The 110,671-nt window shown below is 39.8% G+C and overlaps 1 protein-coding gene across 2 annotated transcripts; it reads left to right on the forward strand.

Moving 5' to 3' along the window:
* Positions 1-16,395: 16,395 nt before the first annotated feature.
* TPPP (tubulin polymerization promoting protein) lies at positions 16,396-68,763 on the forward strand. Of its 2 annotated transcripts, none has more exons than XM_054164005.1 (4): positions 16,396-16,529; positions 30,032-30,346; positions 55,793-55,946; positions 67,984-68,763. In XM_054164005.1, exons 2-4 carry the CDS (start codon positions 30,036-30,038, stop codon positions 68,176-68,178), a joined length of 660 nt encoding a protein of 219 aa, XP_054019980.1. In that variant the 5' UTR covers positions 16,396-16,529; positions 30,032-30,035; the 3' UTR covers positions 68,179-68,763. The 2 variants fall into 2 exon arrangements, with proteins under 2 accessions (XP_054019980.1, XP_054019981.1); XM_054164006.1 differs by having other exon boundaries at positions 16,396-16,506.
* Positions 68,764-110,671: the final 41,908 nt, after the last annotated feature.

A 110,671-nucleotide genomic window follows, 5' to 3' on the forward strand; every position in this document is an offset into this window, starting at 1 on the left:
ATTGGCCCAAACCATGCTGGGTTTGCATTCCAGGAGCTCGCAATGTACCTAACCCAGTTCAGTACATATCCTGGCAAGAAAGATAGTGAGATTTGAAGATGTTTAGAGGGCTGGAGCATCTCCCTTATGAGAATAGGCTGAGACACCTGGGGCTCTTTACCTTGGAGAAGAGCAGAATGCTCTTATTAATATCTAGAGATTAGGGGGTGTAATGGGTTGGGGCAGACCCCCTCCCCACCACAGGCAGAAATAACCCCATGAGGATGGGGCTGGGCTTCTTTCAGTGGTACCCACTAATAGGATAAGGGGTAGCAGGTACAAACAAGAACACAGGAGGTTTCACCTGAACTTGAGGAGACATTTCTTGCCTGTGAGAGTGCTGGAGCACTGGACCAGACTCCCCAGAGAGGTTGCAGAGTCTCCTCTGGTGACTTTGAAAACTCTCCTGGGCATGTTCCTGTGCAACTCAATCTAGGCACACCTGCATGAGCAGTGGGAGGTGGACAAGAGGATCTCCAGAGGTCCCTTCCAACCCCTACCATTCTGCAATTTTGTGGTTCTGTGACGTTTGTACCCCTTTGTAAAGTGGAGGCAAGGATGGAAACATTAGAAAACACACCAAAGCTTCTCTCTTGTCTGATTTATTTTCCTGCTGGTAGTATTTATGATCACTCAGTCTTGCCTGTGTCTATTTCAGGTCTTTCTGGAGCCCAGTTACTTTGGGCTTTTGCAAACTGTCAGGCAGCTTCACACTACTGTCCTTAGCTGGCACTGCTGATGTTCTGAACATCTGCAAGTCCAAAAAAAAGCTAGTTCAGGTTCCTAACTAAATTTCATTTCATGCTCTACAGCTCCAATTTAGAATTGCCCTCAGTGTTCTAGTAGGTGTAACAATTTTGTTCTCCTGTTGGCGTGTCTAATGTTTGCTGACCCGACACGTTTCCTCAGTTACTATCTCTTGAGCGTGTAACTGCTGCAATGCAGATCACAGTAGTCAAAGTAAAGCAAACAGACAAATGTTCAGTTTTCTGCCTTCAGACCAAAGCCCCAAAATTATGAGTAGAATATCAAGCAAATAGTTATTTCAAAGACATTTGCTCACTTTTGGGTTATTCCATGTCATAAATCTGGATTGCCTATGAAAACAGTTTAGCTATTTGTAAACTGAGACCACAATGAACTCCTAAACAGAAAGCTAAGACAAGCCAATCTGCCTTTAGGGGGATTGTGTGAAATATGGAAGGCTGAAATGTGATGTTGAAATTTCTCATGTTCTGTTCTAGTACTTGGAGGATTCAACAGTCAAGCCAGCTGCAAATAAAAGATTGTGTCAGCTGTACTAAAACTTCAGAAATGTCATTGCTTCCTTCCCCAGTTTCTCTCCGAGTGCTCTGGTAATAGACTCAGGTATTTTGCTGCATTTGATTAGAATGATATCGCAAATTCATCAAGATCTGTGCTTTATTAAGCTAAGAATAAGTCTGTATTACAGCAAATTTTTTGCCTTCCATCAAAGTCAACTTTGTGCAAAAAATCCTCTACTCATCTTTTTTTTCCAAAATTGTTTGTCTGAACAGAAGCTATCTAATTAAAATGAAATGCTAATATTATTGTTCACTTTATTGTTCTCCCTCAGAATTTACTGTAATGAAGATGACTATTATCATATACAACTTCTTCCCACAATTTCCATTCAGCTGGCATTGTCAGATATCTACTGTAGCGATTCATTATCAAACCAATTAGAATCGTGGAATTGTTTTGGTTGGAAAAGACCTTTAAGACCACTGAGTCCAAACATTAGCTAACTCCATACTGAGTCAGCAGTGGACAGCTTGGGTTATTGGATGATGGAGAAGCATGGGCCAGCCTTGGGACACAGCACATGGAGCCATGCCTGGAGAAGACCATTCTGCAATCACCATGGGAGAAGTCCTATTTTACCTAGTTCCTACTTTTGAGCAGATCAAAACTCACACCCAGTTTGGGGTCACCTGCAAACTTATTGAGGGACAACTCAATCCTGTCATCCAGATCATTGATAAAGATATTAAACAAGACTCTGGTTATCTGCTCTTGCATCATTCTGTTGTGGGTATAACATTATTTTATTTGGAATTTAACTTGCAGTGCAAGTTTGTTATTGCTGAATAATTGTTCTGGTACTCCCTTTCCGTTAAATAGAAAGAATGAAATTCTACTCTTTAGAGCAAATATAATTCCTCTTTCATACCATCAAATTCTCAGATTTTCAAAGGTTTCACTTTGAGAGAACTTGGAATTTGCCAAAAGCCAGAGATGGGGAAAACATTATTTTTCTTAATAGGAACAGTAGCATTTTTTGTGAGCAAAGATTTTTGTCATTTCTATAATCTAGTATTCTGCTTTTATAAATAAAGTTTAAAATAGATTTGAGGAAGAAAATAATTGTTTTCAACACTTTGACTTAAATTATGTATTACAGGAGAAACTTACCTAGCATAGAGAAACAAGCAATCTGCACTTTCCTTAGACTGATTTTGAAATTAATCTAGTAGAAAACACAATACAGCAAAGCAATGAATATTCTTATAAGATCAGAAACCTTAACTGCTCTAAGGGTTGGTTGGGGTTTTTTTCTGTTGCTATCATGATTCTGAGAAAACTCTAATGCAACAACTGAAACAACTTCCTGCCATGGAAGCAATCCAAATTTCAGAACAAAAGCCTCCTGCAAACTGAACATGATGTCCTGTATTGTTATCATTCAGGTCATGGTGAATTATCAACTTGTCATTGTTCTAAATGCCTAGAATGTTTGGGGGTTTATGTCTTGGTGAGAGAGCAGGTAAGTGTATTTTGGGGTAAAGCTTTCCAATCTTTTATCTTTAGTTAAATATCCTCTCTAAAGGAGAAAAGAAATGTAAAAAAACCCATCTGGCTAATAGCAGAAATGTTAGAAATATGTAAATCCATCTTCACAGAATTTGTAGATAAACATATGTCAGGCAGAATGTGTGAGTTTTTTAAAGGCTTGTGAAAACATTAGCCTCTCTTCTGCAGCAACCCCCGATGGCTTACCCTTCACTTACTCAATTGTTTGGGTTATGTTTACTAGTCATTATTGACCTCTTTGTTAACATAGCTACTGTTGACATCATTCCTTATCCAACAGAGATAAGGCCTTGTGTTCTGTGGCATCTTGCAGGGCAGCTCTCCAAGTCCAAACTGTTCATCTATATTTGAAATATTTGTCATTGGAGCTTTGTAATGAGACTTGTTTACATGGTGGAGAGAAGGAGAAGAATCCCTGTGAATGAATGCAACAGTCTCAGTGTAAAAACAATTATTCAGTGAAATAATGTGAATGTGTTTTCCAGCTGCTGTTTGTAGATCCCAGTTGCTAGGGTACGTGATGTCAGAGAGCATAAACTTGGCCCATGGTTACGGTTTACATATCTTTGCTTTTCTTGACAACAAGGTTAAAGACTATACCATCATCGTTTTTCTGATCAAAACTGACTCAGACAATTAATGCTAAGAGAAAAAAAAATCTTATGCAGCCCATGTAAACATCAGGATGCTGGATTTCATTAATGAACTGTTAAACCTGTGAATGACTCATCAGAGAGGTGGACATGACAACCTGTCTTGCTTGCATTCATGTTATTGACTCCAAGTGAAACATCCTTTCATGTGATAACTTGCTACTGTAGGCAGAATATCTTTGCAGGAAAAAGGAAGCATTGGCTGCTTGCTTCTTACATTAAAAGAAGCAGACATTTAACCATATTGTCACTGGACAACCAGTTCATACGTATCATTACCCTGATCTGTGCTCCTAAATTGTTCTCCAGTTAACTCAAACATCTCTTTGGTACTGATTAGCCAGTACCAAAAATCACAGAATCACAGAATGGCAGGAGCTGGAAGGGACCTCTGGAAATCATCTTGTCCAGCTCACCTGTTAACACAGGTATGCCTAGATCAGGCTGCACAGGAATGCACCCAGGAGGCTTTTGAAAGTCTTCGGAGAAAGAGACTCCACAGCCTCTCTGGGCAGACTGGTACTGTGGTCTGGTACCCTCACAGTGAAGAAAGGTCTCCTTAAGTTCAAGTGAAACCTCCTGGGTTCCAGTTTGTGGCTGTTGCCCCTTATCCTATCACTGGGCACCATGGAAAAGAGCCCAGCCCCATTGTCATAGTTTCCACCCTTTAGATATTGATCAGCATTGGATAAGATCCCCTCTCAGTCTGCTCTTCTCCAGGCTAAAGAGTCCCAAGTCTCCTCATGAGAGAGCTGCTCCAATACCCCTCATCATCTTTGTGTCCTAGTAGATGCATAAAGCAAGAAAGCAAGAGTTTTTTTCTTGAAAAAAATCCTATGCTCTGTGTTTGGAACAGGCCTTAAACAAAACATGAAAAAGGAAGAAGATAACACTAACACTTTGGCTGCAGGAGAAGAAAGCAGAGGTTGGAGGAGGTGGCAAAAGTTTACTAGTGTTCACAAGGCACCAAAATGCTGGTTTGGGCTTTTAATTTTCTCTAATTATTAATTACAATCTTTAACAGTAAACCTTGTTTGTTCATGATCTGAATCAATCCTCTGCTGTCCTCATTAGTCTAGCTGCTGGCTACATTCTAAGCTACATGGCTGCTTAGTTACATTTGACATGCTGTTCTTTCTTTTTCTACCAGTGGTCAGAACCAGAACAGGTCACAAGGCTTTAAAAACCCGAAGAATATCTGCAGTTAGTCTGGGCTGTAAATCCACTGACTTGTTATGTCCACTCAGTGTACTCACCTGCAGTAAGTTGAAGTCTCTGTGTGCCAAGTCTATAGCTCTTACATAACTGAGAAACATATATGCAATATGTTTTTTTAATAATCTAGATAGGATATTTTGATTTAAAAGTGTCTTTCTCATTTTTCCTTTGTCTTAATACTTTGACAATAAGAGAAATAATTTTCATTGACAAACAAGCCTTCTTTGACAGTTTCAAGATAGTGAAAAGGAGATTCTGACCAACACCATTTGGTTACCTTGCTGTGGCTTCTTTGTTCTGGGAGGCATATTGATCCCAAATTCCTGGTTTGTGATAGTGAAGTCTCAGGGTTTTTCTTGTTTTTACAATGAGTGTTCTAGAAATGGCTGCTAAGGATCATTTGGTTGTTATGTCTTCCTGTCTGTGATTTCTCTTTCCTGCTTGTAATCAAGCATGAGGACAGGAATGAAAAATTAAGACTCAGTTGGTCACCTGCTCTACTTTCAGCAGGTAACTTTCAGCACTCAAGGTAGCTAAGCTGCTCCATGTGGTTGGTGCAGAGGCCAGTTAGGATTTTACTGTTCATGAAGTTTGTAGTTGGGAATCTGTCATATTAAGTTTCAGTTGGAGAGTACCATTGATCCTTATTTATTTATCTATTCCATTCCATTTATATAGGCAACTAGACTATGTGTCCACTTTGGGACGTGGCGTAATGGCTATGGTGGTGTTAGACCGACAGTTAGACTTGAGGAAGTCTTTTCAAACCAAAATGATTCTATGATTCTATTTGAGGAGAATTACAAAATTACAGGTTAGAGTCATAATGTATCCCACGTATAAATGACCAGGCAGCTCAGTCCCCGTTTCTCAAGAAGAATACCAAAGATTTAAATTCCTATAGTTTCTTTAAAATGATCCAATTCCTTACAAGCATACCTGTGTCAAATCATGTGCTAACAGGTGCTGTTAACCAAGTGCAATTCTAAAACAGCTCCTGTCTGTACATATGTGGCTAAAAATAGCTGAAGTTTTTAGTTCTTAGTCTTATCAGGAATGTGTTTGTCAAACTACCTAAACCCTAGATGTGAGGGAATCCATACCTGTATGAGTGCCAAACTGAGCTGTGTAAAATTCCCCAGTTTGTCAGTTGAATTTTCTCTTCCCATGCCTGTTCCATGATTTTTCTCCATGCTTCACTGTGGTTTATGAAAGATTTTCTGTTTACAAGGAATCACATAAGTAATGGATCTCTGAAGGTTAGCTAGTCAAACCAATTTGGTCAGCTGCAGCTTTGCCTAGCTGTCTTGAAAACTTCCAGGGCTGGGGGTAACAAATTTCTCTGGCAACATGTTCCAGATCTGCACAATCCCTCCTACAACACATTTTCCCTAATTTCTAACAAGAAAATGACTGAACAGGGCTTGTGTGCTTCATCTTGGAACAAAATAACAAAATAGTAAAAACATATAAAATAAAATAAAATAAAATAAAATAAAATAAAATAAAATAGAAAGTCACAAGCAAGGGAGACATCTTTCTATAAATGATATCCAAATCTTTAGCTATGTGTATTTTAGAAAAGAAGTGGGACTTATTTCACAACAACATTTACTCAACTAAAAAAATGTGAGAATTTGTACTGGGATGAAAAGTGAGCATATCACAAGAATTCTGCTGTTTTCTTGAGGTGAAAATCTGGCAATCCTGAAAATGCAAACTAATTTTCTTTTCTCCTACCTCTCACCTGCTTCCTTTTTAAAGGATTTTCCAAACACATTCCTGGCTGTTCTTCTGAAGTTGGTTGGGAAGAGTGTGCAGACTTCTCTAAGAACTATTTTGCTACTAATGTCCACTGATAAAAAGACACTCAATAAAGAACTGTATGTCATGTAAAAGCTTTCAAAGCCCTGGAGTAGGCTTAACTGAAGAAATATCTTTGCACAATTGTATACTCTCTTCTTTTTTTCTGCATGAGAGACATTTCTTCCTTCCCTGCCTCCCCTATTTACTCAAAGTCTATGCTCACAGAAAAAGTTCATTGAGAAACATTAGTTCCCTTCCCATCATTATGTGGAAGAAAAGTGTTGCCTTCTTTTTACAGTCAGTGTAGGTTTGTAGTTTGGGGATATTCTTATTCAATATTTTAGCATAAAATTAGTTCTGTGGGCAAGTAATAAGCACGCATATGTATGTTTATTTTATTACTTAACAATAGTATGCTAAGGGCATGATGAAACAGATCATATTCTTGGCTTTCTGGCCTTTGGGAAGGACTTGGGCTGTCATAGACTGGGAGGCAAAAAGTTCGTCAGAACAGCAGCTCAATGGTGTGACATAACTGTCCTTTTGAATCACTTCTAAGTCAGGTCAAAGGGGAAAAAACTGGAGAACTACAGCATTCTTTTGTGAGTGCAGGGATTTCCCTGCTTGCTTGTCAGACTGCTGGAAGGCTGGAGTGGGCCCACAGGGTTTTCTTTCCAGTTAGTACCAAAAAAAAAATTAGATAAAGGGTTCTCCTTCCAATTTGAAGTACACTTTGCACTAGTTCTAGGACAGGCCCTGTAACCCTTTCTGTTCTCACCCAAAATATTATTTTACTTTATTTATAAGCTTAGTCTTGTGAATAATTTTAGTGTGGGTGAGCAATGGATAAACTGTTCTATAAATTATTGAATTTCTTAGCAAATAATGCAGCAATTATTAACACACTATCCATAAGTGTATTCCTTGTGGCTTTTAAAGTGAAAAAGTTGTGGAAATCATGCTCCTATAAGGAATGCTTCTGTGCTGCTTTGCAGATTGCAGATTCCTCTCAAAAGCAACTTTATTGCTAAGTTTTGATGGTGTTTGTTTGATTAGCTATATATACCCTCCCAGGTGTTGATGGTGTGCAATGGGAGCTGCTTGCAGGCTGAGATGACCCTGCAGCCATGGAACAAGCTTCTCTATGTACAGTGGTATCCCAGGTAGCATTGACACATCAGTTGATGTAGGTGTTACCAGCATTTACAGAATTTTTTCCCTCTCTGCTTCCACACTTACATATTTCTATTCATGCTTCATTCAAATCAGCCTTCATGTTTCTGTTTCCCTGAAATACAATGTATGCTGCTTCAGGAAACACAGTGTTACATTCTGTCTCTTTTACTTAGTGTTTTGATTCCCATCATATCAAAAAGACATGAGATAATGAGTTTAGCCTCTGAAAGGCTTTGCATAAAAATACAGCAATTTGTGAAACTACATCTCTTTTAAATTAAAATCTGCCAAAATCCAAAACATGAGGCTGAGTTGGTCAGTGTATCTCATTTTACTCTCTTGCCATCAGAAGAAATACAAAAGTGGATCATCAGACTGGTGACCATGAAACATAGGGATCAGATTTATTTTACAAAATAAATGTTCTGAGACATTCATTATGCAACCTGAATTTTTCTAGATGCTTTTGGGTGTAGTTCAATATACAAAGAATACCACTGCAAAAGTCAGTGGCTTTGTTGCTGACTTATTTTACACAGTATCACAGTATCACAGTAACTAAGGTTGGAAGAGACCCCAAGGATCATCAAGTCCAACCTGTTCCAACAGACCTCACAACTAGATCACAGCACCAAGTGCCACGTCCAATCTCCCCTTGAACACCTCCAGGGATGGCGACTCCACCACCTCCCTGGGCAGCCCATTCCAATGACGAATGACTCGCTCAGTGAAGAACTTTTTCCTCACCTCGAGTCTAAACCTCCCCTGACACAACTTGAGACTGTGTCCCCTTGTTCTGGTGCTGGTTGCCTGGGAGAAGAGACCAACCCCCTCCTGTCTACAACCACCCTTCAGGTAGTTGTAGAGGGCAATGAGGTCGCCTCTGATCCTTCTCTTCTCCAGGCTAAACAATCCCAGCTCCCTCAGCCTCTCCTCATAGGGCTTGTGCTCAAGGCCTCTCCCCAGCCTTGTTGCCCTTCTCTGGACACGTTCAAGTGTCTCGATGTCCTTCCTAAACTGAGGGGCCCAGAACTGGACACAGTACTCAAGGTGTGGCCTAACCAGTGCTGAGTACAGGGGCACAATGACTTCCCTGCTCCTGCTGGCCACACTATTCCTAATACAGGCCAGGATGCCATTGGCCTTCTTGGCCACCTGGGCACACTGCTGGCTCATGTTTAGGCGGGTGTCAATCAGCACCCCCAGGTCCCTCTCCGTTTGGCAGCTCTCCAGCCACTCTGACCCCAGCCTGTAGCTCTGCATGGGTTTCCCGTGTTGGGAAAAAAGCAGTCTGTATTACATACAGTTACATTTTGCCAATTATTTTCCACGGAGATTTTTCTCTATAATTCATGATGCTGAGGATTTTTTTAACTCTCATATTTCATGTTGACTTTTTGCTTAGCACTTTTCTGCTCAACCAGTTGGTGGATCAATATAACTTTCCACTTGCATTTAATAAATCAAAATAATCATATTTAAAGCAAATTATTTATAAATCATTGTCTTACAGGGGAATGTTAACAACTGACAGAGTCAGAACTTTTGAAACCAAACTGTATAGCTCAGTCTAGATGGGTAGCTGCTAAGTCACAGCTTTGAGTACACTACAGTCACCTGCCATAAGAAACCTGAAGACGTTGCACCTCTGATTCCAATTATTTTCACATCTCTGCCTTATGAGATAAATTAATTTTCCTTGCTTGTATTAGCAGTGCTGCTTCGGCAATAAAAGTGTAGGAACACATCAAACAAATCCAAGGTTGAAACACTTTTTGTTTGTTTGTTTGATAATTTAGTGCTAATTTGTGTGTGTGTTTTTTTGGTTATTTCCCATCACATTAGGTACTGTCCCCCTGCACCTCTGTGATGCAATGAAAACACTGTTTATTGTTTGTCTCCTAAGTGGGATATACATATACAAAAGCACAAAGCTGACCAACTGTGTACTGTTTGCTCTGGATAACTCAATTATCATGACCATAGTGATTATTTAACCATGAGCATTTAAATGTGTGTTCCTGTGCTGGTAATGTGAACACTGTGGCTTTGTAGCTTTGCTTGTCAGACACCACTTTTATGTTTCACACTCCTACAGCAGAAGCAGCAGAACATGTTCCCATGTCTCAGGTTTTCCCATTTATATAAATGTCTGACACGAAGTAACCTACTTTGCCACATGAAAGTATGAAATGTGGACAAGTACTCCACTGGTACATTCCCTGCCAGTGGTGATAAAAGTGGAAGAAGTGTAATCTAAGCACCTGAAAGCAAAGATAGCACATTTTGACAGAATATATCTTTGCCTCTTAGTGTGAGGAGTCTTCACCTCCATTGGGTAGCAAACCCAGTTCTTACATTAGCTCTCATTATTAATCAGAAAACAATCTGACTTTACTCTAGTTGACAGTTTGCTTTGTATTTTATAGTTCCTTGAATTTTGTTTATAATAGAGGAAGGCCTAAATTAAGAGTGGGACTCAGCTATTCAAATACTTTTAAGGAATAAGCACTAAGTGGCAAAATATGGCATTAGACCTAAATCAAACAACACCACAGAACATGAGAAACTTTATTGTATTGTCATTTCACTTCTTGCCATGTTGAATATGCTCCATAAGAAGTACAGAACAGATTTAATTTTGGTTTGGTTTGTTGGTTTTCAAACTGACTTTTCTATGGCTTTATTCAGTAACTGTATCTGAGAAAGTAAGAGAATCACAAATTAAATAGTAACTCATTTTATGTTACTAGTAAAACCCTTAGTGGGGCTAGAACTCTCCATGTTGATTGTAGAATGAACTACATTGAGCCCATATGTGGTACCAGCATATAGTGATGCTGATGGGAGGAGCTCTGACAAAGCCATTTGTGTTAATACTGCTATGAAAAGAAAGTATCACAACCAAGACTGTTGGATGGGCTTGTAATTATTGTCTCTAGACAAGAAAAAAGATGGCATGTAGTAGCTGCTTGAATAACAGTCATTTAGTTTTAACACAAATCTCCATCTTATAGTTTTGTTTCCTAATCAATGAACACTTGTTAACGATTGTCTGTTATGAAATCTCCCAGCAAAAGAATTCTTGCTTTCACAGAAAGAAAATCGTAGAATTCAATGTCAGGGGCAGTCAGATATGTCTTGGGTTGAACACCTGGGGTGAGTTTAAGAAATACTGCTTTTCTCTCTGCTGACACAAAGTAGTTTAAGCTAAAATGAATTAAAATTAACTCAGCTTCTTAACTTCTAGCAGCTCGTGGCTGAGAGTACCTGAAGGGCTGTTTCTGTTCTTTGGGCAGTCATGGGAAAGTTTTTATCTTTAATTTTGACTTCCCCATTTAAGAATGTAGCTCACCAGAGGCAGAGTAGTGCTGAAAACATCTTGCACTAAGTAAACAGCTCAGTGTGGCCAATTCCTATATAAATGCCATCAGCTTGTGTTTACTGTTTTAACTGCAATGTTGAATACTTGGCATCAGATTTCATTGATGCTTACCCTTTCTGGATTTCTGAGGTTCATTTCCTGGCCATTTCTTTCCTGTTGAAAAGAAAAGTGTCATTATATCTCCTCCACCATTTTAGGGCTTTGAATAAATGCTGACCTAAAAAAGATAGAATAGTGTTGGGAGCATATGTGATAAATTGAATAAATAACCAAAAACAGACAACCAAAAGTTTGTCAAGAGTTAACAGAGGGAAAAAGAAATCAGAAAATTAATAAGGCTGCAGCCTTAGTCCACTGTATGAAATTATACAAAATATAGCTGTTTACAATTGTTGCAGAGCTAGGTCACACTGACAAATCATTGGGCCAGGTTGTACATGAATTTACTCAGTGGCCTGTGCCTAGTAGAAAAGATAGTATCCTTCAGCAACCTACACCCTACAAATACAGATCTTGGGGAAATGCATCTAATTTTAGGATAAGATAGTGAGATCTCACAGTCAGAGGAGAATGAGCTCATCAAAAGTTAGACTACTTTCAGGATTTGCCTTGCTCTATGGGAGAGCACTACTGTCTCATCAGTTAAAAACTGAACTGATCATTTTATGGACTGAGAAAAAACATTCTTTGTGCAGGGATGACAGAAGACTTCTGGGAGCCCTAGGGAATTAATTGTGAACAGCGTAATTGTATCACATAAAGCAAAGATAACTGAGTGCAGCAGAAATCCACCACACAGATGCATGTTAGCATTCATATTGTCCAAGACAGAGATAGCACTTGATAATAGCATTCCTGAGTTAAAAAATGAAAATAAATACACACAGATAAGACCTGCCCAGTCTCCTGCTTTACAATATGGAAGGAGTTAATTTACACACAGGATTAAAATGAATCCAGGGATACATTACTTTATTAAAGTAGTGTGATAACATGTTGAGTTGACCTTGGCTAGATGCCAGTCTATCACTCCCCTTCCTGAACAGAAGAAATAAGACAAAGCTCATGGGTCAAGATAAGAATAATCCAGCAATTACTGTCACCAGCAAAACATGTGTGATTTGGCGAAATTAATTTTATTTATTATCAATTAAACAGAGTAGAGAAGTGAGAAATAAGAACATGCCTAAAAACAACTTCCCTCCACCCATCCCTTCTTACCAAGTTCAACTTCACTCCTGACTTCTATACCTTTCCACTTGGAGAAGGGAGGGAGAATTGTGGTCAGTTCGTAAGTCTTTATCTTATGGCTCCTTCCTCCTCAGATTCTTGCCCTTCTTCAGCTTCCTCCCATGGAAGACAGTCCTTCACAAACTTCTCCAGTGTGGGTTCTATTCACGTCCTGCTGTTCTTTATGAACTGCTCCATCATGAATCCCCTCAATATGGCACAGTCCTTCAGGAACAGATTATCTAGTGTGAGTCCCTTGATGAGGTCTCAGGTCCTACCAGAAACCTGTTCCAACACAGGCTCTTCTCCACAGGGCTGCAGGTCCTGCCAGGAGCCAGCTCCAGTGCTGGCTTTTCACAGGATCACTGCCTCCTTCAGGTAGAATCCACCTGCTCCAATATGGGGTCCCCCACAGGCTGCAGTGTGATACATCTGCTATTCTATGGACTTACAAGGAATGCAAGGGTACAAACTGTGTCACCATGGTCTTCACCACAGGATGGAGAGAAATCTCTGCTCCAGCACCTGAAACACCTCCTCCCCCTCCTTTCTGTCTGCATAGGTGTTTCTTTTGTGTTCTCACTCCTCTCTTCTGGCTTCTGCTGTTATGCAGCATTTTTTGCTCCTTCTTAAAAATGCTATCACAGGACACTACCACCACGTTCAGCTTTGGCCAGCAGCAGGTCCATCTTGGAGAAAGTTGGAACTGGCTCTTCTGGACTGAGTGAAAACAAGTGCCAACAACTGATGTGATCAGGGGTCATAGGTATCTGTGGTGTGAGCTATCAGACCAAGCAAGATGTTGTGAAACTGCCTAGCTTGCCATGGGATGAAAAAGGCAAGTGTATTAGCCATGTTTGAGACCAAGGTCATTTACAATCAGCAGGTATTTGTGGTAAATGAAGATCTATGAAGCTGGCCTGACAAAAAGCTGATGGAGGGAGTTTTATGAAGATGACAGGCCTGTTGTGGCTAAAACTGATGAAGCAGGGCTCAAATAACATAAACACCCAATTTCAAAGCAGCTTTTGAGGACCAGGATGCCCAAACTAAGACTTTTGTCTAATTAACTGTAATTCTAATATTAAAGTTGACACCCCCAATATGTTAATGAGGAAAATCAAATGCATGCTAAACATACATGACTAAGTTACTGTGAGTTCCTCCCAAATCATGCTAAATGTCACCTAGAAGACAGGGACAACCTGGCCTGGGGTATAAAACCCATGAAAGGGACATCTGATGCTGTGTACTGACACTAGTACCAGGGCCAGCAAGGCGGGTGCAGCATGGGCCAGCACAAGCACCACCAGCTGCAGCAGCAGCTGAGACCAAGGGAGAAGATAGAGACACGGACAGTTGATGGACTGTACTTCTTTTCCTCTACCAAGACAAGGACACTTTTCTTGGTGAGAATTGTACTTTAGATATACGGCTGAATTTCTGCTGCATTACTGTTAGAGCCATTGTGAAGGTTTGCATCTCTAGCTGTTGGATGTTACCCAGGATTTATGAATCCTGAGATCATCTTGCAGTCAGTGCATTTATCACTGGCAATCCTGAATTTGTTGTATCTGTCACTTTAACTTCCTGAGCTGTGTCAGAGCAAGTCCTTTTCAATACACCAAAAAGTGGAGGCAAAAGTTAATTTTGCCAAATAGTTCCAGAAAGAGTCCTGGGCTCTGAGACAGGAAAATGTCAGGCTCTTTTATCTTAATGTGGCATGAGAGTGCAAATATCAAGCTATACTAGGTGGAAAGGAGGTTATAAAAGTCTTAGGAACAAGGCGTGTCTCTGGAATTGAGGCAATTGAAGAAGCTATCTTCCAAAGGAACTAGGAAATCTGTGCGAACTGATGCAGAGACTGTAAGATCTGAAGGTCAACTGAGAGACTCTGTGTGTGTGTTTTTGTGTGGGAGACCACTGAGGAGAACAAGGATTTGGATTCTCATTTATGAGACAGGAATTCTGCCTGACCAGCCTTCTGTGGTGGAGTGACTACATCAGTGGACAAGGGAGAGGTACTGATGTCATCTATGTGGACTTCTGTAAAGCCTTTGACACAGTCCTCCACAACATCCTTCTCTCTAAATTGAAAAGAGATGGATTTGATGGATGGACAGCTTGGTGGATAATGAATTAGTTGGATGGTCACATCCAGAGAGCAGTGGTCAACAGCTCAATGTCTGGATGGAAATCAGTGATGAGTGTTGTCCCTCTGGGGTTGATACTAGGTCCAATGTTGTTTAATATCTTCATCAATGATATTGACAGTGATATGAACTCTCAGCAAATTTGCAGATGACACCAAGCTCAGTGGTGTGGTTGACACATCTGAGGGACAGGATGTCATCCAAAGGGAAGTGGATAGGCTTGAGAAGAGGGCCTGTGTGAATGCCATGAGATTCAACAAGGCCAAGTGCAAAATCTGGCACCTGAGTCTAAGCAATTCCTGGTGTCAATACAGGCTGGTAGGATGAAGAGAGCAGCCCTGTGGAAAAGGACTTAGGGGTGCTGGTGAATGAAACTCTGGATACCAGAGCCAGTAATGTGTGTTCGTAGCCAAGAAGGCCAACTGTATCCTGGGATGTAGCAAAGAAGCACAGCCAGCAGGTCAAGGGAGCCGATTCTGCTCTTCTTATCCACTCTGGTGAGACCTCACCTGGAGCACTGTATGCAGCTCTGGAGTTCTCAGCACAGGGAAGACAAAAACCTGTTGGAGTGGGTCTGCAGGAAGGCCACAAAAACTATCAAAAGAATGGAGCATCTCTTCTGTGAGGAAAGGTTGAGAATTGGAGTTGTTCATTCTTGAGGAGAAAGCTCCACACAAAGTTTATTACAGCCATTCAGTGCTTAAAGGGAGCCATAAGAGAAATGGGGACACTTTTTTAGTATCATTAGGACAAGGGGTGATGGTTTTAAAAGAAGAGGGGGTAGATTCAGACTAGATATAAAGAAGTTTTTCATAATGAGGGTGATTATAGAGTGGAACAGGCTGTGAAGAGAAGGTGGATGTCCTGTTCCTGGAAACATTTCAGATCAGGTTGGACACAACTCTGAGCATCCTGCTCTAGTTGCAGATGTCCTGGCTTACTGCAGGGGGGCTGAATTAGATGGCACTTAAAAGTCCTTTCCAGCTCAATCTGTTATATCATTATATGAAGTTTGCTTCTTTCTCTCTCTGTTTGTTCTTTCATTCTTGGTTTGGTGTTTTTTTGTTGTTTTGTTTTTGTTTCTTTTTTCCTTAATGAAGGGCAAATTGTGACATTTGACCTCTATCATATAATTAAATTTGGGTGTTCTGATTCTGCATGTTTTTCAAGATTGACGGCATATTTTGGGACAGAACATTCTACCAGAGAAACAAAATTATATTCTAAACTGTATGAGATGGGAGACATAATTGAAAATAACGTAGGACCAGCTCCATATTAAACATCAGGAGAATAGTTTCTACTGGGTGATTTACCACACCTTGTTTCTTGTTAATCTATATTGCATTAATATTTTGCCTTCAGAATTAGGCTCTGATTTAAAGATGTACATGTCATAATCTGTTGTACAGCTGCATGGCAGGGACCCTTCTTGACCCTCAAGCCTGCTCAAGCTCCACGAGGGTTTCCTGTGTCTGCATAGTGAGGGAGAAAACATGGGACGAAGGAAGGACTGCATCACCCCTTAGTCTCTCCGTGGGGAAGGGGAAACGGGATGCTGGAGATGAAGGAAGCTGTTGGAACCAGGCCTTGATTCCCGTGCCATCCGGGCCGGGGCTGTCACTGTCCGGCTGCGTGCCCCTCTACCTCCCCCCAGACCCGCCACCTGCCTCCAGCCGCTCCACCTGCCCTCCTCCTGCCGAGCAGAGAGCAGGGAGGAGCAGGCCGAGGCACCGCCAAACGCAACCAGCCATTTAAGGCAGCAAAGGCAGCGGCAGCATCAGTTCTTTCTGTGCTAATTCATTACCTCAGTCTCCGCAGAGGGCGGCAGCGGCCTCCCGCCGGTCAGCCCGCCCGGCCTATGGAGGCGAGCGGCGGAGGGGCGGGCAGCGAGGGCGGTGCCTGCCGGAGCCGCCGCGCCGGCTTGACACGGTCTGCCGATAGCACTGGAGCCTGCCTGAGCGAGTGTCAGGTTGGGCTGGCGTGACTTGCCTCTCCTCGAGAATCGGTGGTGAGTGGTGCACCTTTTGCGAGGTGGGCGAGACGAATCCTTTTTCTTCTTTTTCCCAGTGGTGGCGTGTGTGTTTCTTGATGCCTTCTACCTTTTTAGTGCGCTGGTTAATTGATTTCTGTTTAGTTAACGAAGACGCGAGAGGAGGGGGCGGGCGCTACGAGTCCTTTTTTGGGGGTGGGAATTGTGGGTGGTGTGTATATTTCTTGCTGCCTTCTGCCTTTTTAGTGCGCTGGCTAATTGATTTCTATTTAGTTAATGAAGACGCGAGGGGAGGGGGCGGGCGCGTTGGCAGAGCTGCCTGGGGCTGGAGGCCTCCGCTCCTGCGGAGCGACCGGCGGCCCGCCCTCACCGTTATGTAACGTTCGCGGGGGGCTGCGGGCAAAGGCGGCGGCGGTGGTAGAAGCAGCAGCTTTCCTCTGCAGAATTAACTGGCTTCCCCTATTTTTCTGCATCCTCCCGGGATCGGCGGAGAGAGGAGCTTTGTGCAGAGCTGTTCTCCTCTGCCTGCCTTATTGGGCTGGGCCCTGGCAACGGCATCTCTCGCCGCCATCGGGGTGGGCACCCGCCGCTGTAGCCTGCGCGGGGCCAGGGCGGCTCTTCCCTGGCCCCCGGCAGCGCTGCAGCAGCAGGTGGATGAATGAGCCAGCTTGGAGGTTGGCTATAAGAGGCTGGAAAGCCCGGCTCTACCTGCCGGCGTCTCCCAGAGGAGCTGCGTGAATATTCTGCTGTTGCCTATTATCTAGAGACGACAGCAAAGTCTAAGCCGCTGCAGTGGCTTCTTCTTGCTCTTGTGCAGAGCAAACGGATCCCTTTTATGGAGATTGATGGGTAAAGGCGATTTGTCCTTTTTTCCAAATGCCCAAGCATTAGCTGAAGGGATTTTGTCTTTGAGTACAGCTTCTGTATGGCGCCGTCCACGAAAATCAGGTGTGGGAGACTAAGGACTGCCGTGTATAAAGTCCAGTGCTCTAGGATGAAGAGGACGAGGATTCTTCAAAAGATTTTGCCTAGAACGAAGCAAAGTCCTGTCAATTAATCTGTGATCCCGGGTAGGTGGTTTGAAAAAGAAACCCAAATAAATCACCACTCCCAAGTCAGCAATAAGGATTTCTTCAGTCCTGGTTAAAAGCTGTTGTACCTGGGTGAAATTCTTCCATGGGGAAGTTTGGCGTACGCTACAAGGTGCTGAACGCAGATTTGTGAAAAGCGTGCGTCTTCAATCTGGATAGCTTTGAGTCTTCCTGCAGATGCTGCTGGCAAGCGATCCCCCCACCATGTTTTGCAGGGTCTATATGAGCAGTTTTAGGGAATCAAATAATTTCAGATTTTACAGAGTATTGCATAACTGCATATATATTCATTTAAAAAAAGAAAAGGAGGGGCAAACCCAACCCCCAGCCTGAAATGAAACACATGATCTGAGACTGTTGTTTTCACTGACTTTTACTGAGCATTCACCCTGTTTTCTCAACTAGTATCGTTAAACAGCATGCTTTAGAAGTTTGGCATGTACTAGCTTGATGAGACATGAAGGTTTGTGTTTTCTGGTGGCTTTTTTGTTTGTTTGGATTTTTGTTTTCTCTCCAGTGCTGTGAAAACCTGAGAGCAAACCAGAGAAATAGCTGTACACGTTCATAGTCTCATGCTTAAAATAGCATGACTGTTTATCAAATGTATAAAAATTATTTATTTTTAAAATGTCAATGACTGTTTTTAAAAACCTTTAGGGATGAGCCTCGTCTTTTTACAACCCCTACCCCAACTCAGCCTTGCCCTTCCCAAAACCAAAATAAAAGGCTGTTTTGAATGCTTCTGTTCCGACCATGGGTCATAGTCATATGTCTTTTAAATAGTTCATAATTTGTAACTGCTGAAGTGAATGTCCAGTATTAAATCATAGTACAGCGTGATGCTTAGACAGCATGCCATGCCAGGATCAAATTGCAGATGAAGTTCACATAGGAATCTCCCACAGTGCTTGCACTTGACCCATGTACATCCACCAAGTAGTTGTTTCTGTGCCCAATTTAAACTCTGGATGACTCTGGGGTGAAAAATAATGTGCTTTAATTTTTATAATAAATATATTCATTCAAATTATTTTCTGTAGGCAACTGTATTGAAGAAGTTAATTTTACTTCTTATACCTTGAACTTAATTAGAAAGGAGAGGGGGGAAAAAAAAAGCTTTATCTCTTCCCCCCTCCCCGCCTATTTTTTTTCCTAAGGAGGGAGGCAGGCATGTAGTTATGCCAATTTATATTGAGATTTGTGTTTTCTGGTTATAGGTAGAGGCTTGTACTTGTACTTAACATACCTCAGAATGTTTTAAAATAATATCAGATGTTTTTCTTGCTTTCTGTACTCTGATAATGTAACCCTCCAGTGTGAGAATTTGACTGAAATCAAAAGCCTGTATTGAAGAATAATTTACAGTAAGAATTGTTTTTCCTGTAGTGTGGTGGCTTGATGTTGTGTCCTGGCTTTGTACATGCATACTGCTTGCAGACTGTGCACAAATGAAATGGATTCTTTTCAGCAAGCAGCAAAGAGGGTTTTTTCTCCCTCCAAAACAGGTACATAATTCTCATCCATAGTGTTTGTCTGCCATACTGGCATGACTACTATGGGCATAAGTGCTTTTAGGTGCCTCTGCCAGTTAGCTGAAAAGAAATATTTTGATTACTGTTTGTATTCCCATGGTGTCTGGGAGCTGTGGTCAGGGACCTTAACTAAAGTGTTTGTGCAATATAACAATGAAACATGAACTTGGGCCTGGCCCCCAAAAGATTGTGATACAAAATACAAAACAAGACACTGTAAGTGGTACAAAAAAGGGAATGCAGCTGCTGTTAAGAAGGATACATAGGTAGATGTGTATGTTTTATTCAGCTTTGTATTTTCTCTTATGGTATAGCAAAGGGAATTATGGAACTTAATGCAAGACTCACATGGTTCTTTCAGAGATGTTCTGGTATCAAAGGAACATAAGAGTTGGCTTGGTTTGGGGGAGGGGGTTAAATATTCTTACCTTGACTAAATGATGAAATAAAATACATCAAACCAAGATGAAACATTTTATTGTAAAGCTACTTATTTTTTTACCATTCATTACATTTCAACGTAGTTTAAAAAAACCAACATTTGGAGCAGCTTTTGTTTCCAAATCACAGCATTACACCGAAAAACCACATTGCTTTGCTATTTCCCCAGTGTTTTCTATATGCTGTTTTAGCTCTTTTGTTCTCTTATGTGCCCAAACCCACGATGTAGTAATATGTAGTAACAAACACACCTTCAGCAGAAAGAAATTTCTTAGCAAATACATCACTCTGCTCACCCCAAATTACTCATACATAGAAGTACTAGAAGAACTTCCCATTGCAATTGTAGTTTGGTTATCAGAATACTACAAAATAGTGAAAGTAACTGAACATTGAGAAGATGTTGTTGGTAAAATGTTCCAATATAAATATGGTCTTTAAGTACACTGTGCATGTGGTATAGGATAAATAGTAGCATGGCCTTGTTCAAGTTTTGGGATGCTTTTTTTCTGACTTTATCTCAAGCTGAGAGAGCAGAACAGGCTGATTTTTGTGCTGGTTACTTTTCTTACCTTACAGTAGTGTGTCCATGAACCCACATGGGAAGTTTTTCTCTATTGTTTGTTACGTGTAGCATAACAATTCAGTTGACAATTCATGAGCAGCAAGGTTTATAGAATACAGAATTAACCAGGTTGGAAAAGACCTTTGAGATCATCAAATCTAACCTATCACCCAACACCATCCAATCAACTGAACCATGGCACTAAGTGCCTCATCCAGTCTCTTTTAAAACACTTCTAGTGATGGTGACTCCATTGCTTGTGCTAATATTAAATTAATTCTTGCCCAGTTTGGCTAATCTCAAGAATATGCTTGTGTGACAATGTTGAAATACTGGAGCATCTGGCAAAATGCATACAGGTGAACTTAGACAAAAATTAACACATCGTCAAGGCTATAATTTTTGCTTGACTTTCTGAATGATTGTTCAAATAAGTTCTTAAATGCATAGTCAAGGAATGGTGCTCTATTGGATCAGTGCTAAGGAAATCTTGCAATGGAAATGTAAGTGCTAAGATGTCTTGCCTACAAAAGCATTGTTTTGTCAGTGATTACTGTTTAGTTAAAACCAAATCTTTGTCTGCCTCCCTCATCCAGTTTCACAGTAAGAAGGACCAGTACCCAAACATTTCATCTTACAGAAGCGTATGGATGTGAAGGAACTTCTCCGTGTTTTGTACTGAGCTGTGGATAGTTGAACAAAATCTGTACTCACAGGTTTATTTTTTTTATTCATGCAAATCTGAACAAGCAGACTTGAAGAACACAAGGGGTCTTTAGACAATCTAATATGATTTATGTATTAGGTATTTTTAGTTATCTGAGACTAGTGGCATACATTTGATAGAAGGCTGCCTTTCAGAGATGCTTGACTAAGTGTGTCTTCTGTACTAAATGAAGTCCAATGTGCAGATGTCAGGATGTGAGCTGTTACTGGAAGTTACTTTTAGTGTTTCAAATGGTTGATTGTCTTTCTCTAAGGAAGTCTTATGGTTAATTTGCATTGTTGTAGCCTGAATATTCAATTGTTGTTTTTTTTAATTATCTTTGACAGTAAAGAGACATTTAGTATGTGATACAGTTGCTCTGCAAAAGTATTTGTATACTTCACCCAAATTACTTCAATCACCTGAAAAACTACATTGGTGGAATTCTTTAAGGCTCTTGTGGTAAAAGATCTAGTCTTATGACTTGCAGCTCTTACAACATCTCCAGTTCTTAGATGCTTTGTGACTATTAAATCTTACAGTGCTTTCAAAGCCTGTAGGTTAGCTCAGTTTTCTTTGATCTAATTACATCCTTGACAATACCATCAGCTTAATTCTCTTGATGTTTTTACCTATAGATGATAACATAAAGCCATCTTACTCATGTTTGAATTCATCTCCCTGCTGTGCAATCTTTCATCTTCTTTCCTGGAGTGGATCTTCATTGTTCATGGCTTTTGCAGGAGTATTTTGAAAGAGTTCTATGGAGGTTCAGATTAGTAGTGTGCTCTGGGTGGGGTGGTGGGAGGGGAAGGTGTAGACTGTATAAAAAGATGAAGCTAAGCAAACTATATATTATTGCAAGGCAACAAGTCAGAGAACTGGTATTCAAGGAACCCTATAGTGATGATAGACCCAGCTTGTTATTTGGAGCTGTAAACTAATTGCATGACTAACTAGTGTGGAGAGCAGCTGTTGTCTTCCAGTCTTTTTCTGATATGTGATTCTCAAGTAATTTTTTTTTTTATACCATGAAAAATAACTTACCTAAACAGTAGGGACTCCTCTTTTGTTGTTATATTCACTGTCTTCTGTGAAGGCTGTTCTAGACACTGGCTTGTACCCTTGCCTTTGTGTGGAATTGCAAACTATTTGTGTCCAGGTTCTTTGTTCATCTACCAATGCGAGCAGCCCAGCAGAGCTCAGGATGAATGCTTAGTAAGTGTGGGATAATCACATCATGGAAACAAAAGCGTGATAAGACCACCAGTACATAGGTATGTGGTGGATGCCCATATTTATGCTTTTGCCATGACAGTTGAAACCTTGTGTAAATGACATGATGGTATTGCAGTATGTTGTAGAATTAGTTAAGAGTTAGTTAGGTAAATAATTTTTGTGTGGATTTAAGTGTTGAGGTGAAGGTGTGCCTTTTAAAAGAAAAACGTTCTAACAGAACTATTGCTGAGAAAGATGTGTGTGCCTGTTTATAGGTGTTACATTTTTTGCACGTATGAAGAGGCAGTATTATAAGAAGTGGATCTTCAGAGTGAAAGGATGAAGAATTAAACTTAGTTTTGTATGTAATTAATATTGCAGCTGTAACTATGTAGACAGATAGCAATGGTTTTTGGAAATAGAACAGTAACAGCCATTTGCCAACCATTATTTTAAATCTCTGTGCTTGATAATGTGTTTCACCAAGGTTTTTCCTGTAATGGCATAGGTGACTTTGTCACAGTCTGAAATACTGTTTTGCAAAGGAGAAACATTAAAATTGTCCAGGTTGAGTAACCATGTGTTTATTGCCCTGTGTGTCCTTCTCAAGCTCTTAATGTAGTTGTATGATCTAGCAGCCTTGTCCTTGTCCATAGTGCTGGGCAGATGGATGTCATTAAGGGAACTTGGCGTTCCTCCTTTCAGTTCCACTTAAAGCCTGTGAAAGAATTTCATTTTCTTTAAGTAAAGATGGGTTTAAATGTAGATAGAGTTTTGTTAGCTTTGCTTGATCTGCACTGTTCTCTGCTCATTTGGCTTCTGCGCTGTTGAAAATGAATGACTGTCATTCACATAAGCATCATGTGGAGAAACGTGCTCAGAGCAGAATTCAGAGGAGAAATGCCTTAACTCTGGATTCTGATGATGAAGGAAGCTTAAGGGAAGCTGTAAAAGGAAGGTTCAGCAGAGGAGTGGAAAGTAAAAGCAAGTAACAACATAGAATAGAATAAACCAGGTTGGAAGAGACGCTCGACATCATCGCATCCAACCTATCATCCAACACCACCTAATCAACTAAACCATGCAACCAAGCACGCTGTCAATTCTCCTCCTGAACACCTCCAATGATGGTGAATCCACCACCTCCCTGAGCAGCACATTCCAATGGGCAATCACTATCTCCGTGTAGAATTTCTTCCTAACCTCCTGCCTAAACCTCCCCTGGAGCAGCCTGAGACTTAACAACATGTCTTCTTGTTCTGGTGCTGGTTGCTGGGGAGAAGAGACCAACCTCCCTTCAGGTAGCTGTAGAGAGCAATAAGGTCTCCCCTGAGCCTCTTCTTCTCCAGGCTAAGCAACCCCAGCTCCCTCAGTCTCTCCTCATAGGGCTTGTGTTCCAAACGCCTCACCAACTTTGTTGCCCTTCTCTGGACATGTTCCAGCAAGTCAACACCCTTCCTAAAACTACTAGGTTGTGTGCTTGAAGGCAGAATTCTTTGTAGTATGCCTATTTTCTAAAAGCCAGTGACCTTTCAGGTTTAAGACTATTTAAGAAGTATCTTTAGGAAGGCTGATGGTTTGTCTAGGCTGAGGAGCTGATAATGCAGGTGTGGAGAGGTTGAGGCTGATGCATTCATAAGAGAATTGAACAGAAGTAGGAAGCTTATTGTAAGGTTTAGATAGAAGTAAAATTGTTAATGTTAACAACATATGGTTCTTCAAATCTTGATGTAATACCAGGCATCTCAATTTGCCAAGTTAATGACATTGCAAGGGGTCTACTGCCTCTCTCTGTTTTCTCTACTCCTAGTTCACAATAAAATTGGTAGATTCCAAACAACTGTTTTCTTGAGCATTCATTCAGATATCTCATGTGATCACATGCATAAGAGATGCTACCTAGCTGAATGTGTTTTTTCTTTGCCTTCCAAATACATGTGTAGATGCTTTTGTAGACTAGTCTGTTATATTCCATTCCCTCTTTGGGAGGTGAGGGTGTGCAAGGAAGATCAGCTGGATGAAATTCACTCATAAGCTAGGGCATTTTTTTTGTCTGAATACTTGTTAGGAAGAGTAAGAGTGTTGGAAAGCTTTCATACTCATTCTTGGCTTGAGGACTAGCAAAAATGGAATACAATGTGTGAAAGAGCTGTATTTTTATAACCTGTAGGTGACATTTTACAGTTAGAGCAGTCTGGGGTTTGTACTGTGGATTAGCTACTTTACTGTCTCACTGAACAGAATTTACTGCTGTCAAGGAAGTTGCAGAAACACTTTCTAGGGAAGCTTTGTTTTAGATTATATTTTGGTGGATATTTAGGACACAGTTAGGGTACCATCTCCACTCTAAGACGTGGCCAAAATTCTATGGTGTGACTATAAACAGAAGAGAACCTTCAGTACCTCGTGTAAAAGCAACAGCAAAAGCAATTGCAGAACAGAAGGAAGTCAAGGACAGAATTGTAGATGTTTGCTTCTTGAATGGGATGTTATGTTAGAAAGGGTTCAGAACTTGGGGAGTGGTTATGGCTTGGACAGAACACGAGCAGATACTCGTTGTTGTTCTATCCAAATTACTGTCTTTGGGCTCAAGATGAGGGTTTTGCACTGCAAAGTTTGGGTTTTAGCTGTAGGATGACCTGATCTTCAGTGTATACATAGTTTCAGGGTCTTGCAGTGTTTCCTTTCAAGTTGCAGTGAAGCTAAGTGTTGTGCATGAGAAAAGGTTGGCATGTGCAAAAGGTGAGCATTGCAGAAAAGAGCAGATGTTAGTGATACCATTATTGCACTGCAACTGTGCCATTGTGCTAGTGAATCTTTTCTCCAAATTCATCAATCTGTCTCTTGAACACCGGTCTGCTTAATGCTTGAATGCTTTCTGCTATTGGCAAGTTTAAACTGAATGTTTAAACAGGAGTTTTGATGTCATTTTAGCTAATTCTTGTTTGATGAATATTCCAAAGGGCAAACTTTTAAAATGCCTTTTATATCAATTGTTTTGTATCTGAGGCTGTAAAATGTACTGTAGTGTTTTAGTATTCTAGTGCTCTCTTAGACAAATACACTCTTAATTAATTTTCTTATTGGTTTCCTTGGCAGTTAATGATGCAAGAAGACTTCCATTAAAAACTGGCTTTGCAATACTTGCTGCAAATGAAAGCAATTCAAGTTATATTTGGACAGAATATTCTTAGCATGCTAGAGGAAAGCTAGACGAAGCAGATGAGATACTACATGTTATAGCCCAAAAGAAAGCTAGGCAGTCACACTTCTGATTTTCCCATTAATTTTTTTTCTTTTAGAAAAAAACAGTTTTTTTGTGCAAACTGTAAACTAAGTTAATACACTTGCAGTTAGTGAGGCAATATTTCCTCCATAGGGTCAGAGAACACTGGTTCTTCAGATTACTCCGTATAATCACATACCTGCTTTATGTGGCCTTGTAATTAAAGCAATTCAAAGTGCAAGTCCCAGCGTTCTCATGTTCTGAACTCTGACAGCAGAATTAAACACATTTCTTCATCCTTCTGCTTTGGTTTCTCTGTCTGTGACATGGCAGTAATACTAACTTCAGATGCAAATACTAAGCTGTCTGCACTTCCAGAGCAGACTAGTCATGCATCACATCTCCAGGACTGGGCAGAGAAGGTGCCCCAGTGAAATCTGACCAGGTAAGATATTATATTATGCATATTTTGTAGAGTTTAATGAACTGCTGAAATTGTTGGTAATAATACTTTGGGTTTTAATAAGACTTCGAGTCTTCCTTGTTGGTGCTGAGAGATGGCTTACTTGGAAGTGCAATTCCATCAAACCTACATCAGTGCTGTACCAGAATCCCTGCAGGATGTGAATATGTGAGGGTGTAAATGAACAGAAGTCTATTGGTAGATCTGATGGTTGGTTGGTACTGAGGAATTTGGCTTATTTATATGTACCCAGTATTCATGCAGCTAATGAGAATCAGCAGCTGAAATTTGCAGAAGCAATACCTGGTCGTCCTTTTGTTTTAAGAGTCCAATTTAATGCATTACTTCAGGGGAGTAATTCCAGTTGTCTGTTTGCAGGTGAGAATGTATTGTAGTCTTTGGCAGAAAGGATGCTTGATGATATGAGAATGCTCTTTCTAACACGTTAGACATATGCCAAGAATACCCATCTGCACTTTCTGTCTGTTTTAGCATGAGTAAATTATGACCTCAGTCAGTTTGATCCCTGCTTTAATCTCTGTGTAGTGTGCTGTGTTATATAATAGAATAATTTATATATATAGTATTATGCTTATTATAAAAATAAGTAGTCATAATTACTTAGAAATATAGCAATTATAAAATATATTATTATAAACATTCCTATAATAAGATGTATGCCATAATTATATGTAATAGCATTTTATATAAATATAAAATATTTAAATGTTAAGTTAATAATTGAATAATGTAAACCTATTGCAGTTTGAGAGGAGGGACAAGAATGTTTTTTTTCATGTTGTTAAGGGGGTATTACATGACACACAGGAGTTTATGACACAATAATGTCTAAATATTCACAAAAATGTGTGTTCATAACACAAAAATGTCTAAATATTCTATGGCTTTGTGGAACTCCACTATTTTGGGACACTTGTTCTTTCACAAACCCTTCTGAACTCCAGCATGTGCTTATACCTCTCTCTTGGTATTATATGGCTACTTGAAATGGTGGGACAGGCAGCAGTATTTGAAAAGGATGGGATTGGTGGGTAGTCCCAGCTTCCTTCCCTCTGCTGGCTCTGGAAATAAAGTATTATCAAACTGCGTGCATATTAGACATTCTGGATAGTGATGGAAGGCATATATCTGTGGTTATGTCTAATTGTTATAGTCAGCATTTGCCCATCTTGTGCATTTGAATGGTGCCTTAATTTGTTTTACCAAATTTTAGAACTGGTATTTTAGAATGGTCACTTCCTTTTCTCACTTCTAACTTACCTAACAGAAGCTAGCAAGCGCTTTCCAATCCCTTGGTCCAGGAAAAAGAAGGATATCAAAACTGCACTTGATCTTGAGATTTAGGCAAATTGGTAATTCTGTATTTCTCTTTGAGAGATCATTTCATCAACATGGCATGATCATCTTTGTCTCTAACCACTAACAAAAGTTAAGGGAGCTGACCTTGTTAAAAGTCTGATTTCATGTTCTTTATTGTGCTTTTTTTTTTTTTTACTTTCTAATGTAGTACACTAACATGTATCCCTCTTCAAAGTATGGTGTTTCTAGTGTTAAGAAATGCAATTTTAAGTTGAGGCTAAGTCATTGTTTTTGTAAACCAAGTAGCTTCTTTTTAATAACTTTCAAACTCTTACCCAAGATTTTAACAAGTAAACTGTAATTATGGTTCAACAAAAGACTTGCTTCATGACTTTTGGCAAACACAGTGCAGCCCTAGTTTTAATCTATCCTTGACTTTCTGCTTTAGATAGTGAGGATTTCTGGGAAATTATTCTGCGCTGCTCACCAAATTTCACTATTAAAAACTGCTTTTTATGTGCTATCCTGCCCCTCTCTGTCACAGAATTACTCACAGCACCCTGCTTCAAAGTTAATTTTTGGTACCTGAGAGTCTAGAAGTGAACTTTGTCAAGGCCAAGTATGCTCCTGCAAGCATTTTTCCTATGCTGCATTTATGAAGTTTTAATTTGTTAGCAACTGAAAGTAAGTAAAATGCACTTTCAATAGATGCAGCTGTCATAGTATAAGACAGCGGTATGGACAAAAAAATCATTTTAAAAATCACAAGACTGAGAAAATCAAAACTCTTTCAAATGTGGGTTTCAGCTCATGATTTGAAGTGATTGTTGTGTTTGCTTATTTTTTAGAACATACTTCTGCAGTGCTGTTGAATTACGGCTATGGATGACATGGAATTAGGCAAAGTTGACCAGGAAGGCGCTAACATTGGCTTAGGAAAGATTTTGTTTAGGAAATACTTCTAAATGCAGGCATGTGGTTATTTTTTCTAATTTTGGATGAGACAGAGTGGCACCTTCTTCAGACACTGCTTACCTTCTTGACAGAATTTATAAGAGCAAGAGGGAGGATATTCTTCCTAGAAGGTTTCTTTGGCACAAGATAACATTACAAAACTATATCAGCTGTACACACTTTACTGTAGCAGATCTCCACCTTCTTTTGTGACTTAGGGGAAGTTTAGGCTTGAGGTGAGGAGAAAGTTCTTCACTGAGAGAGTCGTTAGTCATTGGAATGGGCTGCCCAGGGAGGTGGTGGAATCACCATCCCTGGAGTTGTTCAACAGGGGATTGGACGTGGCACTTGGTGCCATGGTTTAGTCATGGGGTCTGTGGTGACAGGTTGGACTTGATGATCTTTGAGGTCTCTTCCAACCTTGGTGATTCTGTGATTCTGTGAATATCCTATACAGACATTAACATAGACACTTTGCTTTTTGCTGGTGTGTATTCTGCGTCCATCACAGCAGTACTGAGTTGCTGAAAGGTGTTCAGAGAAAGGCAGCAAAGCTGGTGAATAGTCTAATGGACATGTCTTATGGAGATTGGCTGAAGGAACTGGGATTCTTTAGTTTGGAGAGGAGGAGGCTGAGGGGAAGACCTCATTGCTCTCTACAACTATCTGAAAGGGGGTCTGTTGCTTCTCCCAGGTAACTAGTGACAGGATAAGAGGAAATGGCCTCAAACACCAGGCAAGGTTAGATTGGATATGAGGGAACATTTCTTCACTGAAAGGGTGGTTAAGCATTTGAACATGCTACCTAAGGAGGTGGTGGCATCATCATCCTTGAAGGTGTTCAGAAAACATACAGACATGGCACTCTGGGACATGATTTAGTGGGCATGGTGGTGTTAAAGGCCTTTTCCAACCTTAATGATTCTATATGAACATAGAATAATCTGTAAGTTGTTCCTTGCAGTGGTGGCATCCCCTGTTGGGGATCATGGATCTCCATTCTAAATTAATTCCACAGCTTTAGTGTAAAAGTATAGATGTTCTATAGATGTTTTATAGATGTTGGATTGGCCTCGACCGATGCTTTCAGGACAAGATGTAAGTTGGCAAAGATGTTTATTAGGTTTTACAGCAAAATTCTATAGCCTATCAGAAGGCACATGTGTCACATCTCAATTGGTCATTTTCTACTGGCATACGTGTAATCAAGGCATACAATAGGTCAAAATAACAAAACACTATTTTAACACATCCAACCAAATTCTGCCAAGCTTCCCTCCTTCAGTTACAAGGTGTTTACATTACTCTCAAAGACAAAACATAACTTTTTCTAACGGGAGCAAAGGCAAATCTTCCTTATAGTCTTCTAAAGCTATCTGAAAACAGCCCTCTTCCCACACTTTAGTTCTTTGGGCATAAACTTGAGAGACTTTTCTAAGCATTTCTGAGGCTTGCTTTCTTCTTAGCCCTTACATTATATAAAGGGTTACATTATACATAAGGGTTATAATATCAGTATTTTTACTGTACTTTCAAGGTATTTAACTTTTCAATAAAAAATAATTTAAAAGCACAGTCCAGAAAATAGAGAGCTGTTCGTTGTTCCTTCAGAAATAAAAAAGTAGGTAGTAATGCCTGCAATGTAAAGGGCACACCTTAATTCCAATCAGTAGAACAACTACAGTGATTATTGCCATTAAAAAAAAAGAAAAAGAAAAAAACCCCAAATATTAATGTTTTATTTAGTTGGCTGATGTTATGATGGTGAAATTAGGTTTGTAACCTATTTTGGAGTGTTCTTTCATTGACTTTTTTTTTTTTTTTTGCTTTTATTTATATGCTAGAATTTCTCGATGGGCAGAGTTCTATGTAGAGACTGTTTTTTCATGATGGAGAACGCTGAGCTCTTGCGAAGTTTATATGCTGCTCAATCTCCATCAGTTGTGACATGGACTATAGGCTGTAGCTTAACAGAAAGTAAAATAATGCAAATTAATGTAATGAGTTTACCCTCCTCTTCTTTGTAGCACAATGGCTGACAATAAAGCAAAGTCGACCAAACCCGTGAATAGGACTCCTCCAAAGTCTCCTTCAGATCCAACAAAGGACCGAGCAGCAAAACGATTATCCTGTGATTCAAACAGCTCCCATGAGGGAGCTATGGCAGGAGAACTAAGTGCTCTGGAAGAGGCCTTTAGAAAATTTGCCATCCATGGAGATACAAGAGCCACAGGAAAAGAAATGCATGGGAAGAACTGGTCAAAGCTATGTAAGGACTGTCATGTGATAGATGGAAAGAACGTGACAATCACAGATGTTGACATTGTCTTCAGTAAAATCAAGTAAGTTCCTTTCTGGCATTGTTACCTTGTCTTCCCAACATGTTTTGTAGGTATCATCTAAATTTATCTTCTGTTGACTGCAGTTGTTGTGATGCACACTGTGTCTTTGTCACAATCAATATCTTTCTTGTTACTTTATGAAACTATGATGCTTTGTCTAAGGATACAGCTTTCAGCTTCTGTCCTGCTATCTTAAACTGACTTCAGTTAGGTGTTATGCAGTACCAAGAGGTATGATGTGATCAGGACAAGTGCACGCTATTTCATGAACCCTTGGTTTGGTTTGGTTTGGTTTTTACAGTAAATGATATGAATGAAGTCAGGATGTAGTTTTACATCTTGTCAAAACACAGCCTCAGAGGACTGAGAATAAGACAGGATATATACTAAAAGCTATTGTTCTAACAGTCCTGAGGACCTGCACAACACCCACTCAGTGTAAGGCTATACCAGACTGATGCTGAATTTGCAATGCAGCTTAATTGGTTAGGATTATCTCAGTGGTCATATCTTATCCTTGTGAGTAGGCTAGAGCTTTAGTGAAACTTTCTCCCCAGATTAAAAAGCTAGGCAAGCTTGATCCACAAACTTGTCAAATCCAAGGCAAGACATTCAACTGTTTGGGCATATTCTGTAGGAAGCCCCAAATAAACTTTTTTTTCCTTTTCTTTTTTTCTTGCTCTGTGTGAAGAATTGCATCATTTTCACTTTTCTCTTTATATGATCTAATAGCTTTGTCTTTTCTGCCTTTCTTTGCTATAGTAACTGTTTAAATTGTCTCACACCTCATCATGTTACAGAATCACAGAATTGACTAGGATGGAAAAGACCTCCAAGATCATCAAGTCTAACCTATTACCTAACACCATCCAATCAACTAAACCTTGGCACTAAGTGCTGCATCCAGTCTTTTTTTAAAAACACTTCCAGTGATGGTGACTCCACCACTTTCCTGGGCAGCCCATTCCAATGGCCAGTCACTCTTCCTGTGAAGAATTTTTCCCTAACATCCAGCCTAAACTTCCCCTGGTGTAGCTTGGGACCATGTCCTTTCATTTTGTTACTGGTTGCCTGGGAGAATAGACCAACTGCCACCTGGCTACAACCACCCTTCAGATAATTGTAGACAGCAATAAGGTGAAAGGACATACTTAAGGGAGGTACCTTAGTTGTGTTTGTAGCTTGTATGAACATTTATTTGCTTGTATTCTCAACTGCTGTGACATAACACTGATAAAGACATGCAAACTGAGTTGTTTACAAGAGTAGTTGGGAAAATTTGCTGCAAGCATTAATGCTTTAGAGAGCATCAAAGCAGAGAAAGGCAGAGAAGGCACTTGAACTTGAAAGGTGCTCCAATGTAAATGTGCTCAGTTACAATGACATTACACATTTGATTTCTTTCTTTGTTTCCTTTCTCCTCAGGGATCTTATCTAAACAATTGGAAGGACTATATAGGCACACTCCAGTCCTCTTTTTCTTGCATCAGTTCACTTTCTCTTTGAGTCCCAACTTGTATTTATTGGAAACTGTGTTGCCAAAATTAGATATGCTATCAGTGAACTAGCTTATTTGTAATGGATGTTTAATCTGTAGAGTTTGTTTCTTTCTTGATCTATGACAGACAGTGCTGGTATTTATTTTCAAATTTTCTTTGGCTTTCATCAACTTAAACATTTCTCAGTATCTATCATCACAGGAAATAGTAAATCTCATATTGCTTTATTATGTCAGTATCTGGGCAAGTTACTGATAAAAGATCTCCACAGTAGGCATATAGATCTATGCAGATACAAAGAAGTGTTGGTTTTGGCGCCTGTCGTGGTAGAAGGAATCCAATTCTGTTCTGCATGAATGAGTTATGAGGTGATAGTTACCTGAGGCTCAAGGTCAATGTCAACACATCCTCTTGTGATTGTCTCAACTCAGTGCAGGGGTTCTTGTCTCTGCCTCTGTGGGGAGATGCCTGTTCAGCAGTTTCTGAGGCCTTTCTCCTGTGAACTCTGTGAAGTACTGTCATTTCTCTTGGAAGATATACACCACCTTTTCCTCTGTCTAGTATTTCATAGTTTAGACGATAAGTGCATCAGATATGAAAGCAATTGTATCCTAATTTTTTATTGTTACTTTTTCTCCTGTACATATAACATGTACTCTACATATTCTTCTTTTCTAAAAATTATTTTTAAATTAAACTTGCCTAAATGGAAACTGTAACTTTAACAAGGCCAAGTGCCAGGTTCTGCACTTAGGTCACAACAAACCTGTGAATGCTCCAGGCTTGGGGCAGAGTGTCTGGGAAGCTGCCAGGCCGAAGAGGACCTGGGAGTACTGATTGACAGCTGGCTGAACATGAGCCAGAAGTGTGCCTGGGTGGCCAGGAAGGCCAACAACATCCTGGCTTGTATGAGAAATAGTGTGGCGTGCTGGAGTAGGGGAAGTGGTTCTGACCCTGTACTTGGCAGTGGTGAGACTGCACTTTGAATCCTGGGTTCAGTTTTGGCCCCTCACTCCAAGAAGGATATTGAGGTACTGGGGCATGTCCAGAAAAGGGCAACAAAGCTGGTGAAGAGTCTAGAGAACAGGCCTTGAAAGAAGTGGCTGTTGGAGCTGTGGTTGTTTAGTCTGGATACAAGGAGGCTGAGGAGAGACCTTACTCCTCTCTACAAGTCCTTGAGAGAAGGTTGTAGTATGGTGAGTGCTGGTCTGTTCTATCTAGTATCAAGTGATAGAACAGGAGGAATAGCCTCAAGTTTTGCCAGGGGAGGTTTAGATTGGATATTAGTAAAAAAGGTTTTACTGAAAACGTGGTCAAGCATTGGAACATTATGCCCAGGGAAGTGGTAGAGTCATCATCCATGGAATTGTTCAGAAAACAAATAGACTTGGCACTTCAGGACATGGTTTGGTGAGCATGGTGGTGTTAAGTTGATGGTTGGACTCAATGATCATAAAGGCTTTTTCCAACCAAAACCACTCCATGAACTTAGGAGGCTTAAGCCTATGAGGCTGCGTATACTAGGTTTCTCAAGCATATTCAAACATCTTGCTTTCCTTCTGCTTCACATTTAACCCTAAGGCAAAAGATAATGATAGATTTGGTGCTGCACTGAAACAGTCACACAAAGTAAACTCTTACTTGTTTCCTTTCTGTAAGCACCTTTTTACTAGCAGAGCACTAAGGTTTTTTAACAACCTGGATTTTTCACCGTGTTGAATAAAGAGCATTCAATGCTATAAAAGATCAGATTCCTCAAAGTGCAGAGTACTGCTTCCATGCCTCAAGAGGAGTTATGCTGCTGACTATCAGAAGGCTCTGTACTTAGCTGGTTTTAGGTTCGTCATCTAGACTGTGTCTCAAAAGATGGACTCTGCCCTGGGATTCTTGTGATGTGCCACAGTGGCTCAGTGAGATGGGGCTGGAGGATGTTGCCAGTTATGGTCTGATCAGAGAACACACTCAGAGATAAGAGGGCTTATTTCAGACCTGACTACAACTGCCATCTATCATTGTGGTAGAACTTCCCAAAATATTTTGTTGAGTTTATTACTGGGAAGCCACCATGTTTAGCAGGGTTTATTTTTTATCCATCTATATTTATAATTTATGACAATGGAACATGGTGTTCAAATTCTAGAAAATAATTAGCAGAATTATTCCTTGGATTTGTGAATTACTATATCTGTATATAAACTCCCATGTTCATCATCTTGCTAACGTGCCCAAGCATCATTTATTGTTCTGCTGCAGATACTGGCAAAATAGTTAGGAACTATGTGTTGAAGATGAAGTAACAGGGAAATTAGTAGGGTGTTCAAGAGGGGATTGGATGTGGCACTTGGTGCCATGGTCTAGTAGTCACGAGGTCTTGGGTGACAGGTTGGACTTGATGATCATTGAGGTATTTTCTAACCTTACTGATTCTATATGATTACCTAAGAGCTACTGAAATACAGTATTTTATTCTCTGATTTTCTGTGCTGGAGGAGAGATTTATTAGTTCAGTCCTGAGAAGTACTGAACATTTTTCTAGGCTCAACATCCCCCTCCCCACCTCTGCCAAAGCAGGTGAACAAAAATTGTGGAAAGTTTGAAAAGTGCCTGATACTTCTTCAAAGCTGCAACTGTGTGTGCGTCTTTCAGAGATTAATTCATTTATGGTTAAGATTGTGTTGCTATAAAGGAAATTCTGATTAACCTTTGTTACAAATTAGAAAAGAAGTGTAGAATGCTGTTTTCCTTCTAGTGAGAGAATATCAGGTCAGACTGAAGTGTAATTTGTCTATTTATCTTGCATAAAGGTCCACTGAAAGCCTTCACATAAGCACAGTATTTGTATGCACTTTAGGAAAAAAGGAATGATCTAATAGACATGAAAGAAAAAACATCAGAATTGCATGATTTGGTAAGAAAAGATGTAGATTGAGGGTGGTCTGCTCTTTTCCCCTCCCCCCCAAATATTTTTGTTTAGCAGTAATTTGTAATTTCTTATGGATCTCACAAATCCTTCAAATTTCATAGATTTTAATGTTGTGTTGTGTTAAATTATTTAATAGATGTCTTTTTCTGCCCCCCCCCCCCTTTTTTTCCCCCCCGTGGTAAAAACTGTATTGTCAGCTCAGAAAATAGAAGAAGTTAAGCAGCAGTGAATTTTGCAATGGAATTGCTTGGAATGAAAAAACAAACCTCATGTGTATGAATGTTTATAAGTTGTATCCCTAGAGATCAGATGAGAACCACATACGTTTATGCCAACTATTTGGATTGCATTAATATAGCTGGGATAGGCTGCTGCTTCTATAAGTAGAACAGTAATGCAATTTATTTTTTTTAGGTTACAATAAAGACATCTCATAATATTTCTGTCTTTCTATCCATGTACCTGGAAAGGCAAAAAAGAAAAAAAATTGGATTACAAGGCTTTAAAGTAATTTATGGGATGAAATCTGTTCTATTAAAAGTGCACCAAAACCAACAAAAGTGTACGTAACTAAATGCAATTATGTAGGAAGATTCCCTTACTGTATTTTATAGCTTCACAGTCAAAACTTGAGATGTTGTACTCCTTTCTCATGTGTTCATTGGACTGCATAGCATTATGGTTGCTGGGTGTATTTTAATTTCAAAGCTAGCTCCTTGCTTACAGGTATGTAAAATACCTCTTTTGCTAATTGGTATCAGGATAGCTTTTTGTCTTTAAATGCCAAAAATTAAGCAACCCTTTGTCTGAAAAATCTGCTCATATCATTGTTAAAAAAATTTAAAAAGCCTGAAAAGACTTTGTAAGAAGTAATTTATGTATTTTTAACTGGTCCCTAAATTCACTGCTGTACTGAAAGACAAGGATACAATCATATTGTCCCTGGAAGTGTTTAAGAGGGGATTGGACGTGGCACTTGGTGCCATGGTCGGTGGTGACAGGTTGGACTTGATCTTTGAGGTCTCTTCCAACCTTGGTGATAATGTGATACTGTGATATTCTAGAAGAATGAAAGTTTTCATAGATTACTGTATGTGAAATTTTCATGACAGGAACAAAAATAGGATTTCACCATTTTTGTAATAATAATTTGCATTTTCCTTTAGATCAGACTTCTATGATGTAGGGTTTTAGTAATAATAGGTCATCCCAAGCATTCATTTTTAATGTATTGTCTGAACCTTAAATAGACTTCTCTTATATTTTGCAAATCAAGAATGGTGATTCAACTGGAATCTACTGAATTTAGAGATGTCTACTTGCATACGTGCATTTGAAAATGAATGACTTTCATGACAAGGGGAATTCCATGGGTACCTTTTTAGTATCTGAAATCATTGCCTGCCTTCTTGGAAGTTTTCCTCATGAACTGACTGTTTCTTTTATCTTAATTTATGTTAGTTTTCTCACAGAATTACTCAGGATGGAAAAGGCCCTCAGAATCACCAAGTCCAACCAATAACCCTACTCCACAAGGTTCACCCCTAAACTATATCCCCAAGCACTACATCCAAATGACCTTTAAATACATCCAGAGTTGGTGACTCAACCACCTCCCTGGGCAGCACATTCCAGTGCCTGACCACTCTTTCTCTGAAAAACTTCTTCCTAATGTCCAGTCTAAACCTACCTAGTCACAATTGGAGGCCATTCCCTCTTGTTCTATCACTTAGTACCTGTGAGAAGAGACCAGCACCAGCCTCTCCACAACATCCTTTCAAGTAGCTGTAGAGAGCAATGAGGTCTCCCCTCAGCCTCCTCTTTTTCAAACTAAACAGCCCCAGCTCCTTCAGTTGCTCTTCATAGGATTTATTCACCAGGCTCTTCACCAGCTTCCTTGCCCTCCTCTGCACTCACTCCAGTAGGCTGTGTGTCTTGTGCTTGCAGAGGTCAAATAGCAGTATAGCAAATCTTACTGCCTTGGAGAAAACAAGCTCACTGGTGACACAGGAGAAGGGCACAGAATTATTCTGTGTTTAGTATGAAAAATAATACGGGCTGCATTCTTAATCCAGCAAGACAGTAACACTACAGTCTAAGAACTTCAGAGTTTTTGTATTAAGGACAGCAGAATGCTAAAGAAGAGTACGTGTTACTGATCTCTGACCACCATTCTGGCACTTTGCCTTAGGAAGTTCAATTTCTTTGTTTACTGAGGTCAACAACTGCTGTGAGAATTTTGATATGTTAGCTATGCCATACACATACTCCACTTGCTGTATGTAGTTAATATGGTAATAGTAATAGCCCTAATATAAATACCTCTGCTCTTATTTTAGAAGTGTTACCACTCAGCACTGTAAGAATATAGTTTAAGCACTGTGATAAAACTGCTAATTCTATGACATTATTAGATAGAAAAATAAATATATTTCTGTTTACACTGGCATGTTACTATGTTGCAGGCAAGCCTGGGTGATGTTTCATGCCTTGGATCCAAGTGTGAGCATTTATTTAGGTAGTTGTCTCCATGGAAACATTTGTTTGTTTTGATGTTACTATGTGTTAAATTTTAAACAAATTTTTGTGATTCTATACTGGCTTGATTTTGAAGACTGGTTAATCTACAGAAGCTTTGCAAATATACCTTTTTCCCTGCCCTCTGAAATATTTTTGGTAAAAGATCAAATGAAAGCATAATTGTTGTCTCAAATTCCATTAATAGTTTCTTATATTGCTGTGACATGTTTTCTTGTTGCTGAGGAAGCCATGTGTTCTAAAGGCCAGAAAACTTTCCTCCATCTTTTTGAGAAAGCAAGGTTTTGTTCCCATGGAGAATCTTCACAACACACTTTATTGTGTCCTGACTTTTGAGCAATTCCACCCCTACCCTATCCTTAGTACATCTTGCACAGTCAGCTGTTTAGCTTAGTTCCCACAGTCTGACTCAGTCAGGTCTGTCTACAGGAGTGCTTCCACGTGAGACCAGATGGGTCTTAATTCAGCACCAGTTCACTATTGCTGCAAGACTGAAAGAACTAAAATGGATGATGTTTGCTCTAAGCAGCTGGCAAGATAACCACTCTTGACAAGAATGAGTACATGCTTCTTGCATTTGTCAGCTAAGATGGTTGTCTCTGTATTGAAAAAATGTGATAATTCTTGCTTTCCTAATATATTTGAAAAGAATGGCACCTTGACACTTGTATGTATTCAAAACAAATATATCTCCAGGAGGTTTCTCTAATTTGTATTCAACAGAGATGTACTGAAGCCTCTCAAGTTTTTAAAATATGTAAATGGGCATGAAATTGTCTTATAACTACTATGTGCTTTGCTTTATATATAAGCTTGTGTTTTACCTCCCTACAGAGCACTGTCATTACCAGTGACATAGAATCTGATTTGTGTAATCCTACTTCACGCATGAAGTAGGCATAGCAGTTAACTCATGTACTTTAATATGTCTGCATGGTGAAATAAATTTTAAGTGGATACAGAATGCTTATTAGCACAGAACATAATCTGTGCTAATAAATCTCCCCCTTCCAGGCAAATTATGAAGCTGTGCAGTTACACGTGGAAATGTAGAATCACAGAATCATTAAGGTTGAGAAAGACCTCCAAAATCATTCAGTCCAACCATAAACCTGACACTGCCAAGTCCACCATTAAACCATGTCCCTAAACACCACATCTACATGTTTTTTGAACATTCCTAGGGATGGTGATTCCACCACTTGCCTGGGCAGCCTGCTCCAATGCTTAACTGCTCTTTCAGTGAAGAAAGTTTCCTAATATCCGATCTAAAGCTCCCCTGGTGCAACCTTAGGCTTTTTCCTGTCATCCTCTTGCTTGTTCCCTGGGAGAATAGACCAACCCTCACCTCAGAACAACTTCTTTTCAGGTAGTTGTAGATCTCTCAGAAAGAGAAAACATCTCCCTTCAGCCTCCTCTTCTACAGACTAAACAAACGCAGTTCCCTCAGCCATTCCTCGTTAGACTTGTGCTCTAGACCTTTCACCAGTTTCATTACACTTCTCTGGACATGCTCCACCACCTCAATGTCTATTTGTTGTAGTGAGGGGTAGGTAACTTACAACAGAAATTGTTCTTTGTCCCATCACCTATATTTTATTTGAAATGAAATCGGATCTTAATTCCTCTTCTTCTCAAGAAGCTAAATCCAATGTTGGCTTTTGCACTTTACCCTTAAAACACTTTTTATTAAAAAAAAAAAAATAGCAAAGCAACTCTTTTCTTTCTTGCTAAGAGGCAGACATTCTAAAAGTAAATCAATGATCACTTCTGAGAAGAAGGGTTAAGATTCATTTGGTGTTATGCAGGCTTGTTTTGTGTGTGTAAAATGGATACATCCTGTATTCCTAATAGTGTATGCAGGTTATGGCTTTTAAAATGCCTTTTCATGAAAATAGACATCACATGAAAACTTACAGTGGTGGGTGATTCATTTCCCAGCTGATACAGAATGCTGCATGATACCACACATAGTGCTTGGTAGTTGCTAAACTGTGTGGCATAAGATGCTTGTGGATTACAAAGACATTTGCTGGTTTATAGCAGAAGTAGGGCTCTGGTTAAGAGATCTTGTGGGGTTTTAGAGGGCTTTTTGCCTTATTTTTTGTCTTGGGCAAGTCAGCCCCATTAGTTTTGGGTTGCTTTCTAGTCTGCAGTGGAAGGTGTGTGGCTGGCTTGACAGACACTCTCTATTTGCATCTCTCTCTTCCCAAAGGGGAAAAGAAAAGGAGTAAGAGAGAGAAACTTATGAACTAGAAAAGCATGGATTGGAAGCTAAGATAGAATGGATAGTGTCCTTCTCAGATGCTGGCCATAGAAGAAGGGGAAGAGAGAGCTTGACCTTCATGGTACCTCAGTTTTATACTGAGCGTAACGTATACAGAATGGAATACCTCATTGGTCTCTTTAGAGTCATCTGATGTGTCCCCTCTTCCCTGCAGGTGTGGCCTTTTACTCTCTCCCCCCAACATGGTACACAAGATTTAGCAGTGACTCTGGTCTACACACCACCTAAGCAGAAGCATCAAGTATTATCACTGCTAGAGGCAGGCACTGTCTGCAAAACCATGCCATTAACTGCAGAAAGTGCAGCTAATTAGAAGAGACTGATGTGGAAAATCAAATCACTGAAAAGATTTTGTTCTGTCCTAACTCAAAGCAGGACACAGCTACAGATCTCCAATTTCAGAACAGGTATTGTACTCTGGGTGCTGGCAAGGATCAACAAAACCCCTCAGAGTCAGCTGAGCCTGAACTTAGTGCTCACACAAGAGGGAAAACGTGAGTGACAGTGTCACCTAACGCTGCCTGATGCCATGGGGACAGGCAGCACCATTAAGGCTTCTTGGTGGAATGTGAAGTTGTTTGTAGTTATCATTAGGGTCTTATAATTCTAAAAAGAATTTAGGTGTGGGTGTAGCTTCCTATTACGCAGAATTGGAATATCTTTTCTTTTGCCTAAAATTGCAGTTACCTGTACTTCTCAGTTACCTGGGCCCTCTGCAGTTCAGGTCAAATTCCTAATAATCCATATGCAATTGAATAATCATAATCTGGACTCTGACTTTAAAAAGCCAATGAGTCACTCAATTCTCTGAAGAAGAATGAAGGGGGTGTCATGGTACTTTAGTGGGGTTGCTTGTGTCATGATGTGAGTGTCCCCAGTATTGTACAAGGAAGCCATAGAGCCTTAGCAGTTTGTCTGCTGTTGAATCAGCTTCAAAAGCCTCTTGGATAAGCTGATGTATTTACACCTCTCACTTTAAGGTTTAGTCCATAGCATTACCATAAGTTAGTGTATTCTGAAGAGTCTACCAGACAATTGTCTTCCTCCTTTGGCTCAATATTTTTCTGGAAAGAAAAGTTCTGAAAGCATGGGGAGTCTTTTAGTCTTACACTATTACCCTTTATTTGTGATTGCAACACAAGCTTCATAAGATTCTTAGAAAACTAAAGACCTTTCTGGAATCCTCCTTCAGCAGACATAAGGCTCTTAATATAAGCCACCATCATCTGGTGAGAAGGACTTAGTGCTGTAGACCTATTCATCCCTTTCTGTGTTTATACAGCAGAGCATTGTACTGCTTAGTGCCGTTTGTGACCATGGGCATCAGCAGCTGCAGATCAGTGGTGATCTTTGGCACCAGGCTGTGACTCTCATAACACATGACAGCACTTACTTCATTACCCAGATGTCTTTCGTCTTTTTTTCTGTGCCCTTTCCTTACAAATATTTTAAAAAGGAAAGTAAGCTGATAAGAGGAGCAATTGTTGTGCTATGTAAAAGATACAACTTACAGCTTTTATGTCATTATAAAAGTATGTGCAAGGGTAAGTTGTTTTTCTTTCAGCTAACAACCGATACACAGTGATACTGTGACATAGTAGCAATTTGTTACACCACAACTGAAAAAAATCAATATCTATGTTTAGCTTGGAAATTGACTCCATTATACAAGATCTCCAGAAATACATACTATAATTGGTAGGCCAGTCCAAATCCTGCATTTGTCTGCTTTATTATATTTGTTTCTCAATGTGGGATGGTGTTTGTTATGCTTCCCAATGGAGGTGACAGTGCTGAGCATGGAGAGTATATCAGATGCAGAGCAGTGTGGGAATAATACAAGAGACTAGTGACAAAAGGATTATAGAGTGGAGGGCACTCAGCTCTTACTCATCATCATGTGGTGTCTGTATTACACAAAAAAGTGTTGTCTGGTCACCTTTGCAAGGAGACTCTGTGGTATGAGATAGATGAACAATGGTGACTGCACTGTTTACCATCATGTCCGATCACTTCCCTGTGCAGAGCACCTATGACTGCAGCTTGCCAAGCTAGTTTGTGGCAGTAGGGGAACATAATGAACTCTATTTTGATGCTGTTTGTGATCAGTCTTCTTATGTCTCAATTTGAAACAGGTTTCTTCCAAATGTAAGCTATTTACATTTTCTTCTTGTGATGGATGCTCTATGAAAATGGATACCTGGTGCACTTACTCCAAGTGGATATTGGTGTGCTCTTGTGGATGAATAGTATGCGTACTATAGTCTGCCATTCTCCTTTTGGCATAGTGTCAAGGGAGGTTTCACAGGCTTGCAAGCTGCATGCATAAATTAGTGTTTACAGCTCTACAAGAAGGTTTTAAGTGTTGGTGTTTTAGTGGTGTTTGTTTGGGGGGGGGACGGTTATTTTCGTTTGGTTTAGCAAAAAAAAGGAGCAGGTGGGTGAGTTGTTATTCTTAAAAGGGCCTATAGCTAGACAAAGGAGGAAATGGAGTAATTTGCCATCTATAGGGTCTTATGTGTTTTATCTGAAGTGTTTTGTAAGTTGAGAGACAGCTGTCAAATACTGAAAGGTAGCTATGACGAAAGAAAATGTATAACCCACGTGGTACTTAATAGCCACTCCATTAGGTGATGTTCTTGTGCACATCAAACAATAAAGAATTTTGATAATTTTTAAGAGTTGTTCTGGAAATAGATAACAGATGAAAATAGTAGTGAACTATATGTGATTTGAGTTTGGGGGGGGGGCTTTTTTTTTTCTTTTAATGCTAATAAGAGTGGTGTGAATGCAAATCTGAGACCGAAGACTATAATCTGATTAAATGGCTTTTTGCTCCTCATAAATCCTGACACTGGTTTATAGAATCATAGAATTAGAATTATAGAATGCACTAGATTGGAAGGGACCTTTAAAGGTCATCTAGTCCAACCCCCTTGCAGTAAAAATGAACAGTGAAGAATGTTCAGTTTAGTAACTCCTTGGAAGGACCAGCACATTTGCCATGTGTTCCCGCTGCTCATCCTTAATTAAGACAGCACAAACAGCATGTTTGGTTCTATAAGCTTTTATAGTAAAAATAAATAGAAATTACTGCCTTTTACAAGAAAGCTGGAACAGTGGAGTCCTCTTCCAAAGAGGTTCCTTTTCTTCCATCATTTCACATCACGTGAGAGTAATGGAAAAGCTCTGCATTATGCTGGGTGGATGACGTAGCTGGGAAAGCTGTTGAACTAAAATGCACAGAACTAAATTGATCTTTTCTGCCAAGGCAACAGAGTGTGGCCTATTGGGTCTTCTCAAGCCAGATGTTGGTTTGTTTTTTCTTTGTTTTGTTTTGTGTTTTTATATATATATAGCAAATGAACAGATATATGGAAAGTCATCTGATATATGCACTGGAATAAGAGCACAGAATTGTAATACTAGTTGCACCATTAACTGGCCACAATTTAGAAAGCTTACCCTTCTGTACCATACATTATGAGAATGGATATTACTCCACTGTCCTTCTTGCACCAGAATACCATGTGGCAATTGATAGTTTGAAGCAATGCTTGAGTTTCTTGCTTCATCTGGTAGAATCAGTGACTTTGAAGAAAATGTCAATTTCAGAGTTGAAATTGGTCAGAAAACAAAAAGAACAAAACCAACAAAAAGCACACACACACAAAACCCAAGCAAAGAACCAAAAGAACCAACCAACCAAAACACCAAACACAAAACCCTCAAAACCCAAAGCGAAAAAAACCCACCACCTTATTTTCTGAATGTAATAAAGAGCTGCCATAGATATTGCTGACGTAAAAACTGTCTGTTTGGAAATGAAAGAGAAAGTGCCCTTTGTGCAATGTAAAAGTCAAGAGGGCAGCAGATAGGTAGAAGCTTGTGTTCAAAAGCCAGAGAGTTGTGACCTGACAGAACTAAAAAAAGATGCATCAAAATGGAGTTTGATTTTCTATTCAAGAAGGTTTCTGATGTTTAGTGTGCTTTGTTACATTGTGAGTGTGGGGTTTTTCAAAACTGAAAGCTGCTAGTGTATTTTGAACTTACTAAATGCTGTGAACAGTTCAGAAGTATCTGATCAAAGCAATGTTACTCACATTGGACTCATCTATGGACAGCTTCAGTTTCAACCTGGTATGCAAAGGCGATCCTGTGCCTTGAGATTTTGTAGCAGATGTAAGAGCCTAAATTTGGCAGAAATTTCCCCTGATAGTTTGGTAACTCTAGCTAATTCCTTAATTTAGTCACTGAAGTTATATTAGACATCTCCAAAGTTGCTGGAATTTTTCCCAGCACTGCCTTGATACCTTCCTTCAGTAGCTCTTGATCTAAGTAAGTCACAGATTTCCAAAAGAATGTGCACTTGTTCTTTCATGGTCTCCTCTCTGCTTTCACAATGTGTTCCAACATTTCAGAAGCATCTCAATTGTTCCTTATCATTTTGGTGTGTAAACCTCCATTTATTATAAACTTTGGGAATCTTTCAAATACAGCTGGTGCTTTGAATTGAGATAATTGTTATGTAGGTGAGAGGATATCTGTACTGGCATTAACTGTCATGATTTTCTGCATTTCTTTTGGAATTATTTTCAGATACATGGGTAAGCACTTTAAAAACTCATAAACAAACCTTTAATCCAAGGCAGGAGATAGATTCCCATCTAGAATTTGATCACCATCTGCTTAGATCATTCACAGAGTGCCAAGACATCATTGGCATGGACTCTTCTGCAGGTTGTGTGGTACTACTGAAACTTCCATTAGTAAAATACGGTTTCCTCTTCAGATACATTGATCTTTCTCATTCTGAGGAGGGCTGCCTCCAAACTGAAATTCTGGAGGGGAAAAAAAACATCTGAAGCTGTATGTAGTTTTATTAGAACTCTTTGTTAGGCAGATTTTCTCTTGTAGACTTAACTTACGGTTTTTAGCTTAGGATTTTTGTCAGGAAATTGAGAGAACTCTGTGGTTTGCAAACCATCTATTTCAGTCTCTGCTATGTCTACATGGAATTACTTAGTTATCAGAGCTCAAGAGCCTGCACTTACCACTTGTGAATTATTTTGTGCTTCTTGCACATGTTCTGTGTTATGATTAGTAGGGAAATATTCATTCACACCTATGGTTGCCTTGTTAATTAGTGCAACTTTGTGTTAGGATGTCAAGTGCATAAAGATGGCTTTTGAGGTATACAAAGTAGGTAGGGCAAGATGCAGTAGGTATTTTTTCCTAAGCTGTGCAAAAGTATGTCTGCACAAGATGTAGTAAGGAGAAGTGAAAAAGGCATAGCAGAGGAACTTATCAAAGAATATTCTTACCACTGAAAATAGTTTACATATGGAATTGTCTTTAGACTTGTGGGTCTGTAGAATAAATGAAGCGCTGCCTTCCTCATATGTATAATATATAATATAATCATATAATTTGGCCTGAAGACTTTCCATTTGCTTTGAAAGCTAGCCTTAGCCCCAAGTAACTTCATGTAGGAAGGAGAAATTTTCTGCTGGAGAAATTTAATAAGGAAGGAAACAGTCCAGAGCAGGTACTTGACAAGAAGGCACATATAACAGAAAAGCAAGTATTTGCCTCCCAATTGATGGCTCTCTATGGTTCACGTAAGCGTTAGTGTTTTGAGGCTAGCTGCAAGTGTTAGCAGGTGAGCCTTTTCAGCTTCTGTGTGAAGTCCTGCACTCTCAGTAGTTAGAAACTACTCAACACTTTGTATGCTCTCATGAAGGTTATTTCAGTGCCTGTTCTGCAAAAGAACAGTGAGATTTTTCTGAAAATTTCATTAATGCTTGAGTGAACGGAGGGAATTAACTTCTGGAATAGGTGTGTGCATCTTGCTTTACAGTAATGTTGCAACACAGCTTTTTCTATGAATGCAGGGTATGTATGAAGCCACATCACTCAAAACCAAATTAATCTCTTTGGATACATACAAAACCCCCTGGCACTCTGCTTAAATAGGGATTCTGTTGACCTGGCAGTTGTCTTACTTTTATTCTTTGGTTTGAATGGAAGCAGCTTTGTTTTGTGGTTGTGGTTTTGATTTATGGGGGTTTTTTTGTTTCTTGTCACTTGATTGAAGCATCTTCAATCTGAAAAATGTTGACTCATTTGTTGAGCTGTTTTTCTCTATGCTTCAGTCTCAGGTTAACTTAAAAGCATTTCCATATATGTTAGGGGAAGAATTCTTCTGTGTTTGGTAGTTCCCCTATTCATTCACTGCGGTAAGGACATATCAAAAATATTTACTGCTGTAAAAGACAATAGAAATGTTTCCATAAATACAGCAGCAGCAAAATGAGGGCTATGGAGAATATCTGACCTTTAATGGATGCAGGGGGAAAGATAGTGACAAAGGATGAAGAAAAGGCTGAGGTACTTAACACTTTCTTTGCCTCAGTCTTTCATAGTAAGACTGGCTATTCTCTGAGTATCCAGCCCCCTGAGCTAGAAAACAGGGATGTGGAGAAGAATGAAGTCCCCATAATCCAAGAGAAAATGGTTAGTGTGAACTGCTGTACTACTTAGACAAGTCTACGAGGCCAGATGGGATCCACTGAAGGGCACTGAGTGTGCTGGTGAAAGTGCTCACCAAGCCACTTTCTGTCATTCACCATCAGCCCTGTCTAACCAGGGAGGTTTCAGTTGATAGGGTGTTCAAGAATGTGACACCCATCTACAAGAATGGTTGGAAGGAAGACCTAGGAACCTACAGACCTGTCAGCCTCACCTCAGTGCCAGGGAAGGTCATGGAACAGATCATCTTGAATGCCATTATATAGCATATACAGGGCAAAGTGATGGGGCCCAGTCAACATGGGTTTATGAAAGGCATGTTCTGCTTGACTATCTTAATATCATTCTGTGACAAGGTAACCTGCTTGGTGGATGACGGAAAGGCTGCAGATGTTGTTTACCTAGACTTCAGTAAAGCATTTGACACTGTCTCCCACAGCATCCTTATTGAGATACTGGCTGCTTATGGCTTGGATGGGCATATTCTTTCCTGCATCCAAAACTGTCTGGGTGGTTGGATTCAAGAAGTGGTGCTGAACAGAGTTAAATCCATTCGGTAGTGGTGTTCTCCAGGATTCAGTAACAGGGTCAGTGCTAGCCGAGAGGACTGAGTGCACTTAAAGTTTGCAGATGACATCAAGTTGGGTGGGAGTGTTGATTTGCTTGAGGCTAGTAATGCTCTGCAAAGAGATTAAACAATGCTGTACCCAAAGCAAGAACATGATTTGAAGTGTTGAAATGTCAATTGGATACTTCTCACATACATGCAATTTCTTGTGCCTGTGTGTTCTCTTTTCACTTGTGGGCAAAGATTAGGAGTAAGATTCTGTACATCAAACAAATACAGTTCTCATAATTTCCTTTTTAAAATAATACAGTTCCCTTCAGGTGGATATCTCTTGAAATACTTTCTTTTAATTTTAAGCAGTTTGAGGTAGTGTTTTGGTCACAATTTGCCTGTTTAGCGCTTTTGCTTTCTGTTTTGAAAAATGGGAATGACTGCTGGAAATCAAGTTCATTAATAGTTTAAAGACTCTAACTGCTGTTTCAGAAGACATGAAGATAAGAGGGGTATGAGGATCAGGACATTGTTGTGAATACTGGAGTTTTAACACAGATTGAAATCTCCCATACAAGAAGCACATATAATGGAAGACTGGAGCTTTTCTCCCTATTTAGAGCTTTCCTGTGTTCATTCAATTTTTCCTTTCATGTGGGAAAGCAATCTTCCAGAAGAAGAGGCATGTGCAGTTTCTTAGTTTCTTTTAGGTTATACATCTTGGTTTACTTAAAAGAGAAATTGCTTCTGTGTGCATTCCTGCAGTCTGGAGTCTCCATTCTTGAAGGCTGGGATTTGGTCCTGGTCCGCTAATTGATATAGAGATGTCTTGTGGGTTTCTTTGCATGTGACCTCTGGATCTAGACTGCCACTGTAGTTAATTTTTCTTCTTTCACTTTGTGTGTCATTCTGTCATTCATTCACACCTTTCTGTCTCTATTTGTGGTCAGTGATTCCTATAGACTAAGAGCTTGTGCTCTTAGTTAATGCCAGTTGCCAATTTCTCGTATTGCCATCAGAAAATGTTAGCAGATATACATATATCCATGGTTTCTCCCTGTCTTCAGGATCACTAAAACTCTACCCCCATATACACTCCTTTACTTACCTGCATATATCTGACCTCTCAGGAGAGCTCACTGTCATTGAGTAGTCCCTGGGTTCAGAAATTGCTTTCAAGCTTATATGACTTGACATGGAAAAATTGTGAAATCCCTTGGAAAAACTGGAATATTGCTGTTGTAAAACCATGCAACAATGGTATTTTCTTATTGAGACAGTCTGGCCAAAATCTGTTTGCTTGCAATTCAGTATTATTAAACGCTAGAGGAAAGCCCCATCTAGGACTAGATGAGACTGATGCTCTGCTTCCATAGTAGCATTTTTGGAAGCAATAAGCTGCTATCAGTCACTAACTGCCTCCACCCACGTTTGTGTTATCTTTCAGAAATGCCTATGCAAAGACAATTCTTATGTATAGTATTAAATGGCATTATGCTTTTCCCAGAAAACAAACAAACTAACACAAACAAAAACCCAACCAGTCTGCAACTGGTAGTTTTTACTTGGAGAGTGGGTGTCAATATCCTAGAGCTGAAGGGAAACTGGGTACCTCAGCTGTCAGCTAGTGCTTCCTAAATTACTTTTCCATGTAAGTAAACTTGCTGCATCTTGTCAGTATGGTCATTAACAAACAGCTGCAGTGCCCCATCTGCTCCAAGGTAGGAAGGCTCTGCAGAGGAATCTGGACAGGCTGGATTGTTTGACTGAGGCAAATTGTATGAGAGTCAACAAGGTCAAGTGCTTGGTCCTGTGCTTGGGTCACAACAACCCCATGGACTTGGTCACAACACCCCCAGACTTGGAAGTGAAATGCAAAGCTTCCCAGTTAACTTCCCTGCTGCTATTGGTCACCACTGACATGTGCTTTAGTGTCTGACTTCCTACAGACAAATATTGCTGGTCCTTCGTGTACTTCCTGTGATACTTGAAAGATAGATTTCTGCATTACTAAGCAATATGCTTTGTGAGTTGCATGGTATTTATTGTATACTTTCACAGAGTAGACGTCATTCTAAGGATAAAAGCAATGCAGTTGTAATAAAATTACTATCTTTTATCCATTATGTGTGTACAGTTACTACATTTTTTTGTGGAGTCCAATGGATTGACAGCCAGAACATCTCTGTTCTTTGTATGATGCCCGTTAACAAGGAAAAGCTGAAGGTCTCCCAGACTACTTGGTAGCACGTGTTTCTATCTCAAACTCAGCTACATGTCTGTAGTGAAAAATGCATTTGCAAACTCCTTCAGCATCAAATCTGGATATACATTTTCTTCAGGTTTTACAGAGTTTTCCAAATGCTTCCTCTGCAGCTTTTTTTCAGTGGCTAACCTTTACACAGATCTTTGTTCTTAATGTCCAGATATAGAATCATAGAATTGTTAGGGTTGGAAGGGACTTCAAGGATCATCTAGTTCTAACACCCCTGCCATTGGCAGGAACACCTCACACTAGATCAGATTGCTCAGAGCTACATCCAGCCTGGCCTTAAAAACCTCCAGGGATGGGGCTTCTGCCACCTCCCTTGGTAGCCTGTTCCAGTGTCTCACCACCCTCATGGTGAAGAACTTCTCCCTAACATCCAACCTGAATCTACCCATTTCTATATTTGTTCCATTCCCCCTAGTCCTATCACTACCTGACACCCTAAAAAGTCCCTCTCCAGCTTTCTTGTAGGCCTTCTTAAGATATTGGAAGGCCACAGTAAGGTCTCCTCAGAGCCTTCTCCTCTACAGACTGAACAACCCCAACTCTCTCAGCCTGTTCTCATAGGAGAGGTGCTCCAGCCCTCTAATCATCCTCATGGCCCTTCTCTGGACAAGCTCCAACACATCCATATCCTTCCTGTAATAGGGGCTCCAGAACTGGATGCAGTACCCCAGGTGGAGCCTCACCAGAGCGGAGTAGAAGGGGAGAATCACCTCCCTCAACCTTCTGGCTATGCTTCTCTTGATGCAGCCCAAGGTGTGATTTGCTTTCTGGGCTGCCAGTGCACACTGGTGGCTCATGTTGAGCTTCTCATCCACCAGCACCCTCAAGTCCTTTTCTTCAGGGCTGAAGCCAGTTGCTGCCCAGCCTATATTGGTGCTTGGGATTGCCCTGACCCAGATGCAGGACCCAACACTTGGTCTCGTTGAACCTCATGAAGTTGTCATGGGCCCACCTCTCCAGCCTTTCAAGATCCCTCTGAATGGTATCCCTTCCCTCCAGCGTGTCTGCTGCACCACACAGCTTGGTGTCCTCAGCAAACTTGCTGAGGGTGCAACATGATTTCTTTTTCTCTGGGAAAAAAAAAAAAAAAAGCCCAACAAACCAACCAGCCCTAAACAAGTGGCTTCTGCTGCTCCTTTAAGCTAATTTTACCTTTTCCTCTACATAACCATTAGACATACTTTCTACTAGGCCTCTTTCTTTTCTTCATCCACTTTAAGCTCTACTAATCTCTTTAACCCCTCTTATTCTGGGATTTACTTTTCTTTGGATGCTTTTACCTGCTACATGGTTTTGCCAGGTTGTTTTCTTTCACCAGCCTCCTCCTTCATTCTATTTGCAGAGCAGAGGAGAGTGGCAGAATTACCTTTCTCTATTTAAACAATAATTGTGAAGGTCATATGGATTTCATCTTTCTCAATTCTAATATTTTCTTCTGATAAAGTAGCCATACTCACAAAGATGCCTGCTACCTTAGCTGAAGATCTCTGTTCTTTCTTCTTTCAAGAATCACTTCTGCAATTTTCTTCTGGAAGGATGTCTTCTTCCTAACAATTCACTCTTTTAGTCCTTTTTGCATCAGCATTTCAGTATCCCTGTTCTACTGATTGGAAGTCTCTGAAGCAAGGTGATGCCTCAAGTTTTGGCTTCTTAATTGGTTCTTTTACAAACCACCCATTAGTGCAGCACAAAGAAACTGATATAATTATATTGCAGTACATATGCTTCCTCTCCTTCCCTTCTCCCTTCAGCTATATTTGCCAGATTTTTACTCAAGTCTCTGCTTTGGGTTAGGCATACATTATTCAGTCTTATCCAAGAAACTGTGGTCTCTTTTACATTTGTAAGTTTTTTTGCATTGTCTCTCTAAGTGTTGTAAATTTGTTCTTGACAAAGAAACAGATCTTCCTAAGAAATGCTGAATACTCCATTAGACAGCATGGTTCTAGCAGCCTCATTAGCTTGACTAGGGACCTAGGGTTTTTTGTTTGTTTTGTTTTAGGTTGTGAATGGTGGGACTGATAGCCAGTAAAAATGCTACCCTGTGTAGCCCAAAGAGAAAAGAAAGTGAAAATTGTAAAGCACAAAAGGAAAAAAGTAAGCTCCCAGCCCCATTGCGTAACCTGCTTCTTGGTTAAACTTAATAGCCTTGGACTTTGTACTTGTACCATTACAGCAGAGATTCTTGCATAAAAGAGTATCTGTTAGTTGAGTGATGCATTTTGCAGACACAAGGACAAACCTTTTTTGCTTCAAGGAATTTCTCTGTAGTACCTTTTTAGTGTCTTTTAGTGCCTTTTAGTACAGCACCTACCACTAACTATGTACTAATAATATACATGACATATGTAGAGTAAATCAAGAAGGCCTGATGTGTCATCAAAAATAGCCCCAAAAAAGAAAAAAGGGGGGAAAAAAAAGTCAGTTCTACTAAATAAATAAGAATTAATACTTTGGGAAATAGCACAATAATAATCACAAAGTTGCTGCTGTAAAGTGATAAATGGTAAAAAACTTATTTGTAAGAAAACCAAGGACTTTCAGCTGCAGTGAATTTTTAGTATGACAGATTGCTCTTAGTGGGGGGAATTAGAAAAAATTTGAACAAATTGAATAAATCCCTCTATTATTTCTCTTAAAAGCAAACAAAACAAGCAAACAAAACAAAGAAACACTCCCCCTTCTCCTGACAAAACCACAATAGAAACAAACGAAAAATACCAACCCAAACCCTTCATGTTTTAAGAGGAACACTTCCCTTTTTTTCTGTTGTTCTTTGTTTGCTAAGATAAAGCAGAAACAGCTAAAGTTCAGTCTGGTTTGAATGTCATCAGGAAATACACCTTCTTTAGGATTTAGAGTAAATGGTCTGACTCACAGTCCATTCTTAGTGTTATGATGACACCTTTATCTGATTGATTTGAATAATTTCAATTATTAATTCTGATACTTCAGGATAATGTCTAATTATTTGGCTAGCTGTTACCTTCATGGATATGGGAGCAGTAGTGTCAAACTGGAAACTGCCTGATTAAACTTACAGTTAGAGTGAGACTTCCTGTTAGTGACAAGTAAGGCAGTGCAATCCTTCGTTCTGTCTTCTGAATGAATGAAATTGACTTGGGAAAGGAGTAAATATACAGAGTATCCCAAATCCTGTTTATTCTGATGCCGTTGAATTTTACTTGACTGCTTAGTTGACTGAGACACCGAAGTCCACAGTGAATTTGGACAAAATAAACCTTACAAACAAAACTGCTTGTACAAGAGTTTAAGCAAAAAAAACCAAACATTTTTTGAGCTCCTACCTCTAGTTATGCTGTCTTCAGACCCTTGACAGACTTTCTGTTCTCCTTAGACTTTTATGGGCAGATGACCTCTTCACAGCAAAACAGTCCTGGTTTGTGTAATCTGCTGTAATCGTCTTTTGGCAATGCTAGGAAGAATAGAAGCCTCTCTCTTTCAGATCTACTTTTATCTCTTCAACCTAAGAAAATTGAAAGGAAAAGTGGCCTTTTAGAATGGGATGACTTGTAGTAGCTCAGAGGTTAAGATGGAAACTCTTAGATTGAAGAAACCCTAAACGACAGTAGTGCTATAAAGATTTCTAATACTCGTCAATAATTTTGTGCATTTGATCTGTGGACTGTATTGGTACAGCTTTTCTTTTAATCTACAACTGTTGACAGCTCTGAATCCAAATAGTAGTGAAGTCCAAATAACATAAAAGTATGAATTTGTAGGAGTACATTTTCACAGTATATTTTTCTAATCCTGTGAACACAGGACTCTGTCACAATATTTGTGAGTGAGAACTGCATCACTTGCAGTTGCAATCTGCCTGGGGCCAGTGTTTGGTCTTTTACATTTCATGTTCACTAATGCTGATGTTTAGGCTCAGAACTTCTGCTGTTACATTTGTGAACTTGGTTTCCCAAGGGCAAACTGAGAAATTAAAGTTTTAATTCAGAATCTCACCATTTGTACTGGTTATGTGTGAAGAGTCCTCTTAAGGAAGAGGAAGTGATGAGAAGCTTTCTAAAATTCTTCTACATATGTTCAGTCTCTTCCTAAAGGTAGGCATAGATTTAAACAACTTTTACAAGTGAGTACACTGTTTTCTCCACTGATACATGATGTGTTAGAGTAATTCCAGTAGATGAAACAGAGCTTGAAATGCAATGGCATGTAAGAATCTACCCTTTCTAAAAATAAAGGTTTCTGTGTGTCACAATAAAATACAGGACTTAAAACTAATTATTAATATCTCTCATATATATTTTCTTCTTTTCATTGAGGAGATAATTTTATGATGTCTGGGTTTGCAATACTCTTCCCTCCCACCCCCACCTTTCCTCTATTGTTACTACGTTCCATTTTATCTCATTTTCTTGTCAGATACTCAATTGTAGACAAGTGTCTGAACCTGTAACACTTGGTAAGTGAAAATTAAATAAATTTTTTTGTTATTCTCATGGAAATGAGATGACATATTGAAAACAAGACACACACAAGGAAGCTGAGTATTTGCAGCAACTTTAAATGCTGGATTGGCCTTCTTGGCCACGAGGGCACACTGCTGGCTCATGGCCATCCTTCTATCCACCAGGACCCCCAGGTCACTCTCCTCTGCACTGCTGTCTCTGTGCAGTGGCCCTTTTGGACAGCTGAATTAAAATTAGATTTCTATGCATAGTTTTTCTAGCCTGAGGTTTCTGTTGCCAGTGCACATTTTCTCTATCCTTTTATCTATGATATATTCCTGTATAACCAGCTGTAGCTTTTGAAAGAGCTGTTCTAGTTTGTGTGCTAAGTCTTTTTCAGTGGTACCTGGTGACAGGACAAGAGGTAATGGATGTGATCTTGAACATACAAAGTTCTATCTAAACATGAAGAGAAACTTTACTTTGGTGGTGGAGCACTGGAATGGGCTGCCCAAAGAGGTTGTGGAGTCTCCTGCTCTGGACCCATTCTTACCTTTTTCTGATCTGCTTGAAAAGCTCTCTAAACTGACATAAAAATAAATGCTTAATTGGCAAACATAACTCATATAGTAGCATGTTTCCCAGCAACGTGGACTCTTAAGTGTTTCTTTAAAGGTTTCATAATGTTGTAAGTAATTAAAAACATCTGCTATGAAAGATGGTGCTACTTAGGGTTACATCACCATAAGTATCAGAACATCTTTTTTGATTTTTTTTTTCATTGTTAACTTTTCATTTAAAATGAGTGGCTTAATTTTGGCATGTAATTCATGTTTTAAAGTTCAGGGAATCTGTAATTTAGTAATTCAGGGAAAGGTGTATTTTGTGTGTGGTATAATTTACAGAAAAATAAAATATTTTTTTCTTTAGTGCTGATTAATCTCACTAATTTTGTGGCCTCATACCTGAATTTTAAAGTGAGAAATGCTAAAAATATTATTTGTATTAGGGAAAATAATATTATTTGTATTAGGGAAAAGAAAGGAACAGTGTGTACTTCCATTACCTCCTGCTTAACCTGAATATTTTAAAATGCTAGAAAACAAACTAGCATTATTTTCCTTCAGGTTAAACACATCTCTAGTGAATGCTGAGTTGCTTTCTGAGAGTTTTGGCTTGATGGATGTAAAAAATCTGCAGGAGTGACTGTGTAAATAGATGTTTGTAAAGTATGGAGCGACTGAGGGAGCTGGGACAGTTCAGTTTGGAAAAGAGGAGGGCTGAGGGGGGACCTCATTGCTCTGTACAACTACCTGAAAGGACATTGTGGAGAGGCTGGTGCTGGTCTCTTCTCAAAGGTAATTAGTGACAGAACAAGAAGGAACGTCCTCAAGTTGTGACTGGGTAGGTTTAGACTGAACATTAGGAAGAAGTTTTTCAGAGAAAAAGTGGTCAGGGATTGGAATGTGCTGCCCAGGGAGGTGGTTGAGTCACCAGCCCTGGAAGTGTTTAAAGACCGTTTAGACATGGTGCTTGGGGATATGGTTTAGGGGTGAACCTTGCAGAGTAGGGTTATTGGTTGGACTTGATGATCCTGAGGCTCTTTTCCAGCCTGAGTGTTTCTGAATTTCCCACTCATCAGATTTTTCACTGTAAGCAGTTACAGCAAAATCTTCTCCACTAAAAGTGAACCTAAACAAGTATTTTAGTAATGTGGAAAAAAGGGCTTCCTTACTAGTGAAAACAAGAACAGGTCTTACACTCTGAATTTAGGGGGGGGGGGGGGGATTATGAGTTTTCCAGACTGCTGTATTGTGTTTTCTATAAATGTGTGCTTATTTTACGAAGGTGACAGGTGTTGAATTAAAAGGTATTACTTTAAAATCTGTCAGTCTTTGACAGAGGACGAATTTCAAGTTTTTAAATGCTTTTTAAGAGTTTGCTTTCCACAAGAAGCATTATTCTTTATTTACTTGTGAATACATGGATAGTCCTGAATAATATGTCATAATAAGTTATTCAAAGAGGGGAAAAAATGAATTACAAAATTAATTTAAGATACTTAAGTTCTTACCTTCTATGCAGACAGGCTTTACAAGTGATCAGCCAAATGAGACTATATTTAATTTGAGCTGCAGGCATTCTGACAGCAGGCCAATTCCCTTTATTTCTTCTTTATTTCTGGATGTTCATCAAGGGAAATTTCTAAAGTACTATCCTACTGATATGCATAAAAAAGGAAGTGATGTTTCTGGGATATGTTCTCTGTGGCAGCATAAATAGTTTGTATGGGTCTTCCTGTTCTCTTTCAGTTTTCTGTAGTTCACTGTGGTAAACTGAGACCATTCTGTTCTTAGAATGCTTGTTTTGTTCTTCTGTAATTTCTGTCCATTTTGGTGTGTTTTGACAGGGGAAAGTCTTCCAGAACTATCACTTTTGAGCAGTTTAAGGAAGCCCTTCAAGAACTCTCTAAGAAGCGATTTAAAGACAAGAGTGATGAGGAAGCAATTCAAGAAATATATAAACTAATTGAAGGAAAAGCCCCAATTATATCTGGAGTAACGGTATGTTACTGATCTACTGGATTGTTTTACCTGTCCTTTGTTCTACTTTGGTGTTATTATATTACAGAATCACAGAATCAACCGGGTTGGAAAAGACCACAGAGATCATCAAGTCCAACCTATTACCTAACATCACCTGACAACTAAACCATGCCTCCAAGTGCCACATCCAGTCTTTTTTTTTTAACACCTCCAGGGACAGTGACTGCATCACCTCCCTGGGCAGCACATTCCACTGGCAAATTACACTTTCTGTGAAGAACTTTCTCCTCACCTCAAGCCTAAACTTCCCCTGGCACAGCCTGAGACTATGTCCTCCTGTTCTGTCACTGGTTGCCTGGGAGAAGAGACCAACCCCCACCTGTCTACAACCTCCTTTCAGGTAGTTGTAGATAGCAATAAGTTCTCCCCTGAATCTTCTCTTCTCCAGGCTAAATAGCCCCAGCTCCCTCAGCCTCTCCTCATAGGGCTTGTGCCTTAACCTGCTTCCCTCTACAGTCCACAAATCCAAGCAGCATGTCTTTACAGGCCTGAAGGCAACAACTGTACTGAACTGAGGATGAACAAAAATTATGCAACAGCTAAGTATTGCACTACTGTGCACTCTTGTGATTGCTTCTGCTAGGAATTGTACAGGCAAGCAGCACAGTCAGGAAGATTCAAGGAGGGCTCTTGTACATGGTTAGAATATAGAAACATTCATGAAGATTGATGTATACAAATAACAAAGAGTAGAAGGGAATTAAATTCAGAACTTCATTAATTAGTTCTAAGAGATTGTGTGAAATACCAGCAAAATGAAAGCAAATACATCTTAAAATACATTTAATACAATATGTGAATCTCAGAACACTGGAAATGTGGTCTGGTCTTTGATTTTTGTTTGTCTGTCAGAAGTATAACAGTTTGGTTTTTACAATATTAGCAAGTTTTTACCCTGTAGTTTAAGAAGTACTGGAGTGTTTACCATCAGTTTGAATAATCTTGTCTACTTAGAATTTGTAATCCTCCTGAATTTTGGCCTGTAGATCTGTGAATGAAAATCTAGTTGTAAATAATATTTCAAGAAAATAGTTCAGTACAAGCAAACAGTGGAAATGTCAAGCGAAGAGATCTCTTTTTAGATGTGCTATTTATCAGATTTTTGCAAGATTTTATTTCATTGCTCTTGTACTCTCATGGAATCATTGTTTGGAAAAGACCTCTAAGATAATCAAGTCCAACCATCAACCCAACACCACCATGCCCACTAAACCATGTCCTGAAGTGCCACATCTACACATTTTTTGAACACCTCCAGGGACGGTGACTCTGCCACTTCTTTGGGCAGCATGTTTCAATGCATGATCATTCTTTCAGTATAGAAAGTTTTCTTAATATCCAATGTAAGCTTTCTCTGTTACAAGTTGAGGCTATTTCTTCTCATCCTATCACTAGTTACTTGGGAAAGGAGACTGACCCCCACTGCATTACAACCTCCTTTCAGGTAGTTGTAGAGAACAATAACGTTGAAACAAACAGTAATTTTGATACAGACTTACAATAATGACTCTTCTTGTTGTCCATCACTCAGTGAGTTTGAATTACTTGTTCATCTGTCCATGGATTCGCACTTTGAATGGTACATATTTTTAGACCTCACTCCTGATTACATTTTCAGTATTTCAGTTGTCAGCTGTTGAAATGATCAATGGATGCTCTTCCTTCATGGATAACAGGGTGATATGAGAGCTTTGCAGACATAAGGTAGTATCATGGAGATATTGCAAAGGTTCACAAATGTGTGAGGAATGGGGAGGAATGGAGGGGGAGAACATGAGCCAACATCATATGACTTATCTGTATTGCAATTGTGTGTGCAGTACTGGAGAGAGCTGAAGAAGTGAAGAATTAACAGGAGAGCAGAGGGATCATAATATTCTCTCCTGCTTTGTGGCAAAGTAAGGGCAGAGTTTAATGGGAGGGAGACTGCAGGCTGGGAGTATTAGAGGGTTGTCATTCAGGACCAGCTGGCAGGAGAGCCCCATGCACTGCTCACAAAACTTCCCCCAACCCTTATGAGATTGGAAGGAAAATCAAGAGAAAAAAGACAAAATTGTGTGGGTTGAGATAAGGAGAGTTTAATAGAACAGCACAAAGAGAGATGAAACAAATAAGAATAACAATAATCCTGATGAAACAGAATATAAAGCAAGTGATACAAAACTGAGTAGTGACTGTGGTGGCGTGGCCTGGCCTGGGCAGTCTGCCTGATCCTGCCCTGCTGTCCTGCAGCTAGATGCTCAATATACCCATACTTGTCCCCAGCCAGACCTCCATACTTACCCAACCAGACCTCACCTTATTTAGAGGGTATGATATCAGTATGGTATTGGATACTCCATTAGCTATTGCAGTAGGTTGTCTTGGCTGTGGCCCCTCCCAACTTCTTGTGAAAAAAAATGGGGGGAAAAAATAAAAATAAATGTGTAATTCCAGAATCCTACCATGGAGGAGAAGGAGGGAGCTCTGGAGATAGATCGTTTGATTCAACCACCCTGCTAAAGCAGGTTCAGTTAGCTCAGGCTGTAAAGGATTGCAGTGTCCAGGAGGGTTTTGAAAGTCTCTAAAGCAGGAGGCTCAACAACCCCTCTGGCAGCCTGTTCTAGTGCTCTGGGAGGCTCACAGAAAAGTTTTTCCTGAAGTTCAAGTGAAGCCTCTGATGTTCTAGTCAAACCCAGGACAGGGGGAAAAAAAATCAAAATCATGTTTGTTTTATTTTGTTTTATAGTTCCTGGGTGGTAAGAGTCACCCATAAATTTGGATACTTACAGGGCTACTCTCCCCCTGATGGCGTAGCAATGCAGATATGAAATCCATGTGTAAGCATTTTAGTGCTTTGTTTGCCTTTGGAAGTTGATGTGGTGGAAATTTTAATTTGGGCTGCTTTCTTTATGGCTAGATAGTTTTATGAAGATTTTCATGAATTGTTGTAGGATAACCCAGGCATGCCATGTAGTGTGTGCCCTGCTCTGTGTAGCTCTGCTCTAGGGCATGTAGACTTGGTTCAGGTTTCAGACAGAAAACTTCAGTGTGACTGCTGACAAATTGATTTAAACATATCAGGGACACAGTTGAGAAGTGGGGTGTGTGGATAGGTATACCTCAGCAGCATTTGGAGAGTTTTTTTGTGTGTCATCTTATCTTTTGCACAATTTGTTTTGGGCTGGGGAATCGTTTGGGGAGGCAACAGGACAATATGTCTGAATTGTCTGGCAGCCTGGGCATCAAGATGATCACAAAGTTTACTTTCATGTCGGACAATGAGGATTTTGGTGAATATTGTGATAGAAAACATCTTTTTCTTTTTCCATCTATATTTTCTTGCCCTCCAGAATATTAAGTAGAAAAATCCTTGCTTGTGGTAGATGTGATTGAGGAGACTCAGAAGCCAGGCACTGAAACAGAGTGCATTTTTGGGTTGCTTTTTAGTCTGCAGTGGAAGGTATGTGGCTGGCTTGACAGACACACTAAATTAGCCTCTCTCTCTGTTCCCAAAGGGAAAAAGAAAGGTAGTAAGAGAGAGAAACTTATGAACTAGAAAAGCATGGATTGGAAGCTAAGGCAGAATGGATAGTGTCTTCCTCAGATGCTGGCCATAGAAGAAGAGGAAGTGAGAGCTTGACATTCATGGTCCCTCAGTTTTATACTGAATGTAACATATATGGAATGGAATACCTCGTTGGTCGATTTAGGGTCATCTGATGTGTCCCCTCTTCCCTGCAGGTGCGGCCTTTTACTCTGTCCCCCCAACATGGTACACAAGATTTAGCAGTGACTCTGGTCTACATACCACCTAAGCAGAAACATCAAGTGTTATCACTGCTAGAGGCAGGCACTGTCTGCAAAACCATGCCATTAACTGCAGAAAGTGCAGCTAATTAGAAGAGACTGATGTGGAAAATCAAATCACTGAAAAGATTTTGTTCTGTCCTAACTCAAAGCAGGACACAGCTACAGATCTCCAATTTCAGAACAGGTATTGTACTCTGGGTGCTGGCAAGGATCAACAAAACCCCTCAGAGTCAGCTGAGCCTGAACTTAGTGCTCACACAAGAGGGAATACATGAGTGACAGTGTCACCTAACGCTGCCTGATGCCATGGGGACAAGCAGCACCTTTACGGCTTCTTGGTGGAATGTGAAGTGGTTTGTAGTTATCATTAGGGTCTTATAATTCTAAAAAGATTTTAGGTGTGGGTGTAGCTTCCCATTACACAGAATTGGAATATCTTTTCTTTTGCCTAAAATTGCAGTTACCTGTACTTCTCAGTTACCTGGGCCCTCTGCAGTTCAGGTCAAATTCCTAATAATCCATATGCAATTGAATAATCATAATCTGGACTCTGACTTTAAAAAGCCAATGAGTCACTCAGTTCTCTGAAGAAGAATGAAGGGGGTGTCATGGTACTTTAGCCCTCAATGAGTTTGCTTGTGTCATGATGTGAGTGTCCCCAGTATTGCACAAGGAAGCCATAGAGCCTTAGCAGTTTGTCTGCTGTTGAATCAACTTCAAAAGCCTCTTGGATAAGCTGATGTATTTACACCTCTCACTTTAAGGTTTAGTCTGTAGCATTACCATAAGTTAGTGTATTCTGAAGAGTTTGCCAGACAGTCAATGCAAGAGCTGTGGCTGCAGGAGACAGCAAGCTACAGAATGATTCCTTTATCTTTTCCTGTCCAACCTGTCCTTCCTGCAAGGTGTCCTTGCTTTGACTTAATGATGCTGCTTCCAGCATATATCAGGCCTCAGCATGAACTGTATGTTAGCCAAAATCTGACCAAGCATTGACTGAACAGTCACAGGAGGCATTCCTGACCAAGGGATCACAGGTTTTGCCATGCAGAATATCTTATATGCTGTTAAGTTTCCCTGTTCTGTAATGGGTTTCACCATGCACTGGCAACCCTGCTGTACTGCGTATCAGGGCAATGGGTAACCTGTACTTACTGGAGATTCCTCTTTTGGACAATAGGGGTATGTATCTTCTGATCCCACCTGATATCTTAGAAGTTTTATGGTTTGGTAGGTCCCATGATCTGGATTTTTTGCAGATGCACTGCCAAAAGTTGTCCAGCCTTCTAATGTGGACCTCTTCTTCCTCTTCCTTATAGGCCCCAACTAGAGGTAACATGGAGCATATCAAGAGAGACTACAGAAGTCTCTGGGTGAGAGCGAAGAGCATGGAGCTCTGATCTTACCTTCCCAGTCTTTACAGGGAAGAGAAAAGCTTGGGTGGACCATCCCCGTCTGTATTGCAGACATGCCTGGCTTGCGTAACCAGAGGAATGAGGGCTACTGAGCCAGGATTGAACAAAGTGAAGTGAGAGTGTCTGTGCAAACTGGGCTTGCAAATCTGCTGAACAGAGTGTTAAACTGGGGATGGAAAGTTATCAAAGCCTGAAGAGGAAAGGTCATAAGGAGTGAAGCAGATGTGTTTAGGTGACAAGCTTGTCAAGGGAGACTCATGCCCTTCTGTAAGTGTAGCAGGGCTTGAAGCCTATCTCAAATGTCTATACACAAAAGCACAGCATGGAGAAACAAGCAGAACAAATTAGTTATTGAACTGCAACCTTACAGGGGTTATGGAGGTTTGGTGGTACAGCTCTCCTGAATGGATATGGGTAGAGGCTTTCCAGGAAATACAGTGGGAAAAATAAGGAAGAAGGATTGCAACTTATGTAAAGGCTCAACTTGACTGCATCTAGCTTTTCTTTGGGGTTCATGATGAACAAGTAGAGAACCTGCAGGTGAGAAGCAGAATGCAGACCACCACAGATGATGTAGTAGTCATCTGCTACAGACCTTTTGATCAAGAAGAGGAGACAGATAAAGTCTTCAGGTAGTTGGGAAAAAAACTCACAATCCCAGGCCTATTCATGGGTGACATTAATCAAACTAAAATAACTGGAAGTAAGCTATCCATAAGATTTCTAAAAATAATTTAAAACATTTCTTAATCTGGATGATCAATAATTTAAGGGGATATTCTGGACTTGTTATTCACACTCAAAAGGAAAAACTTTTGAAGATGATAGGAAGCAGCTTTGAAATGACATTGCTCAGCTCTTCAGTACTCTTGGATGCAGCCTGCCTGGTCCCATGAACTTGTGTATGTCTGACTGGCTCAAGTGATTCTTAATTCTGTCTTCCTCTACTGTGAGTACTGCATCATGGCCACAGAGTGCTAGTTGGTTTAGGGATGTGGCAATACTGAGCACAAGCCCTATGAATTGAAAAGGAAAGTGAAAAACAGCATCAAATATCTTGGCCTTTTCCATGTCCCATGTCACTAGGTCCCCTGCCACCCTGAGCCAGTAGCCCACAATTTTGCTGCCAGTGTAGAGAAACCTCTCATGTTCTATTTCACCTCATTCACTAGTCTCAACTTCAGATGAAATTTGGCTTTCCTCACTCTGTTCCTTCATGCATTAAATGTATTCCTCCCATATAGTCGCTCCCTGCTTCCACCTCCTGTGTACTTCTTTTTTGTGTCTGGGTACACTCAGAAATTCTATGTTCGTCCGTGCTCACCTGTTGCCATACTTGCTTGACTTCCTGCACATGGGAATCGACCATTCTTGTGCTCTAAGGAAGTTGTCTTGAAGATCAAACAGTTCTCCTAGGCCCCTCTGCCCTCCAGAGCAGTTTCTTGCAGGAAATGGAACAGACCAAGACCTGCCTTTCTGAAGTCCACATTTGTAATTCTGAAGTTTATCATGATTCCTCCTCTCAGGATCTTAAACTTTGCAGCTACCTGGTTGCTGCAGCCAAAGCTGTCTGGGCATTTACATCTTTAACCAGCTCTTCCTTTTGATTATGAATAACAGGTCCAGAGTATCTCCTCAAATAATTGATCAGCAGGGGGACATTTCCATTCACTGATTAAAGGGAAACATCACACATCCTTAAGGACAGAATGGAGGAGCCAGGTAACTGCAGGGCAATCAGCCTCACCTCAGTTCCTGTGGAGGACGTGAAGCAAATTCTCTTGGAAGCTCTTTCTCAACACACAGAGGACAGGAAGGTGATTTGGAGTAGCCACTGTGGATTTGCCAAGGACAAGTCATACCTGATTGACCTCATTGCTTTCTATGACAAAATGATGGTCACTGAATTAATATATTTATTTTTTTTTAATTATTTTGTTATACAGTCTTTGTATAGTCCCCCCCTCAAAAGAAAACTTATCCATTGAGAATTCTTTACAACACAGTCCTTACAAAGGTTCTCGATCTTAGCAAATAGATGATTTTTACCCCCTTACTAATTTTACTAACATTGGTGCTGATTCTGATCTTCCCAGTGAGGGTTTGATGTGAGAGGAATTTCTGTTGAAAGAGGCAGGAGGCATACATACCTTTCCTGACTCATTGTTTCTGTGAACTTGAAGGTCATTGGTGGGAAACTGACAGGGAGCAACAGACATTTTGAATTATTATTTTGTTTAAGATTAGAGGAAGCACAACAGTCCAGCAAAATATCTGCAAAAATACAAGCTTGGTGAATGAGCAGGTCTCTTTTTTCTCTTCTTTTGATAGAGGCAAAGACACTGAAATGACAGCTGCTGGCTTAACAGAAACAACTAATCAAAGGGAAGACTGGTCAGTCCTGGAGAACAGAAGTCTTCATATTTTTAGAAAGCACCTTTGGTTGATTCATTAGGGGGTTACAAAATAAGTTTATCCAGTGATTGTATTGGATTCTGTTGTGCTAAGTAAAACTTTTGCCTTAATTTTTTTTTCTCTTAGGATGAAAGGAAATGGCCTCAAGTTGCACCAGGAGAAGTTTAGTTGTATATTAAGAAAAATTTCTTTACTGTAAGAGTGGCAAAACATTGGAACAGGCTGGCCAGGGAGGTGGTGATGTCACCATCTCTGGCTGTGTTCAAAAGCCATGTAGATGTGGTACTTCAGGATGTGATAGTGTTGTGTTGATGGTTGGACTTGATGATCTTAGAGGTGTTTTCCAACCTTAGCAATTCTACAATACTATGACTCTATAAATGGAAAATGTTGGGTTTGTTTGGGTTTTGTTTTTTTAAGTTCATGTGCATCTTCTGTGATATGCAAACTTTGTGATTAACTGTGTATGAAAATAAGGACTCACAGGAAGGAAAGGAGAAGTTAGGCTCTTAGAAAAATATAACTAGACAGATTACATAACTTAGACTAGATAACTGTTCAAGCAGAATTACTATGTCACAAGACAGAATCATTTGTCTGTGATTCATAAATACCTGGAGAGAGAGTGCAAAGAGGACACGGTCAGTCTCTTCTCTGTGATGCCCAGTGGGAGGATCAGAGACCCATTGCTACCTGGAGCCCCACACCCACCATGGCTGACACAGCTTCCCAGGCAGAGCTCCGCTGTGAACATGCTTCTACCCAGCACAGAGCTTTTAAAATTGTTATTTAATCCATTTGCTGTACTGCTAATGCACTAGGAACACACCTAGCTTTAGCAGATGAAGAATGAGTTCTAGAAGAACATTTTCATGTTACTCCTAGGACAAACCTTTACCAGAGCATGTAGCAGTACTATGAAAGAGACACCAGGAGAAAGTAGAGGATATGAAGTCTTTAGGCAGGTGACTGATTAATTTTGCTTGTTACTTCTCTTTTTGGAATTTGTGGAGGAAACCAACCAACCAAAGCCCCAAAACCCTACTCAGTGCAGGAAGTGGAAAGGCTCATCTGGCATGCCGCAACTTTATTGCTATCATCATGGGTGGTTTTTTTTGTTTGGTTTGGTTTGGTTTGGTTTTTTTAGTTAGTCATCTGCATTTTGGTCTTTCAGAGTGCAGGATGTCTTGATATAAACAATACATTCCTCAGCTATACTACTGGGACTGCTGTCCTGGGAGTAGTTTACAGGGAACATCCTATTTTGTTGATGCAGGCCATTTCTATTAATCCTCATTTTACTATTTCTTCCTGCATGTTAATACGCATGTATTTCCTTTAATATTACACTTATTGTGCCTGTTACAAATATATTACTGTATCAAAATTCTTATTTATTTTTACTGTAATTTGTATACTGAGGGAAATTTTATCCTAATCATGCCACCTCTTTGAAACAGAGGAGCATAAGCTTTAGTCCTTCCTTTTCCAAACAGTGATTAAACTTGCCATTACAAATTCTCAGAATAGCAGTCTATCTTGAGAATTAATTTGGTAAAAGAAAAGGCAGCTAGAGTTTCTGAGACCTTCCTGCATGTGAGAAGCAGAATGTATGCACTGATTTTCTGTAAAGTAGTGGTGACAAAACACAAGGAAAATGAGTATGTGTTAAGTTTAATTTACTTCATACTGAGTATTGCCCCCTCTTGTGTTTGGAGTATTTCCATGTTTATGGTACAAGCAGCTTTTGTCACTGGTAGTATCCTGTGGCTTTTAACCATATCAATATATAAGTAAACATAGAGCAAAGTTTAGTCCTTTGATTATATGCTAAGCTTTCTTTCATCCTCTGTGGCAGCAGCTCCCAGTGTTAGGGATGATGAAAGATAATTTAGCAGGTATCATGCCCTCACCTTTTTCTTGCTGGCCTACCTGAAGGCAGCCGGAGATAGTAAGTGTGTTAAGAACATAAGAAGTGTGCTAACAGTTAAGAAAATGCCCTTAATAAGAAGCTTCATAGAGTCTTTTGGAGGGAGAATGATCTTGAAATAACTTATGCATAAGAACTTCCCCACATGTATTCTGTCCTACAGTCTGTGTTTATTACTGTGACAAAGAGACTAGACTGCAAGGTTCAAGCAAACAATTTGAATGTCACTCACAGATCTATCTCACAATTATCACAGGTTTTCACACATCCAATGGAAGAATGCACTATTGCATCTTAAAAGCTGGTATATATTATAACAATCCAGACAGCACACTAAACATTAGATGTGTCCTAGTTAATCACCAGAGGTTACAAATTTAGTGTGATAACATTTACTTACCTCTCCAGGTAAGAGCTCTGTCCCAGAAAAGTAACCTTGATTGGTGTCCTGATGAAGGAGGAACGGTCTCCATACTGGCAAGATGTAGCGCTGGAGAGGCAACTCCCAACTTCTAACACAAATCTTAGGGCATTTACTCCATGATTTACATGACTCTGGGCAAGACTGTGCCTGAATTCAGATTATACTGTCTGGAAATGTTTATCTTGGTAATGTGATAGAATTTCCCCTTATCTTTGACCACGTATGGGGTTCATTTTTGTGCTCTCTTTTTTTTACTTCTCTTCTGCTGTCCTTTCCTGTAGCTGTTATGCCATGTGGGGGTTTGAAAATGAAAATGAAATGGGAAGCCTGTGTATTTACATGAGCTGGGTGAGACACACGTATTGCCCACTTCCATAGATACTTCATGATTCAGAATGTTGTTAGTGGAAGACTTCAAGTAGTCTTAACAGTTTGTCTTCAACTAGTACTGCTGAAAACTGCATAATGGGAAATACTACTACGTACAAAAGCTTGTTCCTACTGGTTTGTGCAAGAGTTTTTTGGATCAATGTGCAAGACTCCATGATTGCCTTTACTTAAGTAAGACAGCAAATAGCACTGAATTCCTAGTGCCTGTACCCATTGTTTATTGCATTTTCATTCTATCTAACTGGGCTGCTGACATAATAACAGAATTAGCTCTATTCTGAATGCAGGTTTCCTGGATACAAGATGCATTTTATTTGTTGATACATTATAAGGCTCAGCTCAGGTTTCAGTTCTGGTTATAAGGTGCTACCAGGCCAAGGGGAACATTTACTTTCAGATAATGACAGAACTCACACCTCTGCAGCACGGCACTGCAGAGCAAAATTTTATGTGTTCCTTGTTAGGTATGTTTGGAGTGAGAAAAGCAGAAGTTTACAACCTGAGATTCTCATTAAGTAGTTATATACACAGACAAACAGCTTTTATTTAAAAGATGAGGAGAATGGGTAGCTTCTGTAGTGTAAAAGTTACAGCATCCATTCCCAATCTTGAGTCCAAGTATCCTACTCCTCTTGGAACAGATTTAAGGATCTTTTCCAAGTATCTGATCTTTCAATGTTTAGCATTAAAAGATATTTGACATGTGTTGTCCTATGGAAGAGCAATGCATTACTTTGAAAGCCTTTTAGGTCTCATTAATGAGCATTTCATTGGGCTGAGGACGTGTGGAGGAGGAGTGAGATTTTTGATGAAAGGTGTTTCTCAGAGAATTTACCTCACTGCAAATAAGGCCATATCACTTTTGTCTTTTAAAAATGCACACTAGCAGAGCGACACACATAAGAAATATAGCCAAATTGTAGCAGTCTTTTTTCATCTTAGTGCCATTTCCACTATGTAAAATATATCTGTGGTTTTGCTTCTTTAGTGCTCCCTCTCATTAATTTTAAAATGTAAACTTAAGGATCAAAGACATTGCTCCCAGTTCAAGCAGAAAGGTTAGCATGCTCCCATATTATTCTGTGAAAAATACCTTTTTCTTTCTCTCTGTGCAGGCAAACTTTCTTTGTCTCAGTGACAGCAAAACTCTGAATTTTAAGTAGCCTGATACAACTTGGTGGAAACAATGTAGAGGAAAGTCTTTGTTCAGTGCCATTTCATAGACTGCTAATTTGCTAACATTGAAAACATCTTTTGGTCCTTCTAATTTAGGATTCATGAGAGAAGGAACAGTTTAGAATAAATTTGTCTCTTGGAGCAATGAATTCTAGCTATGTTGGTTTGCTTTCTCTAATGGTGGACCAGGCTTTTATGACTGGTTGTTGACATGATGGATTTTGAGCATCACTATTCCCTATGACTTCTTCATATCTTTGATCCTTGAAACTTGATTATTATTAATGAGAAGTATCTCATATAGAAAGTCTCTTCCAAATGTTTCTGACATTCTTGTTCTTGGCTTTATGTAGTCTCTGTCATTTGCAATGATTTAGATGGTTGTAGGTGCAGGTATCTGTATTAAGAATATTTGATTTCTGATAAAGGTTTTTTGTTTCTTTCTTCCAACAGAAAGCCATTTCATCTCCAACTGTAACACGCCTTACAGATACATCAAAATTCACAGGTTCTCACAAAGAAAGGTTTGATCCCAGTGGGAAAGGAAAAGGCAAAGCTGGTCGAGAAGATCTGGTGGATGCTTCAGGTTATGTATCTGGTTATAAGCATGCAGGCACATATGATCAAAAAGTGCAAGGAAGTAAGTAAGGCTGAGGGTTTACAACACTGAGGGAGGAAGAAAGGGGGAAAGACAACTTATTTGTAAGAATAATGTAGGTGAATCCCACATGTTTTGGTTATTGTGAATGCTAAGACTATGTCGTCAAGAAGTTGTTTTCAGGAACTGGAACTGATTTCAACATCTGCTGAGCTACTAGCAGCACACCACCACTTCATTACATTCCTCACGCGTATATTGGCAAAATTAAATGTATTGGTACATAAAAATTACATAATTTTGTTGAGCTTTAGAAAAAAAATCAGCAAAAGAAGCACCAAAGTCAACCACACTTTGTCTATTCAAGCAAAAGATCTCAAACATTCCTAAACGTTTAGCTGCCCTGAGATGTTAAAGAGAATCTCTTGAAAAGAATCCTTCAGTCCTTCTGAAGGATATCCCATTATTTATGCTGTTTGATTTGACTACTGGTTTGAGGCTTTTGAGATGTGTCTTACACAGGATTTGTCACCTTCCATAAAATACTCAACAATACACTATTGGGCAGTAAGTGGTTGTAATATACAAGGTGCTAGCCTGTAAATGTCATATACCACTCATGAAACAGTATGAGAAAAAAGTTCTTTCTAGGATAATATAGGTTCTAAAGGATTTTATGTAGAAAGAAGTGGAAAATACCAGCCCTTACTTTCCTCCCATCTATACTTTGTGCTTATTACTGTGTTTACTGTAGCATGGTTCTGACTGGCTGGATTTGGATGGAGCTATTGTACTAACCTGAGAGATGAGACACAAGGCGTTACTAAGAAAGACATTGCTACTAAAGCTTTTTGCAGGGACATTCAGCTAATAATGTTTTAAAATATTGATTATGACTAAACTACCAATCAAACTGCTATTAAGTGACTATTGTTGTGCACATACGTTGGGGCATATTCCCTTTTAACTACAATATACGTAAGGAAATGTTATGTCCCCTTCGAATAAGGACGTTTACAGTTCATATCCATGTAATTAGGTGTAATGTAGTCATGAAAATACACTATTTTAGCTCAGCTACAGTTTATGATAGATTTGATTCTCTGTTCACTTTTGCTGCCTAACTTGGGAATAATAGTATTGATGGGAATGACTTCTTATTTCTATAGAACAACCAGTTTCACAGGCTTAAAGTGCAGCCAGCTGAGTGTGCCTTGCTTTGGGCCCAGAATGCCAAAACAGTTTAATAGGAATAAAAGTTGGTTTTGTTTATTTTTTTTATATTGGTTAATAAGGAGAGAAAAGATTGGCCTAATTTTCTGCAAGACCTGAACAAGTACCCTAGGGTATTACTCTGCTTCTCTAAAATTACTAAAATTAAGATTTTCAGTATTCAAAACCAGCTGCTAGCACTTCTGCTTTGCTTTCTTTCAAGAAGACCTCATGCACTCATTTTCAAGTTCAACTCTGAAAAAAAGGTTAATAGATCTATTGCACTCTCCCCACTCATATTAGCATCCCACTGAGTGAGCGTTGTATGCTGTCTTGTGCATGCAACTCAGCAGTCTGTATGTGACCAATGTCTGGAGACAGAGCACTTGTTTTCAGCCTTAAACTGTTCATGATTTTTTTTTTTTTTTTACATTGAGTAGTAGTCTTTCTTGTAACTTTGCCTCCAGTGACCCTTGAGCCCATGCATCAGCCTGAAATCAAAGGAAAAATAGTAAACAAAGACAAGTATTTCCTTGTGGACGTGCTGATCTTTTTGCTTGCTTATTTAGAATTTATTTTGGGTTTTGTTTTGAAGAGGGAGGGAAGTTTGCCAAAACTCAGTACAGCTATTCCAGTAGTTGGCTCTGGTTACCTGACTTCTGGTGTATGCAAGGATGCTCAGGATAAAAAGCATTCAGCTTTGTGAAGCCTTTCTAAGAGCTACCCATTGTTCTTGAAGAAAAATTTCCATGTAATGAAGCATTATCCACTCTTGTGTTGCACTGGTGACCTTCACACCCTGAAGAGGAAAATAGCATACTGTGTAACTAACAGTGGTGAAGTTGTTCCAGTATGGTAGCGAACTGTCTAAATGTAGAGAACCTTTTGCATCACTGGTGTCCATGCACCTGAAGAAACCTCCATGATAGAATCATAGAATGGTTTGGGTTGGAAGGGACCTCCAAAGGCCATCTAGTCCAATACCCCTGCAGTGAGCAGGGACATCCTCTATTAGATCAGGTTGCCCAGAGCCCTGTCGAGCCTGACCTTGAATATCTCCAAGGATGAGGCTTCAACTACCTCCCTGGGAAACCTGTTCTAGTATTCCACTAAACTCACGGTAATGAACTTCCTCCTAACATCCAACCTATATCTGCTTTTCTCTAATTTAAAACCATTGTCCCTTGTCCTATCACTACAGGCCTTTGTAAACAGTCCCTTTCTAGCCTTCTTGCAGGCCCCTTTCAGGTACTGGAAGTCCACTATTGGATCTCCCCAGTGCCTTCTCTTCTCCAGTCTGAACAACCCCAGCTCACTCAGCCTGTCCTCACAGGGGAGGTGTTCCAGCTCCCTGATCATTTTCATGGCTGTCTTCTGGACCTGCTTCATCAGGTCCATGTCCTTCTTGTGTTGAGGGCTCCAGAGCTGGACACAGTACTCCAGGTGAGCTCCTACCAGAGCAGAGTAAAGGGGAAGAATCACCTCTCTGGATCTGCTGGCAGCACTTCTTTTGGTGAAGCCTAAGATGTGATTTGCCTTCTGGGCTGCAAGCTCATGTCCAGCTTCTCATCCATCAGCACCCCCAAGTCCTTTTCCACAGGGCTGCTTTCTATCACCTCACCCCCAGCCTGTATTGATAATGTGGATTGCCCTGGCCCAGTCCTTTTTATGTATTAAAAAGGCTAAGTCTCTAACCAGTGAAGTTAGAGATAACTGTGACTTCCTTCAGTGAAGTTACAGACAAAACCAGTGCCCCTGTTCTTCCCATTGATTTTAAGACTTGACTCATAATTCACTGGTAGCTGAAAATACTTTGGATTGAGCCCAAATGAAAGGTGAAGTCCAGCCAACTATAGAGCCCTTTCCATGCACTGTTGATGTGGTTGGTTGTTGCTAGCTAGGCTGCAGGTTAGGTTTGAAGTCGCTAGTTCACAGTGTGAGACAGACCAGCAAACTCAGAAGGCATTCAAATGAGTCAAGAATTCAGACAGATTGAAGCTGATGCTGACTAGAAATTCAGCTCTTCTGTTTGCTTAGAAAAGACTGACAGAACTAGGTGGGCTTCTGCCAGAGTTTACTTTGCATTATTTGTGCAATATAAAATCCTTGCCACAAGCCAGGGTACTTTGTATGGACTTCATGCAAAGTTCTTTGAAATGCTTTCAGTAGTGTAGTAAGCTTTGGATCAGGACCTGAGAAGATACTTCAGGTAGCAGTATTTTATTCTGAGGAAAACACTTCTTTGTTTCTTCTTTGTTGGATAATTTTCAAACTCAATCAAACAGATGGGTAAAAAGAAGGAATTCTGATATGACAATGACAAAGGGAAGTTGTCTGTGGGAAATAAAAAACCTAAATACTAGCCTTGAATGTTAGCCAGGCCTTCTTGGAAATGAGGCAAAGTAGATTTTCTTGTTCATCTGCCATTCCCTGAACTCTCAGGACAGCAAGTACAGGTGATACCTCAGAGATGAGGGGAAGGGATAGCATAGGAGGTGACTGAAGTGTTGTAATGCGTATAATCTTCCTGTGCGCCATACTCCAGACTCTAAATATCATGTTTCAAGTGAGAACCTGGGCACTTAATAGATTTTGTACTCATCTCTTTTTCTGGGACATCTCAACTCATTCCATCTAACTTTCCAGTCTGATTTTCAGCTTCTTACGCTATGCAGCACTCTTTTATGTGACATTTATAAAGCCCTATTCCTAATTATCCTTGCTTCATTACTGCTTGAACATGCTACCAAAAGAAAAGTGATCAGAAAGTTTGGGTAGCTTTTAGCATTAACTGCCTTAAAGAACAAACTCAAATTACACTATTCATTTAAAATTAAACCCTTAAACACTATAGCAGTGTGCCATCTCATTTGTAGCTCCGCTGAGGATTAACCTGTCAAATGGGTTTTCTTACTAGTGCTTGCTTACTACCTCCCTCTGGTTACTCAGTGTGCTTTAGTTAGTTACTGAGAGTTTTGCAGCAATCTTATCAATATGGAAATATAAGAAACAAAAATTAGTGTCCTGGGTTTTGTGGCTATCAAAGCTATCATAATGGTATTGCTGAGAAACAGATGTTAAAAACCATGTGTTGTTTCAACAGTCCTGTGTGACCAGTTGTCATTATTTGGAATCAAATACTGGGAATCCCAGAGGAAATGTTGAACACTGGACAGTGGCCAGGATCAAGCCACAGTTTTCTGGTGTTTGGGGGGGTTTGCGTGTTGTTTGTTTTTGGTTTTGTGTTTATTTTTCCCCTACAATATTCCTTATCTCCTTTTCACCTTATATAAGGGAAAGATAAATTTCGAAAGTACTAATGTGTCACTACTTGTGTTTTGCATCAGCATAGAGATTGTCTTTCAAAGACATTTTGGACTGCATGGACAGTAAAATACAAGGACATGTTTTCCATGTACTTTACTGACCCTACCCAAGTGAAAAATTTCTCTGACAACTCTTTGGTGTTTTAAAAAGAATTATTCATGGCTTATCATTTCAGTCACCTATGTTTTTCCTCTGTTTTCTCAATTTATTTATATTTTTATATTTATATTTGGTAGTTGTAATTAGCCAGAACTAAACGGTCATGCGCTGGGTTCGGCTTGCACGTGATAGGTATTCCAGCCATCTATTACCATCTGTAGTGAAAGTACTCATGTCACTTTTTCCAGAACCAAAACTTTGAAGTTGGAACTAATAGGTTCTTTTTTTTTTCCTTCAGGCTTGTCATAGTTACAAAATTAATTCTAGTTCTTTGTGCCTGCATGTATGATATTCAAAACATAATCCTGCCATTCAGTGATACATGTGTTCTGGAGTCATGCATGGCAGCATCCATGAATGAAAAGTCTTTTTGCAGTGGCCTTCATGACAGAGCCACTGTCACATGTTGCACTAATACTTGCCCTCTTAACTGACCTTGTGCATGTGCCAAAATAATTACACCTTTGGTTGTAGTGTAAATATTGTGTTTGTCTATTAGTTGGCAATGAGTAATGTAATACACAAGACATCTGCACATACTCTCTGGAGCCAACCGAGTAATGAAAACATACAGGTGTTGATCCAAACCTTGAACCTTATCATGGCTGAAGTCTTGTCCTGCAGCCAATGCTGTTCAGCTTGACTAGCTTGCAACACTGCCATCCTTCATCCATAGCATGAATATAAAGATCTAACAAGACTTTATGTTTTCATGTTTACCCTGTTCTTATTTCTGATGGAAGTCACTCTTCAATGATTCTGACATAGACTTGGTGTGACAAGAAGAGTTCCTCTGTAGTGAGTAGATAGAGAAGAGTCAGGGTGAAAAACCAAGAGACCATTTAAAATTATGCCCTGCATGGGCCTTACATTTTTGTTTGCCCCAGCTCTAAGAAGCAAATTGATCCTCACTATGTATACACACGATACATTATTATCAGTTAGTAAGTATGTGGGAACTGGAAGCAGGACTGTCATACAATGCCTATGGACTTGGGAATGGTTTTTCAGGAAGCTAAAGAATATTGAATATAGAACCTCTTTCTTAATTGTCAAAGTAATTTGTTTGGGCAAGGAGAAATAAATGTAATGTATTGGGTATTTTTTCATGTCTTTCAGTATATTACCCTGACTATATTGCTTCAAAATCCATGTGGAGAAGGTGGATTTCAAAACAAATTTAAGATAAAACTGTTGTCAGAAAACACATGAATTAGCCTGTTTCATTCAAACTAATTGATCATCCCCCCTAGGTATGCTTTGGCAAAAGCAAACCTGATAATAAATAAAAGGAAAAAAAAAAACCAAACCACAACAGCCTATTTTCTGTGTGTTCTTGACAGGCATTTGTAATATTGGTAGTCTAAAATGATTTTTCAAAAAATAAATCCTTTGTTGTAGTCATGCACACGTACACATGTATGCACACTTGCACAACTTTGGGGCATATGTATATGCAGGAGTGGCAAGACTGCAGAAGAAGATTTCAATATGTTTTTTTTTAATTCATTTAGAAATTGACATTGAAATGCTCAACAGGTTAACCTGATTTGGAAAACTGTTAAGCACCTACAATATTCCATTGCAGGTAAAGAGCAAATGAGTTCATGTGCAAATATACAGCATAACTCTTTGTGAGTTACTGTAAAGCTTGCTGCACCGTACAAAGTGAGTTTTATTGTAAACATTTGTAGAAGTCTAAAAGATAATGCTCATGATAATTTGCCCTTACCTTCAGTTACCTTTATTCAAGACTTTGGTATTACTTTCCACATTTTTCAGAATAGATCACATACACGATTAACATTCAAGTTAATTAAAAATGTAGCCCTAAAAATGCATTCATACTACATCCATCATAGATGATTGGATCAGGTGTTATATTATGGTCAAAAAAAGAAAAAGGTGGCAACTTTTTTCCCCATACTGGTGAATTATTTTAAGCTCCAGTTTACATCAGATGAGTTTCTTTGTGTTTGCATTTGCCCAAATGCTATTTTTACACAAAGTAAACAAATAATGTGAAATAATGCAGCCTGGGCTCTCTTAAATAGGATTACATGAATGCAACTGAAATGCTGTATGTCATGCTAAATGCAAACTAGCTCTTTACAAAGGGTTTTTAGTAAGGTCAGTTAACCTACAAACTGATGTCCCATGTAAAATCCTGTTGGCAAACTACTTTTGTCAGCACTGTAACATGAAATGGCGAGGCCATAGACAAAAGTGAGTTACAAGATGCAACAAAACTGCGTTTGTGTTTATCTTTGTGCTGGGTTCAGAATATATTAGCTTTGGCAAACTATTGCATCAGGGAAAATGCTTTATATAATGCTTGTAATATAAAGTAATATGTCTTTACATTCTGTAAAGCAGAAAAATGATCGATGTTGGATAAGTATATTGAAATTTATTCTTGGCAAGGTTGTATGTTTCAGAGATTTAAGTATTACAGAAGAAATATATATTTATACAGAAGTATAATTTTTGGAAGTTTGAGATTGGTTTTCTTCGGTCATGAACCATTTATCCATATGATGCTTTATTCCTTTGCTAGCTTGTTTTTCTGTCTATGCTGTTCCAACATCCATTTCTAATTCAATTTCGATGTTTTGATTCTTTGTTTGCACAAATGTGGATGTGCATGCTGTCAGGACCTGTTCATAAAGTGTAAAGGCAAAACTGTTTTGTCTTTGATTTCGTAGAGCACTAATAAAAAGTTAAACATTAAATGGTTGTGTTACAGAGATAGGTCTTGTCTTCCTTGGAACACTGTACACCATGATAAAATCCTTCAGTGAATCTTACTATTTTGTGTTCTTATTTTCTTTTGTCTTTCATCTTGGTCCATAAAGCCCGGAAGCTGCTATGTGCTAATTACCTGCAATAGTTGTAATTGCAGGCATTGCAAACATTAACATTCAGCTGTACTAGCCTACTGTGTTCACTGTGAAGTTTTCAACACGGTAAAAATTTTACATGATCATTTAACCTTACAAGTTTACTATTTTTCTCACTAAGTTAACATTAAAACTTGTATGTATTTTTTTCATTACTGCAAAGGAACAACTTGAGCGTAACATTTTTTAATCTTAACTGTAATAGGTAAATGTATCCTAAGCAAAGATGGTTAACCACTGGATGAAGGGGGCCAGGCACCATTCAGTGCAAAGCACAGTAGGCAAAATCTTATCCCCATTGCAGTCAGTGCCAAAATTCTAAATGGTGTTAGCAAAAAAGGGAACCGCCATTACCAAGGGGTTATTAAGCTTAGTAACCATGACAAGGTTGCTGTCACAACAGTGATTCTCTATTTCCTATCTTCATTTCTGTTATTTTAAAACTACTACTATTCAATCTTTAAAATAAAGTAAAAGAAACTTGAAGGGGGATGATATACTACTAGTTTGTACTAGGTTTTTTCAGGAAAGGGAAACAAAATTATATATATATATATATATGCAATATATTTTTACACTGTTTATTAATGCTAGAAAGTATTAAATGTATCACTTTATCAGTGTGAATGTTAAAGTAATGACAATGTAATAGGTGTTTTAAACTTTTAAAAGTTGTCTTGTTAAATTCTAAAACCACATTAACAATGACAAGGCTACTTTGTGGATAACATTACTGTAGATGTTTTAGTGACAAGAAGTACAGCAGTTGTTTCATTAGCACTGTAAAAGCTTGGCTTGAAAAGCTGTAGTGAAAATTGTATTGTAAACACCGTTTTTTGAAGTATAGCTTCTCATAAAGTATGTTACTGCTGTTGACTGTATGAAATTGTATCTTTACTTGGTAAAGTGATCAATAAATGTGTTCCTGGATTTCTTGAAGTAAATGGTATTTGCTGATAAACTTTGTTACCAAAAGTTGTTCTACAGATAGGTTCTTAAGCAAATTGCTAATGTATGTATAAATGACACAAAAATACTCTGAACAACAAGCTTTCTGGTGCTTGGCAGAATATATTTCTTATTTACCATTTATTTTCCTAATCTTCATAATGAGGAAAGCTGACCACATTTTGAAAACCCTAGTGTATCCTTGAATAGCCATGATGATAGTGAAATTTGTCACAGAAGAAGCAATTTCTTCATAACTAGCTACTAAACTTTGAGTAGTTCTCACTCTTAAAAGCCTTACTTCTCTCACCTTCACTAAGTGATGTTGAAAATGTTTCACCTCCAAGGAAGTAATTTGCTATGTCTAACATTGTTTTAGGGACATTATATTCAAATCCAATTACGGACCTTTTATTCATAAATAACAATATCCATCAGCTTCCCAGTAGAAAGAATACCAAGAATTTTCAAGAAACAGAAGACTGAACCTACTGAATTCAACTCAGAATTTCATAATAATATAAGGAATAATGTGATAATAAGCCAGACACAATGCTGTTCCACAAATATAGAAGGAAACATAATTAGTTTACAGCTACACCATCTCCTCTCCAGTTGTTATCGAAGCCAAAGTGTTTTCTGCATTCACACATGCAACAACCTTCTTTAGAAATGCCTTTTAAGTGAAATCCAGTACAGTTGTGTCTTGAAATAGCTTTTCTTTCTGCATAGAGGCCATATACTGTTCACAGTGTATTTAGCAGATAAAGCTCCTTTTATCTTTGAGCATGTATGGTTACTGTAAAAAAACTAATGAAGAAGTATCTTTAAGGATTACTAAAGGAAAAATGATGGGGGTTTTTCTTTCTTTTTTTTTTCCTCCAGTCAAAAAGCCCTGAAGGAAAGGGAGATTGTACCCTTCTGCCTTAGGAGAAGATGAGACATTAAGGTTTATATTTTCACAAAGAGTTGAGGATTTTTTTATTATTTCTCTGTGGAGCCTTTAGAAGAGAAGAGCCCACAGAACCATACACACCACTTAAGCACCATGACCTTAAAATGAAAAATAATGCCAGGATGCACTCTCTTTCCTCCAGGAACACAATTATTTGTTATTTTTCTTATGTGTCACTGCTGTTACAGTAACTACACACACTGTTGTAGCCATTGCTTCAAGATCGTATTTTCATTTGCAGTTCTAAATCAAACAAAAATGTATTTCCTACCACAATCAATCATCCATTTTTTCTAAAGAAATTCTTGGAACTTCAGACCAAAATATTCCATCACATTTTTCTTGACCGTAACCAAATCACAGAATCACAGAATGATGTGGATTGGAAGGCACCTCTGGAGGTCATCTAGTCTAACCATCCTGTCAGAGCAGGTTCACTTATGGTGGGTTGCACAGAATGGCATCCAGGTGAGTTTTGAATGACTCCAGAGAAGGAGACTCCACCACCTGTCTGGGCAGCCTGTTCCAGTGCTGCACCAGCCTCAAAGAACTTCTGTCTTATGTTTGGAACTTCCTATATTCACGTTTGTATCCATTACCTCTTGTCCTGTCACTGGGCACAAGACTGGCTGCAGACTCCCACCATTTAAGTATTTATAAGCATTCATAAGATCCCTTCTCAGTCTTACCTGCCACGAAAAGCCAGATAGCAAGTGAGGAGTCAGTTGGAGAGGAAGTTGTGCCTACTGCTCTAAATGAGGACTTGATTGACTTACAGAAATGCTCCACAAAAACATATGCCCCTGGGGAGAGTGGGGAGCCACCCTTCTCAGCAGATAATAGCAGTACAATGGCTCTCTAATAACTGTCTCAAGCCCATTATTGAAATACCAGTAGGGCCTGGAGAGTTTGTGTAAGTCTGTAATCAGTATTAAGACTGCTAAGCACCTGGAAATAGAGCCCAGCCACCACAAAGTGGAATTAAATTAGAGATTTAGTGGAACTGTAAATAAGTGCCCCACTGCAAAAATCACATTACATCTTCCATGGGAGGACAGGTTAAACTGTGCCAAGGTAGTAGTTGGTGCCATTTACTCTGTGGTAGGAGTGTAGAAACATCTAGATGGGATTGTCTGGAGTTTCACAACAATTTGGGCTAACAACCATCTGTTAAATCTGTACCATTGTTACAGACCACAATACACCTCTCCCTGTCAGAAATCACAAATGTAAAACAGTACTTTCTGCCTGCAGTTGCACACTTGGGCAGTGATAAGGTGGTAACAGATGTGGAAAAAGAGGTATTACCACTCATGCACATTCCCTCTATAATTCTCCTGTCTGGCTGGTGAAAAAGTTAAATGGACAGTGGCAACCTACAACTGATTTTAGGCAACTGAACACCAATACTGCATCTTTAACTAACATGGCAAGCATTGTGGAACAGATAAAAGCAAAGCATAATCATTCAGGAACATTTCCATCTTCCAGGTATAGTTCAAAGGGGTGTGACATCTGGAAGCATTGCCCAGACACTTATCATATTTGAGCCAGCTGCCATTGGTTAAAATGCCTCCGGTTGAGACTAGCAGTACCTACCTTTTAACTAAAATATGCCAGTTAAGATAAAACTGAGCAGGCTTCCATTCATTTCTTTCACAGCTTCATGGATGTCTGTGAATTGCACCTGAGACCAAGAATTACCATATGTGGAGCTGGAGCAAGGACTGCTAATATTTTTGATCGCTACCCTTAGTTACACTGTGAAAAATCCTACTGCTGCTAATTTTGTTAATGATATTTCATATTGCAACTAATTAATCTTTTGCACAAATGTATAATGTTAGTCAAATCACTGCATGCTTACCCCTTCTTGAGTCTGCTGAGTCTCTAGTAAGTCAGGGTAAACCACAGCATGACAACACGATGCATCAATTAGGACAGAGATGTCAGAGCACTTGAAGGTCTTCCACAGGAAACTGACATCAGCCTATACTGGGTCTAGACTTTTGTCCTGTTTAGACAAACTTCTCACTCCTGTTTTCTGGTTTTATGCTGGAAGAATTAAACGTGCAACTAGAAGCAATATCAAAGGTGATGCTACAAGACCAACTGATGTTACATCTATTACTATTGCATATCAATGAAATATATGGACATTTGAGTCTAACTAATGATTCTTGCTGTGTTCACATGCCAAACATAACCTGAGAGCTTAACAAATAACTACACTATATGAAATATGTTGCCAAGGCCAGTAGAGAACTAAGGTAAAGTATGGGACTGGGGTCATTGGATTAACTTTTGAATTAGTTTAATTTACGCATTGCTGTGTTGATTACAAAGTTTGTTGCAGTCTGTATTGATAATTGGATACTCCTAAAATGGATACTATATGAGCATGATTTGAGAGTCCATGTTGAGTGACCATAGTCAAAGGGTGGATGATGTGGAAAAAACCACAGCTTGCTGTGGGACAGGAAGGCAAGTTGGTTAGCATGCTTTGGGACCAGAGTCATTTACAAGCAGCAGGTGTTTGTGTTAAATGAAGATCTGTGAAGCTGTCCTGCCAAAGAGCTGAAGGAGGAAGTCTTATGAAGATAAGATGCCCATTTTGGCTCAAACTGATGAAGCAGCGCTCAAATAACATGAACACCCAAATTCAATACAGATTCTGAGGGCCAAGGTGCTCAAATGCAAACATTTGTTTAATTAACTGCAATTTTAATATTAAAATTGATGTCCCTCAATGTGCTAATGAGGAAAATTAAGTGCATACATGACTATGTTAGTCAGCTTCTTCCCAAATTATGTTAAACCTCACCTAAAAGGCAGGGATAACCTGGGATAGGGCATAAAACTCATGAGAGAGAGAGAGCATTCTGTTTGCGGTACTAGGGCTGGGGATTGGAGCGCAGTGTGGGACAGCAACAGAGCTGTAGCATGGCCAACACCAACACCATCATAAGCCACAGCAGCAGCTGTGAGGGTAAAGAATACAGAGAAAAGAACAGTCAACAGCCTGTGCTCCTTTTCCTCTACCCATGACAGGGAGACTTGCACCTTCAATATTTTCCCTTTTGCTGCATTTCTATTTTATATTGGAGCTATTGCATAGGTTTGCATCTCTAACTTTGTTGGATGTAACCCAGGATTTATTAACATCACATCAACTTGCAGTTAGTACCATTAACACCAGCAATCTCAAATCTGTTGTATCTGTCCATTCAAACAATTAAACCATTTGATTGTTTTAATTTTCTGAAGCTGTGTCAGTGCAAGTCCTTATACTTGGGTACCGATAAAGAGAGGCAAATGTTGATTTTGCCAAACAGTTCCAGTAAGAGTCCTGGATGGTGAAGACAGGCAGACATCAGAATCTTACCCTTAATGTGACATCCCCTAATAATCTTTGTAGCCACCTGCTGTGCCCTGTCAAGCAGTTCCCTGTCATTTTTCAAATGGGGAACATGGAACTGGCCAGAGTAAAGGGGGAGGGCAACATCCTTTGACCTGCTGGCCATACTCTTCTTGATACAGGAAGGGCACATTGCTGGCTTATGGTCATCATATTGTCTACCAGGACTCCCAGAGGCTTTTTCCTCAGAGCTGCCTTCCAGCTGGTCAGCCCCTAGCTTGTACTAATACACAGGTTTTTTTCCTCCCTTGGTGCAGGACCGTACACTTGCCCTTGATGAACTTCAGAAAGTTTCTCTCTACCCAGTTCTCCAGCCTGCCCAGGTCACCTTGGATGGCAGCACAGCCTTCTGGTGTGTCAACCACCTCTCACTGATTTATGTCATCAGCAAACTTGCTGAGTACACTCTACCCCTTCATCCAGGCTGTTGGTGAATATATTGAACAGGACTGGACCCAGTACTGACCCCTGGAGGACTCCACTTTTTACAGACTTCTAACTAGGCTCTGTGCCACTGACCACAACACTCTGAGTTATTTATTTCAGCCAGTTTTCAATCCAATCCACTGTCCATTCATGTAACCCACACTTCCTAAGCTTACCTGTGAGGATGCTCTGAGATGGTGTTGATGTCAGGGAAGAAGACAACAATCACTGCCCTCCCCTCATCTATCCAGTCATAATACTTCAAAATTTGCCACCAACTATGTAACTATACAGATACAGAACATTTGGATTAAATTCCAGTACAGTAAGCATACTCTTTATATCCAGTCTTTCCCTGGCAGCATTTACTGTCAACTTTTTGTTTTAAAGCTGTTTACTTATTGCAGCTATTTTGTTAGAATGGGCAGTTAACATCTATTGAAAATCTTGCCATTATATGGGGACTATATTAGGATATGATGTATTAGGAGGCAGGTGGTGGCATCTACCCAGTGGTGGTGTGTGCAGTTTTGGGAGCCTCAAGGCGGAAAATGTGCATATTAAGACTGCAGATCATTGCATTACCCCAGTCTAAAAGGACCTGTGTTACCCAGTACTCCCTGCTAGCCACAGCTAAACAGGGCATTCCAGGAGGGATTAATGATCTGGAAAAGAGGCAGGTAATTAGCTGCACTCACTCCCCTCAGGTCAGGCCAGTTGGTAAACCTGGTGGGCAGTGCTATTTGGCAGTTGATTGTAGAAAATGTAATAATAGTAAACCACCATTAACGGCTGATGTCCCAGGTTTAACCTCAGTGGTAACAGCAATACAGGCTGCTTCCCACTCGTGGGGTGGCTGCTTTAGGTGTTAAAAAGATACAGATTTTTTTTTTTTTAATCACATAAATGGAGGAAGACAAACTCCCAATTTGCTTTCACCTGGGAAGGGACACAATACATCTTTCACTGGCCCCATCAGAATGTAAATACTGCTCCCACTATTGCCCACAGTGCCTTAGCTGCACTTGTGGACATGCCAGCCACCACTCACATATACCAATACATAGATGACATCCTGGTAGGTGGGATAACAAGGAACAGGCTATCTGGAATTTACTAACAAGAAGTGGGTCCCAGATATGGATAAGAGATTAAATTTCTAGGAGCTTGATGGATAGCTGGTGCAGTACCTGCTGATACGGTGTCAGCTGTTGAGAAGGAGTAAATAGCAAACAACAAGACTGAATTACAGTTGCTACTGGGTACATTAGGTTACTGGAGAAAGCACATACCTGGGGTTCCAGAGATTGCTCATCCCTTCCATGATATGGTCAGGAAAAATAGGGCATGGGATTGGATTCCACAACATATAGAGATCTTTACTGTCCTAAAGGATGAGCTTAATAAGGCTTATCAAAGGCTAGGCCCACTACACCCAGAGGATCCCATAAGGGCAGAATAAGGATCTTCAGCACATGCCTCCTGTTGTGACATAGTCCAAAAAGGACCAAGAGGCCCAACTAGATCTTTGTTATTTTCATCCACTTCACTTAAAGAACCCAAACAATGGTGTTCAGAATGGAAAAATTCCTTCTCTCACCAGGGCAGTCAAGGAAGAAGAGAGGTTATGTACTTCATAAGACAATATAGTGCAAGGCCCTTTTACTTTACTAAATTTGATCCTCAAGGCTTCACTGCCTCCCAAGGAAGTAGCCCAAAAAGTGACATTGTGGAAGTGGTATGTCTGCTGTTACAGTTTTGACTCAGATGGCAGCTGACTTCCATTAGCCCACTCCCACAAAAAGAACTTTCTGGCTGTTTTGGTTGATGTTCCCTGACTTGGAATCGAACCCAGATCTGGGTGAAAATGAGGAATCCTGTAACCACTAAGCCACCAGGGACCAACATTGGACAGAACCAGCCACAGCAGCCACAGGAGGCTGTGGTAGCCCCACTTCTCCTCCCCCCACAACCTTTGCATCCCTGGGTAGAACAGGAAGGAGAATTTGGGAGCAAAACAATAACAGACAGCCTTGTGATTGAGATAAGGAGAGTTCAATGGAATAATACCAAAAATAACAGATTTGTAGCAAGAATGGGGACAGACAAAACCCAAGCCCAGAAGCCACAAGCAGAAAAGGGGAACACCCAAACCTGAAAGTGGGGGGAAGGTCAGCAAAAGCTGGGAACAAGAAGCTTCACAAGTCACAGAACCACAGAATGTTAGGGGTTGGAAGGGACCTCAAAAGATCATCTAGTCCAACCCCCCTGTCAGTGCGGGATCACCTATACCTGGAATGCATCCAGGTGGGTTTTGAATCTCTCCAGAGAGGGAGACTCCACAACTGCCCTGGGCAGCGTGTTCCAGTGTTACCCTCACAGTGAAAATATTTTCCTTCATGTTTCCATAGAACTTCCTTGCCTCAACTTCCACCCACTGCACCTTGTCCTATCATTGGGCATCACCAGCCTGACTCCATCCTCTTGGCACTCACACTGTACATATTTATAATCATTAATGAAGTCATCCCTTGGTCTCCTCTTCTCCAAACCAAAGAGCCCCAACTCTCTTAGTCTCTCTGCATAAGGAAGATGTTCCACTCCCCTAATAATTTTTGTGGCTCTGTGCTGAACTCTTTCAAGCAGTTCCTTGTTCTTGTTGAACTGAGGGGCCTAGAACTGGACACAATATTCTAAATGTGGCCTCACCAGGGCAGAGTAGATGGGGAAGGAGAATCTCTCTCGTCCTACTAACCACACTCCTTCTAATACACCCCAGAATGGGCTTCCCTGGACACAAGAGCACACTGCTGGCTTATGGCCAACCTTCAATCCACTAGGATCCCCAGGTCTTTTTCTCCTTCTCTCCAACAGGTCAGTTCCCAACCTATACTGATACATAGGGTTGCTCTTTCCCAGGTGCAAGACTCTACACGCTGCTCTCGAGAAGATGCCCCGCGGTGGCCCCAGCAACGCCCCCTGCCACGTCAGTCTCTCAGCCTCTACCACGAGAGCTGTCGGTTTCTGTGGCTTCTCTCTGCTGCTTTTTGGGTTACCCTGGCTCCGGGAACCCCATGTCTGCCTCGAACTAGAGCGCAGCCACATCACCATTACCGTTGCCGCTGCCTCATCTTTAACGGAAGTTAAATCGAAAGCTGTAAACTAAAATATACCAGACAAAGTAACTGGAGCGTGAATGCTCTCTTCTATTGAAACAAGCGCATTTCAAGCGAAAGGATGACTCTTTGGCGCGATATTAGAAGCATCCACTAGGTGGTGCCCAAGGCATAGAAGAGACAGGCACCGCTGTGGCGCCCGGACTCCCATCTAGGAGCTGTCTTCATTAAGTTTTCATTAAGAATTAAAAGAATCTCCAAACTATAAGCTTAAAATTATTGATGATAAACCTCAATGAAAATTCCAGGGTACAAGCAAATGTCCCCTCACTTGCATATTGCAAGTTTACTTCTAAGCACGTTCACTGATTACACATGGAGGTAAAAATAATTTTTCTGCTAAATGGACATGCATTTTTTTTCTCCTAAAATCTACACTGTATGTTGTTACTAAAGAAGGGTAGGAAGAGTGTGAGCTACCAAATATCTGATGTGACACTGAGCTGAAACCTGAAGGTCACACTCATTTCTTCTGTCAAAGGAGGAAGGAAGCACAGGGGCTTTTCATCAGTTCTGACGCAAGATGTGTGTCTACTATGTCTCTGGTAGAAGAGTTTTAGCAATCTTATCAGAACTGCAAATCAATATCTAGCAGTCTGTGTGACACAGATTTGTTGGACATTGTTTTTATTTATGCATAGACATTTAAGATAATTTCATCTATAAGGAAATGACAGGTCTTTCTGCAGGGTTATACCTATATAGGTGCAGGAAGTTTTCCATCAAATCTCTCCAAACCAGCTATGGATAACAAACAGCTACAAGCAACACAAGCTTACTTGTTTATTACCATGTTGCTTCCATACTTGAGAACTAAGTTGAAAGTCAAACTTCTCATTTTTAACATAAATGTCACCAATTTTGCAGATATCAAGGCAATAACATGTAAACATTTAAACACATAAAAATAACTTGACATACCAAATATGCATGCCTCGCTTAAACTCATGTCTCAGTTGCATAATCAGCAGGTTCAGTCAGCCAGTTCCTCAAGCTTGATAATGTTCCTTTCCAGCAGCAAGCCAAATGCAGTTTCTTTTTTGCTATACATTTGTAAATACCAAATTCCTTGTCATCTAGAAATTGTCTTATTGCTTTGGAATGGGAATAGGAAGAGTGATGTATGTTTACCCAGAATACTTTCATTCAGAATAACTCACTCCATTAACTCACCTCTTTGAAGATATCTGTAGAATCACATGAACAACTGGAAAACAGCAGTTATAGCTGAAGAAGTAAGTCTTCAATATAAGTATCACAGTATAACTAAGGTTGGAAGAGACCTCGAGGATCATCGAGTCCAACCTGCCTCCACAGACCTCATGACTAGACCATGGCACCAAGTGCCATGTTCAACCTCCTCTTGAACACCTCCAGAACCTCCACCACCTCCCTGGGCAGCCCATTCCAATGTCTATTGTTCCACTTTAGCCATATGACTTTGGACATGCATTTAACATTTAAGTTAATGTGCACTAAATGGCAAAGTTCTTAGATTTTTTTTTTTTCTTGCTCCAGAGTTTTCTGACTGGCTGTCCAGAAAAACAAGATCATGAGAGGACCAAGAAGAACAGATGTATTAGGGTCTCTGTGGATTCTCAATGTGAGTTCTACATACAACACACACCGCAGAGTAATTTCAGATGAATAGAAACTAATCCACAAAAGGTCTTGCTGGAAGGCTTACACTGTTACCTTTATTTACATACATTATTGAATTAAAAGATAGTTGATCAATCCAATGTGATGTGTGAGTACTGAGGCAGGTGAAAAATGTTTATGTTAAAAATTAACACCCTCAAGATGTAAGGCATTAAATCCATACTAACATAGTAACTATGCACAAACCCTTGACAAATCTTGTAAATCAAGTCATCCTACAGATGAAAAAAGATTTTGTAATTTCCTTTTTTAAAATTCAGACATCATTGTGGAAAAAAAATCCACTATGTTATATCAGTTGCTGGAGTTAATCTCACATTGATAGAATGTTAGAGCTATAAATAGAATAGAATAGAATAGAATAGAATAGAATAGAATAGAATAGAATAGAATAGAATAGAATAGAATAGAATAGAATAGAATTAACCAGGTTGGAAGAGACCTTCGAGATCATCCAGTCCAACCTATCATCCAACACTATCTAATCAATTAAACCACGGCACTGAGCACCCCATCCAGTCTCTTCCTAAACACCTCCAATGATGGTGACTCCACCACCTCCCTGGGCAGCCCATTCCAATGGCCAATCACTCTTTCTATGAAGAACTTCTTCCTAACATCCAGCCTAAACCTCTCCTGGTGCAGCTTAAGACTGTGTCCTCTTGTTCTGGTGCTGGTTGCCTGGGAGAAGAGACCAGCCCCCATCTGGCTACAACCTCCCTTCAGGTAGTTGTAGACCACAAGAAGGTTTCCCCTGAGCCTCCTCTTCTCCAGGCTAAGCAACCCCAGCTCCCTCAGCCCCTCATCATAGGGCTTGTGCTCCAAACCCTTCACCAACGTTGTTGCCCTTCTCTGGACACGTTCCAGCAAGTCAACAGGAAGAAACTTGCTTACTTTGCACTAATGACACTTTTAGATTTCCTAGGCATGTAAGTGGGGGTCACAAATATAGAACTTTGGTAATAGTTAGACATGTAGGAAATTTAGGCCAGAATTGTACAAAGAGAATTTTTGTCCACAGAACCAGTGGCCAAAAGTGATGACAAGTGTCAGTAGCATTAGGACTCCAGATGGAAATTGAGGAGTTTCTGAATACTTCATTTGAGCACGGCTATTCTTTAACCTTGCCTCACACATGAAAAAAGGTGGTTAGACTGCATTTTAGCTTTAGTTTACCCTTACATAGTCAAGCAGTTGTTAGGTTAACATAGTATTGGTTAATCAAATTTTTTATCTAAAAGCACTAGGCAAGAGGAACAGACAGGGTGTTGGGGTTTTTTTGTTTGGGTGGTTGTTTTGTTTGTTCTTTTCCCTTTTCTTCAATCTCTCAGCATCCACTGTCTAAAAGGGTTATGTCAGCTCATCCCAAACAGAAAGGATAACAGCTGCTAGCACGTCATTATTACCTATCAAGAGAGAAAAAAAGGAATTCAAAACAATGGAAATTCCTATGTAGGAATTCTAGGCAAGACAATCTGAGGGTTATTATATGCAGCCTCAAGTTAAATTTCAAGTTCTGCATCTTCCACATCCACCTTCCTTCCAGCAATGACTTCATACTGTTTTACACTTCATTGTGCCCTGGTGGCCAAGAAGGCCAATGGTATTCTGGGGTGCATGAAGGAGAGTATGGTCAACAGGTCAAAGGAGGTCTCCTCTCCCTCTACTCTGCCTTGCTGAGGCTACAACTGGAGCATTGTGTTCACTTCTGGGCTCCCCAGTTCAAGAGGGACAGGGAACTATAGGAGAAAGCCCAGCAGAGGGCCAAGAAGATACTGAAGGGACTGGAGCATCTCTCTTATGAGGAAAGCTTTTTAGCCTGGAAAAGAGAAGACTAAGAGATCTTCTCAATGCTGATCACTATCTAATGAGTGAAGGTCTTGAGCATGGGCCTGGGCTCTTTTCAGTGATGTCCAGTGATAAAAACAAGTGGCCACAGGTACAAACTAGAACACAGGAGGTTTCCTTGAACTTCAGGAGAAATTTCTCTGCTTTGAGAGTGCCGAGTGCCAGAGCACTGGCCCAGTCTGCCCAGAGAGGTTGTGAAGTCTGCTTATTTGTAGTTTTTCCAAACCCACCTGGATCTGTTCCTGTGCAACCTGATCTAGGTGTACCTGCATTAGCAGGGACATTGGAGTAGATGATCTCTGTAAACCTCTTCCAACACCTACCATTCTGTGATTATCCCTACTGCAGAGTTTAATACACAAAATACACAAGTATCAGCAACAGGAAACTCCTGTTGTGCAAACACCACGACAATTCCTCTGCAATAAGTTAGAGGAAGGAAATATTTATGATTTTCCTCACATGTGTACATACAGACACAGACATGAGAATTGTATGACAGTTTAGATGTCCCTAAAATTCTTGCCTTTTTACTCAATTTGATTCATTTATGTGCTTTGAATACCCCACCTAACTTGCGGGAAATCCTCTCTCTGTGTTTACAGATCTTTTCGTGTATTTACTTCATGCAAACTGAGAACAATGGTAATTATTTATTTTTTTTTTGGTTAATGCTTGTTATCTCTTGGAATTGTTAAAGGTCCCACCATTGTACTGTCAGTAGGTCACTTAGCAGATAGTTTAGCTTTTCCTACTTGTGTGTATCCTAACAGAGCAGCTCTCTTTTGACATTCAAAGTCAGGCTTCAAAGGCTTCTAGTCAGTAAATCCGGCTGAAATGTTGCGTATTTTAGAAAAGGTAAAACCAAATCCCTTTTGCAGATTAGCTTTTCAGCTGATATAATTTTACCAAAACACTTGAGGTAGTTCTCCCAAGGTTTATAGTAGTGCAGTTATGAAGTTTCAGTCCTTGTGTCTGGTCACGCCATGTACTATCACACGTCTAGCATACAGACCGACTTCTGCACTGGCCGTACATAACTGCAATACCACAGGCACACCCCTAGTGCAGCTCTCTATCCATACAGCCTGTGGTTTCATAAGCAATGACTGGGACAAGGGAGCAGGGCTGATCTAGTTTCAGCTCAGTTTTTGAGGTAGTCGGTGAGTTTAGGCAATCCACTTTAGCTCATTTTATCTTGGTTGTCCTATGGTAATGATTAAGACCTGTTTCCATGTGAGATCTAAGTAATACTATTGTTCCACTTGTCATTTTGTGAAAAACTGGAGTCTAAATATCTAAATAACATCTGACCTGGCAATCAGAGACAGTCTTTGTAGTTTATGTTAAATAAAATACAAGCATAGGTAGAGACAGAAACACAGCACTTGTGCACCTAGATTGTTTCATATATATATATATATATATATATATATATATATATATATATATATATATATATATATATATTTATGTTTTGATTTTTAATTGGGTTTTAAATTCCAGTGTCTTATAATGTGAATTTGGCTACAAGTTGATGATGTGATGTGCAAAGATGATGAATGTGGGGAATGTTTCTATTCAGAAGAATTTAACATTGACAAAAGAATATTTACAATTCATGATATATGTGTAGAATCACAGAATCATTTTGGTTGGAGAAGATCTTGTCCCCAAGCACCAGATCTAGATGGCTTTTAAACATGTCCAGGGATGGCAATTCAACCACCTCCTTGGGCAGCCCATTCCAGTGCCTGACAACTCTTTAGGAAAAATTTCTTCACAGAATGTCCAGCCTAAACTTCTCCTGGTGCAGCTTGAGGCCATTCACTCTCGTTCTATCATTAGCTACTTGTGAAAAGAGACCAGTGCCTACCTCTCTACAACCTCCTTTCAGGTAATTGTAGAGAACAATAATGTCTTCCCTCAGCCTCCTTTTTTGTACACTAAACAGCCCCAGTTCCCTCACAGGACTTGCTCTCCAGACCCTCCACCAGCTTCTCCAATACCTTGATGTCACCTCCCTGCTCCTGCTGGCCACACTATTTCTAATACAGGCCAGGATGCCGCTGGCCTTCTTGGCCACGTGAGCACACTGCTGGTTCATATTGATCCACTTGTCAATCAGTACCCCCAGGCCCTTTTCCACCACAGAGCTCCCTAGCCATTCTTCCCCAAGCTTGCAGTGCTGCATGGGGCTGTGGTGGTCCAGGCACAGCCCTTGGCACTTGGCCTTGTTGAAGCTCATACAGTTGACCTCGGCCAAAGCTGAAGCTTCCTACCCTCAAGCAGAAAAACACCTCCCACCTAGTTTTGTGTTGTCTGCGAACTTACTGAGGGTGCATTCTATCCCCTCATCCAAGTCATTGATAAAGAAATTGAACAGGACTACTTCCAATACTGAACCTTGGGGAACATCACTTGTGACTGGCTGCCAAGTGGATTTAACTCCATTGGCCACCACTCTTTGGGCTCTTTCACCCAGCCAGTGCTTTATCCAGCAGAGTGTGTGCTCATCCAAGCCATGAGCAGCCAGGATTTTATGAGAATGCCATGAGAAATCATGGCAAAGGCCTTATTGAAGTCCAGGTAAATAACATCCACAGCCTTTCCCTCATCAGACAGTTGGGACATCTTATCACAGAAGGAGATCAGGTTCATCAGGCAGGACCTGCCCTGGATAAACCCATGCTGACTGGGCCTGATCACCTGGTTGTCCTGTATATGGTGCATAATAGCACTCAAGATGATCTTCTCCATTACTTTCCCTGGCATCAAGGTCAGACTGACAGGTCTGTAATTGCCCAGATCCTCCCTTGGGTGTTTCTTATAGATGGGGCTCACATTTGCTACCTTCCAGTCCATCCTGGCTCCCTTCCCAGATGGCCAGGACTGCTGGTAAATGATAGACAGAGGCTTGTTGAGTACATCCACCAGCTCCTTCAGTCCATCCACCTCCACAGACTTGTGTGTGTCTAAGTGGTGTAGCAAGTCACTAACCATCTCCTCTTGGATTGTGAAGGTCTCATTCTGCACCTCCCTCCCTGTCTTCCAGCTCAGGGATCTGGGTGACAAGGGAACACCAAGTTCTACTGCTAAAGACTGAGGCAAAGGTGGCATTAAGTACCTCAGGCTTTTCCTCATCCTTTGTAACTGTTGCCTCCTGCATCCAGTAAAGGATGAGGATTCTCCCTAATCCTCCTTTTGTTGTTAATCACAGTATCACCGTTGTTATTGTATTTATAGAAACATTTTTTGTTGTCATTAACAGCAGTAGCTAGGTTGAGTTCTAACTGGGCTTTGGCCCTCCTAATTTTCTCCCTCACCACATCTTCATAGTCCTCATGAGAGGTCTGCCCCCTCCTCCAAAGGCTATAAACTCTTCTTTTCTTCCTGAGTTCCAGCCAAAGCTCTCGATTGAGCCAGGCTGGTCTTCTTCCCCAATGACTTGTCTTTCAGTACATGGGCACAGCCTATTCCTGAGCCTTTGAGATTACCTTCTTGAAGTATTTCCAGTCTTCCTGGACTCCTTTGCCATGGAGAACTGCCTTCCAAGGGACTTTGGCAATAAGGCTCCTGAACAGATCAAAGTCTGCCCTCCAGAAGTCCAAGGTAGCAGTTTTACTAAACCACTTTCTTCACTTCCTGAAGAATTGAAAACTCTCTCATTTTATGATCACTATTCCTGATACAGCCCCTAGCTTTCACTTCCCCCTCCTGTCACTTCCCCCACAAGTCCTGTTTAGTTCAAAAGCAGTAAGTACAGAAAAGCACCTTAGCTAGTTGGTTCCTTCCCCAGCTGCATCAGGAAGTTATCCTCTACACACTCCAGAAACCTTTGGGACTGTTCTCTCTCTGCTGTATTTCATGTCCAGCAGACACCTGGGGAGATGAAATCCCCTAATAGGAGAAGGGGGAAACCTCTCCCAACTACTTATAGAATATTTTGTCCACCTCTTCATTCTGGTTGCGTGTTTGATAACAGACTCCCATTGCAGTATCAGCTTTATTGGCCTTCCCCCTGATCCTTACCCACCATGTGAGCTTTGCATGCTCCATCACATAGCAGAAAGCCCTTTGTACACCAGGGGTTATCAAGATTTCTCTGATTGCACTCAGAGAAATGTCCTTGCAAGGTATTCTATCAAAGGTTCAAAGTTCACCACATAGCAAAGCTTGAACTAATTTTGATCAAGCTGTGTACAGAGAGCAGCTCAGTGCCCTATAGAGATCCTAGCCTTGATTTCCAATGCAATATAATTATATCAGCTCACACTCCACTCCCAACATTCCCTGCTTCCCAGTAAGAATAAACAGCAATGGAGCTCTATGTTGAGTTGGCTAGTATCATAGAAGGATAGAATTGTGAGGGTTAGAAGGGACCTCAAGGATAATCTAGTACCAAGCCTTCTGCCATGGGCAGGGACACCTCACACTGGATCAGGTTGCTCAGAGCCACATCCAGCCTGGCCTTAAAAACCTCCAGGGATGAGGCTTCTACCACCTCCCTGGACAACCTGTTCCAATGTCTTACCACCCTCATGGTGGTGACCCACTATGGAGACCTCTTAGCTAGCTAGTTTTGAATTAGCCTGAGTATCTTGATAAGACTGTGTCCTGTGATACACAGAGGTCTTCTATACTGTGATGCTGATATATTGCATCTTTTTTTTTTATTATTGAGCATACACAGCAGAGGGATATGAGATAAAAAGGTAACACTTCCTAAGGTAATCCAAGTCCGCTTGTAATTTTAGATGCGAATCAAATATTTCCAGGAATGCACCCCAAAAGAAATATGCTGCTTTATTTCACTACTGATAAATTAGTAATTACTGGTTTTCCCCACAGATGGCATTGAGTCAGGTATCACAACCCTGGAAAGGGCAGAACCTACCTTAATTTTATTATGGGTTCAATCATTTATTTCCTCAATGCTCAATGCAGGTCTGTTCTCTGCTCTTTGTCCTGAAAATAATATGGTAGTTGTGCTATACTCAGACTATATATAGCACTTTACACATATCAAGAGCTGATCTTGACCTCATGCCCTTACAGGTACTTCAGCTTTAATGAGTCACCTAATGGATGGCAACAGAGGTGTTTTAGCCGACTTCCTTCTTTCTGAAAATGCTATTATCAATGCTTGAGACAACATACCTACTGAATATCTTTACACCTATTATATTTTATGTGTATTTATTTTAAAAGTCAGTGGAGATAATAGATGCTTTGATGGTTATGTTTAACTGTGTTTCTCTATTTTGAATATTACTCATTTTGAAAGTGATCCTCCACGAGCAGTAAAACTTTCTCTCTCATTTTCCCCACCTAAGCTCTTTATAATGAGCACAAAAATTGCATGCCTTTTCACACTCTCTAGGAAAAAAATTCCCAGTGCAGTCCTGAATTAGCTGAAGTACATTACATAAACTGTCAAGGACTGACATATTGTAAAAGAAAACAGTAATGTTTAAGCTATTCCAAGCCTACACAAGCTTTTTTTTTTTTTAAGGAAAAATTATGTAGCCACAATGTAGGATAATAAAGTCAATTACAGCATGGTGCCTTCACTAAAATAAGCTTTTCCTTCAGTAATAAGAAGTTTGCATGGAGAGATTGTTTTTCTCACAGTTGTGTTGTTGCCTCTCCCCAGCTTTTGCCAGTGCTCCTTCGACCACGTGGTAGGCTGACTTTCTTCACTGAGGGAAAACACGTGTGTTGTAGCTTGAATAAGTTCACAGTGTAAGCAGGCAGGTGTTAGAGTTAACAGTATCTGATAACAATGTTTGATCAAAAAAAGGAAAAATAAGGCAAGAGGAAATGGGATCTCTCCTTCTGAATGATGAAATATTATTAATTTGGCTCACTGTAATATGACCCCATATTTAGCTACAGAAGTAGAGTGCGAGTATCACACAGTATCACAGTATGTTAGAGGTTGGAAGGGACCGCAAGAGATCAACGGGTCCAACCCCCCTGCCAAAGCAGGATTACTTAGGGTAGTTTGCACAGGAATGCATCCAGGTTTTGAAAGTCTCCAAAGAAGGAGACTCCACAGCCTCCCCGGGCAGCCTCTTCCAGCACTCTGTCACCCTCACTGTAAAGAAGTTTCTCCTGTGTTGAGGTGAAATCTTCTATGTTCCAGCTTGAATGCATTGTTCCTTGTCTTATTACTGTGCACCACCTAAAAGAGCTTGGCCCCATCCACTTGACACCCACCCCTCAGATATTTACAGACATTGACAAGATCCCTTATCAGTCTTCTCTTCTCAAGACTAAATAGCCCCAAGAATCTCAGTCTCTCTTCATAAGGGAGATGCTCAAGTCCTCTAATAAGCCTTGAACAATGACTGTTCTGCAGACACAAGGATTACATCAATAAAGAGCAGGTTCTAATGAACATTCTCCTGAAGAAATTGCCCGTTTGTGACTTGGATGTGTTGACACTTAGCTGGGTAAAAATCTAGCTAGGAGGCCAGGCCCAGAATGGTGAGGAATGGAAGTAAATCCAGTTGGTAGCTTGTTCAAAGCTGGTTCAACTGAGCTGGAGCTCAGTTTGGGGGAAGAATATCTGATGAAGTTCAGTTTCTAAAAATGATCTCCAGAACCTTCTGGGTTATGTTGTGTGTGTGTGTTTGTGTGGTTTTTTTTTTAAATTTGATTGTTGTTCACAAATAATTTGCAAGTCTGAAGCAGAGAAGCATGTGGACTTTTCTTTGCCCTAGGTTACCTTTAACTTTCTTTGACCTAAGCTCTCTCACTGCTGGTAAAATAATAACCAGAGAATTCTGTCTTAAGATGATTGTGACTGTTCACTCAACTCCTGCTCAGATTTTGGCTAAGCCAACCCAAAGAATCATAGAATCATTGGGTTGGAAGGGACCTGTAGAAGTTGTCTAGTCCAACCGTCCCCTGCAGTAGGAAGTGACATCTTTTAACTAGATCAGGTTGCTCAGAGCCTTATCAAGCCTGACCTTGAATGTCTCCAGGAATGGAGCCTCCACAGCCTCCCTGGGCAACTTATTCCAGTGTTTCTCCACCCTCATAGTAAACAGCTTCTTCCTAATGCCCTGTCTATTCTACCCTTTCCTAGTTTAAAGCCATTGCCTTTCATCCTATTGCTACCTGCCCTTATAAACAGTCCCTCCCCAGCTTTCTTGTAGGCTTCCTTCAGGTACTGGAACACTGCTGTAAGGTCTCCCTGAAGCATTCTCTCCTCCAGACTGAACAGCCCCACCTTTCTCAGCCTTTCTTTGTAGGATCACTTTTGTGGTGCTCATCCATGTCCTCCTAGTGCTGAGGGCTACAGAGCTGGACACAGTACTCCAGGTGAGATCTCACTAGAGCAGAGTGGCAGAATCACCTCTTTTGATCTGCTGGCCATACTTCTTCGAATGCAGCCCAGGGTGTAGCTGGCCTTATGGGCTGCAAGTGCATATTATTGGCTCATGTTCAGCTTTTCATCCACCAGTACCCACAAGTTCTTTTCTGCAGGACTGCTCCCCCAACCTATACTGATCATGTTAGGGCGTGATATTGCTGAGAGTGGCAGCATCAGTTCAAAGCAAAGGCAACATATAGAATCATAGAGTCAGTCAGGATTGGAAGAGACTACAAGGGTCATCCAGTTCCAACTCCCTTGCCATGGGCAGGGACACCTCACACTAGATCAGGCTGGCCAGAGCCTCATCCACCCTGGTCTTAAACACATCCAGGGATAGGGCATCAACCACCTCCCTGTAGACAGGATATGGTGGCCAAAAATGGCTAAAAGGCATTGTGCAGCCACTATCACCTAAAGCTTGTGGTCTCCTGAAAACATCATCCTTGCACTAGCGAATTAATGTTTGATTAGTCTGTACAAGGGGACTGAGCCCTTGTTTGTCATTGTTAGTTTTCTTTCCTAAGGATATCATAAAAAAAAGTTTAAATTCCTATGTTGTCCTGAATACTCAAGAGATCCAAAAAATGACAGATGAGCCAAGAACACTGGGACCTTTGGCCTTCCTTTAGAATAATCACTAGCAAATGGGGAACAGGAGACAGATGTCACAAGGGGATGTAAATTTACAGTGAAATGTGCTGAACAGATCTGGTCAAGCCTGAACAAATCCTACTGTGTACTGGTGTGATACTTCTGTCCTGATAGGACAAACAGAACTACATAGGGCACTGCTGTTTCCATCAGTGGAATAGGTCAAATTCTCAGGCTTCTAGGTTAACCACTTTAGGGACAACATTGTTGCAAAGTCAGAAATAGAAATTTAGCTAAGATTTTTTTGAAGTCATACTATCTTTAAAGCACTTAGATATTGGAGATTCACATTATCCTAGTTTGGTTTAACTCTCTATGTGAGCCCAGATTCTCAGGATCTTAGATTAGGCAAAACTCTCTTACTGCCAGACACTGCTTTTTTATTGCTGCTTTTATTTGCTGTCCCATTACTTCCAGAGCATAGTCCTTCATGTAGGCATCAAGTCTCAATAATATAGTGTGTTCATTGTTTCAGGCAAGCTAATACAGATACTCAGCATAAAATACAAATTGGTATTTGTAATGTTTTTTTCTCCCTGTGATTCAGCATTTTCTAGTCAAAACCATTTTTTATAGTAGATCTATTTAGCACAACACTCAGGGTTGAGTTTTAATATTCAAAAATATATACTTAAGGAATCTATCGGTTGGATTTGATGTTTGCTCATCTCAGGATGGATGCTGGATAAAGGAAATACTGTCCTTTTGGAGTCTGAACAATGATCTGATATTTTGCCTAATGGAATAAGCTTGGTTTTAAGGTTATGAGTCCTTTGTGTACACTCAGATCAGATGATTTAATATAGTATTGTCTGTCATGCCCTAGGTGTGGTATGGGGAAGGGTTGTACATGTTTATAGGAAGACAATTAAATGGAAGAACATCTCAGTCATCCAACTATGCTTTTAGTAGCTAGATTTATACCTGAAGGGAATTTGAAACCAAAATACAGAGTATTTTAAAGCTTTTTTGTAGTCACCAATAGAAGCATAATTAAGATATTGTGAGCAAGTCCAGAGAAGGACATGAGGATGATCAGAATCACAGAATATCTGGACTTGAAAGTGACCTTAAAGATCATCTAGTACCACCCCCATCCTGTCATGGATGATCAGAAGGCTGGAGCACCTCTCCTATAAAGAGAGGCTGAGAGAGTCGGGGTTGTTCAGCATGGAGAAGAGAAGGCTCCAGAGAGACCTTATAGCAGCCTTTCAGTACCTAAAAAGGGCCTGCAAGAAAGCCGGACAGGGATGTTTTGCAAGGTCTCATAGTCATAGGACAAGGTGTAATGGCTTCAAACTGCAAGAGGGTTGATTTAGATTCCATATAAGGAAGAAATTCCTCACTATGAGGATGATGAGGCACTTGAAGAGATTGCCCAAAGAAATTGTGGTTGCCCCATCCCTGGAAATGTTCAAGGCAAGGGTGGATGGGCATTAAGCAACCTGGTCCAGTAGAAGTTGTCCTTGACAATGGCAGGGGGATTGGAAGTAGGTGATCTTTAAGGTTCCTTGCAACCCAAACTATTCTCTGTTTCTATACTGCACATGAACAACAACGATAACGCATCATGTACACTTTGCATTCAGAAAGGAGATTATGTTTTACTTTGGAAATTGCAAAGTTTCAGAACTTCAAAAGTTTCAGAACTGGGTCAACTGAAGGTGCATTTGTCAAGAATGGTCCCACCCTGGAAATGCCCAGTCTCATAAATTCTCCCACTTCAGATGAGTTGTGTCCTTCCTCAATTTTTGTCAGTGGTGATTTCCTTCCCTCCAGACCTTGTTTGATTGCCCCTTTCCATCAATAAATACTGCCTTCTCTTCCTTTGCCTGCTACCAGATAAAAGTGGTAGCAGGAAGAAGCAGTAATCTAGTTCATATATAAAAGTATGTACTAAGTACTGAAAGGAAAGTGCTAGGCCGTTTGGAGACTAGAATTTCTGCCTAAATTCAGCTGGAGATTCAGTTCTCCAATGAATTTTCTGGACTAGGCACTTACAGAAAGAATTGGGGTAAGAAGACCCTCATATACACTTTGTTTCCTTTTTCTGTGCAGGCTACCTTCCACATCAACACCTATAAGCATCTCAGAGAATGGAGGCAGACAGAAAAGAGGAGAAACAGTCAAAGCCATACATTGTACGTGTTCCAAAATGATGACCAATATTTCTGATTGAGTAGTAAATTATTATCCTCCTGAAGCAATGAGGAAATTATGTATACGTTTTGCCCCTGAGGTGTGTCTCTGGAACACAGTGCCGCCTCTCACTTTCACTCACATAATGAAGGTTAAACACTAACCTTTGCTTAGGGCTGTGCCCAAAGGTATAGAGTGCCTTTCAGAAGAAGATGCAGGTTTTTATTTCTGACCTTAACTGTATGCAGTCAGCCAAGATACTGAGTCAAGTAGTGTATTGATGGAGGCCCTCTCTTCTGCTGCAGTGGTGCTACATGAAAGCTGATCGTTATTCAGATATTCCCCAGTCAGTTTTGCATCACTGTACTTGGTTGTGGGTGAAATGTGTAGGCACCTAGGGCTGCAGTTTTAGAATAGAATAGAATAGAATAGAATAGAATAGAATAGAATAGAATAGAATAGAATAGAATAGAATAGAATAGAATTAACCAGGTTGGAAAAGACCTTTGAGATCAACGAGTCCAACCTATCATCCAGCACTACCTAATCAACTAAACCATGGCATCAAGCACCCCATCCAGTCTCTTCTTAAACACTTCCAGTGATGGTGACTCCACCACCTCCCTTGGCAGCCCATTCCAATGGCCAATCCTTCTTTCTGTGAAGAATTTCTTCCTCTTCTTTCTGGTTTCAACTTTTTTTTGTAGAGATGCAGATGACATTTAGGTTCACTGCACATTTTTGTTGTTGCTTTTGCTTTCCCAGAGGTGGGCTGAGCTTTGAATCTCAATAAGACACATAACCAGTGCAAAATGATAGTGAGTAGTGGGCTGCAGAAAAATGTATTCTCGATGGGATTGTTTATTCATTGAAGTATTTATTATTTGAGTAATGGTCTTTCAGTCATGCTCTACTTATGGTATGCATGTGGCTGTGGAGATTAATTGTATTTTTCTATCTAGACTTTTCCAATATTCTCTGAGCTTCGAACTTGGCTGCTAATGTGCATGTAGTAGTATGTATCAGGGCCATTGTATAGTGCTGCTGCTTACATACATCATATATATGGCAAATGCTTCTAGGAGTGTTTAGTTGTCTCTATAGGTGGCCAAATAAAGCTCTGAAATGAGTACTTTCTACTAGTACTATTTATTACTGAGGTTATTTAGTAAATATTACTTGCCTGCTATAATTTTCTACACAGCTTCTGTGGTGTATTTTTACATTATATGACTTTTACAATGCAAAATACATCTGCCTTAATCTAGGAAGCATATATAGGCTTCTTAATTGCCTCAGCATTCATTTTGTCTTGCTAATTACACTGGAACAGTCTGCCCAGAGATATGACAGATGCCCCATCCCTGGAAACACTCAAAATCAGCTTAGATGGGGCCCTGACCAAACTGGTCTCGTTAAAGATGGCTCAGCTCACAACCAGGGTCATCACAACTAGATGACCTTTGAAGATCCCTTCCAACCATTCTATGAATCTATAATTCTGTATTTCAATGCTCCTGGGTGGGTTGGGGCAGTCATTAGGAAGTCCCACATCATCTCATCTGCAGTATCATTAGCAATTTGATGGATATCCTGAGCTGATGATCACTGAAAGCTAACACCTGATGAAATATCCTATATTTTTAAGTTTGCATAACTCCTCCAGATGAAGTTGTTATACTCTAGGGTATATTTTAAGTCTTTTTCTTGAGAAAGTAAGATGGAGAGGCTTTCAGATGTTATGTCCCTGGGCAGCCTATTCCAATGCCTGATGACTCTTTCATTAAAGAAATTTGGTGTATCCTGGAATACAGAAGGTAATGAAGCATTAAACAACTACATACGTTGTTAGGTGATAATGTGAGAAGAGAGGTGTGTCTCTGATGGGTTAATATCCGTGCACTATTTTATTGCAGCAGCTGGAGAGCCGTTTCCTTTTCTTTTGTCTTGGCCGTGGTTACAAACATACCCATTTTTCTTGCCTGTCTCACTTTGATATCAAAATAATTATTAAACAATGAAGTGCCCCCATTTGGCAAAAGCCCTTTGTAGGAAGTCTGTCCACAAATATAAACAAGTGAAAGTGAATGACAAATAAGTATACCTCCTACAAGTTTGTAGACATGCTTTAGCAGATCTAATGCCAGCAGAAGCTTGCACAAAAGAAATTGCTAATGGGAATAATCCCATCACATGGAAGAGTGTACATGTGTCTATTAAGTGTGAGTAATATTTTAAATGTGACCCACTCCACAAGAGATTTCATAATAGTTAAATGTGGTTTTGCAACAAAGCCACTGGTTTAATGTCCTCCTTTTGTATACTACTGACTAATTACTAACACATACTGAAAGAGCACATTGCATCCGCCAGTCTTTATGCGGAGGTCTCAGTACTAACTTTGAGAACTGCAGGTTTGTATTTTGTCTGGTTTCTGTGTGTTTTTCTTTCTGTAGAAATAATGCACTGAAGTATTTTCCCTTCTGGTCATAGCAGAAAGACTCCATAGAAGGGATTCCCACTTGCTTGTTAATGAGTGGTTCACAGGCGTAACACACATGGGCACTGGAAGTGACCGGGCCCAAAAAAATAGACTCCCGACTACAGGGCATAGTTCTGCTGTCTGCACCAAATATTACTTGATGTAGATGCATTTAGGATCACAATGCAAGGACAAAAGAGTATTGGGTTTAGTTCTGAGCTCTTCAGTTTGAGAGGGACAAGGAAATACTGTAAAGAGTTCACTGGAGGGCCACAAAGGTGATTAGGAAACTGGAGTACCTCTCTTACAAGGACAGGCTGAGACACCTGAGGCTCTTTAGCCTGGAAAAGAGATGATCGAGTGGGGCTCTTGTCAATGCTGATCAGTATCTCAAGGGGGGAGGTCATGAGTATGGGGCTGGGCTCTTTCCAGCGGTGCTCAATGATAAAACAAAGGGCCACATGTACAAACTAGAACACAGGAGGTTTCACTTGAAGTTGTTGAGAAACTTCTCTGCTTTGACCATACTGAAGCACTGGAGAAGTTGTGGAGAAGTATGCCCAGAGAAGTTGTGGAACCTCCTTCTCTGGAGACTTCTGGAACCTGCCTGAATAGTTTGATCCTGGGCAACATGCGCTGTGTGAAACTGTTTTAGCGGGAGGAGGAGTGGAGTTTGGACTAGATGATCTCCAAGGGTCCCTTCCAACCTCCACTATTCTGTGATTCTGTGGTCATTTGAGCTCTTACTGAAATGCCACTGAAAATGGTTTACGTGCATAGTTCTTAGCAGTCTTTAATCTGTTGTAGTAGACTGTGTATGCACCCCCCTATCATCAGTGGCAGTAATTTATGTAGTGTCAGATGAGTAGGAGGGCACTAATGTTTCAGGAGCAGCTAAGTTTGCTTCTGGAAAGCAAAATCACACTACAAGCTTTGCTTCAGAAATTGTAAGGTAGTTTTAAAATGAAAAGCCTGTAGGCTGAAGTGAATAGGGGAACTGTGTCTAGCACATATCTGCATTTAGCATTATTTATGATATAACACCACTTTTTGGATGAATAAGTAATAGGAAGGCTAATATTAATTCTTTATTGTTATATTGGAAAATTTGAATTTTAAAATTTTAATGAACATATAAAATTCCCTGCTTTGCTGCCTTGATCCTGTATTATTGATACTGCCCTGTTGTTCAAGAAAACAGGAATAAAACTGTCTAGAAATGTTTACTCATTGTTTTTTTTTCTGTTAAAAAATATCTGCCTGACAAGATCAGGTTGTTGGATGGCTGTGATACTCAGGTATGCAATCTGAATTATCCTGGGAGTGGCAGCTAGAAGAAGTTTGAACAGCAAAGTCTGTTAAAGACTAAACCAGCTGAGAAATCCAAAACCAAAGTAAATTCTTTATAAAAGTCATTAAAATGTGCTAATGAGACAGCTGAACTATCTGGCTTTTATTAAAATCTCCTCTTAATGGGCTTCCCAGCCACTCTACAAGTAAACCACAGCTGTAGAAGATGGAGTCAGCAAAATGTAGCTGCCTAACACAAGCAAAAATATCTCAGTTCCATTTCTGACACAGATGTAAATTCCTTTCCAGTGTATATCATGGGGGAAGTAGAAGTTCTTGCATTGTCACTCCAGTAGTGTGGGAGGATGTAAAACAGGGGAGAAATACAGGATGGTAATGATGTAGCAGCTGACAAGAAATCAAGGATTGGAAAAATCAGTCAGAAGCCATTTTCCTATAGCATACAACAGCATGAGGAGCCATCCTTTTGAAACTAAGGTAGTTGCAGTAAGTTAAAATTAATATAAGCAACCACAACCAAAAAAGAGGATCAAGAGACTCTATGCATTGACTCTTGAGGAAGACTTTTCCTTGTAGCAGAATCCTAGTAGTAGTATACCATTTTTCCTATTCGTAGCACACTAGTTTTATCTTAGGGAATTTTGCCTTCACCCTAAAAGGAAAGCAGGATTTCTTGGATCTTAAGCTGTGATGGCATGACTTACCAGATCTTCAACAACATGCCTCTTTGGTATGCATGAGAAAGTAAAAATCCAACAACAACCAAAAAAAAAAAAAAAAAAAAAAAAAGGGAAAAAAAAAAGGATGATTTGGGTTAATTTTCTAACCAAACCAGAAATGTCAGTAAGACCTTAGCATGGCTTGCCAGCTCTTACTATATGTTTTGTGGAGTTATTTCATTGTTAAATAATGACATTGTGATCATTTCTGCACCCATATCTCAAAGAGAGAGTCACTATCTGTATGTGATGTCCTGTGGTTGTATAGTGTTTGAGATGCAGAAGCTTACATCCCCACCATTCTTAGCGGAGAGGAGCCTGCAGTGTTTTCCTTTCTGTAGCAGCAGAGAAGTATGCTGCCTAGAATATCTTAGGGACACTTCACAGGTATTTCTCACTCCCCAGTACATTACAATTAGTAACAAAAGTGAGGGGGGGAAGTATTAGAAAGTGTCGATTTCTTGATCCAGAATATTGATACTTTTTGTTTTGTTTTGTTTCTTTGCCACTGAAATTCGTGGGAGTCTCATCTCCCTCTCCAATGGGATCCCAAAGTGTTAGGTCTGTGGCTTCTAAGCAGCCTGCCCTGAGGGTAAGTGTTCCCACCCATCTTGCTGCAATTGCCCAGAGAAACTGTCATTCCTGTCAATTCTGATTAATAGTTCATGAGAAGAATACTGATAGCTACATGAACTTTAAATTCTCTGAGCAGCTTCAGGGCACCTGGGGTGCTTTCCTTAGAAATTCAGGTTCTGAACACAACTAGCTAAATAAAATAGCAGACCTTTTCAGGCTAAATGTAAACAACAGTAAGGAAACCCTGGTTTTCAGTGAACTTGACAGCTCCTTGTGCTTCACACCTCCTTCATCATGGATTGTGTTTTAGTAGACCGTGTAGACACCAACATTTTGAAATTAACTCAGTCTGATGTGCTAAAGCATGGCTCACTTCTTCCTTCCTATGTTACCATACTAGAATAACGAGTTGTACTTGAGTACATTGAGAGACAGTGTAAACTGGAAGAATTATGGGATGTGTGCTAGGGGATTAATATTCTGAATTAATATGTTTATTTTCCAAACAAATATTTTCCTATTGATCCATATAATTTTGTTTATTGTCCTATATGTTAGATTTAATAACAGGGAAACATTGTTTTCTACTATACCCAGTGAAACAACATCAGAACACACTGATTCTTAACCAATTATGATTGATTAAAATTAACTCAGAGCAATCAGCATCAGACCAATTTCTCCCATTCATTCAGTGTTAACAAAAAAAAAACCAACAATCCCAAACCCAGCCCAGCTCAAAACAAAACAGAACCTAGTGAAAATAGAAATGACACCTGGGTTCCAGTCTTCAGGTATGACTTTGCATCAGAATCTACTGTATTAATTTATCAGTACTGAAAAGCCAACACTCATGTCAGGAAAAAACTCCAAGGCTTTCAAATTATTTTTCAGGGCAAATTATTTCAGTATTAATAATAAATAAATTCAGAGAGTAAATACAATGATTAACAAGATGACCATTGCCATCTTTGTTATTTGTTAAATGCAACACTAATTATTTTCAAAGCAAATTAAGTGAAAACTATAAATCCACAAAGACTGAACCGCTTACAGAAAATGTGCTTGAAAATTATTTTGAGTGATGAATATATTAAAATGTCTGAACTACTGATTTTGATGATTCAGAATTAAATTATTTGTTTTAAACTGTAATGTTGCATTTGTCCTACTGTATGCAAATCAAAAAATGAGGCCAAGTAATTTGGAAAATAAATTTGTAAGGTAACAGGTTTTCTGTAGTGAAGGATTTTGCATCAATCAGAAATTACTAGTAGTGATATTTTGTTTTGAATTGAATCTTGTGCTTTCTCCTAAAACATTTCAAATATGACAGATAAAAATATGATTCCTAAATGATAATACACTGAAAGAAAAAATAAATATAGATATAAAAAAAATCCTGCAAGTAAGCAGATCTTTTTGATAGATGTGTATTCCCCACTCCGCTGTAATATCTTTGGTGTGGTAGTCACTGTATTTGATTTCCTTAAAGCAGTGAAACTTACAAAGACCCCCAAGAGGGAAAAGAATGACTAAGATTATATTAAGCTTTGTGTTCAATATATGGGAAGTTACTCATAGCTGTAAGGAAGAACAACACGAAGAAGTGGCTTTGTTGTTGTTGCATTTGTTACGTTGCCAAGATTAGAGTTTACTGAGGATTATAGTTCAGTTTGCAAACTAAAGCAATGCCTTATTTGATCTAAAATAAGATCATACCCTCATCAGTTCAAAAGAAAATACCAGTGATTTTCACAGAACTGAAACTGCAAAGAGATTTTGGCCTTTGCCCATAGTGCTTCTTAAAAAAAAAGGTGTTCAAGCTGATATAATTTTCTTGGTAGCAACTGATTGAAAACTTCTGAACCAGTAGAAATCAAGCTTTAACCTCCCTCCCTTGTGCATACAACTCTCTGGTTAAAGATGCATTAATTTCAGGTGTATTTAGACTTAAACTATGATGACTTTCAATTTAATACACTTACCAATAAAAAAGTGATGTTATGTTACAGAAAAATATTCAAGGAAAAATAAAACTCTGAGTCATTTCAGAGGAACTGACTTAGCAATTATGGAAATCAGTGTTGGTTAAAGCAAAGGATTTGATTGGAAGGGGATCTGGTATACTACTCACAAAATTCGAAGTAAATCCTTACTGCTCTCTACATCTACCTAAAAGGAATTTGTGGTGAGGCAGGTGTTGGTCTATTCTCCCTAGTATCAGCTCATAGATGGAAAGGGAATGGCCCACCTTATGCCAGGGGAGATTTAGATTGGATATTAGGAAAAATATCTTTACTGAAAGAGTGGTCAGGCACTGGAATGAGCCCAGAAAGGTGGTGCAGCCATTGTTGCTGGAGGTGTTCAGAAACAGTGTAGACGTGGCATTTCGGGACATGGTTTAACAGCCATGGTGGTGCGAGGTCAATGATTGGACTTGATGATCTTAAAGGTCTTATCCAACCAAAGTGATTTTATGATTCCATCTTTAGAATAGTTTGTATGTGCATAATTTTTGTCAACTTAAAAAACAAATAAACCAATGATCCTGATAAGCATGCCACAGTAATAAGGATGTTAGTATTTTTGTAAATAAATTAATTAATTTAAAAATTATCATCTTATTTGGAATATTTTGTTCACTATCTCTAACTTCAGTCCATATTCTTTTTGCTTAATTGGAAAAGTATCATTGAGAACACTGAATTAGGAAACTAGACTGTCACTGTATTCCAGGTATGGCCTGACAAGTGCTGAGTGGTATGACATCTTCATCTTTGCTGGTGAGGTCCTTGTTGATGCAACTCAGCATCCTGTTGGCTTTTTTCTTTTCTTTTCTTCTCTTTTCTTTTCTTTTCTTTTCTTTTCTTTTCTTTTCTTTTCTTTTCTTTTCTTTTCTTTTCTTTTCTTTTCTTTTCTTTTCTTTTCTTTTCTTTTCTTTTCTTTTCTTGTCTTTTCTTTTCTTGTCTTTTCTTTTCTTGTCTTTTCTTTTCTTTTCTTGTCTTTTCTTTTCTTGTCTTTTCTTTTCTTGTCTTTTCATCTTCTTTTAGCTTTTCTTTTCTTTTCTTTTCTTTTCTTTTCTTTTCTTTTCTTTTCTTTTCTTTTCTTTTCTTTTCTTTTCTTTTTTCTTTTCTTTTTTCTGCTGCAACACACTTTTCACTCAGAATGTGCTTCTTGTCCAAGTCCCTTTCTGCAGCGCTGCTCTCCAGTCAAGCAGATCCTGGCCCTCCTTTGGACCCACTCCAGCAGGTGGGGGCTCCAGAGCTGGACACAGTACTCCAGGTGAGGTCTCACAGGAGGAAAGCAGCAGAATCGCCTCTCTCAACCTGCTAGCTATGATTCTTTGGATGCAGCCCAGGATGTAAATGGCCTTCTGGACTGGAAGTGTGCATTGTTGGCTCATGTACAGCTTCTCATCCACCAGTTCTTTTCTTCAAGACTGCTTTCAATTTCATCCTCCCCCAGTCCATATTGATATTGAGGATTTCCCTGACCTAGGTGCAGGACTTTGCACTTTAACTTATTGAACATATGAGATTCTCCTCAGCCCACCTTTGCAGCCTGTCCAGGTCCCTCTGGGTGGCATCCTATCATTCACTCTTATAACCACACCACTCAGCTTTGTATCCCTTGCAAATTTGCAAATATCGGTATAAATAAGGAGATGATAGGACAGGCAATTTGACTCATGCTTACATCTGGTGATCAGTCTATACTATTGAAGTATTCAGTACATAGATCCAAATTAATGAATTGATGTAATTAGATAATTTGATACACAACACAATCTTTTTTCATCTCACATTGTTTACATTATGTTGCCTGCTTTTTAACATCACTAGGGTAATATGTAATGATTGTCTCAAAGTGACACAACACATGTTGTGACATTATCCTTTCTTTTAGCAAGTAGGGACAGAAAAACAAATTGTTTCCTTTGAATCATAAATATGTCCTCCATACTGTTCAAGAAGATATCTTACTTAACTGAAGAATGAGAACTGCAATACATAGCTTGTATTCATGCCTGTAGTGAATACCACTTTATAGTGGATTATAGAGCCTGTGTCTAATATGCTTGCTTTACTTCCTTGCTTTAGAAGGTACTTGTTATTTCAATATGGCCATGGTTATTTTCTCTGTGGGAGTGGGATACAGGTAGTTGTTGCAAGGTCAGCAGCACAGAACGTGGCAACACAAGGAGATGCAAATTCCTTTTGGAGGAACCAAGACTTTATAGCCTGACTTAATATATGGAACATCATGGTGTACAAGGCAATAGAGAAACACTAACTTGTGTGGTTCCTTTGCAATACAGAATACTGCACTCTCTCCCCTTCTCACACAAAATTTTGGCAACATTTAGTTAAAAAGGTAAGTAAAAATAGACATGTAAAAGGAGATCAAGGAAGTATGCAGTTTGTTAAAGAGAAGAAAAAAAGTAGGGAATGTGAAATGTTGAGATCATTGCTAAAATGTTTCCAGAGACAGTAGAAAAAGTTATTTTACTGAATATCAATAAGGAAAGTATTACTGTACTTCTCAGTGATTCCTTTTTTCACAGCAAAACTTCAATGAAGTGATAAGAAAAAGTAAAAATTAAAAGCTTAATTACTCACTGCTTCCTATCCTGGCAAAAGGTCAAGAGTAAACTTCTCCATTTGAAGAAAACCATGCTTTCAATAAGTTAAATGACAGCTCTGTGTGTTGGGTTTTTTTAAATAAAATATTTATTTTCATATTTAAAAAAATATTTTCTTTTGAGTACGATAGAAAAGATGGAAGATTAGGAAACACAATAGAGTAACAGCATCCTAGGTTATTTGCTTATATTTCAACTTCCCTGACGTCTGCTGGAAATATAACACAGCACAGAGAGAGCAGTCCCGGAGGTTCCTAGAGTGTGTGGAGGAAAACTTCCTGACACAGGTGGTGAGGGAGCCAGCTAGGGAAGGCACTTGCTGGATCTGCTGTTTGTGAACAGCGAAGGACTTGTGGACATGAGTAATATCTTTATCAATGATCTGGATGAGGGAATTGAGTGCTCCATCAGTAAGTTTGCAGATGACTCCAAATTGGGCAAGAGTGTTAATCTACTTGAAAGTAGGAAGGCTCTGTACAGGCATCTGGGCAGGCTGAATTAATGAGATGAAGTCAACTGTACAAAGTTTCACAAGGCGAAGTGCCGGGTCCTGCACTGCGGTCACAACAACTCAATGAATACTCCAGGCTTGGGGCAGAATGGCTGGAAATGTGCCCAGCAGAAAAGGACCTGGCGGTTGACAGCCAGCTGAACATGAGCCAGCACGTGCTCAGGTGGCCAAGGCCAACAGCATGCTAGCCTGTATCAGGAAAGAATAATAAATAATGCTGCCCACCCTTCTGGGCAACCTGTGCCAGTGCTTGGCCATCCTCACAGTGAAAAAAAGTGTTTCCTGATGTTCAGAGGCAACAGTTTCAGTTTGTGCTTACTGCTTCTTGTCCTGCCACTGGGTACAAATTGAAAACAGCCTGGCTCCATCCTCACTTGTGTGTGAGTGCTGTTCAAGAAGGGTTAATTCAGTCTTCTTTTCAGAGAAGGATTGGTCGAGTGGTTAGGGAAAGTCTGTTGTATAAATGCAGACTAGCTTAGGCCAGTCTAATGTAGCTTAAAAGAAATACTCAAAGTCAGTATGATTACTTTTATAGAGAAAAAAAAAAATCAGAAGAAGATGGAATGGTAATGGACAATGTTTGCACAAGAATAAATAAATAGGCTGTGATCTTCCTGATTAGGCTGGATATTATATGAAGATTCCTAACCAGCAGAAATTATTTAATACAACATTTTCATGACAATGTGTGATAAATTTATGTAGGAAATACACAATCTGAAACATGTAATCCCAGGAGACTAGATTTACTGACCAAAGCAGCCCTCATACTTTCATCTTTCTGTACTTCTCTTCAGTATTATCTGTATTTCCACGCATTTTTCTTCACTCTTTAAGACTCTTTAAGTACATAAAGCCTGAAGATGTTACAAACGGATATTAGGCTAGTGAGGACCTCTCCAAACAAGTACCTCTAATTTTTGTATTACCCCACTTCAGTATTGCAGTGGACTGAAAGCAGAAATGGCTTATCAAAAGGCTGAGCAAAGAAATTGAAGGATACCAGTAAGAAGGTACTGCCAGGGAGCAAATTATAGGATTGTATTCTTATTCCTAAGCACAAATTCTCCATCATCTCCCAAAGATGCAGTGTGTCCCTGTGTCCTCATATTAAGCAGTACCTCCAAGGTGGATGCAAGCAGTTAAAATTTGGAAAATTTAGAAATTTAGAAAATTAAGTTTTCTGTGTGGATTCTTATTTTCATGTAGCAGGGCAAATCAATAACTCTTCTGTCTAATTGTTCCATTTATTTTCTGTATTTCCAAAAGTGTGACTTTGTAGCAAACATCACTTTATAATACATTAGTTTGACAAAACATGGATCTTCTTCACAATTTCGTTTGTACAGCTTCATGAGGAATGTTTGAATCAGTTTCTTTCTTGTTTTCACTTTAAAGTTATCATGATAAAGTTACTTTCATCAATATATTACTTGATTCCAAAAAAGAATACTTGAAAATTCAGTGATAGTAGCTCTGATCTAGGCATCTAAACACCAGAAATTTAGACTAGATTGATGTAGTTAATTATTAAATGTAGTAGTGTCATTTTTCATTTTAAAAAGATTCCTCTTCCTGTTTACACACCTATTTACTGATCTCAGTCAGTTTATGGCTGCTATTTTGGTAATGCAGAAGTGTATGCCATATATATGCTGCACCTCCTGGCCTTTGGAACTTCAGTGAGATAAGCAGCAACCCAGTTCAGATTCCTTCAGCTCAGAGAAGAGAGCCCTTCTACTTCAAAGAATCTCCGTCACTTTTTACACCAGCAACAAATGACCATCTCTTTCCATTCCACTTCACTACTGCCTGATTGTTTACAGAACATGTACTGCATTGCTTTTACATAAGCATCTGAAATACTACATGCAAACTCCTTTAAACTGCGAGTAATTTCAGGCACAGTTAGTGCAAAGATTTGTGTACCAATATAACACATAGAATACATATAATAGAATACATAGAATAAACCAGGTTGGAAGAGACCTGAAAGCCTAAACTGGTTGCAAAGCAGATTTCAAATTTATTTTTTCTTACAGATAGAAATTTCAACAATTGTTTCTCTTCAGTGCAGAACAAAATTACATC

The sequence above is a fragment of the Dryobates pubescens genome, chromosome 9, assembly GCF_014839835.1.
Source record: "Dryobates pubescens isolate bDryPub1 chromosome 9, bDryPub1.pri, whole genome shotgun sequence".
Lineage (NCBI taxonomy): Eukaryota > Metazoa > Chordata > Aves > Piciformes > Picidae > Dryobates > Dryobates pubescens.

What these genes read in the sequence shown, in the direction of transcription:
- TPPP (XM_054164005.1), top strand. Translation starts at nt 30,036, where the DNA reads ATGGCTGACAATAAAGCAAAGTCGACCAAACCCGTGAATAGGACTCCT. An exon ending in ATTGTCTTCAGTAAAATCAA is followed by an intron (nt 30,347 to 55,792) that starts GTAAGTTCCTTT and finishes GTGTTTTGACAG; the next exon opens with GGGAAAGTCTTCCAGAACTA. An exon ending in CAATTATATCTGGAGTAACG is followed by an intron (nt 55,947 to 67,983) that starts GTATGTTACTGA and finishes TTCTTCCAACAG; the next exon opens with AAAGCCATTTCATCTCCAAC.